At 37.1% G+C, this 110,546-nt stretch overlaps 4 protein-coding genes across 7 annotated transcripts; 3 read left to right on the top strand and 1 right to left on the bottom strand.

Moving 5' to 3' along the window:
• Window positions 1-492: 492 nt before the first annotated feature.
• lrrc18b (leucine rich repeat containing 18b) lies at window positions 493-7,023 on the top strand. Its single transcript, XM_051914517.1, has 2 exons — window positions 493-767; window positions 3,784-7,023. The coding sequence occupies exon 2, from the start codon at window positions 3,789-3,791 to the stop codon at window positions 4,554-4,556; it is 768 nt and encodes a 255-aa protein (XP_051770477.1). The 5' UTR covers window positions 493-767; window positions 3,784-3,788; the 3' UTR covers window positions 4,557-7,023.
• A 3,433-nt stretch (window positions 7,024-10,456) lies between these two features.
• On the top strand, window positions 10,457-43,883 carry si:dkey-191m6.4 (rho GTPase-activating protein 22). Its single transcript, XM_051914497.1, has 10 exons — window positions 10,457-10,734; window positions 19,063-19,262; window positions 24,599-24,686; window positions 32,539-32,661; window positions 34,083-34,290; window positions 34,367-34,499; window positions 36,911-36,984; window positions 37,068-37,189; window positions 39,519-40,386; window positions 42,556-43,883. Exons 1-10 carry the CDS (start codon window positions 10,692-10,694, stop codon window positions 42,776-42,778), a joined length of 2,082 nt encoding a protein of 693 aa, XP_051770457.1. The 5' UTR covers window positions 10,457-10,691; the 3' UTR covers window positions 42,779-43,883.
• Window positions 43,884-46,653: 2,770 nt separating this feature from the next.
• mapk8b (mitogen-activated protein kinase 8b) lies at window positions 46,654-66,225 on the bottom strand. 4 transcript variants are annotated; one of them, XM_051914505.1, is made up of 12 exons: window positions 66,063-66,225; window positions 62,629-62,807; window positions 62,372-62,501; window positions 59,806-59,864; window positions 59,358-59,496; window positions 56,955-57,120; window positions 56,139-56,210; window positions 54,307-54,489; window positions 51,846-51,970; window positions 51,604-51,667; window positions 51,149-51,226; window positions 46,654-49,839 (listed from the first exon to the last, which is right to left on the bottom strand). In XM_051914505.1, exons 2-12 carry the CDS (start codon window positions 62,748-62,750, stop codon window positions 49,688-49,690), a joined length of 1,290 nt encoding a protein of 429 aa, XP_051770465.1. In that variant the 5' UTR covers window positions 62,751-62,807; window positions 66,063-66,225; the 3' UTR covers window positions 46,654-49,687. The 4 variants fall into 4 exon arrangements, with proteins under 4 accessions (XP_051770465.1, XP_051770464.1, XP_051770463.1 ...); XM_051914504.1 differs by lacking the exon at window positions 56,139-56,210 and adding an exon at window positions 56,481-56,552 and having other exon boundaries at window positions 66,042-66,223; XM_051914503.1 differs by having other exon boundaries at window positions 66,042-66,223.
• Window positions 66,226-75,153: 8,928 nt separating this feature from the next.
• frmpd2 (FERM and PDZ domain containing 2) lies at window positions 75,154-101,543 on the top strand. Its single transcript, XM_051914494.1, has 28 exons — window positions 75,154-75,274; window positions 75,358-75,521; window positions 78,008-78,073; window positions 78,408-78,581; window positions 78,834-78,903; window positions 80,520-80,589; window positions 82,121-82,259; window positions 84,052-84,123; window positions 84,257-84,431; window positions 84,779-84,914; window positions 85,533-85,671; window positions 86,838-86,990; window positions 88,224-88,409; window positions 89,015-89,174; window positions 89,286-89,460; window positions 90,518-90,603; window positions 90,691-90,768; window positions 91,395-91,502; window positions 91,609-91,725; window positions 92,092-92,270; window positions 92,835-92,933; window positions 95,830-95,923; window positions 96,099-96,184; window positions 97,247-97,439; window positions 97,789-98,000; window positions 98,175-98,241; window positions 98,420-98,574; window positions 99,062-101,543. Exons 1-27 carry the CDS (start codon window positions 75,154-75,156, stop codon window positions 98,467-98,469), a joined length of 3,369 nt encoding a protein of 1,122 aa, XP_051770454.1. The 3' UTR covers window positions 98,470-98,574; window positions 99,062-101,543.
• Window positions 101,544-110,546: the final 9,003 nt, after the last annotated feature.

Raw genomic sequence — 110,546 nt, 5'->3', positions numbered from 1 at the left:
ACGATACTACGGCATACCAGCTACTTATCTAACAGAGAAACTGTTTTCTCCTCTTACTGTAAGATCTAGGTCATGCTATGTAAAATGACCGGACAGTTTCAGGTCACCAGTTATCGGCATTGAAAGGGTTAAACTTTCAAACTAACAAAATAAATTAAACGAATTGCCTCTCACTGATTGTGAAACATTAAATATGGAGTAATTCAAATCACATATACTGTAAAAAGTTGAGGAATAGTTTAAAATCCTAGCTCTCTGCCAGGTGCTGGTCTCAAAGTGATAACCAGAATGATTAAAGGTTAACCACCACAATAATGATGCAAAATATTATGTTGCAATAGCATGCATACCTACTGACAATTGTGCATAAAAATGTAATTAAACATATCCGTCATCTAATAACAAAACAAGCTATGTGCTCCTCACTCAGAAAACAAAGCAATAAAACTGGCAGGCAGAACGGCACATCTCTGTTGCCTGGAGATAGAGCAAAACAAAGCCGTCCTCACGGTGGCCACGGTTTTTATACTAATCCCATAAAGCCAGCAACAAGCAGTGCTCTCTCCTCAGAGGAAATGAAGTGAGGCAAGTTTACCCTGCTGGTTTTTACTTACAGGGTTTCCGAGAGAAGCTTGTGCATTATTCACATGGACGGATCCTTGACAGAGACGGCCTGTAATGATATGCACACATATAGTCTCTGAGACTTACAGACGTGACTGTCTTTGGCTCTAAACTGCTCTGAGAGAGAGATCCAATCACAGCAGGTAAGAAAGCACAATTTCTTCTCTAAATATAACATTTCTGTATTAATGTTACTTTATGCTTGCCATTTTGAATACAGTTTAGATATATCTAGTGAAAACTATTACTGCACTGTTCATTTGCTGATTATAAAAGCTGTAGCATGTTTTGTCTTTAATGCGTTTGTTTTGCTTTTCATTGCTAGGTTACAGACGTAATTATGTTATTGTTACAAATATAACTTAATGATAAGGTTCCATTTATTAACATTAGTTACATTATGTTAACATGAACTAACAATGAAAAAACTTCTAATGCATTCATTAATCTTAGTTATTGATAATTTCAACATTTACTAATACATAGTTAAAATCAAGAGTTAATTTAATTTAAAGGACCTGATGAACTAGCAATAAACAGTTGTTTTTATTGACTAACAGCAATAAATATTAATAAATTTGGTAAGAAATTTACTGTTCATTGTTAGTAATTATTGTAAAGTGTTTTCTGTGCCAAATATCCACAGCTTGTTTTGTGACATATTAACATAACGAAAAACACTTTTACATCAATTATTAAACTTGATTAATAATAATTTCTACATATACTAATACATTACAGTTATACTTAAAAATAGTTGATGTATATAATGAATTAACAATGAAAAAAATTCTAGTATAACAGAAAAAAGTGCATTTTTTAAATACCCGGATGATGCACTTAATTAACCGGAAAAAACTGTACTTTTAAAACTGTACATTTATCTATATTAATAAATGCTAGATCTTTAATGCATTATGTTATGCATTATGTTGCCGGTTTGAGTTGGCACTGTGAGCTGTGTCTGTGTGGTTGCATAAATTTACGTAATGGGAAAAACATCGGCCTTTTGATGGCCAGCAATTTGGCCAGCGTTTCATTTCATTAGACAAAGCAGCACTGAAGCATGACAGTCACCTCTATCAGACACACTCATACACTGTGTCCCAATACAGTATGTGTCTCCAGGGACTTTATTCCTAATCATTATTTTTCTTGGTGTAGAAAGGACAGCTTGTAGAAGACTGCAATGCAAACTGACTGATTGATTGAAATTTCACGTTTGCCCTTAGCATAATGCTAAGGTAACAATGAAAATAAGCTTAAAGTATAAATTATAAAACAAGACTCTAAAAGATAAAGTACAAATATCACTCCTCAAGCAACACACACAAGAGACTCGAGTAAATTGATTTCAATAAAGTTTGGTGGTAGCGTGTTGCTAACAATGCAATACTCTAATAAGCATAAAATATATAGGGTTCAAACAGGTTAAAGGTGCACCTGGGTAAAAGGCGCATGTTGCTAACATGACTTAGCATGTGACATGTTGCTAACATGATTTAACATTGCTAGCATGTCGTTAGCAATATTAGAACATTGTTAGCATTATTAGCATGTTGTTAGCATGATTTAACATGTTGCTAGCATGATTTAACATTATTTATCATGTTGTTAGCATGTTGCTAGCATTATTTAAAACATTGCTAGTGTGATTGAACATTTTGCTAACATTTCTAATGTGTTGCTAGCATGATTTAGCATGTTAACATGATTTAACATGTTGCTAACATGATTTAACATTTCTAATGTGTTGCTAGCACGATTTAGCATGTTACTATCTTGATTAAACATATTGCTAACATGATTTAGCATGTTACTAACATGATTTAACATGTTAGCATGATTTAGCATTATTTATCATGTTGTTAGCATGTTACTAGCATGATTTAACATATTGCTAGTGTGATTAAACATTTTGCTAACATTTCTAATGTGTTGCTAGCATGATTTAGCATGTTAACATGATTTAACATGTTGCTAACATGATTTAACATTTCTAATGTGTTGCTAACATGATTTAGCATGTTACTATCTTGATTAAACATATTGCTAACATGATTTAACATGTTAGCATGATTTAGCATTATTTATCATGTTGTTAGCATGTTACTAACATGATTTAACATTTTGCTAGCATGATTTAACACATTGCTAGTGTGATTGAACATTTTGCTAACATTTCTAATGTGTTGCTAACATGATTTAGCATGTTAACATGATTTAAAATGTTGCTAGCATGATTTAACATTTCTAATGTGTTGCTAGCATGATTTAGCATGTTACTATCTTGATTAAACATATTGCTAACATGATTTAACATTTTGCTAGCATGATTTAACACATTGCTAGTGTGATTGAACATTTTGCTAACATTTCTAATGTGTTGCTAACATGATTTAGCATGTTAACATGATTTAAAATGTTGCTAGCATGATTTAACATTTCTAATGTGTTGCTAGCATGATTTAGCATGTTGTTAGCATGATTTAGCATGTTTAGCAGCTTAAATACACTAAGATTTAGTTTACAAACGTTTTGACCCTCTCAATTAAAGTCTATGGGATTTTTGGCTTTTTCAAGCCAACTTAATGACAGTGTTTATTGAATAAAATTAAGTAAAATGTTATCAAAACAGAGTATGGTACAAACTGAACAAATTTTAACTTAGATATTATGCAAAACATTACTTTGGCTAAAGTATTTATTCCAATTATTTTTTGTTCTGGTATTTTATCAGATTTTTAAACAAAACAAACTACTTTTATGTTTTTTTTTTCCCCCTACAAAATGTGTTGCTTCACCAATGTTCAATAAAAATAAATATATTTTTCCTTCAACCATACACTATAGATTTAATAGAAAAATAGATTTTCCTTCAGGCCCCCTTATACCCAATAATTGGAATATTTTTATTGATAAATTTGTTGACATCAGCATATGAAATCTATAATTTCTCTCACCTCATCCACCATTTTGGCTGGATGTTTTCCACGGAGCTTGTCAGAGCATTATGTTTAATTTATAAAAAAAAAAATGATAGATGTGATGTTGCCTACAATACATATAAATGACGCTCACTAGGTAGTTCACTAATACCAATGTAAAAAATATTCAGAAATACAGTAAAAAAAACACACAACGTTCCCTTGTTCATAGACACAATGGTGAAAGGGAAGAAGAAATCGAATGATCCATCAGGCAGAAAAATCACACTCAAGATGGCGAAGAACGCTCTGAAGGTGACTGTAGATGGCAAACGCCGCCTCGACCTCAGCAACATGGCGATCGCCACATTTCCAAAGTGCATCCTGAAGCTCTGCGACGTAGACGAGCTGGACCTCAGCCGCAACCTTCTCAAGAAGATCCCAGACACCATCGACAAGTTTGTGAACCTCCGTTTGCTGGATCTGCACAGCAACCACCTGGAGCAGGTCCCTGCGGCTATAGGCCGTCTGCCTAACCTCTACAGCCTCAACTTATGCAACAACCATCTGACCACCTTCGGCCTGCCACATGAGATCGGGCTCTTGAGGAACCTACGGATCCTCAACCTGGGAATGAATCGCATCGAGACTCTACCTCCATCTGTGGCTGCTCTCAAAGAGCTTCGCGAACTGGGGCTCTTCAACAACCTCCTGACGCATTTGCCCAAGTGCGTCCAAAACCTCCCAAAACTGCAGAAGATGAACGTCAAATCCAACCCTATCCCTACGGACGAGCCTCCAGAGGTGGACTGCATCCAGAGAGTGGAGTGTCTGTACTTAGTGAGGGAGGACTGTCTGTGTACCGACTGCCTGAAGAGGTGTAAGGAGGAAAGGGAGAAGCTAGACAATCGAATAAGTGCAGCTTCTACACTAAAGAAGTCCATCTTTGCGGGTCTCCTAACGCCAAACTCTGTAGCACAAGAGAACCAGGCTTTATGGAGGTGAACAGGTAGACTAGTCCAAATCCACATATCTCCCCATAATCAGTCTTTGTAAGATGATTTGTAATTGTGCGTGTGTGTGCAATGCAATACAATGATGATTGAGAGATGTACAAATCAAGGCCTTAACCATGTCTTGAACATTGGGGGGACCAGTTTTTTTAGAAAGCGTAAAGAAACAGAACAGTGAAGGAAATTCTAGGTCTAATTCTAGTTGGGAATTCATTTTGAACTATTTGCATTAAAATTTGCACACATGGAAAATGTAAATGTTTCTGGTTTCACCACACATTTTTAATTCAAAACGGCCATATTTCATAAAAAGTCGAGTAGTTTGCATCACTGGATGTTACTGTTGGTTGTTAAACATTTCTATTGCAAAACAGTTGACATTAAATGTTTCGCTATTTAAATCTTACCTTACTTTCTTTTAACATTAAAGTGACGCTTTGTGCTCTACTTCTGGGAACAGTAAACCCCGCCTACTTTGATTTGATTGGCCATCTCAATTATTTTGACATTGACAAGCGCTGTTACCGCTGAGGCAGACCAGACTAAAAATGTAACTTTTAAACCTTTTTTGTCATCCTAACAACATACAGCGGGCTGTATAATGGAGTGCTGCAGTGCAAGAATTTCAAAAACTGGGGGGAAAATTCATCCATTTCTAATTATTGGGGTGGACTTGTCCCCCTCAATGTCTATGGTGGTTACGGCCCTCAAAAGCCTGTTGTATCATACAAGACTTAGTGATAAACCTTCACAGAAGTTCATGTTAATGTATTTATGGAGTTGTAAGTGGTTTGTTTATCCTGCAATAGCTTCTATGTACCACTAGGGAGTAGCAAAGATCTAAACAGACTCAGTTCTCGCTGCTGCCCCCTAGAGGATCTCTAATGACATTACAATCACATCTGGAAAGTGTGAGCACTATACTTAACATGTTAAAGGGGTCAAGGTGTGGCTCTGGAAAAAGCCTTACACTACACAAATAAGTATAAATGTAAAATACTTGAAGCATCTAAGGAAATACCAAAAGACAATTAACTACTTTGGAAAGTCATTTTAAAGGGATGCACAGTCTTCTAATATGAGTTTGATGACTGTAAATGGAGAGAGAATTGAGCATAATGAAACGTATAACAACAATATCTTCCAAATACTTTTGACAGAGCTTTAACAAAAGATGTATTACGTTCACCATCATCTATTCTTGTTGTGAAGAACAAGCGCAGGTAAATACAATTATGTCCATATTGATTTTTTTTTTTTTTTTTTTCTCATTTCTCTTGAGGAACAGTTTCCTAATTAACACTCAGCTCAATTCTATTGATTTCCCCACATTGGCACTGTTTTGAAAATCTGCTCGACATGACAAGTGACATTCCCTCCGTTTAATCAGTGAATATAACAAATACACAAGATAACATTCACACCAAAATCTGTGAGAGATATTAGATCTCTAGATATATGAAATGTTCAGACTTTTTGTTCTCTTTTGGTACAGTAGAGTTAAACTCTAAAAATGCTGGGTCAAAAACAACCCAAGTTGGGCTGAAAATGGACAAACCCAGCAATTGGCTTGTTTTAACCCAGCAGTTGGGTTAAATGTTTGCCTAACCTGCTGGGTAGTTTTATTTAACTCAACTATTGTTTAAAAATTACTATATTTCTTGCTTAAAATGAACCCAAAATACATTGGAAGTGAGCATTTATTAATAAGTTTAATGAATAATAATTAAACATTTATTAAACTGCTTATTAGTATGTTCACCTTTTGATTATTATTGTTGCCTCTAGTAATTATGCGTCTGATTTTTAATTTACAACCGATTTTGGGTTCATTTTAAGCCAGACATACAGTAATTTTTAAACAACAGTTGAGTTAAATAAAACTACCCAACATGTTGGGCAAACATTTAACCCAACCACTGAGTCAAAACAAACCCAATCGCTGGGTTTGTCCATTTTCAACCCAACTTGGGTTGTTTTTAACCCAGCGTTTTTTTTAAAGTGCATGCATAATGTATTCTGAAACAACTAAGTTCCTACTATCAAACCAAATCTTGCTTAAATGCTTATTCTTAACTGGGTGAACACAAATAACCAGAGCACATGAGGTTTGAAGTATTGTTATTTGGTGCTCCACATCTTGAAATGAATCTGGAGGTCTGTAATCCGATTACTCCCACCAGAAGTCAAAGTAAACAAAACTCAGCACTGCTATTAGGCTAAAGTGGATCAAAGAGAAGCCAAAATGGTATGGAAGAACTGATATTTTACATAGAAAATAGTCTCAGACTGGTGGTCCGAGTGCAAGATCTGTAAAATAACACCAGTAACGCATTCTATGTGTGAAATTATGTTGTTTTATTCACATGTAACTACATCATCCTTATACCAGTTTAAGTCGTGATATTTCTCTCAAGTCTGCTGAAAAAAATAAATAAAACTATGGTGGGCGAGTTCAAGATCTGCATCATTATCATTTTGAAAATCTACCATAAACATCTCCTGTTGCTCCATCACCGCATGTGATGTCCCTGGAGGTGCCCTCCTGAATTATTAATACTTCGCAAAATCAATAAGTCACGTGACATTGCATCTCAGTCAACAGAGCAGCAGAAGCGCTAATCATAATTCTTCTGAACAATCCAAGGTTTATTGAACACTTGGTCCCTAATGTCATAATAGACTGAGGGTTTGACACTGCAACATTAATGTGATGAAAAAAAAAAAAAAAACATTTTTTCTTAAATATGAACGCCATGAATGTCGTTTTTAGTGATTTTTTTCCCCCCCACTGAGATCTGAAAGCTACAGTCAAGGACATACGTCACCCAATCTTTTCAGTAAAGCTACAAGGTAATGTATTTTTAGCCTGAGCCGAATAGGTTCTCTAAAGAAAAGGCCATATGAAAGACATGACATGTACCAGAAATTGCCCACTTCAAGAACACATCTTAACATCAAAGAATCCAGCAGTGGTCCTCTGATCATCCGACTGGAAAAATACATCCCCAGGAGACTAAACATCCTGACCACACGCAATGCATTTTTGAGAATGGACAAAGAAGCATTTTGAACAAACAGCTAAATCATCAACAAACCAGCTCACGAGGGTATAGAGTGACCAGACAGTCAAATGCATCCCATCTAAGTGCTTTAGGACGTGTGCATTTCCAAAATAGCATCTGCCAAAAAGGATGTTTATGGGAAATAAATCATTTTGTGAAAACACAGATGGGCATTTTTCCGGGCAGAACTCACATTAGACAAACTGCAATATGAATATGTCAGAATCTCTTTATTAGATAAGCATGCAAGCCTAAAACGAATGTGATTTGGTGCATTGAATGTATGAAAGTATATGAAATTCCAAAGTGCAAACTCATGAAATCAACGCACTATCTAATCTGTAATGTTTACATAGTTTTGGAGTCTGAAAGGGCACGGTTTGACAAACACGCACTGGGAGAGAACAAAGCGCTTTATTTGAGATGGTAGAGTATATTTGGGAATTGGCAGGTCAGTAGTGGTTACCCTGCGCCTGAAGCAGCAGCTCTCGCCCCTGGTGGCGGCAGAGGCGGTTGAATGAGGTTTTTATTGCTGTCTCATTTAGGTCTCCGTCAGGCTCCCTCCCGCCCCCTTCCTTACTGAGGACCAGCTGCGGTCTACAGGGCTGAGCTTACTGAATGGCATTGGTGGAGCCGCTGCTATTATCTGCCATACTGGGGGTGGCTTAGGAACAAGACAGGGGAAGAAAAGGAAGACAAGGGCAGGAGGAGAAAAAGGGCGGACCGAACGTTAAATGGAGATTTGAGACTGGCAATTTGAGTAATTTTGTTGTTCAGCACTCCAGTGTCCTGTGAAATAACACCAGTAATCCAGTAAAAACCAGTAATGGATTACTTGAAAATCACTTAAATTAAAATGTAAAAAATATGAGAATGATGCATATCACATGAGAAAATACACTGTTTTATTCACAAACGTTACACTACATCACCCTTTACACCATTACAGTTTCAAAAGGAGTTAATTTCATGAGATTTATCATTTCTTTTGTCAATTCTTATAAAATAAATAATATGCATTAAAATGATATTTCACCCAAAAATGAAAAATAATCTGTTATCATTTACTTAAATACTGTAAATGACACCGACATCAAATTTTTAATTTATATATATATATATATATATATATAAAAATTGATGTCAGTGTATTGCTGTAATTTTTATAGCAAATTAAGATTGTTTACATATTTTTATATTATATTTATATTTATATTATTTTATATATTACACATTACTATTATTATTATTACAATTTTGGAGTAAAAATTGTTTCAGTGTGTGTGTATATATATTAGTGCTGTCAAATCGATTAATCGTGATTAATTGCATTAACAGAAAAGTTTCTAAATATATAATGTGTGTATATATATATATATATATATATATATATATATTAGGCACGCGCCAGTATGGAGCTCTCTTCTGCTCTTAACGAACCATAACATACAAATTATGCCAAAATGTCCGTTTTGTCGAGTGTTTTTCAGTAAGAGTAACCCACCATTCAAGCAATTGCCATTAATTTGAAAGTGAAAGTTGGCCTTTCCTTAACAAAACATCGAAAGCTCAGCCGAACAGCTGATCATAGCTGTACAGGGTGGGTTATTATTTTTTAATGTCAAAAACATTCCTCGTCGCGGAGAGCGCAGTTCATGGTTGCATAGCAATGACAGACGCCACGGGAGAGCAAGCGCTTTGGAAACAAGGAGAAAATGACGTGGCCACGCTTTCCACGCGTTTTTAGACGCGATATGTGAACGGCCCCATAAGCGGTTTAAAAAAAAAAAAAAGAAAAAAAAGAAGAGGCCCCGCCCCTGGTGACACCGGTATTACCGGTGTTGTCACATGTCGATTAACCGGTGGGAAAATTTTCTCACCGTCACATCCCTAATATATATATATATATATATATATATATATATATATACAGTCAAACCAAAAATTATTCAGACATTTTTGATATTTTTGATATATTTTTACTAGTGGGTGCAGGACACTATAGTTCATTTCTGTAAATGAGGATAGCAAAATAAAGTAAACTGTGATATATTATACCCAAAAATTCTTCATACAGTGGACTACCAGTAAAACTGATAACAATTTGGAACCAAAAATTATTCAGACACTTTGACCTGACCATGTTTTGCTTAAGTGTTATCTGACATAATTAAGATTAATTCTTTCTGACACAGTTTAACTCTGAGATCTTGTCATATTTTATTACCATTTTTTTTAACTATAGTGAATAAACTGTATTAATGAATGAAATGTTCAACGTGTCTGAATATATTTTGGTTTGACTGTGTATATATATATATATATATATATATAAAATGTTAGATGCGATTAATCACAATATATAATTAGTTATATATCAATATATACACATGTAAAATTAGTTTGAGAAGCACTGTATTAGATTATATCAGCAGCATCAAACACATTCAGAAAACAGCAAGATTTATTGGAGAGATTCGTTGGAAAAGTACACTGGTGGCTGCATATGCAATTTGAAAATAACTTGAGCACTATTTTACCAGTTGACTAGTTACTTGTAAAATACATACTGAACTAGTCCAACAGTGCACATCCCTAATGGAGATGTGTGCGCACACATATGAAAGAGGCAGGCAGGGTGAGATTCCCCAGAGATGGAGGGAGCGCGAGTACACATGCCTGAGACCAATTAGAAGGCGGGCGGCTTTGCTCTTCTGGACAGCCTGCTGTAATCACACACACACACTGACTGGTCAATGTAGAGGAGCGCATAATGAATAATGCAACGCTTGGTGGGTGTGGACCAGCGTGCGTGTGTGCGTCTGTGAGTAAGATCCGGAGAGTGAGCATGTGCGCGCGTCAATGTGTGTGAGAGGAATCCCTCCCCCAGCCCCCAACCAGCCGGTGCCTGCAACATGAGGTCAGCGAGCTAGCGGGGAAGAGAGGAGAGAGCGAGGAGGAGAGGAAGAGGGAGCCACGGAGCAGAGGAGCAGGAGAGAGAATGTACCGAGAGAAGATCTGAGGAGGAGGAATATGCAGAGCAGAGGAAGTGAAACCCATCGATGGCAGCCATGCTGAGTCCAAAGATCAGACAGACCAGGAGAGGTACAGTACGCTGCATTTGTATTTCATCTGTCACCTCTCAGGGGCCGCGTCACACACACTCTCTATGTGCTTTGATCTCACAGCATCTCTGCTTCAGCTGCTCTCATCACATTGGCTGGATCTGCTCCTGATACTTTAACTGTGGGAGTATGCAACTGAGCGATTATATATATATATATATATATATATATATATATATATATATATATATATATATATATATATAAAAAATCTCACAAATATAGATATAGATGCAAAAAAAATTTCTAAAACGTTTCTTTTTTATACATTTAATAATTTGCTGCTTTCATGAGACATTCCTGTTTCTCATTAAAATTGATATGATCATCAAAATAATTGTTGTATAAATTAGAAATTTCTATATAGAAATACAGTGTCTGCATCTCATTGAAATTGAAAATTCTCATAAAAAGCAGCAAATTATGAAATGTTTAAAAAAAATTGTCCCATAAAATATGTGATTGTGATCATACGGTATACCTATTTGTGACATATATAATGCCTTTGGCTGATGAATCTGCCAATATTTTGCCATATTTCGATATTTACTGATGTTTTGCCATTTTTAAATTATTAGCATGTCACCTTTTTATTGGTTATAAAAATGTTGTAGTTTCAGTGTATGTTTTTACATCTCAATTGATGAAATTAAACCTTATTCGCCTTTATTCTTGCCATAATAAACACCCATTTTTGTAAATAAATTCCCATATTGGTCGATGACTATGTATGATAGCTGATAAATCAACTCTTTTCACTATCAAAAAGCTGCAAGACAAAAAAAAAAAAAATCTTTAAATGCACTCTGTGGCTCAAGAAAACCTACAATAAATAGAGCCCATTGCCTGGCTCTCATTGTGTCGTGGCTGACCATACGACCAACCACGACCTTCCAGCGATGCATGTTCCACCTCAACAGATGAACATTAAGACGCACACATTCCTCTATCGTCCGCAGCACGCTGTATGGCTTCTACACACACGCCCACAGCGGCTGATCATCATTCATCAGCAGCCTATAGCACAGTCTTGGGTGAGATGTGAAATACAGGCAGGGGAAGAGCTGAAGCACAAGGCTTCATTCGTCATGCATCAACTTGATGGATGACGCTGTGTTAATAACCAAAGCTCAATGCGTATAAAGAAGCTCAGTGATTTACCCTTTTATGTATTCTCAAACCTGCTTATAGCTCCCTGCCCATCCCCCCATCTGCCTTATGCTACCTGCTGAACATCAAGACATCTGCTGGGAGGAGATGTTAAAGCATGAACCGTGAATTTATTTACACGGCGCTCTTGAATACTTGACTCTGATTGGTCAGTCGCAGCATTCTGCGGTCATATAGTTTTGTATAAAACTGACTGCTATCCCAACTGATTTCCAACACAGATGTGCTATTTTCATTTATTGTTCCACTTTCTTATTCAAATTAATATTTCCATTCATTTATTCATCTATTTGGTAAATGCCATGTAATATGCCGGATAATGTACAGTCAGTAGGGATGTTACAGTGAGGATATTGTATATAATTTGCGGGCATCAGGGAGTCACTATCAATATGTGGGGTACTCCGAAACTGTTGCGCACCAAATACTCCGCCATCGTCCTGTCAGTCATCTCTCCTTATTCTCATCACGTGATAAGTGAAATCACTGCTGCTTGTAGCATCTTGTTGTCCAACTGAACTAAATGTTTTTTTATTTCCATAAAAAAGCAAAACGACAGTGAGGGCGGTGCCACGGTGGCCAAGTAATTCACGGCCGAACACTGTGTAAGATCGGTAACATCGACTACCGCAGCAAGCCTAACAGTTACTTGGTCATTTTCACAAAATAAACCCTTCAGGGCCTCTATGAATTGCATCTGGGTCTTGCATCACCCTGAAGGGGTTTGTTTTGCGATAACGACCAGATGACTGTACATTATACTTTCTTTATTTCCCAAAGGACATTACATTAATGCATATGGCAGATGCTTTTATCCAAAGCAATTTGCATTGACATTGCAAGGTATACATTTTATCACTTTTATCAGTTTATCATGCATTCCCTGGAAATGGAACCCATAACCTTGATGTTGGAATGTTACTATGCTGTTACAGCCACATAAAGCAGCGTTTATGATATTAATGTAATAAAAAAATCTATGCAATCTTTTTTTTTTTTTAATTATATATAGATAGATAGACAGATAGATAGAACAGACAATTTTTAGATATAATTTTCTTTTGTATAATAATATAAAAGTTAATTATTTAATTTAGGAAAGAACATATAATACAATATAGCAGCAAAAACGGGGTTCAAGCACTTTAAGGTCTTTAAGCACGTGTAAAAAGGTATAATGTTTTAATTAGCAAGCCTGTAACTATCTTGATCATAGATGGAAAAACCATTTACAGCCAATACAGGCAATTTACCATGGTTTATAAAGCTTTTTAACAGTTATTGAGGTTGAGCCAAAAACCTAGGAGTTGTTCGGCAAAGTTTTGAAATAATCTCCAATATTTAATGAATGATTCGGGTGGACAGCGGCGGTCCTAGAGTTGGTCAGAATGAGAATTTCTCAACAGGCCCAAACAGACCCAGTGGGTTTCGTTCCGATCGGCCTCCGTTAACCTTGTCTGATAGCTGCTCAAACTTCATTGGCCACTGCCGGCTGCATTTTTCAAGATACGTGAATGTCCTCAAAGGCAGTCTCGGCACCTTGGACAGATACCGCATGCCAATTTTCAAGTCAATCAGACTTCGGGTTGAGTAGCTATAGCCATTTTTAAGTTTTATTCATGTTGTAGCACCACAAAGTGGCCAGTTGCTGTGTCCTTTTTCACACGACCACAGAATGAGCTCTTACATATGTGTGCCGAGTTTGATGAAAATATCTCATTCTGTTCACAAGTTATAGCAATCTTAGTAGAAAGTGTCTCTGCCCACTTCGAACGTTTTGGCGGCCGTGAATCGGAATTTCAACTTTTTTTGGATATTTATTGACAATCAGACTCCAGAGAATCTTGCTGCACTCATTTGATTCCGATTGGGCCAAAAACCCAGGACTAGTTTGCAAAAGTAGGTTTTTCAAAAAATCCAAAATACCCAAAAATTTTGATTGAATCGACAATCTTGAGCCTACGCCTAATGGTTTAGAAGTTATGAGCAATTTCATGCTTTTCACTGCTGTAGCGCCCCCGTCAGGCCAATCGGGGCGAGCCTTGGTGACGTTGTAGACGGTGTGAGTACTACCAGCCCTCAAAGTTTCAAGTCTCTACGACTTACGGTTTGGTCTGCCTGATCACTTTTAAGGGAGAATGCTGATCTTTGGAAATTTTAACAATTACAACAGTGTTTCAGCGCTACGCACTTGAACCCCTACATATAATATCACCCCTATTTTCCTTAAATGCAGCAGCCTTTATAATTTTGGAAGGGGGTCCATCACATTTAGGGGTTCATGGGATTAAACAGTTTGTAAACCCCTGCTCTAGGTTGTCTTATAGTTACTAACCTTAATCTGAGGTGAAGTTTATCTAAGGTGCCAAATTTATATGCCACTGTCATCATGCACAACTTGAAAACATTCTTTCCACTATTTTAATTGCAACTTTAGAGGCAACTATTCTCAGAGTTGATCCCCACCGTGCCAAAACAGGCAGTTTTGGTGACCACATCCTAGAAACGCCCCTGACAAAGTGGGAAGGTATGAATCATCGTGTAGAGAGATTTGCACTCTGGGTGTCTGCACTCTGTTCCAATTGACTTCAGCACTGAAATGCTCAATCCTTTTAAAAACTGATTGGCACAAAACATTTGTGTAAACCAGAGTGCAGTGAAAATTATTCTGTCATGAAGTCCACCAATTTACAGCTTTGAGGGAAGGTTTTAAAACATTGAATGTTTGTATTTCTGCTAAAAACATCAAAGCCAAAAGGTTCCATTTCTGCAAAATATTCACAGAAATACAATTTATTGAGTGAAGAATGTTAAATATCGTATTTATCAAGTTCAGGGTTAGAGCTGCAGAATATGAATTACAGAATATCTCACACAGCAGAACAAGACCAATTATTATGACTTATAACTTTAAGATGGCTAACTACAATTGTATATAGTGGTAGCTAAATGTTGGCAGTTTTACCAATCAGGAAGTTCTACTTATATATCATAACCATGTCGAGTAAGACATGCAGAAACCCCTTGTTCTACCAACGCAGACCATCTCTTCCTCTGGTCACCATTAGACAGAGCATTGGTACTGAACCCACCACACCCATAGACACAGCTAATACAATCAAGAAGCCTGCAGCTCTGATGACGAGGAGACATTATGGAAAAGGCCATTGGAGACAGACCCAGCAGCCATCACACATTTGTCTCACTAAGAGTCTGACTCAGTACCTCCAACTTCTAGTAAACATTTCATTCTAGTGGAGACGGCAAAGTATACATAAAAAGTCTGCAACAAAAAGGTGGAAATTCCTTCCTCTGAATTTTGGGGAAAATTTGAATGTTCAGACTGTTTTTGTTGTTACACACAGAAGGAAAAGAGAAAAGAGAAAGGGTGGTAATTCAAAAAATGTTTGGTTTTTTCTTCAAGGCTTCCACATACTGCAGAGTGATACGAGAGATCTTACATGGCTATGTTGTAAAAAACTTCGGGACAGTGGTCAATTATACAATTTAGCGTCATTATATAAAAACAGTTGTGCTGCTGTGACCAATCAAAAGCAAGTATTCCAAAGAACCATGTAATAGAGTGCAACAGTGCCCGCCCACTTTATTTAGTGATGTATTTTTTCCTATTCATTTCTCCCATAGAGATTTTAAAAAAAAGTCTTTGTTAAAGAGTTATAAGCAATGAACCAAGCCAACCGCTACGAGGTGAATCATAACATTACAAACTTTGATTTGAAGCAAAAAAGTATTTGAAATCTGGGCAAAAACTCAAAGGTACAAGACTGTTTACTGAGGAAAAGAGGTAAAATCGCATGAAGCACTGCACACAGCATAACCAAATTAAAAACAAATATTTAGGTATACTGACTGCTTCAACAAAAGCATATACCATCTATTAACAACCATGTAGCTCACAGTAGGTCTGTCTTTAAAGGTTCGTAAGTTACCATTCAAAATCAATTCCCCTATGGAGAAAATGAATGGGACTTTTAGAGACACTCACCAGTGGATTGGGAGTGAAAAATAATATTAAAAAAGCCAGACAAGCATTGATTTTGACTCTACAGCCCAAAGGCATAAGATGACTTGTGCTGGACCAATGTGTTTGCTGGACTGACTCCTATCAATTATCCATGGTGACAGATTGTTCGTAGTCCAGCCTGAAGCCTCGAGCACCACAGTTTGCGTATGTGGCCTGTTTCCAAATTTTAAAATCAGATAAATCAGTCAAAATCTGTTCACTTCCCAAAATATTTTTATATATTTAATTCCTTTACCGAATATGTAATACTCCAATAATCTTTGTTTGACTACGAAAGAATGCTGGCATCTCTACAGTATATTATGTGAAATCGCAAACAGAAGAGGTTTCTATATCAAGTGCACCTCTGACTAAATTACACTCTGGAGATCCTATTAGAGTAAGAGAACTCACTCCCTTTGGGCAAGCAACTGATAGAGGAGAATCCCAGATAAATTTACCAGAGGGTAACTGGTACTGACTAAAAAGGATGATGCTTCGTATTCTGCTGCAGGAGATGAAGCTGAACACAAAGCAAACAAAGAACTACAAACATTTTGTTATTTGAAATAAAATAAATATTAACTAAATTAAAATATATAAAACTGCACGATTCTGGATAATTTGAGAATCATGATTTTTTTCGTTTCAGAGATCATGATTCTCTCACAATTCTGAACAGACAACTAAACAAATGTAATTTACTAGAGGTAAAAATTTTAATTGCTGCAGTTTATTTAAAATGTTTAATTAATTTGAATGAATTATTTTTTAAAAATCGGTTTGAATGAATGATTCAATGACCAGTGTTGGGAGTAACGCGTTACAAAAGTAATGCACTGCAGTAACATATTACTTTTTGCTGTAACGCAGTAGTATAAGGCATTACTAATCAATTTTCAGTAATATTTTACTCGGTACATGTTCACACTTTTAGCCCAAAATGTAATTGTTCAAAAAAAAAAAAAAAAAACAGCAAGACCGTGAGACATTAAAGGATTAGTCCACTTTCTAATAAAAATGTCCTGATAATTTACTCACCCCCATGTCATCCAAGATTTCCATATCCTTCTTTCTTCAGTCGAAAAGAAATTAAGGTTTTTGATGAAAACATTCCAGGGTTATTCTCCTTATAGTGGATTTCAATTGGTCCCAAACGGTTGAAGGTCAAAATTACAGTTTCAGTGCAGCTTCAAAGGGCTTTACATGATCCCAGACGAGGAATAAGAGTCTTATCTAGCGAAACGATCGGTCATTTTCTTTAAAAAATTAAAATGCATATGCTTTATAGACACAAATGATCGCATCACAAGTGCTTCCACCAGACCGCGATTCTGTATTCTTCAAAAAGCTTACGCTGAATGTCCTACACCTTCCCTATTAAACTTACGGAAAAAACAGAACTGGCACCGCGTTCGTTCCGTAAGTTGAATAGGGAAGGTGTAGGACATTCAGCGTAAGCTTTTTGAAGAATACGACCGATCGTTTCGCTAGATAAAGCCCCTTGAAGCTAAACTGAAACTGTAATTTTGACCTTAAACAGTTTGGGGCCATGGCCACTATAAGGACATGGACATCTTGGATGACATGGGGGTGAGTAAATTATCAGGAAATTTTTATTAGAAAGTGGACTTTAACGAATGAAAAATGCCGCAAGTTCTATTACCTGTTCGTGGTCAGTCAATAGCCGCGTGTGGTGTCCAAGTTTGTAAATAAAGACTAAATGACAGCTTCTGATATATTTGTTTAGAGATTTATTTCATTCATCTCCCTCTCGCTGGTGTAACTTTGTATTGTGTGACGTAGTCCAGTGAAGGCGTGTTTAGGGCGGGTTTTACAGGAGGGCCGCGAGGCTACTGGTCCAACAGTGGAAACGCGGCATGATTTTGGCCTCTGAGCTCGCGCTGGCCAGTGGAAAAGCGGCTAATAGGTGAAGATGCCAGAAGAAGACTGTACATTCGCAAGTCAGATAATCTTTATACCTCTATCATACTTTTAACAGACTTGGATAGTTTGTGATTCTGTCTGTCATACTTTCTTGCATTGTCTTGAGCCTTCACTTTGCCAATTATAAGCTATATTGTTAGTAGCCTGGATAGCCCACAGTCATTATGCTACATCATATCGCCCTCTACTGGATGTAAAATGCTCTGCAGTACATTTTGTCATTTTAGAATGTTAAGTTATACTTCTGTAGTTATTTTGGTGAAAGTAAGTCAAAAGTAATACAGGAGTAATGTAACGCATTATAATTCTGAGACAGTAATATTGTAAGGTAAGGAATTACTTTTAAATAACAGTAACACGTAATCTATAATGTATTACAGTTTGGAAGTAACTTGCACAACACTGTCAATGACTCACTTATAAACACTTGTTTCATTACTGGATGAATCAGTGTTTTTAAACACATATCTCTTGAATGAATGATTCAATGACAAATAAATTTAACAGTCACTTATCGCCACCTACTGGTAGAACAGTATAGTGGATATAATCATTATTTGAAGCGCCAAGTTACTTTCAAAAGGTGATTTGCTCTATTTTGATCGCTACTGTAGACATTAGTGTTTATATCCGAACTATCAACTTTTATCCCTGTACTTCTGTGATAATTTGAATATTTGTACCAGAAATAACCATATTGTGATGTTAAAAAGACTGCTTGTGAAGCCGTTTCATACCTATTTATGATAACTGCTCTCAATGATACTAAAATGATTTATCATTCACTGAATATTTAGCATCTTCAGCACCTACCCCTGCTACATGTTTTTGGTGAAGCTTTCTATCGTTCGTGAAACACAAAGAGGATTTTTTAAGAAACTTACTGATCATTTTTTCCATGCATTTATGCCATGAATGGAGACTGAAGCTGTCCAGCTTCAAAAAAGACACAAAAGCACCATAAAATTCTTATAAAAAGAGGTTGGTATGACTCATGAAGTCTTCTGAAGCCATACAACAGACTACAATTCTCCTTTTGTGTTCCACACAAGAACAGCATGAGAAAATGATGACAGTTTTCCCCTCTGCTTCTGTGTTTGTCATCCTTAAATCGTAGAAGTCTTGAGAAGTCTTATTTACTTGTACGTCTCTTCTCACCACCTACAGCCAGGTCCAAGAGCATGGTGATGGGAGAGCCATCACGTGGCTCATGTCGACCCACCTCTCCAAGTCTCCAAGAGGGGGTGCTAAAGGCTGGCTGGCTGAAGAAGCAGAGGAGCATCATGAAGAATTGGCAGCTGCGCTGGTTTGTGCTGCGTGCTGACCATCTCTACTTCTATAAGGATGAGGAGGAGACCAAACCACAGGTATGTTCAGCTTTACAGACCTCCATGCATTTGTCTTCACAAGCCCAGAAGACTATGCAGTAACACAATATATAAACCATGACTATAACCATGGTTCCCTGAGAAGGGAACGAGACTCTGCATCCATCAGGACACTTTGGGAACGCCTCCAGCGTGATTGCGTCTGATGCATGTCTGCCAACTAGTCCAATGGCGAGAGTGAACGTCAAGGGCAGGTGATGTCACGACCAGGAAAGGATAAATACACATCCGGTAAGACCGGCTTCAGCTTCAATTGCCGAAGCAAATCGATCACAGGGATGCAGGGAGTATGGCAACGTGACGCAGCGTCTCGTTCCCTTCTCGGGGAACTATGGTTATAGTCATAACCTGAGACGTTCCCTTTCGAGGGAACTCGCACTGCGTCCGTCAGGACACTTTGGGAACGAAATACCAAAACAGCGTACTTCCAAAATGCCTGTCTGTGTGAAACTGTGGCACACTAAGACATGAGCACTAAAGACCCTGGAGCTGCATCCAGGTCAAGATCATAATATCTTACAAATGTGAGTGGCGAAGACCAGCCAGCCGCATCACAAACTTCTTTGAGGGAAACCCCCGAAATTAAGGCCTTGGAGGCCGCCATACTCCTGGTAGAGTGAGCTCTGACAGCTAAAGGACACTGCTGACCAGAGACCTCATAGGCATGTGAAATAGCCTCGACTATCCACTTACTCACTGTTTGTTTGGACGCAGGACGTCCCCTGTTGTGCAGTCCAAAACAAACAGTTGATCTGATTTTTTCCACAGGGCAGCTCTGTGGACATATGTGTCCAGTGCTCACACTGGACACACAAGATTCAACTTCTTCTGGTCTGGGTTCAAGAACGGAGGAGGACAGGAAGCCTGCAGCACTATAGGCCGTGGAACATAGAACCTTAGGAATATAACCCGGCTTAGGGTAAAGGAATGCTTTGACCATCCCTGGTGCAAACTCAGGCCTTTCAGGCCCTATCTGTAGGAGATACAGATAGGGCCTGAAGGTCTCCTACTCTCTTTAGGGAAGAAATGGCAAGAAGGAAAACAGTTTTTAAAGTCAGAAACTTTTCAGAGATGGATTCAAGTGGCTCAAACGGAGCTGCAGATAAACCTTCTAACTCAATCGCCAAATCCCAAGCAGGAACCCTAGTGCGTGTGTAGGCCTCAGCCTCTGGGTGCCACGAAGGAAATGAGTCATTAACGGGTTTTTCCCCACAGTGGTACCATCCACATGGGCATGGTAGGCAGAGATAGCTGAAACATACACTTTCAGTGTAAATGGGGTCAACCCAAATGAAAAGCGATCTTGTAAGAACTCTAGCACTGCACCAATAGGGCAGTTGACTGGATCTAACTGTCGCTCATGACACCAAGAAGTGAAAAGTTTCCACTTCAGGGCATATAGTTTCCTTGTGGAAGGAGCTCTGGAGTGAAGAATGGTCTCTACAACCTTAGTTGAGAGACCAGATTTTATGAATTGGGCCTCCTCAGAGGCCAAACCCACAGGTTCCACATTTATGGGCGGGGGTGAAGTATCATGCCCCCCGCCTGAGATAGAAGGTCCCTCCTGATCGGAATCTTCCAATGTGTGCCATTGAGAAGAGCTACAAAGTCCGAAAATCATATCCGAGTCAGCCAGTAGGGCACTACTGGCAGTAGACTTATCCCTTCCCGTCAAATTTTCTCCAGAACTCCCGGGAGCAGAACAACTGGGGGAAACATGTACAGATGTAGCCTCGGCCACATCTGTACCATGGCATCCAGTCCGAGAGGAGCTGGATGTGTGAGGGAGAACCAAGGTGGACAGCGCATCGTATCCTGAGACACAAACAGATGCACTTCCGCTTGGCCATAAATCTCCCATATGAGCTTCACCGCCTTGGGGTGAAGTCTCCATTCCCCTGGCCTCAGCCCCTGTCTCGACAGGATGTCTGCTCCTATATTCTGGGTCCCCGGTATATAGATTGCCATTTTTTTTTAACGCCTCCACTTGCTTTTTGGATTCCTGAAACCTGTCGACGACCGAATTAACAGCGTCACCGAAAAGGCCAGATGGCTCGAGCGGGGCATCGTGGAGAAAGGCCCTGTCTTTTTCTTTCACTTCTGACAGGTTGAGCCACAGGTGTCTCTCACCAAGGCTGCCATAGACCGCCCAATTGCTCTGGCGGTCTCCTTGGTGGCTCTCAGAGATCTGTGGCTCGACGCAGTTCTTGAACTGCATCTGGGCCAATCCCCTCTCCGCCATCCAAATCCTTCAGCAGGTCAGCCTGGTATGCTTGTAAAATAGCCATTGCATGCAAACAAGCGCCAGTCTGACCTGCTGCCATATATGCTTTACCCACTAGCCCTGATGTAGCTTTTAGTGGCTTAGCGGGAAGCGCAGGGTCCTCAGGGACGATGCTGAGACCGGGGACAGATAGCTCGCGAGCGTCTGTTAAACCCGGGGCATCACCCCATAGCCATACTCTTTCAGCCCCCTTATATTTGAGTAGTGTTTGACTTGAGGGCTGAAAAGTCTTGATGAGTATGGCTTTTTCCATGATCTAGATAACTCATCGTGCAGATCAGGAAAGGAAGGCCCCTTGGTGGAGGTGATTTATTTGGTGTTAGGAAACGCTCATCTAGTTTGCGTTCTGGATGAGCGCCCTGTTTCTCGGCTGGCCATTCAATGCTTAACTTAGACACAGCACGAGTGATCACCTCCACCAGCTCCTCATATGCTGGGGAAAGAGATGGCGAGTCTTCTTCCCCCATATCGACGCTCAGCACATCCATCTCCTCAGAACAGGATCTACCGCGACGAGTGACGAGCCCTCTCCCTGGGCGGAAGAAGCCGCTGGGCGGCTTCCAACACCAGAGAAGGGGCCATGGATCTACCGGGTGAAGGCTGAGAAAGAGAGCTCACGCCCGTCTCAAACCCCTCCGATAAATCCATTTGCAAACTCCATGACATCTTTCTCCGTGCTGCCTCAGCAGCAGTGGGTCTAGAGCCATGAGGAACGCTAGCCAGCTCACTTCTCTCGAAAAGTGAGAGGCGGGAGCGGAGCGTTCTGAGTGGCAAATTTTCACAATGCTCACATTCAGCCCCCTCGAAGGCTGAAAGAACATGCTCCGCTCTCAAACACATAACACATAAATCGTGTGTATCCCCACCCATAAGGAAGTGAGAGCAGGGAGGAACACACGGTTTAAATTTTTGGTACGCCATAATAACTGTTTTAAAATTGAGCTGTACTATATCTGGACAGACAACAATAAATAAGACAGACAGTTTCACATAGAGCGCTTTGCTGAGGCAAAAAAGCTGAAGCCGGTCTTACCGGATGTGTATGTATCCTTTCCTGGTCGTGACATCACCCGCCCCTGACGTTCACTCTCGCCATTGGACTAGTTGACAGACGTGCATCAGACGCAATCACGCTGGAGGCGTTCCCAAAGTGTCCTGAAGGATGCAGCGCGAGTTCCCTCGAAAGGGAACTCTACCATACAAAGATGCTACTAAGACCACTATAATCAAAGATTGAGAAACACAACAAACTGTATTTGATTCACTAAAAGGAACTGACTCATAAGAATCATTCCACTTATGCCCAGTTGTTTCACATTGCCACCAAAATCCAAGCTTGCACATTGCTTTTAACAGGTTTATGATCATCTCATATTAAGCAATCAATACCGTCCATCCTCATCAGTCAGACTGATATGTGTGATGAACTGCGTCAATCACAGCAGACTGTCAATACTCATCCAAGCACCATTAATCTGAGCTCATGCTGCGCTGGCCAGGATGTGTGTGAAAATGTCAATCCCACCCACTTTTCCTGCCTTTAATCAATGGGATTCAAAGTGGAAGGGCTGTGTAGGCAAATCTCATAGCAAATCACACACTGAGATAAAAGGAGGCAACGGAGACCGGCTGTATTGAACAGTGTGCGGTCGGTGCAGAACTTGCATCATGGGTTTTTAAATGGTTGTTCACAACTAAACAAAAAACTCCCTTTTTTCTTCTTATTTTCTTACTTAAAGGGTTAGTTCACACAAAAATTACTGACTCTCATGTCGTTCCACAAGCGTAAGACCTTTGTTCATCTTCGTAACACAAATTAAATATATTTTTGATAAAATCCAATGGCTCAGTGAGGCCTCCATAGACAGCAAGATAATTAACACATTCAGATGCCCAGAAAGACACTAAAGACATATGTAAAACAGCTCATGTGACTACAGTGATTCAACCTTAATATTATAAAGCGACAAGAATACTTTTTGTGCGCCAAAAGAACAAAATAACGACTTTATTCAACAACATCTAGCGATGGGCGATTTCAAAACACTGCTTCATGAAGCTTCGAAGCTTTACGACTCTTTTGTTTCAAATCAGTGGTTCGGAGCATAATGAGGATTCATTACATCATAAGTGTTTCGAAATTTCAATGGTTCACCACTGGGGGGCGTGACTTTGGCAGTTTGATACACGCTCTGAACCACTGATTCGAAACAAAAGATTCGTAAAGCTTCAAAGCTTCATGAAGCAGTGTTTTGAAATCGCCCATCACTAGATATTGTTGAATAAAGTCGTTATTTTGTTTTTTTGGCGCACTAAAAGTATTCTCATTGCTTCATAACATTAAGGTTGAACCACTGCAGTCACATGAACTGTTTTAAATAGTACCTTTCTGGGCATTTGAAAGTGTTAATTATCTTGCTGGCAATGGAGGCCTCACTGAGCCATCAGATTTTATCAAAAATATCTTAATTTGTGTTCCGAAAATGAACGAAGGTCTCACGGGTGTGGAACGACATGAGGGTGAGTAATAAATGACAGAATTTTCATTTTTGGGTGAACTAACCCTTTAAGAATACAGCTAACATTTCTTAAGAATGTTCTAAAGACAAAACTTAAGAATTTGAATTTCTGAAAAGAATGTTAAATATCATTGCAAATAACATTTTAGGATTAAAGGAATTCAAGGAATTTTTGAATATTGCCAAATACATTTAGCTGCCTGGCTAAAAGCACTGGGGAGATTCTGACCCCGAATCTACATACAATTTGCCGCCCTGGTGAATAATCTCTGGAATTGATTCAGTTAGTTTATCTAATTGAAGGAGGCACTCAGAAAATGTGTGATATGGCAAACCACCATGTTCAAGCTTTTGATAATTCAGTAGACTCAAAATGCCTGGTTACACATTTCCAGAAGATTACTTGATGATTATTAAAGAATTACATTCACAAGAGCATGGTAATTAAGTTTGACTGATTTTATAGATCAATATAGGTTAAGTGATGCATTTCTATCTATTTATCTGTGCAGGGCTGCATCTCACTGAAGGGCAGCCAAGTGAACGAGCTGACAGCCAACCCAGAAGAACCCGGTCGACACCTTTTTGAGATTGTGCCAGGTGAGCAGATCTTCAAATCAATGCTGTCCTATACTGAAACCAGCATGTAATGCTAGCTGCATTTCCATTACCCTTCAAATTGCGCAAACTGAAATTGTGAATTGAAAATATGCACAATGGAAACACAGTCAATTTCGCAAAAACTCCCATATATCACAAAAAAAGTTATGCTCACATGAGGTGGTTTTTCAGGCAATTCGAAAAAGAAATTATTTCGCAAAAATGCAATGGAAACAGTTTTTTCGTATTTACAGGTCACCTGGCGTACGTAAAAGTCGATAATTCTTTAAAGATGGCGCGGTATGTTTGGACAAAAGATGAGACAGAGTTCTTCATTAAACTCATAAAAGACAAAAGAATACTAGATTCTAAACAACAAAGAAATGCCACACTTTATCAAGACCTCAAAGCAGATATGAGGGAGAAACACCCAGAAACACCTCATTCGTGTCCACTCCCAAGTATAAGGGGCTTTCCTTGCAATTAATGCTTGGATAACACACCTACATCTCCTTCGATTAAAAATAATGGCTAGTGCAGTGGCTGGATATACTTAAACCTACTAACATCCGTCTGCATTATTTTTGGAATGACTTATCACGAGAGGAAAAAATTTAGTTTTAGTCGCATAACTTCAGTTAATGGAAACACCATCATTTCGCAAGTTTTTTATCGACATTTGGAAAATATTGCAAAAGTTTTGCGCAAATCTGTTATGGAAACCTAGCTACTGTCTATATGGTTTCTGAATGTCAGAAAATCAAATGGGTCTTTCAGAAAATACTGATTACAGAGGGTTCATTTTGGGTGATTTTGCCCCAGCCTGATTTACTGATGCTGAGTGTCTGTTTGTTTTATTTATGACAAGTAAATAACACATCAGTGTGACACCCATCAGAGCTCTTGAAGACATGCAGTTGGGGTCACAGTGAATTTTTTTTAACAATATAGCAAAGAAATCAGAATAATTAATTACAGCTGTGCTATAAACTACATCGCTCAGCTAACTGCAGTCAACCTCCAAATGCCCTCCAAATCCACTGAGTGTTCACAAGATATTAAATTCTCTCTAAATCCTGTGCCTCATGTATATCCCCCTTTCTCTCTCTTGCACATGCTAATCATATTAAAATGGGAAATTTTGCATTTCTTATATCTCTGAAAATGCATCCGTGGTCTGTTCAAATCAGAGACAGCAATATGACCAAAAAAAGAAAGAAAGAAAACTGGAGAATAAGAATAAAAATAAAATAAAAATAAATCTGTGCAGATCTTGGTTAAATATAATCTAACCCTTGTTGGTTAACATGTTTTTGGTGTATTCTTTTCCAGAGCAATGCATATTAGGGGTGGAAATATTCAGGCACATAAACTAAATAACATAACATAACATAACATAACATTATATGAAAAATTATAATGTTTATTCATGTGTGCTATTTTGGTAACACTTTATTTAAAGCCTTAGATATAATGTATTATTAAAGTATTTTAATGCATTAATTGTGCCTTGTAATGAAATAATTGTAACTGTTATAATACTTATTTATGAATTATGGAAGCTTGTTTCCGCCATGAAATAAAAAATAAAAAAGGTAATTGCGACCTTTTATCTCACAATTCTGAATTTTCTCAGAATTGAGATATAAACTCACAAATGTGTGATATAAAGTCAGAATTGCGAGTTATAAAGTCAGAATTGCGAGAATATAAAGTCAGAATTATAAGTTATAAAGTCAGAATTGCAAGACAAAGTCAGAATTGCATGATATAAAGTCAGAATTGAGTTATAAAGTCAGAATTGCGAGTTATAAAGTCAGAATTGCAAGACATAAAGTCAGAATTGCATGATATAAAGTCAGAATTGAGTTATAAAGTCAGAATTGCATGATATAAAGTCAGAATTGAGTTATAAAGTCAGAATTGTGAGTTATAAAGTCAGAATTGCAAGTTATAAAGTCACAATTGTGAGTTATAAAGTCAGAATTGTGAGTTATAAAGTCAGAGTTCGGGTTATAAAGTCAGAATTGCAAGTTATAAAGTCAGAATTCGGGTTATAAAGTCAGAATTGTGAGTTATAAAGTCAGAATTGCGAGATATAAAGTCAGAATTGAGTTATAAAGTCAGAATTATGAGTTATAAAGTCAGAATTCGGGTTATAAAGTCAGAATTGAGTTATAAAGTCAGAATTACGAGATATAAAGTCAGAATTGTGAGTTATAAAGTCAGAATTGCATGACAAAAACTCACAATTGCGAAAAAAAAAAAGTCAGAATTACCTTTTTAATTTTTTTTTTTTTTTTGTGGCAGAAACAGGCTTCCATAATTAATTGCTAAACTTTTAGAAAGTATAATGCATTACAACACATGACAAACAACCTATTTTAGATGTGACAAGGAATCTGCTAACACTTTATTTTGATGGTCCTTTAACAGACATACTACTGACTATAAGCAACTTTACAAGTACATGTTTTTTTTTTTTTATTGTACATGTACATGTAATTTATTCTACTAACCCGAACCATCTACCACAGTCTACTAATACTCTAATGAGAGTTAGTTGACATGTAGTTGCAAAGTTACTTATAGCAGAATAGCAGAATGTCTAAAGTGGACCACTTTTTCAATAATAATAATTAAGTAATTAATTTAAAAGTATGATTATGTATTTTTGTAGATCAATCCAGAATCATTCAAGAATCAGGATGTATCAGCGAATCCATTTTTCACCCCTAAAGTGCATCATAAACATTTAGATAACTGTTAGCTTAAGTAATGCACCAAATAAAATAAATAAAATAGCTGAACACACAGCAGTTACCCAGCCCCCAACAACACTTTCTCATGCCAGATCAGTCAACACACCATCTCCTCCTCAGAGAAGAACCCTTAACCACAGTCTCCGCCTGACCAGCATGCTTCAGCTCCTTTGGGTCAAACAATCTTATTGGCAATGTACCTTTTCCATGCAAAACAAACAATAACATGACAAATGGAAATGAATGTGCTGTGACTCAGAAAATTAATAAGATCTGAAAACACAACTGCACAGACTGAATCAAGGGATAACTGAGATTCAGAAACATCTAGAACATACTGCGCTGAAACATTTAAGCAATTTTATGATGTTTGGGATGTTATGGAAAATAAAATCCAAAAATATGCAACAATGGCACCATTCATTGCAGGGACATAAATGACAAGTGCTACTACAAAAAAGGCATTATTTTGGGAGATTTTCATGCTTTGTGTTTGCGTGGACTCCAGTCCTGGAAGCCACTGGATCTTCTAACCCATGCTTGCTTCATCTTGCCTCCACAAAGTTGATATTTAGTTAGTTATCTGCTAGTGAGGATTTCTCCAAGTATCAGACCCTCTGAGATTGATGCATCTGGTGTGCTGTTTGTTTGCTTAAGTGCAGTGAGGTGTTTAGAAAGGACTAACAGAGCAGGCCGTCTCCTTCTGTCAGTCTACCGTGAGAAGTCAGTGGGAATGAGAGAAACAGAAGTGAAGTGGTGCTGCTTAAGCTGAACTGAGACAAAAAAGTACTTTTTTTTACTCACCGGTTTTACTCACCAGGACGTACCATATGGACTAGTGTGATCCAGATTTTTGAGATGTGAGAATGTTTTATTGAAGATTTGTTTCTGAAAATGATGGTTCGAAGCAAACACCTCTACAGCATGACTTCTGTGTTGTGTGAGAACTTCATGTGCCGTGTTGTGGTTCATGGCCAATCTGTTGGAGTGAGAGACATGGCACAACATTAGTCTTCTATACAAGCTCAATCCCTCAAGTGCATCATGGGGCAGGGATGCTGTAAGCCACGGAGGCACAAACCACCACTACCCCAAGGTAATGCCTTTGTTCGTGCACTTAGAAATCGAAGTGATGATAATTTTCTACCATTTTCTTTAAAATACTGTTACAGCATTGTTAGAGTATGGGTCAATACAAAAATCTACAAAGGGCTAGAAATGCTGGGTCATGATGATGTTATTTTCGTACAGAACAGTTGCATTAGAGATGCCACAATATAGAAATGTTTGGTATTTTTTTTATTTTTAATATGGGCAATAATCATATACCCAATAATCTACACCCTTTTGAATGCCATTTTCAAGTATTTACGATGACAAGTCAGATCGAAACATTTACTTTTGTAACTGTTGTACAGTATACACATACCTGCAACAGCGAAAAAGGTGACTAAAAGTTTCTTGTAGGGCCCTATGATTTCCACGATGCAGAAAACACGGACGGAATCGTGGAATCCAGTCATAAAAACAGAATTTACTGTATAACACGGAATGTCACAGAATTTGTTAAATTTTTGATGAATAAATAAAAAGTAGGTCAGTATACTTCAGTCAAATGTTCTGTTTCTGTGTGAATGAATGGCGCAGACGTGCGGTTTCATTTACCACACACACACACTGAAGCAGACGATTGCAGTGTTTTCACCCTCTGCCACCTCACTATATGAGGACATGAATGCATGAACTTCATCTCCAGAGCCGCTTCATGAGCATTTTACCATTTCATTTGAGAAAAACTATCATCATATCATTAACACACAGAAATTTTAAGGTCTTCACGACAACCCGTCAAAATAAAAGTTTGGTTTAACTTAAAGAAATTGTGACAGAAATATATTACTGTTGTACAGTAGAATTTAGCTATACCTCAAATGTAATAATAATATTAAGACTAATAATAATAATAAAAATAAATTATTATTAAAACAATGTTTTAATTTTAACAGTAAAGCTCTGTTGTGCAGCATTTTGTTTGACAAAAAAAGTTTCTTTCATGTCATATGATTAAAAGATAAATTAAATTAATGTTTTATGTCTTCATTTGATTCATAGAAATGAAATAAAAAAAATAAATAAATGTTGTTGTTTTTATAAATTCAATTAATTAGACATGCTTTTTGATTATTAAAATTTAATTAAACCATTGAAATGGAATCCAGAAAACTTAAAACAGAAAACAGAATTTGGTAAAATAAAATTAAATAAAATAAAACATATTTCATAGGGTCCTAAGAAACGTAATTTTTGTTAAACTTGTTGTTAAACTGTGTAAGTATCATGATTTCAGTAAATTAGACATGCTTTTGAATTACTAAAATTTAATTTAACCATTAAAATGGAGTCCGAAAAATTAAAACTGGAAAATAAATGGAATCCAGAAAATTAAAACGGAAAAATTTGAATTAAGAAAAAAATAAAACTGATTTCATAGGGCAATTCAGAAAATTCTGATATTAGAACAGAACTACATGTTGTTAAGGTTGCAAAGTACATTTGAGCCAACACAAATGTCTATGGTAACATCCTAAACTGTAAAATGACTGTAAAAACTATGATTTAAACAACTTTACAGTTAAAATAATAGAGGTTTTGACAAAAACAAAAGGTTTTGTAAAATGGTAAACCTCATATTTCAGTCTAATAAATGATTATGTATGTTCAACAAAATTGGCAGATTCACTCTCTGACAGTAGGTGGTGCCTATGGAAAAGCAAAAATACAGCGGTTACCCCTGTACATAAAGCAGAGCAGCTCTTATAAACTACTTTATCAGGCATCAAACAGATGTAAGATGAAAAAAAAGCCAGTTTCCTTCAGATATGCATTCATATAACCGCCCTACCCCAAATAAAAACTCCTCGGATTTGCACGAATCACGTGAATGGCCTATTACAGAATGCCGACAAGTGTGTATAGAAAACGTTTCCTGTTTGAATTGGGAAAAATAAGCTCTTACATTATCAGTCAGATACCAATAATTAAAAACAAATGGTGATATAGTCACCAAAGTACAACGCTTGAGGATGGTCTCATTAGCTTAAATAAAGACAAGTCCCCAGAATTCACTTAATCAGATAACTGCTGCATACTTTTGCCACAAGCCCATTTTTCTTTTCCCTCCCATAATATCAGCAGACATTCTGACACTTCCTGAGGAGACATGAATGCTAAACAAAATGCCACACCATGGTGAGAAATGAGGGGCCCTCATTATGCCTTCAAGTCGGCTTCCACTCTGTGTGAGAGCGTTAGCCTCAGATGTCTCGCTGGGTCTGATTGTCTTATTTATCTTAATTGCATCAGTACTTTGTTTTGTCAGTTCAGTCGAGTCTGCTGTGAACACTTATCATCTTGTGATTTATTCCTTCAGTCATTTTATCTGGCCGGCAGAATATTAATTTTGCCTTTATCATTGTTAAACTTTAAACTGAAGCCATTATGGAGGTTGTTCTACTTCTTATCCTTTACTGTTGCAAAGCTAATGGGCATTGGGAAATATCTGTATTACTTTGGCTCTTTCTTTTCTTTCTAGGTCTGCTTTAAGTTATTATGACTTGTCCAGATATATTGAACCACAGTTTGATACTAAAGACTTTACTCTAATACTACTGAAATATACCTTCCTGCTACATGACATTTACCAGTAAGAGATACACAACAAAATTACCATATAAAAACTTGCTAAAAGGTGACTGAAAATGGTGAAAAACATAACCACTTACAGCACATATACACTTCCCTTTATAATTTCAAAGTAAAATCTTTACAGCGGCACTATTTAATGAATGCTGCTTATGGGTCAATGACATGACGGGTCATTTTGTTGTCCAAAGGACTTAATAATAATAAAAAACAAAGATATGACATCCAAAGTATGTAAGATAGTACAACTAGATCTCTTTTATTGAATCCAAAAGGTTTTAATTATATTTTGCTACATATAAAGGTATTTTAAAGATTTTGAAGTCTCAAAAGGTCGTTCGGTTTAACCGTCCAAAGGCCAATACAGCCATTTCATTTGTGATTAAAATATATTAAAATGTAAGAAATGTATATATTTTTTTATTCTGGCATGATTTTATAACATCGTATATCAACATAGTGCAAAATGGTATTAAAATTATGTGTAGAAGTCGTTGCTTTGTTATGAGAAAGAATGTCCCAAAAAATGAATTTCATTGATGTCATTTGGAGTAACCAATATAAAGGAACCATTCTGGATCAAATCATGTGGTCAATATCATGTGACATCATTCAGACACCTGCAAAGGACCACATGGTCTTTTAACTATTTGAAAAATTCATGTTTTCACTTGATCATACACATGTCCCGAAACATCAGGTCATTCGGTACAACCGCTATAAAACATGAAAAATGTTGTAATATTTTAAAAACTTGTACTAAATATAAAATGTTTGATTGTCCTTTTGCTAGCTAGCTATATATTAGCCTGTTAGCATTGTTTGAAAATATCCTGATTAGGTATAACAAAAGTGTCATTCGGTAAAACCGAAATTTTGGTTAAACCGAATGACTTTTTTGGTGACAAGTTTTGTCCATCTTGTAAAAAAAAGGACAAAAGCAGTGTTAATTGATTATAAAAACCACAATCTCATTGTTAACACTTAATAAAACTTCAAAATTAATTATATCTCCATTATGTTTTTGTTTTTTTACACTTTTAAAAACTTTATTCATCAATGACCCTTATACAGATTCACATTTTTATGTGTGCACAATTAATTACATATATCTAAATCCATCTTGGGGAAAAAACAAACAAACAATGATATTCAGTTAATTTAGAAAGCAACAACAGATCCTAATTTGTGTCAATACTTGGGCAAATAATCTTGGTTGCTAGCAATAACAGTAGTGTTTAATAATATTTACATGTTTAGCCTTTTGCAGTAAACATAATTATGCAGAAATTATTTAGCATGAACACAAAATAAACTACAGTGATGTAGTGGTGAAAAACAGGTAATACCATCATCTGACAGATTGCCTCTCTTGATTTCTGTCTCAGCTGGTGAGAAAGACAAGGCTGCGATGAGCCATGAGTCTTTTCTGCTCATGGCCAACTCCCAGAGTGACATGGACGACTGGGTGAAGGCCATCAGACGGGTCATATGGGCTCCATTTGGAGGAGGTAAATGCCAGGTTGACCTCAAGCACAGCTACCAATATAAGACACACATTAAATAACATACTATATAGCTAGAAAACCCCTTGTGATTACTTATCTCTGCCATTGGATAGTATGTTCACATGATAGGCTAGACATGGTCTAAGCTCACTGAGCAGAGTAGGATGCCTCACTATCCAGAGATTAAATTACAAAGGGCCTGTTATTAATAGAAAGTTCAAACAAGTAATGTAAGCAAGTCCAAGTTATCTGCTCTCAGTTAGAGACAATGTGGCAACGTGTCTCCACTTCCATTAGCAGATTAAACAGTAAAAGGCTGAACAACATCTTCTGACGTACAATAACACGAAAGAGAGATTTTCTTACCGTGGTCTCAAAACCGGCGGGAACGTCTCGCGCCAAACTGACGCCAAGATTAACTGGATTCTTAAAAACCTTGCTTTTAAATTTTGTTTGGATCGATATGATTAAAATTAAGACAAGTTTAGTGACTATATCCACACCAAAACATTCTTTCTGTGTGGTATTCTTGTCGTTAGTACGGTTGAAACGCATCAATAGCAGTTCGCGCCACTTTCTACCACAAACAAGATTACCTGAGAGAACCCGGATGCGCTGACAGGACATCGATGGAAAGAGAATATATACGTGAAAAACGAGTGCTTCTTTGTACTTCGCGTTCTTTGAAATACTTCGATGCCCACTGTAACTGTGAATCTTCTTGCTGCTGTACTGTCTTGTGGAGTAAAGCTGTCAGTCAGAAAACTGCAGGTGTGGTAAGAGTGAAACGGCATGAACAAAGTCACGTGATCAGTAACCGCAAACTGATTTTTACTACCATTCTGCATTTTCAAAAGTACTGTAATGTTTTGGTAGTGGTATTAAATATATAATACATATTTGTAGTGAATTTCAAGTAAATATTGTGTAAAAAATCTTCAGCTTAGCTAGCATGTTGCTAAAATGTTTTAGCATCACATTTCACATATATATCAGTATACTGTATGTAAATTAGCTCTTTAGTTGTCAATATCGGGGTCTGCTATTGAAAAATCCATACTGGCCTATGACTAAGTTAATAGGCTTCTATGTTTTTTCTCCAATATGTACAACGGTATTACCTGAATTACCTCACACTCTTAAAAAATTAAATGTTTTGTGCGGTGATACCATAGAATAGTTATTTTGGGTTCCCCAAAGAACCTTTCAGTGAAAAGATCTTAAAAGAAGCATTTTAAGAACATTTTACTAAGCTAAAGAACATGGAAAGATTCCATGATGGATGTTAAAGGTTCTTCATGGAAACACTGATGCCAACAAAGAACCTTTTTTTTAAGAGTGTAGAGTAAATGCCATGGCACATGTTTTGACTGGTCATATACAGTGTAAGAATCGGTTTTAAAAATGAGTCATATTCTCTACAGGCATATTTGGGCAGCGTTTGGAGGACACCGTCCAGTACGAAAGGAAGTTTGGTCCTCGTCTCGCCCCTCTCTTGGTTGAGCAGTGTGTGGATTTCATTAGGGAACAGGGGCTTGATGAAGAAGGCCTGTTCCGGATGCCAGGCCAAGCTAACCTCGTTAAGGAGCTTCAAGAGGCCTTTGACTGTGGAGATAAACCTCAGTTTGACAGGTACCTCCAAGCAAAGACATGGAACCAATAAACTGTCTCCAACTGTTGGTACTAACCCTATAATTGCCATCTATAGTAACACTGATGTCCACACTGTGGCTTCCCTGCTGAAGCTGTATCTCAGGGAGCTGCCCGAGCCAGTCGTTCCCTTCTGCAAGTATGAGGATTTCCTCACTTGTGCTCAGCTCCTGGCCAAAGATGAGGAGGAGGTAGGTGACCGCATAATATCTGAACATCTATGAAGTGCAGAGAAGTAAAACTAAAGGAACAACATTTAGGTGTATTTGAAAACACCTACATGATCCAAGTGTGTCTTTAACTAGAGTATATGTTTATTTTTTCCACAAATGGTGAGTGGAATGAAGTGTTTAACCTGGATATGATTAACACAGTTGTTTTTGTATTATGATGAACAGTGTTGGGTAAGTTACTCGAAAAAAAAAAAGTAATTACTAGCAACTAATTATACATCATCAATAGTGTAATTAGATTACTGTACTAATTACTCTCTCTGTAATGTATTGCATTATTACTAATCACTTTCTAAATCATATATCAAATTTGACCAGTTGAACAATACAACACTCTAAAAAATGCTGGGCTAAAAAAAAAAAACAACCCAATTGCTGGGTTTGTCCATTGTTTTTAGAATGGACAAGCCCATCGATTGGGTTGTTTTAACCCATTGATTAGGTTGTTTTAACCCAGTGGTTGAGTTGTTTTAACCAAGCATTTGGGTTGTTTTAACCCAGCGATTGGGTTGTTTTAACCCAGCAATTGGGTTGTTTTAACCCAGCGATTGAGTTGTTTTAACCAAGAGATTGGGTTGTTTTAACCCAGTGGTTGAGTTGTTTTAACCAAGCATTTGGGTTGTTTTAACCCAGCGATTGAGTTGTTTTAACCAAGAGATTGGGTTGTTTATCCCAGCGAATGGATTGTTTTAACCCAGCGAATGGGTTGTTTTAACCCAGAGATTGGGATGTTTTAACCCAGCGATTGGGTTGTTTTAACCCAGCGATTGAGTTGTTTTAACCAAGAGATTGGGTTGTTTTAACCCAGCAATTGGGTTGTTTGTTTTAACCCAGCGATTGAGTTGTTTTAACCCAGCAATTGGGTTGTTTGTTTTAACCCAGTGATTGAGTTGTTTTAACCAAGAGATTGGATTGTTTATCCCAGCGAATGGGTTGTTTTAACCCAGAGATTGGGATGTTTTAACCCGGCGATTGGGTTGTTTTAACCCAGCGAATGAGTTGTTTTAACCCAGCGAATGGGTTGTTTTAACACAGAGGTTGGGTTAAATGTTTGCTCAACCTGCTGGGTAGTTTCATTTAATTAATTAATTAAATTAAACTATTGTTTAAAAATTACTGTATTGCTCACTTAAAATGAACCCAAAATATGTTCGAAACGAACACTTATTAATACATTTAATGAATAATAATTAAACAATAAACGTGTATTAATTGCTTATTAATAAATGTTCACCTTTTGATTATTATTGTTGCCTCTAGTAATCATGTGTCTGATTTTTAAAATATTTTAAGCCAGCCATATTAGTAATTTTTAAACAATATTTTGAAGTAAGCACGTTGGGCAAACATTTAACCTGACTGCTGGGTTAAAACAACCCAATCACTGGGTTTGTCCATTTTCAACCCAACTTGGGTTGTTTTTAACCCAGCATTTTTTAGAGTGAAGGATAGACACGAAACTGCTCTGTTAATCCTTTCAATTAAACAATATAAAATTGCATAAATTATTCTTGAACTGACCAAAGTATTTAAAGTTAGAAGGTTACATTAAAAGCATACATGTTAACATTAGATGTTAAATTTTGACAGTGAATCCACTATTGTTTTAAATAGAATTGTTCTATACAATATTTAAAGCAATTACAACAGAAGTAACAGTAATTAAGTACAGAAAAATTAAGAGTTATCCTTTACTTTTTCAAGGGAAAAGTAATTATATTACAGTAAGTAATTACTTATTAATGCATTACACCCAACACTGTCTATGAATAATGTGTGTTGTTGTTGTTTTTTAAATAAAATATTATTAAGGGTTGAAAACATTAAACTTGTCAAAATGTACTTAAAATGTACTTCTAACGTTTAGTTAAGTTGTCACTCTTTATAGTTAGTTTGGAATTTAAATGCTTGTTTGTTGTGAAAAAAAATAACAAAAAATAAGAAAATAATACTTATACTTATTATAATCAAATCTGATGTGTTGAATAGACTTGACCACAGCTGCTATGTTGGAACAATATGAATGAATTGACCTGTAGTTGCTCATAGAATAGAGTTTTGTATTGAGCTGTTTGCTGGTATTGGTGCAAAATATTTCTGCAGTTATGTTGTCAAAAAATATGTTTGTGTGCTCATAAATAAGAAAGCTGTTACAGTCAGTATGCTGTTTGCTAGCCAATATTCCTCCCACATATTTCACAGCTGACATGATGCGATGCACAGATTCAGAAGATGCGTGAAGCTGAAGTCAAAATTTAATTACATTATACACATAATCAGAGTTTCCGATTAAATGTGGAAAAACATCAATATTTTCACTTGATTTCCAACCATAAGACACTGTGACCATATTTTACTTGTTTCCACAGGGAATACAAGAATTAGGGAAACTAGTGACGACGCTTCCAGCTGCCAATTACAACCTTCTGAAATATATATGCAAGTAGGTCCAACACAATCATTTTAGACACATTCTTGTAAGTCGTTTTCATGGTTCAGTGCTCAAAGTGAACTCCATCTTTGTAGATTTCTGGATGAGGTGCAGTCTCACTCAATTGAAAACAAAATGGGTGTGCAGAACTTGGCCACCGTGTTTGGACCAAATATCCTTCGTCCTAAAATGGAGGATCCAGTAGCTATAATGGAAGGTAAGCATTTATCGAATTTCAAAGCAATTAGTTTGTAGAACAAAACTGGACACCTGCGGGACGGTTGCACCAGCTGTGCCTAAAACAGCTTATATTTGTGGCATAAATGCAATTATTAATATGCACTACTAAATATTTGAGCATATATCACACATATAAACTAAATAATATTTATTATTTATTTGTTTTAGATACAGTCATTAATATTATTTGTACATTTAAATATACTAATTATTTGCTTACAAATTTGGAGGTTTCTGTTTGGATTTAAAATATTTAGTAGTATGTTGTTTATAATGAATGGCACTATAATTTATGTATGTTTTATACTTATATTTTTTCATTCACATTCTGTTCTGAATACCGTTAAATTTAAAGGATCTGTTGTGGTGTGAGGGATAAATACATGTTTATAAGAGTTTTTTTTTTTTTTAATGTAATAATAAAATTTAGTTTCTCTTAATGCAATTACGACTCTGCGACTTAGTCAGGTGCGACTTATTTTTCTGAAAATAAGGTAAATGTTATAATGTGAAACTATACAGAGAGCTTAAGTTCTGCCTGAAGAACAAATGATGCAACAAAAATAAGCAAACTAACCATAATGTACATAAAATAGTGCTGTCAAACGATTTATCGCGAATAATCACGTCCAAAATAAAAGTTTGTTTACATAATATATGTGTGTGTGTACTGTGTATATTTATTATGTATATATAAATACAAACACATGCATGTATATATTTAACAAAAATATATTATATATAAAATACTTATATTGATATAAATTATATATAAATATACATGTAAATATTTCTTAAATACATGTATTTATATATACATATGTGTGTATTTATATATACATATTAATTATGAATATATTTAACAAAAATATATTATATTTATATATATATATAATATTTATGTAAGCAATAAGGTACGAGAGGCTGTGCTGTATCGTGAATAAGTCACGAGGCGGAGTACCTGCAACCCCTTCAGCTGTGACTTATTCACGATACAGCACTAGTACCTTATTGCTTTTATAAAACAGTTACCACACAATACAAATATTAAAGCCAAAAAATATGCATCAATGCAACTTTCATGAAGTAAAATCACTAAAAGCCTTCCTTCCGCCGGAAAAAATAGTCCCTGATCGTGAACAGCAACAGTTACATTATTACGCCATTAGATGGCAGCAAAGACTGTCTTTATGAGTGTGTCAGTCAGTAGCGAAGACTTTTATAATGAAAAAAATGAATTTTGTGAAAACGGAACAAGACACAACTGACAAAGGCTTTGACTAGCGCTGTCAGTCACGGGAAAACCCCTTAAATGTTAAAAGGACAAGATACTGCAGCGGGCATTTAAACAGATTTTTTATTATGAACATAAGACTGACCTGAAGGAAAATGCTAAATCTGAATGCAGGTAATAAACTCGCTCACTCGATCTCTTTCTCACAGTACTCTTCTACATAATACAGTAAGCTTCAATGAACAATATCAACTGAGAACATACAGTTTACGTTGCTAAGAGTATTGTGTAGTGATACACAGAACCATTGAGTGAAGCAGTCATAGCCGCGTTTTATCGTGAATCAGAATCAAGGACAGGAACTAACCGTTTTATAAATTTATATATAATATATTTCTTAAATACATGTATGTGTGTGTGTGTTTATATAATAAATATACACAGTACACACAAATATATTATGTGAACAAACTTTTATTTTGGATGCGATTAATCGTTTGACAGCACTAAAATAAAATCGATTACCGAAGTACATTTTACAAGTCAATACTATTTCAGTCTTTTACTTCAAATTTTACATATAATTCAGTGTTATTCTTTGTAATTATTTGTGAACTATACTAACAATTTATGAGTGAAAATTGTTTTTACACCAATTGTGATTTTAACAGTAAAAGACTAAAAATGCTACAGTTTACAATTTACAGTTTAGGAAGTGAAAAAGAACAAGTAATTGTATAATTTACAGTGAAAAACCGTAAATTGACATTTGATGTATTTCCGTTGAAATAACTTTATTCTATATATTAGCATTTACCTTCTCAGCCTTCTTAACTTTCTGATCACGGTTTGTTTTTGGTGGCTGTCAGTGTATTACAATGGTACAAAACAGATATTAGTACTTTGATAGGTTGGTATATAAACATTATATCAGTTAATGAAATACTGTAAATTGAAGTTTAAATCTGTAAAACCTAAAATGTTGCTACCATATTTATTTACAGTAAAGATATGGCAACCGCAGCTGCCGTGCCATTTTTTTACAGTGTACCTTTGCATGTGTGTTTTACAGGCACCTCCCTTGTTCAGCATCTCATGACGGTACTGATTAGCAAGCATGATCGCCTGTACACTGAAAAAGACTCTGAAACATCACAGAACCAGATGGAGATAAAGGACCAAAGCCAGCAACATCATCAGTCCAACCTGGTTGACTGGATCTCTGAGGAGGATCTCCATACCTGCCCACCCACAGCCAAGAATGACCCAACCAGTAGCAGTGCCTCATCTGCGGATGCCGTTTCCACCTCCAAATCGGTGCCTCAGGGAAAGGGAGAGACGGCCGTCAGTCCTAGTAAGCAGGTTAAAACACTTCCAGGGTGGAAGTACACCTTCAAAGGCTCCTCACCCCGGCCACAGTCCGCCAAAGTCGCCGGCTCCGCGGTGGACGTGACCACGGCCTCCAGCGGGAACTGGCTCATGAACGGGCTGTCCTCGCTGCGGGGACACCGCCGCACCTCCTCCGGAGAACGCTCCAGAGATTCAGGCTCCTCTCAGAGACTGTCCACCTATGACAATGTCACATCTTCTTCAAGTCTGGGCAGCGTGCTGAGTATAGACAGCACGCCTTGGTCCACTTCATCATGTGACATATCGGTCCCAGACTCCGGAGGTGACCCGTTAGGGCCCGAAGACGGGCCGCAGCCGGAGGAGGAACGGGCCGAGGAGGAAGCGAAGCCCAGCGAACACGAGGACGTCGGCAGCACTGCGGAGAACCGCTCGAGCGCTGTGTTTTGCAGTGACAATGGGAACGTGGCACCGGTCATTACAGTTGTGGATGAAGACGCAGACGAAGGCTCCTCGTCTCTGACCAGCGTCGTGGCAGAGCTGAAAGAAGAGCTGAGGAAGCAGAAACAGACTTATGAATCGAGAATTAAAAAGTAAGGCTGCTGTTTCTTAAATGTCATGAGGACGGGTTGAATTGTTTAAAAATACACCCATTTTCAAACTCTATTCGGATGGGACTAGATTAGGGAACAGAGAAGTTGTGATTCTCAAACATATGGAAAGCAAATGAAAATAATTTGTATTTTTCGCATAATTTTTTTTAACAAAAAATGTAAACTAAAAGTCAAGCAAGGCGTAAGAGGATTAGTTCACTTTCCAATTAAAATTTCATGATAATTTACTCACCCCCATGTCATCCAAGATATTTATGTATTTCTTTCTTCAGTCGAAAAGAAATGAAGGTTTTTGAGGAAAACATTCCAGGATTATTCTCCTTATAGTGGACTTCAGTGGTCTCCAAACGGTTCAAGGTCAAAATGACAGTTTCAGTGCAGCTTCAAAGGGCTTTAAACGATATCAGACGAGGAATAAGAGTCTTATCTAGCGAAACGATCGGTTGTTTTCTAAAAATTTTTTAAAAACAAATAATCGCCTTCAACTGGTTCCGCCAAAACCGCACTTCCGTATTCTTCAAAAAGCTTACGCTGAATGTCCTACACCTTCCCTACTCAACTTATGAAACGAACGCGGCGCCAGTTCCGTTTTTTCCGTAAGTAGAATAGGGAAGGCGTAGGACATACAGCGTAAGCTTTTTGAAGACTACGGAAGTGCGGTACATTTAAAAAAAAATTAGAAAATGACAGATCGTTTCTCTAGATAAGACTCTTATTCCTCGTCTGGTATCGTTTAAAGCCCTTTGAAGCTGCACTGAAACTGTAATTTTTACCTTCAACCATTTGGAGACCAGTGAAGTCCACTCTATGGAGAAAATCCTGGAATGTTTCCCTCAAAAACCTTCATTTCTTTTCGACTGAAGAAAGAAGAACATGGACATCTTAGATGACATGGGGGTGAGTAAATTATCAGGAAATTTTAATTTAAAAGTGGACTAATCTTTTAATTTGTCCATTTCATTCAGCAATTAAGTAAAGCTGACAATACTCATTTTTAGTTGAACAACTCAGTTAAATTAAGTTCATGTAGTTACATGAGTTTTTTAAGTAATGTGAACAAGGATTGTTTGAGTGAAACTAACAACAGTGAAAGTTCATTTTTTTTTGAGTGCACAAAGTAATATGATCTTTTTGCAAGGGTTCAAGGGATAATATTTTTTTCCACAAAACTTTAGATTTTTTTTTTTTTTTTTTTTTCACTTGCAGCATATATATAAAATTTGGAGGTCCTCTGAAAAAAAATCACAGACATCCTCTGGTAATAATAATAACATTGTTTAGAAATTAATTCTGTCCAAATAGTGTTTCTTTAAAAATTATTTATTGCTAGTATCTGTACTTTTTAAACTTATTTTGGTGAATAAATTTTTTGGTTTTACCTTTGAATTCACCTTTACCTTTAAATTTCAATTAATTAATAAAAATAATTGCAATCTTTAGCATAATTATTACTAAAAAAAAAAATAATTATATAGCATATTAAACATTTTATTTAGATATTTTAAAGCTTGAAGATACAATTTAGCTGTTGTTTTTTTGTCTGTCAATACAGTAAAATAATAATAATTTGACCAGTCTACACTGGTTAAGAACAACCCAAGTTGGGTTGAAAATGGACAAACCCAGCGATTGGGTTAAATGTTTGACCAACCTGCTGGGTAGTTTTACTTAACTCAACTATTGATTAAAATTGCTGGCTTAAAATGAACCCAAAATTAAAAATCAGACACATAATTACTAGAGGCAACAATAATGATCAAAAGCTGAACATTTATTAATAAGCAATTTAATAAATGTTTATTGTTTAATTATTATTCATTAAACTTATTAATAAATGTTCATTTCCAACCTATTTTGGGTTCATTTTAAGCAAGAAATATAGTAATTTTTAAACAATAGTTGAGTTAAATAAAATTACCCAGCAAGTTGGGCAAACATTTAACCCAATCGCCGGGTTTGTACATTTTCAACCCAGCATTTTTTTGGGTGTATGAGCTATAAAAAAAAACCCTTTTTAAACTCTTTTTTTCTCTCTCAAATGGTAGCCCGAGTGTCCCCTACCCCTAGTCTGAAAACCCCTGGCATAAGCAACTGTTTTTGGTGATGTTTGTATTGTCCACTTACACACCTGTGTTCTGCCCTCTGCAGGCTGGAAGAGTCCAGTGCAGCCCTGTGCGCGCAGATGGAGAGACTTGAGCAGGAGATGGAACAGGAGAGAAAAAGAAAACGAATGCTTGAGATCAAACTTAGAAACTCTGAACGTGCCCGTGAGGACGCAGAAAACCGCAATCGCCTCCTTGAGAAAGAAATGGAAGACTTCTTCTCCACGCTGGGGGATCTGGCTCTCGGGAGTCGTACCAGTGACATTTAATGCAAAAAATAAACAGCCAAAGTCACAAGGACCACACAAGATGATGTTGTCTCAGAGCACTCAGGCATCTCCATTAATTATCTGGACAATTTAATGTTTGCAAAATTTCTTGTGTTCATCAAATCAGTCCTTTCCACGATCACTCTGATTCTACCAGTTAATGTTTCAAGGAGGCTCTCGCCATTCCAGCAGTGTCGTTTTAAAGCGACTTCTTTTTGCAGGTTTCAGCTGAAAAGGAAACGTATGGAACATCTGAATCCGGTCCTGAAATCAGTTCAAGCATCCTTTGCATGTCCCAGTCTGAATGCTAATAAGGACAGTTCGAGCAGATCTGTTGGCTTTGGCACATTAAGCAAACCACTGCCCCAAAAAAACATGTCACTTATAATGACAGTGGGACAGTGCCTTTGCCTTTTGCAAAATGTAACGCAAGCGTACTTGACTAAAATAGCTCCAGATCTTGGCATTGAATACTTTTTCTTGCATATTCGGTGGTATTTTGAGACTGTCAAAGTGCCGCTTTCATTTAAAAGAATCTAGAAATGTGACTTTTTGTCAATTGAGCAAATTTTTTAATTTATTTTACACTGTTTAAGTGCATAGAAAGTCTAGAAATGCTCTGTGGATGTTTCTTAAAATGAGTGGTCAAATACTGTCATAGATTTTGTAGACTCAGCTCATTCTCTGAACTGTTTTCTGACTGCATAGTAGGTCATATATTATATATTAGCATGATGGCCGTAGCCTAATGGTTAACTTTCCAGGCTGCTAATATGAATGTTTCAGGTTCAATCTCAAGAAGAAGAGACCCAGAAACTGGACATCACCACTGTGCCCTCAAGCAAAGTGCTTTTTTGCTGCTCAACATGTTACAGTTATCAATCCATTTGGATATTACTAGAACGACAGCTTTTACAAAAGTCTTTAATGCATATTTAGAGTATGTGAAGATGTTATACATCATTATGATTAGACTATTATCCTGCGGTCATACATGACGATTAGTCTTCTGTGCTGTGCTGAAATGTTACCATGTGTCACTGTGGTGGTATGTAATTATTCACAAAGAACTAAATTAAATGGTAAACTGAAAGAACGTACCTGATCATCTACTTTATGTGGCTTTTTGTTATCTAACATGCCTTACATGTTAATAAGGCCGCGTTTAAGTCCAATTTTTCATGCCTTTCCTCCGTCTCGTTCACTTGGATGTACGTCATTGCTCACGTTGCACGAGCACCAACTGCTGCCTGAACCCTTGCAATGGGTTTAAATGAAACACCCTAATCCTTTTATCCATAGACATAAATACATCGGTCATTTTCTAAATAAAATAAATAAAAATGTATATACGTTTTAACCATAAATGCTTGTCTTGCATTGCTCTCCACACATGACGTATTCACACTGAAAAGGTCACGCGTGACGTAGGCGGAAGTACCGATCCAGTGTTTACAAAGCGAATGTGCAAAGACTAAGTCAGACGGCCATTACAAAAAAAGGTAAAACAATGATGTCGGATGATTTTGAAGTTGGAGGAGAAAATGAGATGGAGTTTTTCGCCCTACCGTGGTACTTCCGCCTACGTCACGCGTGGAGCATCACAGAGCAGTGCAAGATGAGCATTTGTGGTTAAAAAGCATATCATTTTTTTTTTTTTTTTAAATAAAATGAGCGATGGTTTCTCTAGATAAGACTCTTATTCCTCGTCTGGGATCATGTAGAGCTCTTTGAAGCTGCACTGAAACTGACATTTGGACCTTCAACCCGTTGAACCCCAGTGAAGTCCACTATATGGAGAAAAATCCTGGAATGTTTTCCTCAAAAACCTTCATTTCTTTTCGACTGAAGACAGACATAAACATCTTAGATGACATGGGGGTGAGTAAATTATCAGGAAGTTTTAATTCTGAAGTGAACTAATCCTTTAAACGCAGCCCAAGTAAAGCCACCATTGCATCCACATACGATTGGATGCATTTCACCCCTAGAGGCAGTCACGCGCAACTTTTGAACAGAGAATCACTTTGAGTGATTTATTTCAGATGATTGATTAAAACATTTACAGCCAATCAGAATCCATCCGACTTTAAAGAGCTTGAGCATTTAAAGCATAGACTGTAAAAAAAGATGGACAACGCACCTTCACTCTCTTCCATTGTAGTAAGTGAATATGGCGCTGACATGTCGAGTCTCGATTCTGCGCATAGTGAACTTGGAGCCTGAGTCTGCGCAGTAGTGGAGCTGTGATATCAAGGTCCCGCCCACACTCCTGCAGAATCAGTTAATACTGCAGAACAACTCATTATGTCGGCGTGAAATAAACAGTTCTGGAAATGTAGAAATTAAAGTTAAAGCTCCAATCTCCTCCCGAAGATCCAGAAAAAAGACGTTCAGTGACGACTTCGCTTAGAGAAGCTGTCAATCTCAGCTGTTAATCATGATGTCAAAACCTGTTTTTATAGCATCAAATAACTAAAAACAAACGTATTTAAAGAACGAACACTTTTACTTAAATCAGCGAGATAAAAACTGCCTAAAATGACAGAAACCATCTTTGGAACAAAAAAATATTTTACGTTTAATTTGACTATTTAGTTTGTTCACATGGAGAGGGCAGGGTTTATGACCTATACTGCTTACAGCCACCTGGGGGCGATCCAGATGCTTTGGCTTCACTTTTCAGGACTCGTGTGGCACGCTTGGGATTTAAAGCGGCAGATGAAAAAACTGCAGTGCGGGCTTATAATATACAAAACATTTTACATTAGTGTTGATGCTAATATTGTTATTATTATTGGTATGAACGGGCCTTCCTCTGGCCCTCTTCGGTCATTTTTGACCGAAAAATTTTATATTTTGAAATGTTAAAAATCATAGCTTCATTGGAATGAGATGACACTTGGTGACTTTTGTCGCATTAGCAATATGAACACACACACACAAAAAAAAAAAATCAAGGACATGATTCGAACATGTTAAAGGGTCGTAAAAAAAAAAAAAAAAAAAAAAAAGTCACACTTACCTTCTTTTCAGTCAAAAAATGATCAACATAGGAAATGAATGAGAAATACGAAAAAATACAAAAACTCAGATAATCTTTTGTTGGTACAAACTACAAATCAGACACTGTGCAGAAAAAAGCTGAGGGGGTGTGTCTATTTTGTAAAGAGTGCAAAATAGACACACCCAACAAAAAAAAACAAAAAAATCTAAACCTTGACAAAAAGTAGTCTTTGAGAATGTCTAAGTATAAATCCAAATCTTAATAAAAATAAGTGTTTGTGTCCAAAAACCACTAGAGAATTTATAAGCCACTTTATATAGAGCTCTATAGGAATCTAGTAGTTACAACATGGCATTACATAAGTTTTTCTTTTTTTACTCTCACCAAATGGCACTAATCTACCTTCAAAAAAATGGATTTTAAATGCCTTGTCTCTATTTTAACATGGAATACTGCTTTAATTGAAAAATAATTAAAAAATGTTAGAAAAAAATTTTATTTTTTCAATGGGAAAAAATAGCTAATAAAAATTGTATAAATATTGTATAGTATCATAAAATACCCTCAAAATTTTATTATATATATATATATATATATATATAAACATTGGTTTTCCTGAAAAACAAAAAAAGTTACTTTAAGGCTTCGGTCACTTTTGACCGTAAAGAAAGCAGATGTGACTCCTAAACGAAGAGGGCCAGAGGGTTAAGAGTAGTGTGCTATTCCTCATTCAAGTTCTTTATGAGAGTTATTGAAACATTCACTCAACCAATTTATTCAGCTACCGCCACTACTAGGCAGAGGAGGAATAAACAAAAACATATAAAAGAATATGAGCTTCTTGTATATTGAGCTGCAGTGAGACAGATTTGATTCAAACTGGTGTTTATTTGCAGTACATGTACAATTGGTATAATAAGATCCCAGTGCATTCTTTGCAGTAGTGCACTTCTCATTGTCTGTATGCTGTTCGGTGCACACAGAGTTAGCAATTTAATAACTGTTGGGCTGGCATTGCTAGCAAATATTACATACCAGCACCAAATCTTAACATATTGGTAATTCAAGATATTTTACAGATGAATTGGACTTACCAGGTTGATCAAAGTCCTGTGGCTAAACATGGAAACTTGATAACATCAGCCACAGAATTTCATTTTTGGTAAGACAGGTTATGTAACATTGACAACAAAAGCCAAAGAAAAAAAAAAAAATCAGATTTAAAAAGACAAAAAAACGTGTTTATCGGACAGTACCAAATATATCTCTACCTCTGGGTACATAAAACTAATAAGTCTAGATCTACCGATTACAACTAGCATGACAGCAGTGGGTATTGCACATGAACTGTAAAAAAATGAGTACAAAGAAAATTAAACAAAAAAGATCAAATTTACATTTCAGTTCTTTTACTTCTAGGTGAAGTATACATAATGTACAAAACTATACGTTGCCTACTATTGACAATAGTTCACTTTAGAAATAAATAAATAATGAAATCTGTATTAACATTTTACGGGCAACTACGTCGCAAAAAAAAAAAAAAAAAAAAGAATCTGTAGAAATTTAGAGTGAGGTAGTTCATCAAAGCCTACTTTGATCTGAATTATAACATTTTTGAGAGATGAAATAGAAGCGAATGCGATGAAAAATCTAAAGTTAAAATTCATTACCTTACCTAAAGAGAGCAAAGAAAAATTAAGAGCACTTAAAATAAAAAAAGAAAGAAAAAAAAAAAGTTTGGGATGCAACTCAAATAAAAGATTATATATGCCAATCATTATGCAAACACAAACCTTCTGTTCCTACATCCTCCCAACTATCACCATACATGCGCATGTACATTCGACAGCATTGCCTCGTGGAAATGTAGTTCCCATCTACAGCATTTGTTGCAATGTCTTGCATAACTAAAGCTGCAAAGCATATACACATACCAAAACATGTTCCAATTTGCTATTACTTTGATGAAAGACCTTGCTTGAGGAAACGTCCCATTGCATCCTCTCAACATGCCCCAACCTTTCAATCTACATCATATACATCCAATACAATAGAAAAATAGACACTCCAACATGATATGAACAGTATTACTTTGAAAAACCTCACCCAAATTTCTTCATCTTTCTAATCATTCAGGAATGAATGCTGGACTCAGGCACTTTCTCCATTTTGAAAGCAAAATAAAAACCCAATGATGAATTTTTAGTGATGGATTTAGCTTGTCGTGTTGTGTACAGTAGGAGGAGCAGAGTTTACAATACATACATTTACATTCCAAAACATTACATAGTCAAAGATTTTTTTTTTTTTTTTTTCCTGAAACATTGGAAAATGTGCATCTGATTATGACGGGATTTTTTTTTTAACGTTAGAGTCCATAAAAAGGGGTAGTTCTTTTGGGATCCATTTTGAAACTCCAATCTAATGTCTCCATTCATTTGGCATTGATTGCTGCATCCAAAATGATCTTTTTTCTGAAATAAGATCGCATTGGTATACGCAATTTGGTTGTGAAGTCTAAAGAAATCAAAAGAGTTTCATATGCATGGATTAAATATCCAATTTGGGTTTCATATCATATACTGAAGTGTTCAAACAAGACCTTTACATGAACTGTGTTGTGTTCCTTTTACAGGACTGTACAGCGCTGAAGGAAAGCGTAATGAAAGCTGTGGGTTACTGTTTTCTGTGTTTCGCCTTGAAATATGTACAGACTAGATTACATACGGTGACATTTGAAAACCCAAGCGTGTTTATACAGAGAGAATAGAATGTAAAATGCTGGGTTAAAAACAACCCAAGTTGGGCTGAAAATGGACAAACCCAGTGATTGGGCTGTTTTAACTCAGAGGTTGGGTTAAAATTTTAGTTTTATTTAACTCAACTATTGCTTAAAAATTACTGTATTGCTCGCTATGAACCCAAAATATGTTGGAAATTGGCATTGATTAATATGTTTAATAAATTAACATTTAATGAAGTTTAATGAATAATAATTAAACAATAACAATAATTTATTAAGTTGTTTATTAATTAATGTTCACCTTTTGATTATTATCGTTTCCTCTAGTAATTATGTGTCTGATTTTTTTTTTTTAATTTTGGGTTCATTTTAAGCCAGACATATAGTCATTTTTAAACAATAGTTGAGTTCAATAAAGCTACCCAACAAGCTGGGCAAAGATTTAACCCAATCGCTGGGTTAAAACAACCCAATTACTGGGTTTGTCCATTTTCAACCCAGCATTTTTTAGCGTGTAAAGTAAATCTTGTGCGCTGAAATCAGAAAGAGTAGTTTACAGACCCTAAAAGCGCTTTAAAATGTGTTTTTGTTAACCAAACCAAATAAAACTTTCAACTAAACATGTGTTTTAGGTACACAGGTCATATTAAAACCATCTCTGCCTCTTAGACCAAAACAAAATGCAGCCGAACAAACTGCGATCAGATGCATTTATACACCACCGACTCCCAAACAGTAGTAACAGTGTGGAAACACTCATTTATCCAGGAAATGGATGTGCCATTTAATGAACCTCCACTAATTAGTGATTAAAATGACTCTCAAAAAATAAAACATCTCAAAAATATATTCACCGTCCATCTTTACAAATAAACTCAAATCATTCCACATCCAAATGGCAAGATGACGTAGCGCTAGCTTCAATCTGATGCAAAATTAAAGTACAAAAACAAAATGAAAGCAATCAAAGTAACGCTGGTTCGGTGTAAAAGCTTTTAAGATGCCCTCAAAAACTCTTACCTCCATTCTTAAAACTTTTTCAATTCAAAAGAACTTGTCAGTTTGAGAAAGAAAGGAGGACACGTTTCCAAACTGGCATGAACGTTGTTGCGCCAGTGAAGACGGATGGTAGCAGGAACTGGATGAACGAGGATAGTCATCTGCAGCAGCCCAGCGGTCCCGTGGACGCCTCCTGACTGCTGTCTGTGTCCGAGGTCAGGGTGGGGTCGGTGGACATGGACGAGACGTCGTTTGTGGAGGAGGAGGACGTCGTCGAGGGCTCGTGGGAGTCATTGCTCACTGCTGCACCTGTGCTGAGAAACACAACACATTTTTATCAGACAGGTACTGCTGAAACTGGAAATATGTGGCACTGTTAATGCTGTTAACTGTTAACCTAAAAGTTGTAACTTCTTCCTGTGTCTCTCCATCAGTGTCGACTCCGGTTTGAACAATGTAAGTCTGAACACCGTTACTGACAATCCTCATTTTGGCTGCGTGAGATTCTCCAGCTTTGTTGTTGTTGAGCGACCGAAGCGCGAGCTGTTAAAGCTCCGCCCTCTTCTGGAAAGGGGGCCGGGAGCAGCAGCTCATTTGCATTTAAAGGGACACACACAACAACGCTGTTTTTGCTCACACCCAAATAGGGGCAAATTTGACAAGCTATAATAAATGATCTGTGGGGTATTTTGAGCTGAAACTTCACAGACACATTCTGGGGACACCAGAGACTTATATTACATCTTGTGAAAGGGGCATTATAGGTCTCATAACTTTATTTAGAGCAGCTGGTATCAAATGAGCCCAAACACAACATAAGACACTGTGTAGATCACGGAGTGACACTGACATGCTGCTTGGCTAAAGCTATAGGACTTACGGGATCCGATTGTGTCACGATCATGATCATGTGGTGGGTGGGTATAGTGGGTAGGGACACTGTTTTACAGCTAAATTGGTTTGATCGCTCAGATTGACAGGCCTTGATTTACCATGCGACATAGAATAGCTGAAACAGCGCTGGAAGATCATCACTTATCAACCACGATCTTATTACTTGTTTATTCGATGTACTTTTATTGTGCCGTTTACTCAAGTAAGTAGTTCTTATATTCAGTAAAATCACTTGTTTGGAGGGTTTTTTGGACTCTTGGTTAATTATGTTTCGAAATAAATGGCTAGCCTACCTAATCCATTGCATGGCTTGAAGACATTAATACATTAATACACTAAGAATACGTAACTACAGCACGCTCGCTTCATTTTTAATCCCAATAATCCAAGGTTTTGAGATTTCACACCATACATTTGTAATCCTTGGGTTGGTGTTCCTATTTAGATGTTTACAGTGAACAAAATGGACTGGATATTTTAATAACTACTGTGAAAATAATTGTAAACATAATACTTTCTTATCAAGACACTGTTTGACATTTCATTTTTATCCCATGCAGCACATGTAGGTTCTTCTAACTCTAAACCTGCTTCGGATCAAGGCTTCATAATCCAGGGTTAAAACATACCTTAACCTGGGGTTAAAAACAAATTAACACAGGGTTAACCACAGTTTGAAAAGCCTAACACAGAACTGGTTTCATAAATCAAGGAGGAAACTAACCTAGTGAGGCCGGCTGTCCTCGGATCACCCCGTTTTTCGTTCGCTCCTCCCAGTCCAGCACTTCCTTATATATCAGCTCTGATCAGAGAACAAATACAGAGAAGCATAAGATTATGTTAGGAAACATTTGAATCTTAGGTGTTACATAATAATAATAATAATAATAATAATAATCTTATATTTCATGCGTCCATCAATATCCAATTAAAAACAGAAAATAATCATGTGCATGAAAATTATTTGATTTGAAGAGTTTGATTCAGTGGATTCCAAAAACAGGCATTATCAAATTGTAAATAATTGATTGTCTATTTATTGAATTATAGAAAAAAATTGTGCGATATATACAGTTAGCTTGATATAAAGTTCATATTCAGTCATATCTAATCACCAGAGATTAAATATTATGAACGACAACAACATATAAAAACAGTCAATGACATTAAAGAAAGCACCTTTCCACTCTTCCACTGTGTGTTCTCTCTCATCTAGCTGTTTATCCATGATCGCTGGTGGTGGCTGAAACCAAGCAGATAAATGTTAATCAGATACATCACAAAGGAAAGAAAATAAGACGTCATGCGCTCCACCAGTCCTACTCTCTGGAGAGTTCATGCAGAGCAAGCTCCCATCTGGACTGTGAAGTCAACGAGCACCCCGCCGCCGGGGCAGAAATAATGAACACTGAAGCACTTACCGCTTCCACCTCCGACGGATCGTACCACACGTTGATGTAGGGGTGCTGGAGGGCCTCGTCCACTGAGATTCGTTTTGACGCATCTATTACCAGCATTTTGGATAACAAGTCTCGCGCCTGGCTCGCTGCAAAGTAATTGCATTTAATTTAGAAACTGAATTGAGAGGAAATTCACCATGGAACAATCATGCTGATCTTGGATTACTGCAATTTGATGGGAGTTTAATGAAGGGAAATGTGTCTGATTTAAACAGACTTTAGCCAAGTATAATTGTGAATTGAAGGCACCTTTAATTAAAGCAATAAGCTACTGTGAGTCATGGATTATCACAGTTAAAGACTCCATGAAATGGCTTGATGAACAGTTTCCTGTGTTGAAATATTTCCTTTTGAAGCAGAAGCTGTGGCACATTTGAAAAGGTTCATCCCTTTTTTATATATTACCCAATAGCCAAAAGTTTATGGCTGTGAACTATATGGAGCAACAAGAATACCCAAGTATTTCAAAAAAGTGCCTAATTTTTAAGTTTGTAATTAGTTTTGGTGTTTTTTTTTTTTAACCCTTTAAGCCCTGAAGCCATTTTTAGAGTTGTTTTTTCTGAGTGACACACAAAAGTAAAGACTCCAAAACTTTAGCAAGGAGAGTCAAAAGGTAGGTAACATTTGATAGAAAATTATTTAAATTTGTAGAGAAAAAATTATTATATTTGGACATTCTCATGCTGAGAAACTGCTGATATACAAAAAAAATGTTATTTAATTTATTATAATTTTACATATTTGACATGCAATAACTCAGGAAGAAAATAAGGTAGGAGGGCAATTCTTTTTTGAAGTTCCCCTACATGTAAGCTGCATCTGGATCAAATTTTGTGGTGATTGCCTAAAGAAATCAAAAGTTACAGCATTTGGAACCAAGGTAGCCTTTTTGTTTAGCCATTGGCACCCCCTAATGGACATTTTTAAAATCGTTCTTTCACGTGGAGTAACTCGTGATCGAAGCATGGGATTATATTGATCTTGGACTCATTTCGGGAGCATCCACTGTAAGTAATGATGTGCCATTTTTCAATCTATGCATGTTTCATGAAGTTATAAGCTAAAATGCCACGTGATAGCTAAATTTTTAGTTTTAGTTAACATCTGTGTGCCTGTGTCGTAATTGGGTGATCAATATCTCATGATCGTATTGGATTATGCTGATGTTGGACTCATCTTAATCGTGAGAATCTGCTGTAAATAATGATGTCCACAATCAGAGCCAAAACGTGACAAACGCTGCATCGGTTTATTATTTACATATGTGTCTTGCGGGGTCTTGCGGGGCTTCACTCGCTCAAGTTTAGTCAAAGCCCAAAACAATTATGCTTGTTGTATTCTACTCCGTGAGTCCTTTCAAATGACATATGACACATGACTATCTGAGCTGTATGATGTTTTTGACACATTGCAGTACAAAAAAAGTAATTCATAAATTATGAAAAAAAAAATTATTTTTTATTTATCAGCAAATAACTCAGCACTACTTAGGAGTTAATCAAATTGGCTACATTCATTGTAAAGTTCAGACTCTAGGCTTTCAAATGACACCTATTTTGTGTTGATCAATGCAGTAGTTTTGGAAAATATGATTATTATTTATTATTTTTTTTAGCTAGGTGGCGCCTGCTGGCAGTACACTTTGGTTTAGAGGGATTACTCAGCACACATTAAGATGGTTGGATGCATTAAAAGCTGAGTTCCTAAGCTTTAAAATGATACCTATTTTGTGTTATTCCTGTCGGTGGTTGATTAGTAATTTGATTGTTTTTCGCGGGGGGTTCAAAGGGTTAAAGCCCAAAGCAACAGCAAAATCTGAAGGGCTTTTAAATCTTAACTTAAAACACTTTTTTTGGATAGCTTTTAACTGTTGGACTACTGGTTTAATATGCATTTTCAGTTATAATTATTTGTATTTGTTGTGTCGTTACTGTTGTTTTGAAATAATTACTTTTGTTTAAATGTTGTTTCATTATATTCTGCTGTTTTTTTGTCTTTGTTGTAAAGCGCTGTGAGAAACCAACTTTTAAAGTTGCTATACAAAATAAAGTTATTACTATTAATTTATTTTAAAAAATTAAATAAAAATATGCCTGAACTTAGTAGATTTGTCTTTGCTACTCGTTATTGCAAGTCAGTGGCAGGTGGTATTTGTTTACTTCTATAAAACAACTATATAATATAAAAAACAATATTTGCAACCAATAGTCTAGCATCATTCGCCTAACTCTTGCTAGTTTATGGTTTCACATTCAGTCAGGAGTTTGCATATATCTGCTATTTGCATCTTTAAACATTCAATCAGGTTCTAAACAATCCATTTCTAAAAGCAATGTACAAAATCAATATTTACAGTGTAACAGCACTATAAAGCAATAAAGGGCTTTGTGGCAGACCTAAATATTGCACAAGTATCCCTCACCTTTCAGTTTGTTGTGGTCCGAGTCTGCAGGGAAGAGCACGTCAGGGAAGAGCTTCTCAAAACTGTATCCGGCATAGCGAGGTCTGTTCTCCACATAAGTCCTCACAGACTGGTTCAGCTTCATCATGAACTCCTGAGACGGTGTTCCCAGCTGCTCAATCACCTTGTTCCACTGGTCAATATCTTCAGATTACTTGCTAAGGAAAATTACAGACTGGAGGCACATCATCATGTTTCTCTAAGATTTGGGTGACTTCCGAGTCGGATACATATAATGTTTCACTTTGAGTTATAATTTTGTTTAAGCAGTTAAACTCTTCATTATTTAAGAAAGACTCTAGCACATTTCCTAATCCAAGTCTCCACTGAAAGTGAAAATGTTACATTAACAGAATCTACAGTGCTGGGTAGAACCTGATTAAATGTAATTTTGGATTACGTGATCAGATTCCAAAAATTACGTACTTGTAATTAGATTATATTAAATTTTAAAGGATTAGTTCACTCCAGAATTAAAATTTCCTGATAATTTACTCACCACCATGTCAACAAAGATGTTTCTGTCTTTCTTTCTTCTATCAAAAAGAAATGAAGGTTTTTGAGGAAAACATTACAGGATTTTTCTCCATATAGTGGACTTCAACAGTTACCAAAGGTTGGAAAAATGTTTATATACTTTTTAACCACAAATGCTCGTCTTGCTCTAGCTCTGAGATGCACCATGCATTACGTAATCACGTTGGAAAGGTCACGCGTGACTTACCGAGCAAGTGTTTACAAAGCGAACGTGCAAAGACTAAGTCATACGGCCTTTACAAAAAAAAAAAAGTAAAAGAACGATGTCGAACAATTTTGAAGCTGGAGGAGAAAATTAGATGTTTTTCACCCTACCGCGGTACTTGCGCCTACATCACGCATGACCTTTCTAACGTGATTACGTAATGCGTGGCGGATTGCAGAGCAGTGCAACATGAGCATTTTGTGGTTAAAAAGTATATAATTTTTTTAGAAAATGACCGATGGTTTCTCTAGATAAGACTCTTATTCCTCGTCTGGGATCGTGTAGAGCTCTTTGAAGCTGCACTGAAACTGACATTTGGACCTTCAACCCGTTGAACCCCAGTGAAGTCCACTATATGGAAAAAAATCCTGGAATGTTTTCCTCAAAAACCTTCATTTTTTTTCAACTGAAGAAAAGTTAGACCTTTGTTCATCTTCAGAAAACAAATTAAGATGTTTTTGATAAAATACGAGTTTTTTTTTTATCCCCCACAGAAAGCAACGTAATTATCACATTCAAGGTCTAGAATAGTAGTAAAGACATTGTTAAAATAGTCCATGTGACTACAGTGGTTCAACCTTAATGTTATAAAGTGACGAGAATACTTTCTGTTTACGTTGTAGAGAGTGCAGCGCTTCCGGTGAACGAAGATGAACGAAGGTCTTACGGGTTTGAAACGACATGAGGGTGACAGAAATTTCATTTTTGGGTGAACTAACCCTTTAAAATACAGTTATGTGGAGTGGGATTTTGGACTAATGAGATTTCATTGTCGGGGGGAAACCAAAGAGTGCCAAACAGAAACCAAGTGACTGAATAAAACTGTCTTGACCCTTTATTGTTTTGTGAAAACACAGGACACTGTGTAAAGGAGCAAACTGTTAACTACCTTCTTTTAAAATGAACAAAACATTTAATCCGGATCTTCATTTCAGCTATTCAATCCTTTTCAAAGACTCGCACATCAATGAAAAAACACGTTAAGGGTAAAATAACAAAACAAAAAACAAACACTTACAATGGGACAGTAAAGACGACCAGGTAAGGATACGGTCTGTGCCAGGAAACAACACACTACCTCTGACCATTTCAGCCATGATGCAGCCAACAGACCAGACATCAACTGAAAAATGAAATGACAACCAAATTAAACTGCCAAAAATCTTACAAATGAAACGCCACGATCAATGGCAACAAAAAAAGAAAAACAAATGCACAAACACACACATATCAAACAAAGAACAGGGTGCATTGATGTGGATGCAACGGAGGTGACAGGTGCATGCAAACATCTCAGTGTGCGTCAGGCAGGATCACGGGCCAATAATCCGTAAGACATCCAAGTGGTCCTACTCTTCAGAAAACAGCACAAAATCTAAGCAAACAAGGATACAGTCCCTCCCTGGAAAAAGGATTTTGTGCCGCACCATCTCTGCCATAATGCAGCCAACAGCCCAAATATCCACTACACGAATGTAGCATAGAGGAAAAAGAGAAGACATAAGCAAAGCAAAAAGGGCAGAGCGACCGGTTGAGATTGAGTTTGACCCGTTGCCAATTATTCCTTAGCGCTACCGTCTAGGACTAAAAGTCAGCATTTTCGGCCTTCAAATTGATCAGTTATTTTCGCACTGCAGTGAACCACTTCCCAAGTCAGACTAATGCTTTTCTAAATGCTCAGTGCTACTAGGCAAACCCATCCAGTGTGCTTGGGCATGCAGAAACTAGTTCAGCTGGACAAAAGAAGAGCTTTTAACGTTAAAACACCACAGCCATTTGGTGAGATCCAGCAGAATGGTGCTCTGGGGTCGTGTGGGACCCGATATGTGGACATGCTGCAAAGCAGTGATATCAGGTTAGCACTCACCATTGGCTTGGTAGCCCATGCCCAGAATGACCTCTGGGGCACGATAGTAGCGTGTCACCACGTAAGGGGTCATGAGGAGGCCGGTGGCGGCCGTCCGGGCCAGGCCGAAGTCGAGGATCTTCAGCGTACAGTCGGATTTCACTACTATGTTACTGGGTTTCAGATCCTGGGAAGAGAAGAGGTCAAGGATCAGCAGAGTTGTCACATTCTCATAGGTAGGAATCTGCACTGTATAGTAGGGATGGACCGAAATTTTCGGTTTTGGCCGAAAAAGAAAAACGGCTAAAAATGAACGGCGAAAATTTGCCACCCCGCCCCCCAGTGTCCAGCGCTCAGATTTCACTCTTGCGCAACATTTTTTGTAACTTTGCGAGCGGCACCGCTTTCGAAGACACACAAAAAGAAACTCCACAGGAAGTGGAGTATTACAGTATGTCAGGCATGAAATCCAAACGTTCACCTATCATCCATCAACCTCAAATATGGCTTATCATTTGAAACATGTAAGTAGCAACTTTACATGGCAGCGTTAACGTAGATAAACGTGCGCTATTATTAGGTGCATATTCAAGTGTTTGTGCGGAGTGTGGAAGCTAAATTATAGTGTGCTTTACTGCACATGGAGGTGCCGGCGCGATCACTGGCATCTATTTCGCTTACTTATTACTCCGTAATTTTTGGTCATACAGATAAGAGTAATATATCATTGCAAACTATAAAGGGTCTACTTTTATGTATGTAAACTCACAATAACAACAAAACGTTGTGCTTTTGTAAAATAAAGAAAACAAACAGGACGCGCTTTCTGCCGTCTCGGTCTGCTTGAACTGTAGCGCGTCACATAGGCTAAATGAACCGAAACTCAGCAGCGTATAGGCTACTCATGCCTCACAGACATGAGAAATATATTAATAGAAAGCTTGAAATGTCTACTTTTAAACAAACCAATTTGAATCAAAAACAAAACCTCTGATTAGGTAATCCATATGAAAGGTGCATTTCTCTCTATAGGCGACTATACTCCATAGGGTCCATACTCCATATAGGTCCACTATACTGCGAAGATGGCGAGTCAGCATCATCAAATTCAGAAAACACTAGTTTATTATGACACATTCATAATCATTTATTTTCCTGCAAGCTTTATGTGCAAAGAATATGCATATATTCCGCCCACCGCATGTTTAAGTAATTAAATAAACGTGTGATTAGTCGACTAATGGCTTAAATGAGCGTCTGCTAGTCAACTAGAAAAATCTTTAGTCAGGGGCAGTCTTAGTTAAATCGGATTCTGTTTAGTATATTGATATTTAATATTATTTTAATATATTTTCTGTCCAATTTTGGTGTGTTACTTTAAATAAAAGTGTGGTTATTTTATTTAATTGGTTTGTATTTTTTTTCAGATTCAGTAAAATTATTGAATTTAATTAAAAAGTCTAATAATAATGCAATTATACAAAAAAACTAATGTAAAATAAGAAATTAATAATTATTTTTAAAAAGTCATTTTTGGTTTTGAGCCAAGTGCATCCAGAATTTTCAGTTTCGGCCCAATTTCGGTGCATCCCTACTGTACAGTTCAGAAAATATGGCCCATTTTTTCCATTTTAATTTTTTTTTTTTTTTCTTTAATGGATAAATTACATTTTAGTAATCAAAAAGCATGTCTATTTAATTGAAATCATGAAACACATGGACTTTAACAACAATTTATTAAAATTTTGAAAAAAGATACATTTTTACTGACCTATGAAATGTTTCATTTTTTCCCAAATTCAGTGTTTACCATTTTAATTTTTCTGGATTCCATTTTAATGGTTTATTTAAATTTTAATAATCAAAAAGCATCTGTAATAAATTGAATTAGACATTTTTACAATAATAGGGCCCTATGAAATGTTTTTTTTTTTTCAGATATTCTATGTTGTCTGTTTTAATTTTTCTAGATTTCTGATTTAATACACATTTATTAGAAGACGGTTCACTAGGCTTTGAAATATAGCAATATAGTGTCCGTATTTTTTGTTGCTGCTGATGAAGTTGAAGGTCTGGAAGGAGTGTGTGCGTGTGTGTGTGTGTGTGTGTGTGTGTGTTTGTTTTTGTGACATATCAGGACACAAATTTGTATAATGACATGGGTATGACATAGGCATTACAAGGAGAGAGTGACTTATGAGGACATTACCCAATGTCCCCATTTTTCAAAAGGCTTATAAATCATACAGAATGAGTTTTTTGAGAAAGTAAAAATGTGCACAGTTTCCTGTGATGGGTAGGTTTAGGGGTAGTGTAGGGTGATAGAAAATACGGTTTGTACAGTATAAAAACCATTACGCCTATGGAATGTCCCCACAATTCACAAAAACAAACCTTTGTGTGTGTGTGTGTGTGTGTGTGTACCCTGTGTATGATGCCGGCAGCATGAAGGTGTTTGATGCCGCAGAGCATCTGATAAAGCAGGTAGGAGAGTCTCTCGTGGTCCAGCTCCATCTGGATGACCTGGCACAGATTCGCATCCATCAGCTCCATCACCAGATAACTGAGGACGGGAGACGAAGGTAAAGAAGTGAGGAACCCACAAATAAACACACACAGATGCACAGATTTGTGATTTATGTGGGTGAGCTCTGGCAAGTATGACAAACGTGTCTATAGTTCATTTAGAACAGGACATCTCAGTTGCATGTACTGTACATATAATGATATGAGCAAACTTATCAATTCCATGTTACACCTCTTTATTTAACCTATTTGAATTAATCCAAGGACAAACTTATATTATGTGTCATACATCATACAGTCATTTCACTTCCATTCTAATTCACAGCAGAAAAAAAAAAAAACTTACACATCCTGGAATTCTTCAAGTGTCTTCTGTGGCGTGAACACATTTAACAAGCCAATTATCTGTGAAATAAAAGCACAGTGCATGAAAGATGTGGCATGTGCTGTGTGGTTCACCTGGTTGAATTTTACACTTATGACAATATTAAGTTCTTACTATCCAAAATATATGATTACAAAATTAACTACAATATACACTATCATTCAAAACTTTGGAGTCAGTAAGATTCATTTTCTTAAATAAATTAATTATTTTATTCAACAAGGATGCATTAAATTGATCTAAAGTGACAGTAAATACATTTATAATGTTACGAAAAATTTTATATAATAAATGTTTTTCCTTTTTTTTTGCTATTCTATTCATCAAAGAAACCTGAAAAAATGCATCACTTCAAAAGTATGAAGCAGTTTTCAACATTGATAATGATCAGAAATGTTTCTTGAGAAGCAAATCATCATATTAGAATGATTTCTGAAGGATCATGTGACACTGAAGACTGGAGTAATGATGCTGAAAATTCAGCTTTGATCACAGAAATAAATTACATTTACATTAATAAAATATATAAAATTATATTAAATCTATTGTATATTTATATAAAAAAAAATTATATATATATATAATTTTTTTTTTTTTTTTTATTAAATATATTTATTTATTTATTTATTTACTTACTTATTTATTTATATTTATTATACACACACTACCAGTCAAAAGTTTGGAAACATTACTATTTTTAATGTTTTTGAACAAAGTCTCTTATGCTCATTAAGGCTGAATTTATTTCATAATAAATACAGAAAAAACAATAATATTGTGAAATATTATTACAGTTTAAAATTATGGTCTTCTATTTTAATATACTTTAAAATATAATTTATTCCTGTGATCAAAGCTGAATTGTCAGCATCATTACTCCAGTCTTCAGTGTCACATGATCCTTCAGGAATCATTGTAATATGCTGATTTATTATCAATGTTGGAAACAGTTGTGCTGCTTAATATTATTTTATAACCTGTGATACTTTTTCAGGATTCTTTGATGAATTAAAAGTTAAAAAATATCAACATTTATTTAAAATAGAAATCTTTTGTAACAATATACACTACCGTTCAAAAGTTTGGGGTCAGTAATTTTTTTTCTTTCTTTTTTTTTTTTAAAGAAATTAATACTTTTATTCAGCACGGATGTTAAATTGATAAAAAGTGATAGTAAAGATTCATATTGTTAGAAAAGATTTATATTTTGAATAAATGCTGTTCTTTTTAACCTTTTATTCATCAATGAATCCTGTAAAAAGTATCACAGGTTCCAAAAAAATATTAAGCAACACAACTGTTTCCAACATTGATAATAACTGAGTATCAAATCAGCATATTAGAATGATTTCTGAAGGATCATGTGACACTGAAGACTGGAGTAATGATGCTGAAAATTCAACCATAATTTTAAATTGTAATAATATTTCACAATATTATTGTTTTTTCTGTATTTATTATGAAATAAATGCAGCCTTAATGAGCATAAGAGATATATATATTATATACATATATACACACACACACTAGGGAAATGACGAGATATTGTGCTACAAGATCTCACGAGATTAAAATATGACAAGATTTCTCGTCGAGGTGAAAAGCTGTCTCGCGATATTAGCGAGTGTGAGGGTGAAATTAGGATAGAATATGCCGCCGCTACGTTTACGTTACACCTCCACTGTCGTTTTGCTTTTTATAGTAATAAAAACCATTTCATTCAGATGGATAACGGTCACTTCAGTTCCATCCAGCTCATCCAACACAAGCTGCAGAGTCGTACGTAGTGCAGCAGGAATCAGAGTTCACTGATCCCGTGGCAAGATGACTGACAAGACCATGGCGGAGGATTCGTTGCGCAACAGAGCCTAAAAGCGTCTGACAAATGTCTCATCTTGTAGAATACGCGCTCAGCATCGCCGCTCCCTATTCACAGAGTGCACGCAATCGTGAAAGCGAAAGTAAAACGCGAGCACACATTCAAAAGCGATTTCATTATGCCACATTTTGAAAGCGGCTGCCTGATGCATGCAAATTTCTCCCAATATGAAAGCTATCTTAGGCTGGGATGTGCAGTTGTAAACATCTCTAAGCTCTGTATCATGCTTGAAGAAAAATTTGGTCTCTATTTGATGACTTTGATTATGGTTACACTTCATGAGTTCAAAAGTTGTAGAAGCTCATAAATCATGTACAATAAGGTCTGAAGAGACTCATGTGAAATCATACAGGAGAGAAGCCAGTCAGTTGAGTTTGTGGTAAAACCTTTTACAGTGCTTGAGTATTGTTGTCTTTTACTGCATATGATAATTCATACTCAGAAAGTAGAACTGAAATGACATTCATTATAAGATGATTAGTTAAAACAATTCAAATGCATCTGCAGACTATTTTTCTAGTCATGTATTTCATCACTGAGGATTTCTTAAAAATATTGTGTAAAAATCTCGTCTCGTGAACTCAATCTCGTGTCTCATCTCGTCTCACCCCTAATAAACACAGAGAGGCAGAACAAAACATGTCTTACGTTTTTGTGGTTGACACATTTCATCAGGACCAGTTCTCTGTAGGCTCGTTTGGCATGGGTTTGGTTCTGAAAGGGTCGGCTAAGTTTCTTAATTGCAACATTTCGTTCAAGGACGTGGTCATATGCAGAGCTACAAAAAAACAAAAGAAAAAACACAAGCATTTCATTCAGCATACTTTCTACTTTTATGAGCCACCACCTTAATGATAATCTGTTTCTTTCATATTTCACAGGCTAAGAAAATGTATTAAACTTACCAGACAATGCCTTGTGCTCCAGACCCGATTGGTCTTAAATTCTGATAGCGCTTCAAAACGGTGAACGTTGAATCTCCTACATCTATGCTGTAATATTCTTTCTCACGCTTATTCCTGTTCATGTTGAAAACCGTACTGACTGTGTCTTGGGCATTCAAGAAAAACTTCACCTTCAAAATCTGAAAAGACAAAAAGAAAAAGAAATGAGTGAGTACACTTTCATCTGGTCCTGGATTGGTTTTGGGTTTACCAAAACATATAATCTGGTTTGCTATCAAACAAAAAGCTCTCAGATTTCACCAAAAAGGTTTCATTTGTCTTGTGAAGATGAAGGAAAGTCTTATGGGTTTGAAACGACATGAGGATGAGTAATTAATGACAGAATTTTCGTTTTTGGGTAAACTAACCCATTAAGCATAAAAGTGCAATAGTTTGTATATTGCAATTAATGTAATGTGCTTTTTTGCCAATAGAGCAAAGGCATAAATATCAAGATAAATATTAAATATCATCAAAATGGTGCAAATTATCAATATATTTTCTTAATGTTCTGGCACGAAAGACTACACAAATACTAAAACTCTGTGACGAATCTGACCTAAGAAGCAGCAGCAAAGACTCATAACGCATCGTCAGCGTTATAGTGACTCGAAGCAGAAATACATATTTAAACAGGTACACTGCTCAGGGAACTGTGAAAACAAATGACCCAGGCTGAGACAGTCATTACTCAAATTTAGCATATTATGCTGAGGATGCTGCAATGACAGGCGCAAATATGACTTTCCCTCTTTACATTGGTATCAGCCTCCATCTCCTCGTCCCTGTACATGTGATTTTTCTTTGACATGCTTTAAGGAGTCAAAAGAGCAGGAAAACAACTCCGGTTTATTTTACCTTAAAAGCATTATAGTGTACAGAATAGAAGAACTAGGGATGCAACTAATGATTATTTTGATTAATCTGTTGATTATCCACGATTAATCAGTTAAAGGTCTAATTTTATTTTGTATATATAAAAAGTATTATATTATAAATGTTATTCCACATCCTGCCCAATGTTGAAGGCTTTGAAAACAAATATAGTGAATGCATCTATGTAGGCTATAGCCCGGAAAACACCAAGCCGATATTTATCAGCGGATCTGTCTATTAGCGGATATATTAGGGATCCACTGATAGACGCTTGCTTTCAAATGCTCCCGTGTGTATCTGTGTAAGAGTTAGCGTCAAAGATGTCTATTTACAACATGTTTTTGAAGCGTTGATCATTGTAGCCAATCACAGACATATCTGTTAAGCGGCGTGAACACAACGGCCAATCAGAGGTGTTAAAGAATCCTCTCAACAGCGCTCGGAGGAAATGCTTGTATCGTCACTTTTTGAAAAATTTCAGTATCGATTTGTTACTGAAGTCGGTACTTTTGACAACTCTATCTGAAACTCATACACAGAACCATCAATGATAAGAGGACTTTGGTCAGCCCTACTGAGCTGATGAGGAGATCCAATAAGCATGACCTCAGTCTTATCACCGTTTAAACACAGAAAATTATTAGCCATCCATGATTTTATCTTAGAGATATATTTAGTGAGCAATGAGACACTGACCATGTTTATTGTGTGTCATTAGCATAAAAGTGATACTTGATACCCAAAATCCATAAGAGTTGACCAAATACAGACTAAAAAGTAAGGGTCCTAAAACAGAGCCCTGAGGGACGCCAGTAGAAACTGACCCAATATCAGACCTGTATTCCCCTAAAGCAACAAGCTGTCTGCATCTGGTCAAATAGGATCTAAACCAGTTTAAAACGGTGACATCGATTAAGTAAAAGAGTATGATCGACAGTGTCGAAAGAATGTCTAAAAGAATAAGAATAGAAATGATAAAAAAAGAAAATCAAAAGCGCAGACAAAATGTTAACTAAAATATTAACTCCTACCTGACTAAACTTTTCCCACAATAGCTCAGTGATTATGGTGCATTCAAATCTTTCTGGGAAGTTCGTATTTACGAAGTAAAGATGGTGGTGGTGTATCTTCTCTTAATTAACTACAGAAAAATACAACAACGTTCTTAAACTCTACTTCTAAATAATGAAGAACAAAGAATGTGCATCAGGTGTGTTTTTTTTATTTTTTATGTTTTTAATTAATTTATGAAGCCACTGTAAACTTTATCATTACATATTATATTACATGCAGGCAATTAACAAATTTTGTTGTAAATAAGAAAGCCTGACAATATCACTGCTAAATATCTGTAAGTATTGTTGTATTCCTCCATGTTTCTCACTGACACGCCTCCCACTCATATTTTTCAACTTTGCGGTGGCGTTATTGTGCGTTCAACTCATAAATATTATCCTGAATGCACCATGTGTCCTTTGCTATATTTCAGATGCACTTTGTCCATAGTAATAGTGTTAATCAATACTGTGTACCTGATTATCAAATTCGTAGCAGATCATTTTCATTATCGATATTTATCAATTAGTTGTTGCTGCCCTAAAGCGAAACCATATTTAAATCCGTTTCAGCACACTGTTTAATGGTGCCTCAATACTTTGTAATTAATTGAATTTTAATTCATACTTCAGACACTGCATTCCTTAACATCAATGTGAATGGAAAAGTGTCAATCATCTCCTAAAATAATATTAAGAACCGCACCCGAATGCCCTGAATTCAACATCTCGCAACACCATCCACCACAACCAATGACCTCAGTTTCTCTGATCTGACTCCTCACACCTCCAGTTGAGTCCATTACACTGCACTGAAATCAAATCAAAACTGGTGTATGTGAAAGGCAATCTGTACGATCAGAGCACAGTGAGATATGCATGGACACAAATGGCTGTCTCTCAAAACTCAAGGAGCTTCCTACATAAACAGCATTTGGGGCATAATTGGCGTATTGGAAAATAAATGCTGTCAAGGTGGGAAGCTCACTAGGTTGAGACACAGCCAATGTCAGCCTCAGACTAGGATCTCAAATTTACACATAATGTCATTTACAGAATGACAAAAAGTAATTTACCATGTTTTAGAACCATAAAATAAAATGTTTTAGACATTTACTATGCATATTTGATGTAAATATCATAGTATAAGAATCATCATGTGGTAAACATCCAGTACCATGGTATATATCAGTATTACTACCATCACGGTACCAGTATCAGTCCATGTGCCACATCGATATGGTACACTGTACCACATTTTGTAAAACACAATAATCCCCAATAAGTTAAATAACGCCCTAAGATATTATTCTCTTAAATGACTAGCCTAAACTAGCGAGTCAACGGTGTTTACTGTGGTGTTTTACAGCAACAAACCAGCGTTACCCTCCCCCACAACCCACCTTAAAAACATCAGCGGTAAAACTGCAAATGTTTACTCACCCTCTTAAAAGATATACATACAATTCAAGAGCAGATTCATAAAAGGACTAGTGTCTTCACACAGAGCACAGCAGTATGTTGTATTCGTCTTGTTTTCCACTTGAAGACACAAGCTCTGCGATCACTGTGCTTCCGTCCACTGGCAGGCCTTGAGCTGCGGACACTTGCGTACTACGTCACCGTAACTTTGCGTGAACGTGACGTACGCAGTTTCTGCGTTTGGCGAGACGTCACCGAGGTCGTGCGATGACGTCGCGTTTCTTAGTATTGAGTGAATATTGATAAAAATCGCAATAGTTAGGATTTCTTTTACAACGAAATGACACAGTATCGAGATTTTACTTCCCAAAACCAATGAAGATGTCAAGACTGGACAGGGTAAAGTAAATAGGGTAACTTGCCCAGTTAATTAATCCCAGTAAGACAAGTGTTTTCTATTACAAATGTTGTTTAAATATACAAATGACACATTATCTAATTGAATATGGACTAATTCGAATACATTTGCAGATGTTTGTTGACAGATATTAGATTTAAAGGGTTAGTTCACCCAAAAATGAAAATTCTGTCATTAATTACTTGTTCCACACCCGTAAGACCTTCATTCATCTTCGGAACACAAATTAAGATATTTTTGATAAAATCCGATGGCTCAGTGCGTCGTCGCCAGCAATAACACTCCGTTTTTCAATGCCCAGAAAGCTACTAAAAACATATTTAAAACAGTTCATGTGACTGCAGTGGTTCAACCGTAATATTATAAAGCGACGAGAATACTTTTTGTACACCAAAAAAAAAACAAATAACTACTTTATTCATCAATATCTAGTGACGGGCGATTTCAAAACACTGCTTCATGAAGCTTCGAAGCTTTACGAATCTTTTTGAACCACTGATTTGAAATAAATGATTTGTAAAGATTCGAAGCTTCATGAAGCAGTGTTTTGAATTCGCCCATCACTAGATATTGTGGAATAAAGTTGCTATTTTGTTATTTTTGCCACATAAAAAGTATTCTTGTCGCTTTATAATATTAAGGTTGAACCACTGTAGTCACATGAGCTGATTTAAATATGTTTTTAGTAGCTTTCTGGGCATTGAAAAAGGGAGTGTTATTGCTGGCGACGCGGGCCTCACTGAGCCATCGGATGTTTTAAAAATATCTTAATTTGTGTTCTGAAGATGAACGAAGGTCTTACGGGTGTGGAACGACATGAGGATGAGTAATTCATGAGATAATTTAAGACTAACCCTTTAAGAGTTCTCTTTTCTCTTTTGGATCACTCCAGAAATCAGAAATACTACAGCCAGAAAAGAAAAAACACGGCGAATGAACAAACCCCTTTGAAAACCTTTAGAATTGTATAGATTGGAATAAAAATAGAGATTTCTGATTCAGTGCAGGAGAAAAAAATATTTTTGAGAAAATGGCCTTTAAAGATATGTATTGTAATTGAAATTTGCAGGCACAAATAGTTAAAGTGTAATGAAATAAACACTTAAATGTGTATTTTGGATGTTTAATTTCACGGAAGCAAAATAGCATTAGAAAATACACTGATCAGGCATAACATTCTGAGCACTGACAGGTGAAGGGAATAACACTGATCATCTCTTCATCACAGCACCTGTTAGTGGGTGGATATATTAGGCAGCAAGTGAACATTTTGTCCTCAAAGTTGATGTGTTAGAAGCAGGAAAAATGGGCAAGCGTAAGGATTTGAGTGAGTTTGACAAGGGCCAAATTGTGATGGCTAGACGACTGGGTCAGAGCATCTCCAAAACTGCAGCTCTTGTGGGGTGTTCCCGGTCTGCAGTGGTCAGTATCTATCAAAAGTGCTCCAAGGAAGGAACAGTGGTGAACCGGCGACAGGTTCATGGGCGGCCAAGACTCCGCGAAGGCTGACCCGTGTGGTCCGATCCAACAGACGAGCTACTGTAGCTCAAATTGCTCAAGAAGTTAATGCTGGTTCTGATAGAAAGGTGTCAGAACACACAGTGCATCACAGTTTGTTGTGTATGGAGCTGCATAACCGCAGACCAGTTTGGTGACCCCTGTCCACCGCCGAAAGCGGCAACAGTGGGCACGTGAGCATCAGAACTGGACCACGGAGCAATGGAAGAAGGTGGCCTGGTCTGATGAATCACGTTTTCTTTTACATCACGTGGATGGCCGGGTGCGTGTGTGTTGATTACCTGGGGAACACATGGCACCAGGATGCACTATGGGAAGAAGGCAAGCCGGCGGAGGCAGTGTGATGCTTTGGGCAATGTTCTGCTGGGAAACCTTGGGTCCTGCCATCCATGCGGATGTTCTTTGACACGTACCACCTACCTAAGCATTGTTGAGACCATGTACACCCTTTCATGGAAACGGTATTCCCTGGTGGCTGTGGCCTCTTTCAGCAGGATAATGCGTCCTGCCACAAAGCAAAAATGGTTCAGGAATGGTTTGAGGAGCACAACAACGAGTTTGAGGTGTTGACTTGGCCTCCAAATTCCCCAGATCTCAATCCAATCGAGCATCTTTGGGATGTGCTGAACAAACAAGTCAGATCCATGGAGGCTCCACCTCGCAACTTACAGGACTTAAAGGATCTTCTGCTAACATCTTGGTCCAGATACCACAGCACACCTTCAGGGGTCTAGAGGAGTCCATGCCTCGACGGGTCAGGGCTGTTTTGGCAGCAAAAGGGGGACCAACACAATATTAGGAAGGTGGTCATAATGTTATGCCTGATCGGTGTATAAATACTGAAACATGCATAAATTGTGTGTGTGTAGTCATGGTATTCCCATGTCCGCACAAGTATAGTAATACCATTAAATTATGACCTTGTGGGGACATTTTTTTTGGTTCCCATGAGGAAACAAGCTTATAAATCATACAGAATGATCTTTTTTGAAAATCTAAAATGCAGAAAGTTTCTGTGATGGGCAGGTTTAGGGGTAGGGTTGGTGTAGGGGGACAGGATATTCAATTTCTACAGTATAAAAACCACTACGTCCCTATAAAACATGGAAACCCAACGTGCGTGTGTGTATAAATGTATATTTATGCATGTTTCCATACTTTTTCCACTTGAAAATCTTTATCCTTTTACAAGTCAATGATGTGTAAAATAATTCATTAATTCATGTGACAAAATGAGAGCATACGAGGGATCTATCTGAAACCTTTTAATCATACAGAATGCATCATGAGAATATACTGTAGTGGACAGTAGTGAAATCTACAGAGTCACACTTCACGTCTATTGAGTGAGATTAGTGAACTTCCCGATGGTGAGTTTGGACACACTGATTGGTCGCCCACTGACCTGTCAAACCTTTGCTCTAATCCAATTGAGTTCTTATGGCTGGGCTCTAAGAATAGGACTAATTAAGCTAAAACACAGCAGCGACAACACTTCAATGGAGGAAATGCTCCCGGATAATAACGGCGTAGCTGGTGATATTGATTATTATATAAGTTGTGTTTGTGTCGGCATGTAATTGAGAGGCAAGATGCTTGAAAGGATTTTTACTGAGCAGAAGATATCCGGAGGACAACTCTGCGTATATCGAATGTAGAAAGGTAAACGTGCTTTACAACTTGTCCTTGTACTTTTACATAGTCATAGATAAATAGAGAAATGTTAGTGGCGATCATAAAACTGGGATGAGATCCTCTCTCTCTAATATATATATATTATATATTTATCAGTTTAATTTTCTAAACCCTCTGGCACAGATTTATGGCAGGTGCGATAATGAATTTTTAGAGTGTTTTGCCTGTTCATACATGGCAGTTGTAATATCCTCTGCTTGATAAACAGTATCTGATTCTTTTCAACACAACATATAGTCAGACAAGATTTGTGATGCTATTTTGCCAATGTTAATATTTCAGTGCAGAAGACATGTTGAACCTGGTGCAAGTCTTAAATCACTCTGTCAAGAAGAGAAAATCGTGACAAACTTTCATTTCAAAGGTGTACAATGAGGTGAATCTCTTAAAACGAGTGTATTGTAGTAAAGGAAAGACTGTTTCTACTCCATGATTCAATGCAAGTGACAGTCGTGAGGGGCAAAAGTCATGCTAATCCACCACGGAGGGCAAGTTTACAGGGGCGTTTTACTGCATAAATATGTTTATAGCAGTATATATCAAACTTGTATAGTAGAACAAGATGCTTTAAAGTCACTCTAAAAATGCTGGGTTAAATACAACCCAAGTTGGGTTGAAAATGGACAAACCTAGCAGTTAGTTGGGTTAAATGTTTGCCCAATGTGCTGGGTAGTTTTATTTAACTCAACTATTGTTTAAAAATGACTGTATGTCTGGCTTAAAATGAACCCAAAATAAGTTGGAAATTAAAAATCAGACACATAATTACTAGAGGCAACAATAATAATCAAAAGGTGAACATTTATTAATAAGCAATTTAATAAATGTTTGTTTAATTATTATTCATTGAATGCTCATTTATTAAACATATTATTAAATGTTAATTTCCAACATATTTTGGGTTCATTTTGAAGCAAGAAATACAGTCATTTTTAAACAATAGTTGAGTGAAATAAAACTACCCAGCAGGTTGGGCAAACATTTAACCCAAACTCTGGGTTAAAACAACCCAATTGCTGGGTTTTTTAACCAGCATTTTTAGTGTAATATTGAAAATATTTAGTCTCAACCTTTGCAAGCCAATTTGCATGTTAATTAGTACTCCAGCACAAGGTCAACCTTTCTTTGAGTCTGTGTACAACTGGAAAAACCTACTGCCTCGTTCATTCTTTTGGAGGAAATTGTCGTATGTTGTAACATGCAGCATGAAAGGCATTAATGTCAGTGACAACTGGCTTTTAATTAGCATCTTTATGGTGCTTTAACGTTAGTTAGAAAACACATTAGAGCAAATCCACCAGGCTCTCTCAAAGCCAATTACTAGAGGAAAGTATGCAAGTGTGCAAAAGCGAGACTGACATGAAGAAGAGGAGATGTGCAGTGTTTAATACATTGTATGCAAGCAAGGTGGTTGCTTAAGAATGTGTCTGTGCTTTTTTTGTACATACAATGAAAGTCCAGTGTTGTTAAAATATCATATTTTGTGTCAGGTACTCAAATATGTTTCTAGATTATGGAACTTGAGGGAATAGTATGTTGATTTACCATGGATTTCTGCATACAATGGCCATTAAATTGGATCTGACCTTCAACTAGCAACAGCAATAGAAAAAGATAGAGTCTGCAAGTAAAACACAATGGAAATGTATGTGAATCCCTTGGCTAATGATGTCTCCAAAAGTTAATTGGAGCTAAAAGTTAACCTGGAGTCTAAGGAAAGATTAGAAGTGTTTCCTGCCAAACAAGGGAAGACCAGTTATGAAATCCAAGGTGAAAAAAAGAAAACTGCTTAATTGAATTGAATATGCACTAGTGTACTTCCAATCTTAAAAGTAAATTTAAAAAAAAAGAAACCTGCTTAACCCCACAGTTAAGTACACCTAAAAGTGCACTCTGTAATAATGTCAAATGAAAAGTTTTACTTTAAAGTACATTTTAACTCATTATGTTTGATAATCTTTTGTCATGCTTTAAAGAAGTTAAAAAAGCTATTTGGATTTAATTAGGCAAATACTTAAGAGTCTCTGACTGGATCATTATTGTGCTAATTATCTTTCTAGCATGTTAAATGTTTGGGAACGGTTCTTTTAACCCTAAATGACTTTACAGAGTGCTCGACTCTTGCATTGTCAACGATACAAGATCTTGATCAAAAATTAATGCACCTCTTGATGGAAATAACATCACAACATTTATTTCCATCAAGAGGTGCATCAATTTTTGGTCAAGATCTTGAATTGGCGATGCAAGAGTCGAGCACTCTGTAAAGTCACATCCCAAAGACTTTCAATGAAATTAAGGTTTCATGTGTGAAACCATCCCAACCATTCTTTCACAGTTTGAGCCTGATGAATCTTGACATTGTCATCCTGGAATATGGCCATGATGTGTCTTTCTACATGGTTGTTTAAGAAATGAAAAGCTACACTGTTCCCAAACATATAACATGCTAGAAACATAATAATCACTGCAATCCTATAAAAATCCAAAGCAGTGTCTCAGAACAAGCCGTTTGCAGGTTCCTGGCAATGTGACGTCACATTAGCCACAGGCCCCGCCCACGAATGTTGACAGACACTGCCGTTTTAACATAGAACTGCCCTGAGCGAGTTCACAGCGAGTTGTACGCGGTCCACCATTGCTGCACTGACGAGAATGTCTCCCAAGAGTTTTAGGTGTTCTGTAGCTGGATGGATTAATCCACATAGCTCTCTCCATTTACTCCCGAAATCTGAGTCGCTGAAGACGAGGTGGATTCATTTTGTTTTCCAAGAAAATGCTCCCTCAATTCTAGCGAAATTCGTTTATGTCTGCGCGAATCATTTCACACTGGACTGCTTTGTGAACGAATGTCAATACAAAGGGACAATACAAAACAGAGGTTGTGCTAAAAATGTGTTACTCAAGGATAGATCAGTAACTGTTGGTGATCCAGCTTACAGTCTCCAGAGTGATACTGGATACGGCAGTAATGAAGGTGAGAGCACTTTATTACAGTTCATCGGAGTTGAGTTACGGATATAAAGTTTACCAGTTTATTAAGCACCACCCGAAAAGGCATAAGGTCTTTATATATTTGTTTACTGTTAGTTGTAACGAGTGTTGCTGTGTATGTTGATGATAATGCAAGAGAGAGAGAGAGAGTTTATGGATAATATTTTAATGCACACTTGCACTGTTTTTAAGCTCTTACAGTGATTTTCTAGAGTGAAAACAGACGCTTCATATTTTGTGTGAAGTACAATAAACTTAATAAAACTCATCGGTAAACTGGCTTGTACTGATATAGTGGATAAAAACAAGAAGACAATACAAGTTATAACTGTAATTACTAATTAAATACCTGTTCTATATCCATGCAGCAAATATTCACAGTTTCTGTCATTATAGTGCATCCTGACTGACTCCTGACACCGGAGAATCAGCTCTTGAAGCTCCGCCCTCTTAGGCCGAGCGCAGCCGCTCATTTGCATTTAAAGGGCACACACTAAAACGGTGCGCTTTTGCTCACCTCCAAAAAGTGGCAATTTTAACATGCTATAAAAAATTATCTTGTGGGGTATTTTGAGCTAAAACTTCACATACACACTCTGGGGACATCAGAGACTTATATTACATCTTGTAAAATGGGGCATAATAGGTCCCCTTTAAATCCAACACATACTTTTTCATGCAACTGCACTCTAAAAACGTTTACTATGATTTACTCAATTTGTTTGGTAAAAATATAAATAATATTAACTTTTAATTTCCTCTAAACCTTTGTAAACTATTCCACACATTTTATTTTATATTATGCTGTTTTAACATGTATAACAAACATTTTAGAAGTAAAAATTAAACATTTAAAAGTAATTCAGGTGTAATAAACCGGTCTGTTATCCCATTTCCACTCGTGCCTGAGATGGACTCGCGCTCTGGGTGAACTTCTAACTTCAGCCCGCCGTCCTGCGTTTCACTCATAGCCAAAAGATGCTGCGACAAGTCTGACTCCATAACCTACCAATAAACAAAAGTGCACAGTTCTGAGAACATCCAAATTATATTCATTATCTTTAGGAATAAAGTCGTGTGTTTTATGTAAGGCATCAGGCGTTTCAATCACGCGAAAAGACAGACGCGACACTTGTTTAGCTGACTCGCATTGCGTCCCTGACTGTATGTCATTTTGCATTACATAAAATTTATTTTATAGATGAAATAAAACGTACACAAACCCGAATTTATTTTTCCAGTGTTTGGGTAGTTTCTGTGTTATCCAGATCCTGGGTCAGACGTAACAACCCAGTGTTTGGGTTATTTATCGCGGGCTTTTTGCGCCCTCTTCAGGAGAGAGCAGTGCAACTCCGTCAAATTGGTGCATGTCATCGGTAAAATACATGTTTGTGTACGTTTTATTTTATCTAAAAAATCGTTATTGTTCTGTATATCGTTTAATTTTATGCAAAGCAACATACAGGGGCGCGATGTGTCGATATGTCGCGTCTGTCTTTTCACGTGATGGAAACGCCTGATGCCTTGCATAAAATTGTATGATTTTATTCAAAAGATATAGAATATAAATACTTAGGATGTTAAAATATGTTCTCAGAATCGTATACTGATTATTTATGGACAGGTTATGGAGTCAGTCACAGCATTTTTCGGCTATGAGTGAAACGCAGGCGGCGGTCTGAAGTTATCAGTTCCCCCGCCGAGTCATCTCCGGCACGAGATCCAGCGCCGTTACGGTGGAAACAGACAACAGAGACTGGTCGATTACACTTGAATTACTTCTAAATGTTTCATTTTTACTTCTAACTAATATTTGTTAAACGAGATTATATGTAGGCAATATGTATTAAAACAACATAAAATATGCTAAACTATAAAATATGACCGAAAATAAAGGAATTATCATGCAAACCAGCGGTTGTGTGGAGTATTTTAAAAAAAAGTTTAACGGATTTAAGTTAATCAGTAAACATTAATTCATGTATGAAGTAAAAATGAGTCAACCCATAATGCTGGGTTAAATAACCCAATTTGCTGGGTAAAATTAACCCAACATGTGTTCTATCCTACCTACCCAAAATGGGTTGTTTTTAACCCAGTGTTTTTAAAGTGTTGATTAAAATTACTCAATTTCTTAAGTGTGTGTTAAAGATTAATAATATTGATTTGAATTATGTAATAATTGTGTTTCTTGAAACAGATCAGTTTAATTTCTCATTTTCAAATATTTTGATAGAAATTTAACAAATATTAAGTATATTTTAAAAACTAGTTAGTCAAATACTAAATTCTTTTAGGGGAAAAAAATTACTAAATTTTAAACAAAATTAACTGTCTGATTTTTAAGCAATTATTTTGGTATGTTCAACTCAAACCGTTATTGATATTCAGAGATTTTATTAAGTTAATAAAGTTAATCATTACTGTGATATTTACAAAGCCACTGAATTATTTGTTAGAGTGTGTGTGATATTGTAATGTGCTTTTGTGTGTTTTGCGGCTGGCAGAATGAGCATGTTTGTGACCCTGGCAGAGGTGCTGGAGTCACGAGGAGCGCCTCTGGAGGAGGACGAGGTCTGGGCTCTCCTCCTAGGTGCTGCAGAAGCCTTGATAGACATCTCCAGTAAAGGTAGAAAGCTCTTTCAACTCTTTTTCATGCTCTTATCCTTCATTGCCAACGTAATCTGTCACCATTTTACCTCCTTCATCCAGATCCTGGTAACATGTGCTGTGTCATCAGCCCCGGCTCCATGCTCCTTTCTGCAGTCGGCAGTATTGCCTTCAAGACCTGCGGCCGATCTGAGGACGTGGGCTCATTCACTTCCCCAGAAATGTCCCAGAGCAACACTTCCTCCAGGAGACAAGCCACGGAAAAGGTGAGCTGGCCTACAATTATGGTAGATATTTTCCAGCCTGACCTTCTTGCTGAAGGTTAAGAGAAGGAGTGGTCAGTGTCTTAAAGGGTTAGTTCACCCAAAAATATAATACATAGAATTATTAAAAGTCACTGGACTACATAAAAATAAGTTGACAAAACATTTCGGTGTTCATAGTATGCTCGCCAGAGTAGATGGTATTCCTCGCCACTTACAGGTGCTGGTCATATAATTAGAATATCATCAAAAAGTTGATTTATTTCACTGATTCCATTCAAAAAGTGAAACTTGCATATTATATTCATTCATTACGCACAGACTGATATATTTCAAATGTTTATTTTTTTTAATTTTGATGATTATAACTGACAACTAAGGAAAATCCCAAATTCAGTATCTCAGAAAATTAGAATATTACGTAAGACCAATACAAAGAAAGGATTTTTAGAAATCTTGGCCAACTGAAAAGTATGAACATGAAAAGTATGAGCATGTACAGCACTCAATACTTAATTGGGGCTCCTTTTGCCTGAATTACTGCAGCAATGCGGCGTGGCATGGAGTCGATCAGTCTGTGGCACTGCTCAGGTGTTATAAGAGCCCAGATTGCTCTGATAGTGGCCTTCAGCTCTTCTGCATTGTTGGGTCTGGCATATCGCATCTTCCTCTTCACAATACCCCATAGATTTTCTATGGGGTTAAGGTCAGGCGAGTTTGCTGGCCAATTAAGAACAGGGATACCATGGTCCTTAAACCAGGTACTGGTAGCTTTGGCACTGTGTGCAGGTGCCAAGTGCTGTTGGAAAATGAAATCTGCATCTCCATAAAGTTGGTCAGCAGCAGGAAGCATGAAGTGCTCTAAAACTTCCTGGTATACGGCTGCGTTGACCTTGGACCTCAGAAAACACAGTGGACCAACACCAGCAGATGACATGGCACCCCAAACCATCACTGACTGTGGAAACTTTACACTGGACCTCAAGCAACGTGGATTGTGTGCCTCTCCTCTCTTCCTCCAGACTCTGGGACCCTGATTTCCAAAGGAAATGCAAAATTTACTTTCATTAGAGAACATAACTTTGGACCACTCAGCAGCAGTCCAGTCCTTTTTGTCTTTAGCCCAGGCGAGACGCTTCTGACGCTGTCTGTTGTTCAAGAGTGGCTTGACACAAGGAATGCGACAGCTGAAACCCATGTCTGGCATATGTCTGTGCGTAGTGGTTCTTGAAGCACTGACTCCAGCTGCAGTCCACTCTTTGTGAATCTCCATTTTTGAATGGGTTTTGTTTCACAATCCTCTCCAGGGTGCGGTTATCCCTATTGCTTGTACACTTTTTTCTACCACATCTTTTCCTTCCCTTCGCCTCTCTATTAATGTGCTTGGACACAGAGCTCGTGAACAGCCAGCCTCTTTTGCAATGACCTTTTGTGTCTTGCCCTCCTTGTGCAAGGTGTCAATGGTCGTCTTTTGGACAACTGTCAAGTCAGCAGTCTTCCCCATGATTGTGTAGCCTACAGAACTAGACTGAGAGACCATTTAAAGGCCTTTGCAGGTGTTTTGAGTTAATTAGCTGATTACAGTGTGGCACCAGGTGTCTTCAATATTGAACCTTTTCACAATATTCTAATTTTCTGAGATACTGAATTTGGGATTTTCCTTAGTTATCAGTTATAATCATCAAAATTAAATAAATAAACATTTGAAATATATCAGTCTGTGTGTAATGAATGAATATAATATACAAGTTTCACTTTTTGAATGGAATTAGTGAAATAAATCAACTTTTTGATGATATTCTAATTATATGACCAGCACCTGTGTGTGGAATACCATCAAGGACCCAAGGAATACCATCTACTCTGGCAAGCATACTATGTGGTTAACTTAAGTCACATGACTTCTACTTGTGTGCTGATCATGTGACTGTAGCAGATGTATATTTACTTCCTGTGTTTTTACAACTGAGGATGGTGTTTGGATGAACACCGAAATGTTTTGTCAACTTATTTTTATGTAGTCCAGTGACTTTTAATAAAGAGTTTGTTTGAACATTTTATTACCGGGATGTTTTAGACATCATGAATCTACATAGATAGAATTGAGGTTAAAGGGATAGTTCACCCAAAAATGAAAATTATCCCATGATTTACTCACCCTCAAGCCATCCTACGTGTATCCCTTTAAATCACCAGAGTAACATGGATTACTTTTATGATGTCTTTACTACCTTTCTGGGGCTTAAAAATGGTAGTTGCGTAGACTGTCAATGGAGGGATAGAAATCTCTCAGATTTTATTAAAAAAATATCTTAATTTGTGTTCCGAAGATGAACAAAACTCTTACGGGTGTGGAACGACATGAGGGTGAGTAATAAATGACATAATGTTCATTTTTGAGTGAACTAACCCTTTAAGAAGATGCTCTTTTCAAGCATGGTTTATGGCAAATCAAGACAAAATGTTGCATTTATTTGCTTTGATTTTAGATGGTGGTTTACTCACTAGGCATGACTCTCTATTGGGCGGTAGATTATCAACTTCCACAAAATCAGGTGGGTTCATCTTCTTCACAAAAAAAAAACATCTGGTGGTCTTCGGTCATTGTAGACCGAAAAATTTTATATTTTGAATTACATTTTTGGAATGGACCTGCATGGTTACTTTTGTGATAATGTCTAAATATATATCCAAATGCGAACCTAATATTTATGTCTGAAAATACTCAACTTGGGAATACACAACCCTATTACATATGAAAATATATGATGTCAGGAATCCCTCTTAAAATTAGCATTTACATTTATCAATAGATAAAACTGGTGTCCAGAGTTTGTGCACTTTTTAAAAGTGTAAATTGAACACTTGTTGCACTTCGTCTCCCGCTAGCCTGTCCAGCTCAGTGGCGACCTGAACAGCCTTTTACTGAGCATGTGCGAGGATGTGGCTCACAAACGGGTGAACCTACTGACAGTGCTGGAGACGTGCGAACAACACCATAAGACTGCTGTCCTGCCCCGGCCGGAGAAAACCATCAGACAGATGGCGGAGGATGTACTGCAGGTAACTGTGAGCTGCTGTACAGTGATGTTAGCATTTAATTCAACACTTAAATATGGTAAAAACATAAGATTACCAGCTAACAATGAAAATAATGTTTTCAGACACTTGATTGCAAGTTATGTACAATTAAATGAAAATGTATTATAGTTACATTTATATTAAATGCATTTTCGACCCAATTTTTACCTTGAATATGGATCTGCCATAATTACTGAACAATAGTAGATGCTGAGCACTGTTTTTGTTTTCTAGGCCGAAAAAAAACCAAATAATTCTGCTCATCTCACAGACCGAAGCCAGATGGTTAGAGAAAGACTTCGGGGTATGTTTCTCTAAATTCATTATTTGATCAACTGAAGTTTTTGCAACCAGAATAGAACATAGATAACATAACAAATGTTTAAACAGAGAAATTTTACAATTTTATGCACAAAATGAGCTCATTTCAAATTTGATGCCTGCGACAGGCCTCAGAATAGTTAGGACGGGGGCATGTTTACCATGGTGTAGCATCTCCTCTTCTTTTCAAAACAGTTTGAAGACGTCTGGGCATCGAGGTTATGAGTTTCTGGAGTTTTGATGTTGGAATTTGGTCCCATTCTTCCCTGATATAGGTTTCCAGCTGCTGAAGAGTTCGTGGTCATCTTTCGTTTAATGATGCGCCAAATGTTCTCTATAGGTGAAAGATCTGGACTGCAGGCAGACCAATTCAGCACCCGGACTCTTCTACGATGAAGCCATGCTGTTGTAATAGCTGCAGTATGTGGTTTTTTATTGTCCTGCTGAAATACACAAGGCCTTCCCTGAAATAGACGTCGTCTGGAGGGGAGCATATGTTGCTCTAAAACCTTTATATACCTTTCAGCATTCATAGTGCCTTCCAAAACATGCAAGCTGCCCATACCGTATGCACTTATGCACCTCCATACCATCAGAGATGCTGGCTTTTGAACTGAACGCTGATAACACGCTGGAAGGTCTCCCTCCTCTTTAGCCCGGAGGACACGGCGTCCATGATTTCCAACAAGAATGTCAAATTTGGACTCGTCTGACCATAGAACACTTTTCCACTTTGAAACAGTCCATTTTAAATGAGCCTTGGCCCACAGGACACGACGGCGCTTCTGGACCATGTTCACATATGGCTTCCTTTTTGCATGATAGAGCTTTAGTTGGCATCTGCAGATGGCACGGCGGATTGTGTTTACCGACGGTGGTTTCTGGAAGTATTCCTGGGCCCATTTAGTAATGTCATTGACACAATCATGCCGATGAGTGATGCAGTGTCGTCTGAGGGCCCGAAGACCACAGGCATCCAATAAAGCTCTTCGGCCTTGTCCCTTACGCACAGATATTTCTCCAGTTTCTCTGAATCTTTTGATGATGTTATGCACTGTAGATGATGAGATTTGCAAAGCCTTTGCAATTTGACGTTGAGGAACATTGTTTTCCGCAATCTTTTTCCAAACTCTTTCACAGATTGGAGAGCCTCTGCCCATCTTTACTTCTGAGAGACTCTGCCTCTCTAAAACATCCCTTTTATAGCTAATCATGTTACAGACCTGATATCAATTAACGTAATTAGTTGCTAGATGTTCTCCCAGCTGAATCTTTTCAAAATGTCTTTCTTTTTCAGCCATTTGTTGCCCCCGTGCCAACTTTTTTGAGACCTGTAGCAGGCATCAAATTTGAAATGAGCTCATTTAGTGGATAAGAGTGTAAAATTTCTCCGTTTAAACACTTGTTATGTTATCTATGGTCTATTGTGAATAAAATATTGGCTCATGTGATTTGAAAGTCTTTTAGTTTTCATTTTATTCAAATTTAAAAAAACGTCCTAATTTTTAAGGAATTGTAAATAACCTCACCCAGTGGCATAACTCTTAAAATTAAGACAAACAATGTACACTATCGTATAACTCTTTTCTTATCCATTAGGTGCTTCCTGTCAGAACTCAGTTTGGCCTCTAAAAGGGAACAGCACACCATCACCAGCAGACTTCAGCAGGTGAGTAGCACTCAACTCGTCCATTTAACATCAGTAATAAAAAAAACAAAAATTCCCATTGATTTTACCCATTGGGAATTGATTGGATCATGAAAAGTGGGAGATCAGGGGTACGTTTCCCTACAATGACACAACTCGCTGCTCAACTGCCATAGTATGATGCATTGTTGAAGAAATCAACTAGCTTAGTCACGACCGTTGTCATGGGAAATTGAAGAATCTGGTCTCCTTTAGGACCCAGGCAGCAATGCCTGATCAAAAGTTGTTATCGTGATGTCTTGACTGATTATAACACATTTCACTATTCTATGATGTTTATTACATTAAGTGTACAAAAAACATGCTTGAAATATAAAATGAATGCCTATGTATTACATAATAAAACAAACTGGAAACAGATATTGGAAGCAAAACAACTTACCTAATATAAAATAAGCTAAGTTAGCAGGCTAATCAGGTAGATGTATGCTAAAAAACAGTAAGAACAAGAAATGCTTGATTTCACAACCTATAGCTTCAGTTATATACTAGTATATGAACCATGTAATTTAAAAGACATTAATGGACATTATAGCGCATTTTAAACGATATAAATCATAACGTGATTTTGCAGGAATTATAATCAGGCGCTAAAAATACTACCCATTAAAAGTCAGTTGAACCAATGGGATCACTCGGGGTCCTAAAGGAGACCCGATTCCTGGGGGGGACTCGATTTCTCACCACACCGTTTCCCGAACCGTATTGTCGCAAATTTGTCGTTCAACCACGTTGGTTGATGGTGTCATAAACTTGGTGGAGTAATAACTTATTTTAATGAATCCTGCTGTTTGCGAATGTTAGTTGGAACTTTGGTTTCAGTAAACACAGACTCATTGAACTATGTTGATAACGACGAAACTTAATTGGATAACGATGCTTTCGGGAAACGCAGCCCTGACTGATGGTTGGAGGAGAGGAGTTTTGTGACGTAGTTCAAGGAAAGTTGTTGCAGATGCAGAGCCATTTTAATAAAAGATTATGAAGACCAAGTTTATTTTAAATTGAAGTGATTTGCACTGATGAATTACACAGTTAGACCAAGAATGTGTATTAAATTAATTTTCATTTTATGTTGATTTTGATGATTAGTATATGTGTTTATTCTCCAGATCTTCTGTCTCTAATTTAATTAAGATGAGGAAATAATTTGCTACACCATAAAAAAAATAAGGTCCCATTAGTTAACGTTGGTTAATGCTTTAATTATGATTAACTAAAAATAAGCAATACATTTGTTATAGTATTGATTAATCTTTGTTAATGTTAGTTAATAAAAATACAACTGTTCGTTTTAGTTCATGTGAGCTCAGGTCCATTAAATAACATTTATTGATAGTGTTTTTTTAATAACGTATTAGTAAACTTTTAATTAATGCTTTAGAAGTATTTTTCAATTGTAGTTAACTAATGTTAACAGATGGAACCTTATTGTAAAGTGTTACCAAATGTTTTTAATTAATATCCAAATTCACTGCTCTTCATCTTCTAGAAGTCATAGTTCACACCAAAGGAGCAGAAACAGCACATGGCTGCCCCAAAGTCCTGTTCTTGATAGACGGCGTCAGTTCAACTCAAGGCCAAATCAGCTGTTTGGCTCTTCATTTAGCCTTAATGAACGGAAAATAAAGGTAAGGAACTAAGGGCCAGATTAACTAAACAGGGCAAATTAGGATGAGACCGCAATCCCATAAAACCACGAACGGGAGTGGAAAGTTCTGCAGGAGTTTTACTGACAATGCACACATTTAAGAACACAGACGCAGCCGGATCAATTCCCTATAATGACCAACGCAATCTATCAAATGCGGCTTTACCGAGCTCAACTGCTCTGGCTGAGTTGTGATATTAACGAACCTCTATTGGCTATTTTAAAAAATGGGAGGAGCTGCTCGATATGTCCCGCCCTGTCTTCCTGTGTCTGTGGAAATTACGACAGCACATTGAACAATGCTGCATGTTTCAAGGAACTTCAATGGGACTTTAAGACGTTAAATAATGGGGCAAATACCAGTAAACTGACTTGTGCAAACCTTAGTAAATCACGTTGCATGATTCATTTAAATACTCTCCTCTCATAAATATTACGTCTCAAAAAAGGGAAACTCCTTCAAATGCATGTGCAAAAATATAGCTGCGCGGGGTTCAAATGCTTTAAGGCCTTTAAGCACATGCGTAAAAATATAATGTATAATGTTTTAATTAGCATCATAGATGGAAAAGAGTTGGAGATGTCTTTCAAACCATTTACAGCAAATACAGGCTATTACCATAGGAAATATATGGTTTATAAAGCTTTTTAACAATTATCGAGGTTGAGCCAAAAACTTAGGACTAGTTCGCCAAAGTTGGTTTTTGAAATAATCTCCAATATTTAACGAACGATTCGATGGACAGCGACGGCCCTAGAGGCAAAGTTGCTCAGAATGAGGAGTTCTACCATGTGGTGTGAATGTCGTGGGCGTGTACGAAAAATCACATATTATACAATCCTTTACGAAAGTGAAAAACGTGAAGGTGCCCCCTGGTGGCCGATTTCTTTCGAATTTCTCACAGGCCTCTAGGGCCGTTAGTCAAACAGGCCCAGCGAGTTTCATTCCGATCAGCCTCCATTAACCTTGTCTGATTGATGTTCAAACTTCATTGGCCACCACCGGCCGCATTTTTCAAGATATGTGAATGTCCTCAAAGGTAGTCTTGGCACCTTCGACAAAGACACCGCATGCCAATTTTCAAGTCAATCAGACTTAGGGTTGCGTAGTTATAGCCATTTTTAATTTTTTTCCATGTTATAGTGCCACTAAGTGGCCATTCGCTGCGTCCTTTTTCACTCGTCCACAGAATGAGCTCTTACATATGAGTGCCAAGTTTGGTGAAAATATTTCATTCCGTTCACGAGTTACAACCATTTTAGTAAAAGTGGCTCCGCCCACTTCAAACATTTTGGCGGCCCTTAGAGACCGTGAATAGAAATTTCAACATTTTTTGGACAATTATTGACAATCAGACTCTCGCTGCACTGGTTTGGTTCCGATCGGGCCAAAAACCTAGGACTACTTCGCAAAAGTAGGTTTTTCAAAAAATCTAAAATACCAGAAAATTACACGATATACAAATACACGATTTTGTACTTTTCACCGCTGTAGCGCCCCCTTCAGGCTGATCGGGACGAGCCCTTGTAGACAGTGTGATAAGGTGTAATAAGGTCAGTCACAAAAATAAACGTCCATGCCTTTTCATCACTAATTTTTCACTGCGCGTCTTTAGTAAATCCTGACAGTAGTTTTTTTAATGCCAAAAGAGGGTTTGCGCCGGCGCAAGCTGTTAGTAAATCTGCCCTAAATGTCCCCTTATTATTTCTTTTGGCTTATAAAATGTGCCATTCAGGATTTCTGACTATTTCTTGTGTGTGGTCGTCCTCAGGATACGGGCCCAGAGTTCATCAGAATGCTGGAGGAGCCTCTTGTCGTTTTAGAGCTGCCTAATTCTATTGTGGTCAGTCTGATATCTTAAGAGCGAGAGTATTGGCTCTACACCAAGCAATCTGTTACACAATACTGGCATTGGCTGCCTGGGTAAGAAGGATCAGTTATATGTGCTGATTTCCTCTCTTTCTCTCTCTGAACAGTCAAACAAAGGGCGGTCAAGTTCAAACCACAGGGACTTGATGGTTATGATGCCAAATGGACAGAACATTCTGCTCAAGTGTGACGTCAGGTCCAGAGGAGGAGACGTCTTTGATATGATCATCGCTCATGCAAATCTTGTGGAACATTTTTACTTTGGCCTTGCATATAGTGACGGTAATTTACACCATGTATTTTACGCATTATAGTGTTATTTTAGTATCATTAAAATACTATTATTATTTGAGTTAGTTTTTACTTTTAGTAATTTTGTTGTTTTTTTGTCATTTTGATTATTTTTTTTTGTTTTTTAAATATGTCTATGTAGTTTTCTATATTTCAATTATTTTAGTATATCAAGTTAAACTAAATGAAAATGAGAAATATTTATTTTATAAAAAACTATTTAATTTAAACAATATTTTTCAAATAATTTATATATAATATATTTTTTCTGATACTGATGAATAATTAGGTCAGTGTTTCAGCTGGGTTTGTTTCTAATAGTTTTTTCTCTTTTTCAGATAATGAATTTTTCTTTCTTGACAACGACACAAAAATATCCAAAGTTGCCCCTGCCGCCTGGAAAAAAGTGCCCACTGCCACATTTGTGCTTCATTTCCGCATCAAATTCTTTGTGACTGACGTCTCTCTCCTTCTGTAAGTCTCTTCCTTTCCCTCATTTAATAGTGTTTTTACCAGTTCCTGTTGTCTAAAGCCGGGTTCACACTGTACGATTTTGGCCACGATTTGGCCGTCTGAGACAAATGTTGAGAATCCTAAAAGATTCCTCAGATCCCACGCCAAAATCGTTAGTTTGATATGTTCACCGACAGCCGATAAATGACCGCTGCGATCAAATTTGACGAAATTCTGGCAGTGTCAGAAGATTTGACTTCTCTTATGACAACCATCAAATAATTAAATAATAATACAAGTTTAAATTATTGATTACTGTTCAAAAACCTGATTTTAAATCTCATAAATTGTTAGGTTTTGTTGCCGTGCTAAGCTAACATGCTAGACACGCCCCTGTTCAAGACAAGCCATGAGATTGTTTGTTTGCTAGCCAGCGTTTCAATCCCACATGTAATGCAGCTCACAATCACCGAACATGTCACGGATCAATGATGTAAAACTCTGGACATTTTTACCGCGTCTTGACTGCCGTACAGTCAGTGTGACACGGCTTAGTACAGTCTGACTAGCAACAGTCGTAAAGGACTATTATAAATCGTACAGTGTGCACCGGCTTAACTTTGCCCTTGGTCGTGGCAGACACAAGCTGACCCGTCATCAGTACTATCTCCAGCTGAGACGGGACATTCTGGACGAGCGGCTGCCCTGTAACGAGGAGACCTGCTTGTTTCTTGGTGCCTTGGCTCTTCAGGCCGAGTTTGGGGACAGTTTGCCTGAGGTATTCCCGATCACTGTCATTTTACCATCACTGAGATTTATTATCATTTTGTTCATATTTTGAATTAGATTTTATTTTCATATTTTCTGTTTGGTTAAAGTTTTAGCAATTTTGTTATTTATTTAGTATTTTTTGTACTTGGTATTTTTTTTTTTTTTAAATATATCTATATAGTTTCACCTTTTCGATGATTTAGTTTTAGTTTTATTAGTATTTCAGGTTAAACACCATTTACAGGTGTGACATCACTGAACAGATATACAATATAGCACTGCAACACTAAAATTAATTAAAACAATTATTCGTCAATATCAGAATTAAAATATTTAGAAATATATATTATATTAAATTATGTAATATAATTTTTTTTTTTTTTTTACAATTATTTGAAAAAGATTATTTAGAAGTTCCCTGGGTGACAACTTATTAATATTTTGAGTTAGCTTTTGTTTTTCTATTTTCTATTTTCATTTTAATTCAATTTTTTTTTTTTTTGTAATTTTGTTGTGTGGTTTTGTCATTTTATATTTTATTATTATTATTATTATTATTTCTGTTTTAGTTTGAGCTATTTTAGTGAATGAAAATGAGAAAACTTGCCTTGGCAACTAGCTGAAATAAAATAAGTTTATTTATTTATTTAAGATTTTATTTTATTTCAGTTAACTTTTTTATGATTTTAGCTTTAGTTTAACTTAACTATAATAACCCTGGTCTGGTATTTTGAAAATAATAAAATAATTTGTTTTTTTCCAAATAAATATAATATCATAAAAAAAATGTATATAATATATATTTTATTCTGATAAATTCTGATATTGATGTACATTTCATTTTAGTTATTTTGGTTCTTCAACAAACTAAATGAAAATGAGAAATGTTGCCTGAAATAAACACATGACGGCATTTCTAGGATTTGTTTGTTCTCAGTGTTGCAGTCATACATATTTGTGTGTACATCTGTTCAGTGATGTCACACCTATAAATGGTATAAAAATAACTGTTTATAAATAATACCATTACATCTTCAGGAAGAATTGAGAACGTATCAGGTCAAATGTATATCAAGCTGATGCTAGATGATTATGTAATGCACTAATTTACTTGCTTTAGGAAGATTCAAGCATAAAGCACTGGTTTTAGCATGTTTTCTGTGTCTTATGAAGGTCTACGGGAAGAACTACTATCAGCCGGAGCACTACGTCTCCAAGAGTGTTTTGCAGAAAATGGCAATGCCTTGCCTGAAAGACGAGTTGCTACGGTTACACGCCAACAATGCAAACATGACTGCAGAGGAGGCAGAGCTCGAGTTTCTCAAGGTTATATTCACTTCTGTTCTTATTGACAGCCCGTATGGTTTATTTCATTATGATTCCTCATGAAAGTAACTTTACCTTTATATGAAGGATGTAGGGTGGACTGTGGCTAATAGTCACACATTTATATTTCTATTGAACATTGATCTATAAAGAATGCCCATTATTGGCAAAGGGGCATGTTGTCACAAAGGAGCCTGCCAATAAAGAGGGGTGTTCAACAAAATGAAAACATTTAAACATTTATAATACAACAATGATTCAAAAGGAAACACAGAAATATCAAATGCAATAAAAAATGTTGACTTAATATTTATTCAAATTAAAAATATTAATCTTGAGAATTCAGTTTAACCTTTAAGTTTAAATCTACTCTTCTGAATATATATTTGTTTGGTTTTATTGTTTTCACTTGCTTATCAAACAGCTTTAGCAAAAATGCCTATGATGATATTGTAACTTTAGTGTAGACTGAGGAAGGAATTCACATAAAAATATTGTAATATGAGATGGTTTTAAACCAAAACCACAGCTAGAGAAAACACACATTTGTGTAATTAAACTTTTGACTCAAAATCTCATAGTTACTGAGATAGACAGTATGTTGTGACAAATTCCCCGGGTGAGGATAACTAGTTTTTAGTCATATTGATGAATAATTAGATCAATGTGTCAATAGGATTTGTATTATTAAATATATATATATATATATATATATATATACACGGTACATTTTACTAAAACATTTGCTAGGTTGTAGATTATAGGAAATAAAACAACAGATATACAGTTTAAGACAAAAGTATTAGGAAAATATTAACTGTCTGGTTGTCACTCAAGTTGGTTAAAAGTCACTGCAAAAAATGTCTCTGAAAAATGAAGTTAGATCTGAGATAGCTCTTGATTTGCTAAATTCAGACATTTTTAAATGTGACTTAAGTGTCTAAATTATTTCATGGGGCCACATTTATTTTAAAACTGAGTGAAAATAAAGAACGAGAATGATGGAAAATGTGACAGCTGCATTTGTTTGTTCTGTGACAAAATGTTCTTCATCCTCCTGCCATCTATTGGATTTATTCAAACCCATAATGACTCGACGGGCTACTGGCCAAATATTTTTACAGACACCATTAGGTCTGAACAGCTTTTCTGGATGCGATGATGGGTAGTGGGTGTCCTACATTACATAATCTGTCCAATTGACTTGGCAGCACTGCCTCGACTCCCCCACAGAGCGTTCAGCAGCTTCCGGAGTACGGGGTGCTGTTTTACCGCGTGGCCCGTGAGAAGAAGCCTGTCTTTGGAGAGCTGGTCCTGGGAGTCTGTGCCAAAGGCATCGTTGTGTATGAAGTTATAAATAACTCCCGTACCGCAAGCCTTAGATTCCACTGGAGAGAGACCAGCAGTATCAGCTCAGCTGTGAGTCCACACTAATGCAAAACACCAACATCTTCATTATATTTAAATATTTTTTGTATTTTCGTTACAATACAAAAAAAAAAAAAAAAAAAAAAAAGTTAAAACATGTCCTCCTCCTCTAAGTTGAATGTGCACATTGTAAGTAAGCTATTCGTATGATGCTTTTTCCTTTGATTATATTATACTTTTTTTTTTGCATTATTAAAAATGAAAGTCAAAAAAACTGTCTTTGTGGGGTTTAAAGTCATAAATTTATAGGTAGTGTAACTGTTGAGAGATTGTAATGAAGAAAAAAGTCTTATAAAAGTCTTAAAATATATATAAAAGTATATATATATTTCAGTGCGTGAGATTGTCCTGTTTTGTTGTTGCATGAGCATATATATATATGACTTTTATATATTTTATGACTTTAAACCCTGCAAAGAAATATCAAAATTAAAGGAAAGAAGGAAAGAAAACCCTTTGTTGATAAAAATATGTTGATAATTATTAAGTTGTGTGATTTATTAAGTTATAAATCTAGTAAATAAAGGGCTGTATAATTTAATCTGATGAAGTTGGTCCACATAACAATTCTTACTCATTTGTCCTCATCAACACAGCGACGTAAGTTCATCATTGAGAGCAGCACCAGTAAAAAGAAGCAGACGTTTCTAACCGAAAAATCAAAAGTTGCCAAATACCTCTGCGTCCTCTGCTCTGCACAGCACAAATTTCACAAGGAGATGAGCTCTCGCCAGCTCACGAACAGCCTCGCTTCAGGTTAGTCCAAATGTGCTCTATTAAAGCACAATCAGCTGTTAAATTCTTAGTTGAGCTTTACTACTGTATGTTAGTGGTTCACAATAAGCAACAGTGTAAATGTTTTTTTAGAGGACAGTATTGTGCAGTATGCAGCCATGTGCCGAGTTCAGAACAACGAGGTCACGCTCAACGACGGACGCCTTGATGCCGCTGCCGACGACTCCATGAGCAAACTCTGTGAGGACATCGCAACCCGCATCGAAGCAAAGATCAAACTACAGAGAGACTTGTTAGACCACACCGGGTGAGAGCAAACTCATGTATCCCATGTGCTACAACCATGAACCATGTCTGTCTTTGTATTAAAGTGGACCTATTATATCCCTTTTTACAAGATGTAATATAAGTCTCTGATGTCCCCAGAGTGTGTATTTGAAATTTTAGCTCAAAATACCCCACAGATCATGTATTATAGTGTTAAATTTGCCCCTATTTGGGTGTGAGCAAAAACGCGCCATTTTTGTGTCCCTTTAAATGCAAATGAGCTGCTGCTCCCGGCCCCCTTTCCAGAAGAGAGCTCATGCAACAACAAAACAGGACAATCTCACGCACTGAAAATATCAGAAACTGTCAGTAGCAGCCTTATATGTTCAAACCGGAGTCAGACAATGGTATTTTTCCCATATTTGTTTTTTGCGGCTCCTCTCTTCCCAGTCTGTCAGTAACGCTCTGTTTAGTTCCTAGGCTTGTTCGAGATGTATCAGCGCTGTGCAGACCAATCGGCATATGACATCAAAGTACCGCGAGAGCAATTCGAAAGCATAAGGAGTCGTATGCTTTCCAAACGCTCTCGCGGTACTTTGATGTCATGCGTCGATCGGTCTGTGCAGCGCCGATGCATCTCGAACAAGCCTCCTGTCTCTATGAAGCCCCTCCTTCTGAAAAGCACAGTGTGCTCTGATTGGTCTGCTAGAGCAGTGTGTTGTGATTGATCAAGCGCTTTGAGTGTGTTTGGGAAATGTCCCGCCCCTTACCATAACCGCCAGTTTCAACACACTACTAACTAACTCAACCAGGTTCCGCCCCTTTATTATGCGCATTAATTATTTAAATGAGAAATATTGTGACGTGTTCGTACCTGAAAGAAAACCATTGGTTTTTCATGCACTGGTCAACTTTGGGCTATTTTGTTTCTAATAACATGACGTTTTTCCTACTATTTCCTAAATATACACATTTAAGTGTTTATTGTCTTACACTTTATCCATTTGCATCTGTAGATTTCAATTACAATACAAATCTGTTGAACCTGGCTTTATCCAATGTTCTGATGGTGTCTTGTCTGTTTGTTTCACTTCTAGATCCCAAAGTCCAGCTCTACAGAGAAGCTCTTGTAGCTCTCCAAAGCATTGCTCTGAAGTCCCTTCAATGTCCTCTCCTTTGAGAGGTAGGATTGACAATCAACCCATAGCATGAACCTATTTATGCCGTTTCATTGGGAAACAGCTCAATGCAATGTGACATTTTCTCACAGATACTCCAACAAGTGCCCGACCTCCAGAAAGGGAAATAATCTGTGTTTCCCTCAAAAAGGATCCCAAAGTTGGCCTTGGTAAGTGGATTATGGATACGGACTCATCATTACTAACAGATATGCATTGAATCTACTAAATTAAGGTAAGGGACGGGTCATTTCCCTAACATGCTCGAAGCGCTTGACTAATCACAACACACTGCTCCAACCAACCAATCAGAGCACATTGTGCTTTTCAGAAGGAGGGGCTTTATAGAGACAGGAACTAAACAGAGCGTTACTGACAGACTGGGAAGAGAGGAGCTGCAACAATGGAGAATATGAGGAAAATAATCAACATTCAATCTAGCAGAGCCCAAAAACAACATCAAGACTTTGAAATATGGCATAATAGGTCCCCTTAAAATAACACTTAATTTCAACATTTATTCTCCTGATCCTGTCCAATGCAAAGCATGCTGGGAACTAAACATCCATGCAATAAAAATGATTAAGGTAGACCCAACACAAATGGATTAAGTTAACCTCAATTTTACATATTTAAGTGGATAAAAAAAAACAATAAAAGTATGTATAGTAACAAAATGTTCAGCAATTGTGTTACTTTAGCTCATTTTAATTGATTCAATTGTACAAGCAGCATTATTTTATTTTTTTTACAGAGGGCATACAGAATATTAATGAACTATTTATTTTTACTCTAGGTATTGTTATTGTTGGAGAAGACAACACTGGGAAACTGGATCTTGGTATCTTCATTGCATCCATTGTACCCGGAGGCCCGGCTGACCGAGATGGACGCATCAAACCAGGTGAATCCTTACGATCGTCAGATTATTTTGTATTGTTAACGTCAAGACATGACCTCAGAAGTCGCTGTATGAACATTTGTAAAGGCGAGCTCCATCTTTCCGTCAGGTGGTCGACTGATCTCTCTCAACCAGCTCAGTCTGGAGGGCGTGTCCTTCAGCGAGGCCGCTGACATCATGCAGAGCAGCTCCAATGAGGTGGAGCTTATTGTCTCACAGCCAAAAAGTACGATGCTTTTTTTTATTCACGTGTACGTGTAACGTAACATCAGTAGGCCCTAAAAACAAAACAAAAAAATGAACAGTTTGCATCAATCGTTATGAGTTAATGACAACCTCTAATGAAATTATGTAAATTATGTTATGCAATTTCTAAAGTACAACTTTTAAAAAAATAAAAAATAAAATCCATTAATGCAGAAATTTCAGTTTAAATTACACCATATTAAATTGATGTAATGATCAATATTATGTCAACAGAACTCATCAAAATAAAAAGAAAATGTTTTATTAAATCAATAAATTCAAATTTTTAAGATGCAACCATGCATCTATTTAAGTAGTGGTAAATATGCCGTTGTAACATCATCAGCTCTGTACAAGCGTGGAGGCGCTGGTCATCTGACGGAGAGGAACTACGCGTCACAGAGCACCATACTGGCTGACAGTCGAGCAGGAGACGACTATCTGGATGAGCTGGTCAGTGTCATGATGACCCCTAAAGGCACCAGCAGGCTCCACGTTCCTGAGGTTCGCATTATAAACGCACAGGTACTGAACATGTACAAGTGACTTGTTGTTTTCTTTAAATGTTTGTGTGTATTTGTGCTGTGTAAGTATATAAAACATATCTAGTGTTTTATGTATTCTAAATACACAGTTAAACATTTTTAAATGACACTTTTTGCATAATTTGACAATTACAGTTTGACTGGAAAGTTTTAACATGTATAAATTATAAATGTTTAGATCATCAAGGTTTTTCAAATTTTGTTACTGCACTGTGAGTTCTATAAAAATCTGAAGCAGCACAACTGTTTTCAACATTAATAATAATCATAAATGTTTTTGAGCAGCAAATCATCATATTAGAATGATTTCTGAAGGATCATGTGACACTGAAGACTGGAGTAATGATGCTGAAAATTCAGCTTTAATCACAGGAATAAATTACACTACTATATATTCACATAGAAAACAGCTATTTAAATTGTAGTAATATTTCACAATATTTTACTATATTTTTGGTCAAATAAATGCAACATGATAAAATCTTACAGTATGAGAGAATTATGTCTAATAGTTGTGTCCATTCTTTCTTTCTTTTTTTAACAGGATGATTATTCCAGGTCAGCGTCTCTGATCAGCCTGAGACCTGAAGAGTTTATTGTGACGCTTCAGAAATCTGGAGGTAGTCTGGGCATCAGTATCACTGTAAGCACACTGTTTTATAGTTTTATGGGTTTTGAGACACACATAAAATTTTAAATAAAAAATAAAAAAAATAAAAAATAGGAAACCAGATGTCACGTCTGTCTTAGACAAGAAAGCATAAACAAAACCAAAACCTTTTATTTTGATATTTGTCATAGTCTTGTTTCCTGGTTGGTCATGTGATTTCCCTTGCCCCTCATGTGATCTTGTCTTTTGGTCATTTGGTTCCTTTGTCTCGTGTGTCATGTTCTCATTGGTTTATTGTCTTATCAGTTCTGTCTTTTCATTGGCTCATGTTCATTAATTCCAACTAGAGTACGCAACAGAGTGATGCACGGGACAAGTTTTGAATTAGATTGAGTGCGGATGCGTGGGAAGTCAGTGTTGACAGTTTAATTTGAATTAATGTCAAACATCGTAAAAAAAAGACAGTGATAGTTAGGTGAATTGATTCTTTGTCTGCCCTGTCACGGCCAAAGAGGACGTCTCTGAAACTTCTGCCTGCTCTGTTACGGCCGTCAACAGACTCACTGTGCTCCATGCCACGGTCACGGAGGCTGTACATGTCTCTGCTCCGCCATAGCCTCCTCAACTCCTGGTCCTCTGCTCTGCTGGCTCTGCCCTGGCAGTCCCCATCGCTGCTGGCTCCACCATGGCCACCTGATCCTCCATGGTCTCATCCACTGCTCCACAGTCCATGGTCTCACCTACTGCCCCACAGTCTAGGCCTGCCGTTATTGCATGTGTAACCCCTCCTGTTCAAACAGCCCGCTCTAAGCGGGACTCGAACCCAGGTCCGCCAGCATGGGAGTCAGGCGCTCTAACAAGGAGGCTAAAGACCACAGTCTCTAGCTTCAGTTGCTAGAGCGCCTCTTGAGATCAGGGGAGTGAGGTTTACACACACAGCTCTTACCAGCCTACGAGAGTTACACATGGTCCATGGTCTAGCTCAGTGGTTCCCAAACTTTTTAGATTGTCGTACCTCCTGAGGCATTTAAAGGTGCAATGTGTAAAATTTGGGAGGATCTACTGACAGAAATGCAATATAATATGCATAACTATGTTTTCAGTGGTGTATAAAAACCTTACATAATGAACCGTTATGTTTTTATTACCTTAGAATGAGCCATTTCTATCTGCATACGCCGCAGGTCCCCCCTCCATGTCAAGTCGCCATTTTGCGCCGGCATGTTTCTACAGCAGCCCTAAACGGACAAACACTCTACAGAGCGCGATTCATCACTATGTTGTTGTTCTTCTAAATCGTTCATGTTTTTAGAGGCAGCTTGCATCGTCACTATGTTGAATACGCACGTAGTAGTAGTAGTCGTCATCTGGTTTATTATAAGTTAGAAGAAACCTCATTGCTTTACACAAGCTACTCTCTGCTTTCTCAGACGACATGATGGCCACCATAGCTTCTCCGAAAGGGAGGGGTGCAAGGGGTGTGCGCCATTAGTTGCAGTTCGCAACCTCACCGCTTGATGCCACTAAAATTTACACACTGCACTTTTAACATCTTTCTACATACCCCATTGTTGGCAAGTTTGCAGTTTTCCTGTGGAATTGGGCTACTTTAACACTGTTGCTGCAGGTTGTTTTTCATGTCCGCGGTTTGAAGCGACCCCAAATAACATGATATTTAGCAACCGGAATGCAAATTTTACCAGGGGAACCATGCCAAAAACGTAGATTTTAGCCCTCAGAATGCTATTTTTACCAGGGATCCCCCAAAATGCGTTTGGGCTAGATTTGGGCTCATTTTGAGTAGCAGTTGACCCTTCGCAAAGACCCGCCCCCCCTTAGTTACTGTTGTTTTGTCCGACAAGCCATGGCGCTGTCATGCCACGCAGAGTGAAAAATACATTGCGGAGCAAAGAGGACACTGACAACACGTCAACAGACAAGACAGAGCAGGTTACTTATGATATTAAACAGTCCCAGCTTTCAAACTGTAATTTAAAAAATTCAAACACTAAAAACCGTTTTGTGGCTCTTTAATGTGTCATGACAGATTGCTGTAGTGCCTCAGCTCAAGCGGCTCGTGAACCAATCATCTCTTCCTACTAGTTAATTTATAGCATCAAATAAACATGAATGAACATCAGAAGGAATGTTGTTTCAAACGCGGAAAGACGTCAATACACACCATTTTTCAAGTTCAAGTTCACCAAGGTTAATCTTATAACTCCTGACTGCTTTGTCAGACAAAATGTCTTAAACATTTTCGCGGAGATCGTTTTGACAGCGTTGTCATCTGTACGTGTAAAACTTTTGTTTTTAGTGCATCGTTTTTGTGTAAAAGTACCCTAAGTTCGTTTTAATTACGTTCAAGTATATTTTCCAAGTATACTTTATGTAGAAAGTATATTAGTATCAATGTACTGATAGTATACTTGTATGTGTATACTCTCAGAATTTATACTTTTTTTTTTTTCTTTTTTTTTTAAATAAGCTATAATGGCAAACTTCTTTTTGTAAGGGAAGCAAACCTTACAGCACCGCCAATATTATTTACCCAGGTGAAACTTTGAGTTCGCTGTTGTACATTTGCTGCTCCATTAATTGGCTTCCACAGGGTCAGTAGTATCACAGAGGGTCAAACACAATCAGTTGCCAAAGGGCAGAGAGGAAGAGTGGTCACATGACTATGGATATAAACGTGTGGAACGGGGAAGCACAGGCTACGGCTAATGTCTAAATGGGGTTAAGTAGCTTGAGAGGCATTTGTACTCAATGTCACAGAGTTTAGAAGACAATACCATCAGACACAAAATCCAACACTGAATCCATTATTCTGTGCTCACCTGCTGCTACATGCATGTCCTTGGGAGGTCAAAAGAAGAAACAGGTTAAAATGTTGTTTTATTATGTGTGTTGATATCTGAATATACAGGGAGGAGTGAATACAGGTCTCCGTTACGGAGGTATTTACATCAAGAGTCTGGTGCCCGGTGGAGTGGCCGAACAAGATGGACGAATCCAGACAGGTACATGTTACTGTTCTTACTATCATGGATCTGTACTGAGATTTATTGCACTCATCTTTTCTCTTTAGTTCAGTAAATGGTGGCAAGAATGCGTCGGTTTGGTTGAGTCACTTGTGATGGCTAGGGGATGATGATAGTATGTGTGTGTGTGTGTGTGTGTGTGTGTGTGTGTCAGGAGACAGGCTGTTGGAAGTGGACGGCACCAGACTGCAGGGATTCACAGATCAGCAGGCGGCTGAATGTTTGGCAAGAACAGGCGAGGTAAGCGCTCTCTCTCATGGCAACTACACCAGTCCCTCTTTATGTAATTAGCTCAGCTGTAATCACAGCTTCCTTCTAGGAATCCAGTTATTGCATACTGAACGTTTTAAAACCAGAAATTAACCCTTTAAAGCCTACACTATCATATTTGGTAAGTGATTTTGTAAGGCCTCTAAATTATCGACATTAATCAAAACTTTGCTGATAAACCTGTCACACACAGTCTGTTACAGTCCTTCTGTCGTCCGATTGATAGTTTAGACGATATACTGATTATAAGACAACCCCCCTTTTGGAAAAAAGGCCTTTTGAAGACCAAATCTTGTATTTTATAAAGAAAATACTTTTATTTAAAAAAAATGTTATTGTAGTTTTGAATTCTGGGTACTGTCTTACGTTTTAAAATCACATACGGGGAAAGTTTGGTGCCGTCAGCGAGGCATGCAAACATGAGTCAAGCGGCTCTTAAACGGTAAGTTTTTCTTAATGCCTGGTTCAGACTATGCTATTTTAGCCTGATTTTGCCACAATCTGCTTGACGTAGAGTGTTGCGGGTATTTGTAAACGACAATGGGCGTCAGAACGCAAGATTTGATCGTTTCAGCTCGTGTAGTGTGTCATAGTGGACGAAAACCGATGCCATGTCTGCGATGCTTCACGACAGAAAGACTAGCATGTTTACTAGCACTCTGACACACCGTATTTCTTGGCACACTCATTTTATGCGCATTTCGCGCCATTTCGCCCGGTATTATTGACATGTAAAAGTCTAGACCTTGAATATAAGACGAACCCATTTTTTCAGATGCATTTCTAACAAAAAAAAAAACAAAAAAAAAAAACATTGTCTTATATTCGGAACAATACGGATATGTCTTTCAAGATGCAAAAAAAGACCAAAATCTAAAGATTTTCACTGAATAAAAGCTATTGTATGGCTTCAGAAAGCTTGGGATGTTGCACACAAATTGTATGGATGCTTTTTGGATCCTGATAGCTGTGGTCAGTACACTTCAACTGAACTGATATTAGTGATGATGGTTTTCTGTGGCTGTACGGCAGGTTGTGAGTCTGGTGCTGGAACGTGACGGAGGCACTGTGCTGCCACGAGGCCCTATAAAGCCGGAGTTACGGGACACACTCACCATCCGCACACCGAGTCTTGTAGAGACACACATGAGGAACAGCTGCCCTGCCATCACCATGACGAGACCCTTTGGCGTCAAGCCCAGAGACTACAGCTTTGTGTCGGATGGTAATGAAAAGATGCATGTATAAATCTATGGGCGGGGCAACCTGTCACCATCCAATCAATTCCCCACAGAAAAAAAAAAAATAAAAAAAATCAAGCCCCGCCCTACATTTGTTCTTGTTTGAGAAGCCGTTTCACTCAGATATACGTCACAATAGGAAAGAAAAGACTCGCAGCTACTGTTTCATGCAGACTTTAAAATCTTGGAATCATTGAGAAGTCTTAAAATGTCTTACATTTCATTCCCTTAAACACACAGACACCCCGTCCACTGTGCTTCAGGATTACACACACAGGTAATGTGACAAAACCTCCACAAGGCTGGCTTAAATGTGCCTAATTCTGTCCCCAGATAACATTCAGGAGGTGACTCTTAAGAAGAGACTGAACGGTCTGGGCTTCAGCTTTTTCATCTCAGAGCTGGACACTTCCCTGGACTGTGGCTCTATTGTGCGAATAAGAACGCTGTTCCCAGGTCAGCCTGCAGAGGAGAGTGGCAAGATTCAGGAGGGAGATGTCATTCTGTCGATTAACGGACAGCCACTGAAGGGCTTGTCCTATCAGGTGACCAGGGAGCTTCTCTTTAACCATTTCAGCCATAATAGGAATGTTAATAAAATGTAAACCATGTGAAGGGCCAGGATTTGATAATTATGGTCCACATATTCCTTTCTGGGCAAACAAAGAGACCATATTCACTATTAAACTGATTTTGGCCTGTGAACTCTGACCCTACAGAAAGTGCTGCAGTTATTGAGGAATTCTCCTTCAGAGGTGCAGCTGCTTCTCTGCCGTCCTGCTCGAGGTAGTAATGCACAACACTGACAATAAACAGATCATATTTTTTAATATATACATTTTTTTTTTTTTTTTTGAGCAATATCACACGAGAATGCAATTTCATATTTATTTTTAATAAAATATTCAAACTGAACGTCACTGATTCATGATTACAGTAACTTGGATCCATGTTTTATGTTAAGGAACACTTCCACCTATATCCGAGAAAATCGGCCAACTGACCTGCAGCTGAACCATGAAAGATGTCACATGGGCATTTAATGAAGGATTTCTCCTGGGAAGGAAGGTCACAGAGGAATCCTGGTGCATTACGGGAGAGGATGGATCCTTCAGAGGGGTTAGAAAATTCGAGCTGATTTTCCTTTAAGGAAGTGAATGATGTAAACAAGCGCTTAATTTTTCTACTGTACAGCCAAAATTGATTTCTGTGACTTTGCCAAAATCGTTTGAAAGGGTAAATCAGTAACTAGTCCTCGCACTTTAATATCCTCGGCTTCAAGTCAGTGTTGCTTGATGTCATCCTCCAAATGTTACAGGAGATCTCTGAATTTAAGTCAGTTAAAATGACAATGCACACACACACACACACACACACACACATATAAACACAAGCTCTTAAAGCTTTCTAGGGAATAGGGATAATCCTGAACTTGTAAAGGTGAACATGTGCAGGATCTCACCACTTAATCTTAACCTTGACCAAACATTTTTTAGAGCGCCAGCCAGACTCTACTACCAGAGTTACCTCTGCACTACAAGAGCGTCTTTTATTGGATTAAAAGAAATTGTTATATATATATATATATGTATGTTTGTGTCTACAGGTCCTGTCAAATACAAAAAGACTCAGAAGCGGACTGAGTGTTTGAAATCTTCCAATCATCCATGGTGCCAATCATTTCCTGCTCCTTTACTTGACTGGATAAAAAGGCAAGTGTCAGTAAATGATTTATATCCAATAATCATCATCATCATCATCATGCTATCATACTGCCAATATGAATGATGTTGAATTGATATTTTGATATGATCCCTTACATTTGTATTCATTTTAAAATATAAAATTTGCATTTTTATTTCAACCAGAATCAGTGCAGAAAATGTGAAAAATTATATCTGGGCCTTATTATTATTTTGATTTCAGGCTCTATTAGAATAACTTTAATGCTAAAACATGATTTTCCTCATATTCTCCATTGTTCAGCTCCTCTCTTCCCAGTCTGTCAGTAACGCTCTGTTTAGTTCCTGTCTCTATGAAGCCCCTCCTTCTGAAAAGCACAATGTGCTCTGATTGGTCAGCTGGAGCAGTGTGTTGTGATTGGTCAAGCGCTTTGAGTGTGTTTGGGAAATGCCCCACCCCTTACCATAACTGCCAGTTTCAACACACTACTAAGGCTGAATCCCAAATGGCACCCTATACCCTCACAATCTTCCTCTGAGTCCGCACTTTCGTGACGTAAAGCCACTTTGACTGCCGGGTAAAGTCTTCTGCGTAGCTCGCAGACTCGTGGGCTCACTTAAAGGGCACATCGAGGGCACAACGGGGGCGCTCGCGAGCACCCTTCTGAAACCTAAGATGATGAATGGGACACCCTACGGCAGGGCTCGTCAACTGGCGGCCCGCGGGCCAAATCCGGCCCGCCAATCATCTTCATCCAGCACCCCAATCTCCCTCCTCCTCTTTTCCTGGCGGTGCGGATAAATTTGGTTAGATACATGGCGCCTGCAGCTGTACGGCTATAAACGTACTGTTCATACCATGCACGCTCCTCCGACTGACCTGAGAAACGTTTTCCGTGCGAATATTTCTGTCGACTGAACCAGCAATACCTATCATTCGTGAATTAATCATTCTTTTGTCTCGATTCTTTCTTTTTCGTGAATTGGCCAAACGCACTTGCATAACGATCTGAAACGATTTGGATTCGTTTGGACCGCTCTGTCACTGAATCATCTGAAGTTGTTTCTCAGTCAGTAACAACAAATACAGAAAAATAGCGCTGTTTTCATGTTTCACTAGTTTACTTTGAACTACGCAGCACGGCCCAGTGGATAACGGAACGAAAGCTTAATGGGGCCTTCACACCAGACGCGACTTGCGCGAATAAATTGCGCTATTTGCGCGTAGTTAGACGCTTGATCATTTTAAGTTTACTCGCTTTATTCGCACGTGAAATTCACTTCACAACAGACGCGAATAAACACATCAACTCGGCAGCGGGAAAGTAGTTGTAAAACACGGCGAATAAGCTCAATTTGCCGACTTTAACTAGCTTGTAGTCTCAATATATATATATATATATATATATAGCTCAAATTGAGTAAAGAGCGTTTTTTGCAACTTACCAGATTGTCTGACCTCCTCACTCACTTTCTTCCAAGCAAGATCCTTTTTATTCGTTTCTATAAAAGTACGAAGATGTCAGAAGATGCCTTACAAACATTTACCATGAATGAACTGTAGTAATTTACCATGGTTTGTGGAAATGTGGAATATTTATATTGAAAACTATGTTATACCCATTTATATTGCAACATATTTATTAGGTGGGTAGGGTAATATATAATTCATGTCTTTGTTAAGGTGTAGTTTGTGTGTTTAAGCGTTGTTTATAGGCCTATATAACATATCATATTATAATATCATTTGACAGTGGTAGAGTAGCCATGTATGGTTTTACCTGTGGTTACCAAGTCTCACTGTCAGAATATTTTCATTTAAGCCTAATAAATTCATTTTTACCAATAAGACCCCCAAAATTAAAAAAATAATAATAAAAAAGTTCAAATGTTCTTAATGACTGAATAAATAGATTGCCTGATAAATAAACATGGTCTTTTTATTTACCAACAGCACTGAAGTTCCTGCAGTTCCAAAAGTTGTCCACAAGGTGGTATTACAGCTTCATGAACAATTATTGTGACCCAAACTCTACATTGTTTGACTAATTTTTGTCTGAATTAATGTTTTTTGTCTTGTTATTGTTGTCTATTACATTACTAAATACTGAATAACTGTTAAACCATTACGTTAAGCACACTTTATACCACATTGACCTTGAAATAACTAAAATGTCTTCTGTAGCATTGACACTTAGACAGTGTTGCTAGAAAAGTGCCATCAATGCTGATGGTGACCCACCCATTCACCTTAACTGCAATAAAAAAAATCTTAATTTTTTGGTGCCTTGCAGTCAAAATAAGATATTACAACTTTTACAAATTTTAGATATGCCTGTTTCAGTAACTGAATTATGTATTAAAGCTTCAGCCTAATCCTTAACTTTGCAATAAAGGCCGAAATGTTTATAAATACATGTTTTATTATTTTTTTCAAATAAATGTTACATGTTGAAGTCTAGATAGATAGATTAGTGTGTTATTATTAGACAGCTATCTATAATATCTCTCTGAGCTTCATAACACGCTCAATTCTTCTCATCTTCCCGAGGAGGAACATCTGCAGAATCCATTGAAGGACCTGCGGGAGTACAGGTTATTTTCACAGAACGGGTCTCACCCTGAAATATGGGCAGAAACAGTCCATCCTGTCTGAACAACTGCTGAGGTCACTGACCATCACGGGTCATGGGAGTGAAATTTTTCACTCAGTGTGTCATTAAAACTCAATTCTTCAAAGATTTATGGTATGCAGAGCTGGAAGGGTTACTTCAAAAATTGTACGACTTATTATTTATTAAACTTAATAATCTAAATATGTTGAATTACAGCTGTTGAATATGAGAAGCTCACAGGAAATAAACTGCGATGCACTGTGTATTCTGACACCTTTCTATCAGAACCAGCATTAACTTCTTGAGCAATTTGAGCTACAGTAGCTCGTCTGTTGGATCGGACTACACGGGTCAGCCTTCGCTGAGTCTCGGCCGCCATGACCCTGTCTCCGGTTCACCACTGTTCCTTCCTTGGAGCACTTTTGATAGATACTGACCACTGCAGACCGGGAACACCCCACAAGAGCTGCAGTTTTGGAGATGCTCTGACCCAGTCGTCTAGCCATCACAATTTGGCTCTTGTCAAACTTGCTCAAACGCATTAGACGGATGTCTTTCACACACATTTTTTGTGTGTGTGTTGTGTTTTAAAGTTAAATGAAATCCAACTTTTAAAAACACATCTTGAGACCCTGATCTGTTGTTCTCCATCCAGCTGTTCCATGTGAACGGACTGGAACGTGAGGAACCGCACAAGAAGAGTTTAACGGTACCGAGGCGTCGTGTTTGTGTGCTTTTATAGGGTTTAGATGATGATACTAGATGGGTTTGTTTTACATCCTCTATAACCTCGATTTTCTGTAACGTTTCCCCACAGGAGATGCCGGCGGGCCAGAGGAATAAATCATTCTCCTGTTTCTGTCAATGGCGGATCATAAAATGCCTATTCCTCCCAATAAACGTTCACTTTCATTTCCACACTGGGATGGTTTTCGGGGGCCTGAGATCTTATAGTATGGATGCCGTTTTTTATTGTGGGGAAACTGTGGAGCGTTCATGTAACGCCCAGAGCAAGCGGTCACAACTGTAGGGAGGAAGTGAAGCTAATTTGAATTAACCTGGAACGAGAACTGACCTCACCATCTGGAGCGGACCGCACACTGACAATTTTGCTCAATTTAATGCATCCTTTCTGAATTTAAATATTAATTTCTTTCACAAGAAAAAGAACCAACCCCCAATTTTTTTTTTTTGAAAGGCATATTCCAATAATTAATAGAGAGTGACATTTTCTGTGGAAAAAGAAATAAACACAGATATTTAGGCCTATAGTCACAACTTTTCAAATGGTTCATTATTTCAAAAATGAATGCGTGTGGCCGTTTCAAGCAAAAAAAACAACAATTTGCTAAAGCTTAACAAACGCAAATGATCTGTTTATGGCTGAAGTAAATTACCAGCAGATGGTGCAAATGAGGCATGAAGAGTTATTTTGAGAAGGACAACAGATGAAGAGCTTAAAGTGGAACTTCAGGGTTTTCTTGAGTCAACAGACACAGGGTCAAATCTCACGTTTCAGTCTGTCATTTTTATAAATCCACTGTGGAACGTCGGAAGAGACGGGACCATGTGGCATTCCAGTTTTATTAAAGGAATTATTCACCAAAAAATAAAGTCAAGATGTTATCATTTACTGTAGTTATTTTTTTTCTTTGAACATGAAAAGAGAATTATTATGACAAAGTATAATGAAAGCAGTCCATATGAATTTTGCACTAATATATATATATATATATTTATTTATATATTGTGTACATTAAATTCCATATTTTATGTTGTTTTGTGATTATGTTGTGTATTTAAACTCATATGGTGGCTTCAGGGTTATAACTAAAAATATGAAAACACATTTCTGTTATTTGAAATAAGCTGAAAATAAAACAAAATATAAATATTAGTTGGAAAACTTAACCCCTTAAGTGTCACCCCCATTTTTTAAAATAAACATGAAAATGCACTATCCAAACTTAAATGATTATAATTCAAGAATGCTTTGGAGTACAGACCTAAGTTTGGCCTTGTTTTAAAGAATACAGCAGATTATTGCTGAAGTGAACTGAAAGCACTTGATAAAATTAAAAGTATGAAAACGTTATGGGATTTACTGTAAATCAAATGTACTGTACTAAACATTTTATATAAATTTTATCAAATATATTTGACTCTAAATTTGCCATCAAATGAAAGTCATATGTCTAACAAAGTTGTGTTCCAAATTTGAAGTTGATATCACAAAAAATTGAAGATTTTATTTAGGCGCTGTACCAAAAATAGCCACCGGGTGTCGCCGACATTCTATTGAATATTTTTTATGTATTCTCCTGTTACAAATCTGTCCAAATATCATGTTTATCACAAAACATTTGGCAAATATGGAACCGTAAGACTCAGACTTCTCCGACGATATGTGTTTTGTCAAGATTAGAAAAGGTTTTGACTATAAAGTAGCTGAAATAAATCTTGTAATTTGAAACCTGACACCGCCCACTAGGGGAGGAGCTCGCTAAAAGAAATTTAAGTACTGTTTCCATGGTAACACAACATCCTATTTCTAATTGGTTTTCATAGGTTGAATCTGGAGTTCGTAAGCTTTCAAATGATATCTCGTCTCGTGTCTCATTTCGGAGGCGCGCGTCTGACTGTTTCTATAGGAACCGGAGCTTCTAACAGCCGCTGCAGTGACGCGATGACTTTACTTTAGAAGGCGGGACTTATTCCGCCATATTGCGCGTTGCACTTTCTCCCATTCAAAACAATACGAGTGACGCGTCTTGTGTTATTCTAGAGTCTTTGCCAGAAATAAATAAAAATTAAACTAAAGCTTAAATTAAATGAAGCCTAAATAGCAATATTTAAAAAAAATAAATAAATAAATAATAAAATGATAAAAGCACATGATGAATAACTAAAAATGTAACTAAAAAATTAACATGACAACTAAAAAAAATAAAAAATAAAAGCTTATTCAATATATAAATAAAACTAAAATAACACTGTGTGGCTTTGTGTAAAAAAACTGAATAAAAATTAAGAGAATATTGACTGAAAATCTGACAAGGAATGATTCGCTTCAGTGAGTTGGATCTGTTTAAAGAATCAGTTGATTCAATTAAAAAAAAAAATGATTTGTTCGCAAACCATTTTGATGCTGATCTGTTCAGTCATTTCAAAGTTCTCATTTACTTTCATTAAATGTAAAACAGTAAACAGGTTGTGTTCATAATATTCTTTATTATTCTAAAATTCTTTTGTTTTCCACAGAAGAAAAACATCTCAGTGTCCTCATTACATATGTTGCACGTTCTTAATGTAGTAAATTATGCATAATTACATGCAACTAACCCAATATTGCTCAGTAGTTTAACGTATAATTACACTGTAACAAGGACACCCTAAAATAAAGTAACCGAAGAAAGTTAGACAGATATTTGGGTGAACTTTTCTTTGAACCCAACCGTTTGATTGGCAGTTTTGAAGAAGTTGTTGAAGGAACGTTGACATATTATATGATTTCCAGGCAGAACATGATGCAAACTGCTGTCCTCATATAATGAAGATAACAGTACGGTTCAATTGTTATTTATGCTGTAGCAAATGATCACAATGAAAGTTTTATCTTTATGATAAATGCAATATTCTCTTTCCAGCGCCATGATTGGCTTTAAGCTCTCTCCAGAGGACAGAGCTCCAAAAACAACAATCAAAGCAATCAAATCAAACAAACGCTGATCGTTTATTTCTCACTGTCATTTTGTTATCCGAGAGATGCTGAGAACATTCACAGTTATTCCAAATACATGTCAAACATATTTTTGGAATATTCAACTCAATTATGTCTGTCTTCAGAACTTCATGTGGAGTTCTGTCTTCACTTCTGTCACTGGTGTGATGATGAAACCCTGTATTTCCCGACATTACTTGTCGGGTGACAACAGGTCATGATATTACCAACACTACTGCTGTCAAGAGCTCCATCTGCCATTACCTCACTGGAAAAACTACCGCTATTATTGTACACAACCACAGCAAGATCCCGCCTCTCGACACACTCTAAAAAACAACCCAATTTGGGGGGAACTGATAACTTCCGACCGCTGCCTGCGTTTCACTCGTAGCCGAAAAATGCTGTGACTGACTCCATAACCTCCATAAATAATCAGTGTACAATTCTGAGAACATATTTAACATCCTAAGTGTTTATATTCTGTATCTTTTTGTTAAGTCCGACCCAGGAGCTGAGGAGCACAAAAACTACCCAAACTCTGGGTTGTTACGTCCGACCCAGGAGCCGGGGAGCACAAAAACTACCCAAACGCTGGGTTGTTACGTCCGACCCAGGAGCCGGGGAACGCAAAAACTACCCAAACGCTGGGTTGTTATGTCTGACCCATGATCTGAGTAACACAAAACTACCTGAACGAGCGTCACGTCAAAAGCAAAAGCCATTATAATGACTGACACTGTCTACACTGATACTGTATACAGATGTGTGTTGTTTCTGACATACTCCACACGCTTGAGTCTGTCGACAACAAGACAAATGAAAGTCAATGAATGTCCAGTTTGAACAGCTCATTTCTGTAGAGACTTCAGAAGGATTCCAGCATCAGAAACAAGTGGATGGTTTATTTTAATGGCGTTTTATATGTTTGTTCAGAGCATTTTGTTTTGTAAACGAGGCACAGTATAATGGAGAGTTGTCCGATGAATCAGCCGACTGTATTGGATCTGAAAACCGTAATTTCATAATGCTTTGTCTGAAAATGACAGTTTTATATGGATAATGTTTCAAAACACTTACTCACATGCAACAGCAAGTGGGTGTTGATGTTTCCTATGCAGTGATGTTAGCCAATCATAACAGTGGCCGTTTACTGACAAGCCTTAAAGGAGCCGCGGATCATTTCAGACAGAGGGTCAGAATGAGGGTTAAAAATAATCATTTTTCCACATACTGTAATTATATATTATATATATATATATATATATATATATATATATATATGTTTTCTTTTTTGTGTAAAATGTCATGACCCCTTTAAGAAATTTCTCTTTATGTAGAACCTTTCTGGTATAAAGGGTTCTTTAAAATAGAGTCACGAACCCAATCATGCGCAGACCGCTGATTTGGACCCAGACTCTGTGGTGGGCCTGCGTTATCAGGGGAACATTTCTGTGGCCTCCAGGCACCCGGTATGGGTGGTCAAGAGGACGACCACAGGCCTCCACTCTGGCAAAACTCCCAACCCGCAACACACCCCTGCTGCTCCCCAAAAACAAACAGTTCTAAAACACCCTTTGTCTTTTCATTACACACTTCCATTCCTCAAGCTGTGCTCTGGTGGCTTAGTAACAAAACATCATTCCGATGAGGAAAACTGTAAACACGTCGCATCTCTTGCGGAGGTGTACATCCTGCGTACAAAATATGTACTCGTCATCGCCATTTCAACAATTATGGTCAATTTGGGGTGTAATTTTGCAAGTTAATGGGCGATGCGAGTTCCCGTTGAAGAAAAAAAAACAGCCTGTGGCGACTTCTGGCCTAACGTCAAAAAGTTTGTGGCTCTGAATCAACTCTCATGCAATGTTTTCGCATGCAAAATCAACTACTGAATCGCTGTCTCACATGATAGCTGTTATTCATTACAGATTTTCCATAAACAGATAAATAAGTAAAGCTTTTTTTTCTCTGACTTTATTTTTTTTGTTTATTCCCAAAATTCCCAATGATGTTGGTGTATTGGCCTTATTTTCTAAGCTAAGCTGGAAGCAATTGAATTTTGTTTTACAATATGTTACTGCTACAGCACAAGCTTTGTGAAATATGATATATTATAAACTTACTTCAGATTTTTTTTGTTTTCCAGTTCAATATCTTGAAACATTTAAACTTCAAAAGCTCTTATACTTAAGCTTAACGGGTTATGAACTCGAAAAACACAGATACTACAATTAAAGGGGACCTGTAAGGCCCCTTTCACAAGATGTAATATAAGTCTCTGGTGTCTCCAGAATGTGTCTGTGAAGTTTCAGCTCAAAATACCCCACAGATCATTTATTATAGCTTGTCAAATTTGCCCCAATTTGGGTGTGAGCAAAAACACGCTGTTTTTGTGTGTGTCCCTTTAAATGCAAATGAGCTGCCCACTTTCCAGAAGAGGGCGGAGCTTTAACAGCTCACGCTTCGGTCGCTTAACAACAACAAAGCTGGAGAATCTCACGCAGCCAAAATGAGGATTGTCAGTAACGGTGTTCAGCCTTACATTGTTCAAACCGGAGTCGACACTGATGGAGAGACTCAGGAAGAAGTTACAACTTTTAGACGTTTCTGAATGGTTAGTGGATAAATTTATGTAGTTGCTGTGGAGTTGATTCAACTCATCGACTAGCATGTGCCGTCATGTTAATCTTTTGTGCAAATCCAGCGTTGAATTGACCCTCGTTTGTGAAGCAGTCGTAACTTTGCAGATGTTGTTTAAGCTCAAACAGCAACATTACACACTAACTAAAGTTAAAAAAGTGAAATCATAATCAACCACCCCTTTAAATTAAATCAGTGCATGCGTTGAGTTATAGATAAAACTGAACCAGGCATTTTTATAATGCAAAGCACATTTAGACCTACATTTAAAATATGTGCTACAACAGCCAAACAGTGTCTGTGAACTATAACTTTTGCGAGGCACTGACAAAACCATCTCTACCTTTCAACAGGCAAGAAAATGGGCTGAATGCAACTGTGGCTCTTTTGTGCTCATGTCCGATCAAGCAGAACGATCTGGAGAGGAGAGATGGGTTTAATGGATGAGGGAAAAGAAGCTTGCAGAGAGAAACTTTATGGCTTCGACTGTCAGAATAACGAGACAAAGCAGAGGAAGAAAGCAACTTTTACATGCCTGCCACAGTGCTTTAGGTGAACCCTAATGATTCCTGCTAACAAGACTTTCTTTTGTCGGTTTATCTCTGTGTGCAGTGACATGTTCAATATATTGGAAGGGCTTCGTAATCACTGCTCCTACGACAAGCATGCCTCTTATTTAGAGCTAGTTTAAGACTGTCTTGGTCATTGAGTTTTATGCTTCTGTGCTGTTACTTGGTGTCCATCCAGAGTCAAACCCCTGGCATATAAAAATGACTACTAATACTGCTCTTAAAAGACACGCTTGTGAAAAAGATGTGCACTTAATTCTATTGAATGTGCACTTACAGTGTACTTTAAATCTTAAAAAAGCTGTACTTGAAGATAATATTAACGAAATAAAAGGCCACTTAAAAGTACTTAAATTAGACTTTTAAAAAGTGTGCGTCATAATGTCAAATTAAAAATGTTACTGTTTTAATCATCTTTTGTCGTGCTTTAAAGAAGCACACTAACTGTGTTATTTTGAAGCAAAGTATGTAAAGTACTTGATTTTAACTTGTGTTTTATTTGACATTACATTTAAAGTGAATATATTTAAAATGTACTAAATTGCAACTTCATCACATATATTTAAATACTTGATATACAAGTTTCAGTAGAAATGACATTAAAGCATATTTTAGTTACACTATGAAAAAATGTTGGGTTGAAAACGGACAAACCCAGCAGTTGGGTTAAATGTTTGACCAACCTACTGGGTAGTTTTATTTAACCCAACTATTGTTTAAAAATTACTGTATTGCTTGCTTAAAATGAACCCAAAATACTTTGGAAATGAACATTTATTAATAAGTTTAATGAATAATAATTAAATAATAAACATTTATTAAATTGGCTATTAATAAATGTTCACATTTTGATTATTGTTGCCTCTAGTAATTATGTGGCTGATTTTTAATTTTGGGTTCATTTTAAGCCAGACATATAGTAATTTTTAAACAATAGTTGAGTTAAATAAAACTACCCAGCAGGTTGAGTAAATATTTAACCCAACCGCTGGGTTAAAAGAACCCAATCGCTGGGTTTGTCAATTTTCAACCCAACTTGGGTTGTTTTTAACCCAACATTTTTTAGAGCGTATCATAAATACTTGTCAATATTCGACAGTAAACTATATAAAGATGTTCTTAAGTCCTATTTAAGTGGGTCAAGCACTCTTGAGTTCAACAAAATGCATTTAATATAAATTTAAACTATAATACATTTTCATTTAAGTGTAATTAACAGGCAATTAAGTGTCTGATAACAATACATTCAGTTCATACTTAAGTATGTTCTTTTATTTCCATACTAAGTACTCTTTTTAAAAGTATCTTCTTTTGTGTCCTAAAGAAGAAAAAGTCATACACTCAAGTCAAGTATGGACAAACCCAACTGTTGGGTTAAACATTTGATTAAAAAAAAAATTAACCCAACGTTTGGAAACCCAGCATTTTTTTAGGATGTACCATTTTGGAATGACATGAGGGTGAATTTTTTTGGGTGAACCGTCCCTTTAAAACAGAGATGGCGGTCTGTATGCTATTGGATAAAGTAGTACTTGCTGAAACTCAGTACAGTTGCCATATTGTTTCTCTTCTGATTCCCAGAGAGGGAAGTGACAACATGACAGAGTGATTGGGGACAAATTCCTGCTCCTGCCTAGACAACTTCCCAGCAGGGCAACGTCTGCTTTGTCTTTGCAACAGAGATCGTACTGTGACGATGATGGCAGCGCTCTTTCTGGACCATCACAGAACCACGAAGAGCCTCAAGAACCTTCAGCTTCTTCATGCGTTGAGAACATTAGAATATTTCACCCAAAAATCTGTCATTATTTACTCGACACATCATTTCAAACCCGTATGCTGACAGGTCATAGTGACAACA

This window comes from Ctenopharyngodon idella, chromosome 12, assembly GCF_019924925.1.
Source record: "Ctenopharyngodon idella isolate HZGC_01 chromosome 12, HZGC01, whole genome shotgun sequence".
NCBI classification, from domain to species: domain Eukaryota; kingdom Metazoa; phylum Chordata; class Actinopteri; order Cypriniformes; family Xenocyprididae; genus Ctenopharyngodon; species Ctenopharyngodon idella.
This window is presented reverse-complemented; position numbering and strand designations above follow the sequence as displayed.

Coding starts and splice junctions, on each gene's coding strand:
- lrrc18b (XM_051914517.1), top strand. CDS start 3,789: ATGGTGAAAGGGAAGAAGAAATCGAATGATCCATCAGGCAGAAAAATC.
- si:dkey-191m6.4 (XM_051914497.1), top strand. CDS start 10,692: ATGGCAGCCATGCTGAGTCCAAAGATCAGACAGACCAGGAGAG. Junction 10,735..19,062: donor GATCAGACAGACCAGGAGAG/GTACAGTACGCT, acceptor CACCACCTACAG/CCAGGTCCAAGAGCATGGTG. Junction 37,190..39,518: donor TCCAGTAGCTATAATGGAAG/GTAAGCATTTAT, acceptor TGTGTTTTACAG/GCACCTCCCTTGTTCAGCAT.
- mapk8b (XM_051914505.1), bottom strand. CDS start 62,750: ATGAACAGGAATAAGCGTGAGAAAGAATATTACAGCATAGATGTAGGA. Junction 62,502..62,628: donor GGAGCACAAGGCATTGTCTG/GTAAGTTTAATA, acceptor GTTTTTTTGTAG/CTCTGCATATGACCACGTCC. Junction 59,865..62,371: donor AATGTGTCAACCACAAAAAC/GTAAGACATGTT, acceptor TTTATTTCACAG/ATAATTGGCTTGTTAAATGT.
- frmpd2 (XM_051914494.1), top strand. CDS start 75,154: ATGAGCATGTTTGTGACCCTGGCAGAGGTGCTGGAGTCACGAGGAGCG. Junction 84,915..85,532: donor ACTGACGTCTCTCTCCTTCT/GTAAGTCTCTTC, acceptor TGGTCGTGGCAG/ACACAAGCTGACCCGTCATC. Junction 96,185..97,246: donor GTTTGGCAAGAACAGGCGAG/GTAAGCGCTCTC, acceptor GCTGTACGGCAG/GTTGTGAGTCTGGTGCTGGA.